This window comes from Haemaphysalis longicornis, unplaced genomic scaffold, assembly GCF_048455015.1.
Source record: "Haemaphysalis longicornis isolate Haplotype H1 unplaced genomic scaffold, Haemaphysalis longicornis Haplotype H1 scaffold_3, whole genome shotgun sequence".
NCBI classification, from domain to species: domain Eukaryota; kingdom Metazoa; phylum Arthropoda; class Arachnida; order Ixodida; family Ixodidae; genus Haemaphysalis; species Haemaphysalis longicornis.
The window spans coordinates 76,428,175-76,548,534 of record NW_027526335.1 but is presented as its reverse complement, the minus strand read 5'-3'; the positions used below and the strand labels follow the sequence as shown (position 1 = coordinate 76,548,534).

The 120,360-nt window shown below is 47.3% G+C and overlaps 1 protein-coding gene and 1 non-coding gene across 2 annotated transcripts; both read left to right on the top strand.

The window, feature by feature from the left end:
• Positions 1–33,010: 33,010 nt before the first annotated feature.
• Positions 33,011–104,222, top strand: LOC144174648 (uncharacterized). The gene is made up of 13 exons (XM_077703435.1): positions 33,011–33,349; positions 45,302–45,576; positions 48,415–48,831; positions 51,320–51,553; positions 53,597–53,893; positions 59,276–59,517; positions 60,399–60,499; positions 62,370–62,440; positions 91,654–91,761; positions 94,237–94,455; positions 95,618–95,782; positions 99,711–99,972; positions 102,250–104,222. Exons 1-13 carry the CDS (start codon positions 33,283–33,285, stop codon positions 103,386–103,388), a joined length of 3,597 nt encoding a protein of 1,198 aa, XP_077559561.1. The 5' UTR covers positions 33,011–33,282; the 3' UTR covers positions 103,389–104,222.
• Trnat-ugu (transfer RNA threonine (anticodon UGU)) lies at positions 83,629–83,700 on the top strand. The gene has a single exon. It is a non-coding gene; the product is annotated as a tRNA-Thr (tRNA).
• Positions 104,223–120,360: the final 16,138 nt, after the last annotated feature.

The following is a 120,360-nucleotide window of genomic DNA, read 5'->3' as shown; positions in this document are numbered from 1 at the left end:
AATGCAAGCATGCATAATATGCGACATGCGATGCGAAATGAAGCCACAGGATACTTGATGTGTAGTTATTTATAAGAACTGGCAATATATTAGAAAAGTAAGCAGCAAGATAAGAAGCCGTGTGTTATTTAGGCAATAATAGCTACACGAGCTTGGTTTAGAGAACCCCAGACGACGACTCTGGTGCAGATCTTGATACACAACACTGACCTTTTCAGTGAATTAGGCATCGATAAAAATCCTACCAGTAAGGAGCATTATGGTGTGTCACTCGTGAGCACGAAAACACCATTAGCAGCCGAGAAAGGAGTGGCCAAGAGCTACTTGCGGCAGCACAGGGTGTAATGTGCCAAACCAAAGTAGGTTAGGGGAAAAGTGAAGGCTGATATGCGGCAGTGTGAGAGTACCACATCTTACAGCCGATACCAAGCGAATGGATGCCTGCAAGAGCAATGGAGGTGTGAGAGAGTCTCGGGCCTCGTCAGACAACGACACTTATTATAAGGTGGTCGCCAGAGGCGTTTGGAAAGCTTTGCAGCCCGCTGTGTTGACTAAATCATGCAGACGTCCCGCGGGCCTGGAGGAGGGTGGCCAGCAATGATAGGGCTGTTTAAAGGCAACACATGCAAGACAAATAGTCGCTTCATTCGCATCAATTTTCCTGTGTCTAGGAACACACCTTGAACAAATTATGCTTGAAGGACCACAGGCGGAGCCTGGTGAAAAAAGGCTGGGGGAGAAATAGAAGTTGTCCCAGCAAATAAACAACAGCCGGACTTAAAAAAAAGCTATTTCCAAGTATTGTGCAGGACAAGTGGTATAAAATGTGAAGGAAACGGCTGCCCCATAAATTAGGAAAAACCGCCTGCGCCTGCCCGTTTGTCACTAAAGGCAGCCTCTGTGGCAGCATGCGACTGCTGGAAATTTCTCTAAGTGAGAATTTCAGTACGTTTGAAATAGATACATTGTCGGGTCTCTATTTCTATGGTTATGTGATTACTGAGAATGGAAGCAGATAGAAAGGGAGCATTTAGCGGGGAAAGAGATGACTGGCCGTACATGAGTCGTCTAAGCGGCCAGTGCACGGCTAGTCGTGTGGATGTTTGTCTGCGACAATGTTGTCGTTTCCTTTCGTACGTTGTAAAAAGATTCCACCACACATTTGCAAATAAGTTAATTGATATTGGCGTCTTGGGAAAACGAACACAGTATAAAGTATAAAATGTGAGGTTCGGGCTTACCAGTGAAGCAGCCACTAGTCAATGAAGGAAACCTGAATCGAAGGAGGTTACGAAGCGATAAAGAAAGAACTCTTGAGTAAAATATCAGATTCGTACGGGCCCGAGTGTATCAGCGCCACACGCTGGGTCACAACCGTTCGGTCGCGCCCATCCCGATTTGTTGGTGACAATTTCATTGACGTCGTTGTACAGTCGACTAGCTCAAGACAGATCCTAGATGAAACAACCTTTTCCCAGTAGCTGAGGAAATAATATCGCCCTCTCCAACCAAAAGTAATAACCAAGAACAAGACGTTTGGGACCCATCTCGATTCCCTCTTCCTTCAGGGGCGACTGGGGTCGCGTTGTAGCGCCAGTCACTCACAAAGTGCTTCGCTGTGGAGCGCGGTGCCTGCATGTACACAAGTGGAGGGTTCGTAGGGAAGGATTTATGTTCTTTGCAACTTTTCCTCCAGTTGGTCACGCTTCTGGAGTGTTTCACCGAAGTCTCTTTTGCGGTCTGATGTTTTGGAGCCAGACGTCGTCGTTGTGCTGCCTGAGTTGTTCCAGTAGATTTTTCCTCCCCACTGCATGCGGAGGGGCACTCAGCTCAAAAATCTTGTATACGACACCGGGCGTCCTGTCCTTTGTCGCACAGTCTTCAAAATTTTTTTTCTAGTAATGTTCACAAAGCACTCAGCAGAACGCTTTCACTAACACAGAAACTGCCCCTCACTCCCACCTCAATTATCGTGTGGTCTCCCGACCATGTTCCGGGATGGGAGCACTCAGCGGATCGAATGCCTAATGATAGAAAGTGGATGACGTACCTGGTGTTTAATTTTTTGTTATGCACTTAATTTCGTTGTCCTGTCCTTTTTTTTCTCACCCTCCACCTAGATGATGAACCTACCAGAGCAAAATATTTAGGTCATCAGCTTCAACTATTTCTTCACTTAGAACTCCTTGGGACGGTCACTCGGAAACCATGGTAAAATGGAAAGAACATGAACACACGGCTATCCGCTTTATTTATGTGCGCAACGCAGATACTCATTTATATTGCTCTTAACTTACAGGGGAATGAAATAAAAAAACGTAGATTTACCTGATTAAAAGTTTGGTAAATAAAATTAATGCCTACATAACTGTTCTATTTCTTGCATAATTTGTTCAACAAGCTACTCGTCCGTTCTTTTAGTTTACATACACGGGGCCGCATGGGATACGCCCCTTCCATATAATGCCATCTTCGTACAATTTCCATGTGCTGGCTGCGTCACTGGGCACGATGAAGGAAAGTCAATATCAGATCCTTTGCAATTGCTTAAATTGCGAATTGGTTGGTTAGTGCAAGCACTGAAGGAATCGGGTGCAACCAAGGGGAAATCGCGACAACCCATTTGTCTCACCTAATGTTGGACACCTGAGCTCCCACCCCTCCTCCCAACACAGGCTTAATTTGTACAGTTAGCTCCCCCGCACCAACCTTCATTGCATGTTTCACACTTACTTTCATTTCGTTTTAATTATCAGTCCCCGCTTCCTCAAGATTCAATCTTCCCCATATTTTTTTTTTCAGGTCATTTTCACCTTTGTTTCCTTCTGAAAATATGACAACCGGACCGGGGTACATGGTCTCCAACGCGTCACTGCGAAGACTCCAGAAAATGCTAAACATTCACCATGACCCGTACACAACATCTGATGTGCGTAAAAAAAGTCACATAAATAACCGCCGAGGACACATGACCAAAGTCTCGTAGGCTTGGATGCCTCCCCCTTCACTCCTCCCCCCTACTGATCTCGTCCGCCGCCCCAACAGTGGTCCTGGACGTGATGAAGGGGCTTTGTTAGGCCCCTGTTGTCCCATTGGAAAGCAAGCTCGCTCGCTACACCCCTCCGAGCGTCGCAGTCGTATACCGACGCACCCCCTCTCCAGGAATCGTTCCTTGTTCGCCTCCACTCACCCTGCAGCCAATTAACTCCTGAAGCCGCACCCATCCTCGACTACCGCGACATTCCTGGATGCCAAAATTCTCCTCGCTTTCTTCCATTGTACCAGGAAACAAATTTGAATAGACTGGTGGGGACGTAAATTGAACAGGCCAAAGCTTTGGTCTCGTTACAGTTGTCTTCCAGTTTTCGACGTCAGCATTGCACATTGTAGGGGCACAAGTGGCACCTCCCCCCCTTCACCGAGGGGCTGGTACCCGGGGCCCAGGGACCCCCGGCCCCCCCTTAGCGACGCCACTGCAGCTGAGTGTTTCTTGTCACTACAAACGACAACTTACCTTTTGTATATATATTTAGAGGTGTGTGATTATCAACTTTGCGTCTGTGAATTGAACACAAGTTAAACTTGGCTGTGAATTCAATAAAATATTTTTGAATACGAATAGTAAAAGCTGGCTGCGAATTGAATATTTTCAAACCACACTATCTTTGTTTTGGTGTTTCTAGAGTGTATAAAACATAACTACACCAAAAAAGACAGCTTAGGCAGTCAGAACTAGACACATCTCTGTTCAGGTACTTGCGCTTGGCATACAAAAAATTTAATGTAACAGAGAAAATAAAACATAGACATGCAAACCAGTGCAACAAGAATTTTGCATATATTGAGATAAAGAAATATGGGCTCCTCAAAATGCTGTGAACACAGTAAGCATATTAGGCATATTTAATATGATAGGCAGCAGTCCCCCCACTCTCCTCAATGATTGAAAGGAAGCTGCGCATGCTAGTTGCCGGTGGGACCTCACCAACAAGCCAGCAATAACGTTTTATTTCTCACTTCTGCTATTATATTTATAGGAAAGCTATTTTAGATTATAAATTTTGCTTTTGTAGTGTGGCACTTGACCTAACATACAGCACAGTTAGTGAACACTTGCTTGGTGCAAGGCTTCTGCATTAGGCTTTTGGCACGGCTTCGGTGTCATGCAGAAAAACCAACCCGCAAGGTCTTACCATGTAGTGAAGCTTGAAAGTTTGCACATCCTCAGATAGAGCAAACATTCGTTCCTCTACTATTTGTAAATTTCAAATATTTGAAACAGAGCTGCAAATCGAATATCAAAAAGTACTCGCACAGTATTCTAAGTTGCGAATGTTCACACACCTTCAAATATACTGCCTGGTCACTTGAGTATAAGTGTATAATTTACACAAATAATTTCATGAACGATAGTTAAAAATGCAGTAAGGTGTTTCATGCAAGTTTGACGCATTTCTTTGAAATCACTGATAAGCATTGGGTGCAGTTGATTGGATGCTTAACCGCTCTGTCTTCCCTTTACTATCTCCTACATACCCTCAAACTCAATGGGCATGGCTTCATTTCTCCTACTCCCTTCTTTAAACACTGCTATGCTTTCCTTTCTTCCTCCACCGGATTCGACCTCCCTCGAAGAATACGCCATTGCCCTTGCAATAGAGCATGCTACTCTTAATGTTCCTACCACCACGCCAGTATATATCTTCTCCGACTGTCAGTCAGCACTTCGTAATTTCGCTAACCATGAGACCCACCCACACACCACTGATTTCGTCAGTTCGATACTTGCATCGAATCCTTGGCCACGCTTCACACTGGTTTGGGTTCCTGGCCACGCTGGCATGTGCGGAAACGCCTTAGCAGACGCGCTCACCCGAGTACCTTTCCCAGGTCCGCCCATGTCCTGGCCAACCTTGTACCACCCGCCGACGGTTCGTACTCAACACCGCGCTTCCCACCATTACCAATTAAACGCCCAATGCCTATCACGCACCCTGTACCCACCCCCCAGTTCCTGTCTAACTCGTGAGGCTGCGTGCCTCATTCGACAGGCTTAAACCTCTTCACTCCCCTCCCATCACATTCTTCACCGCATCTATCGGCGCCCTGGCCATCCTTCCTGCCCCAGGTGTTCTTTCTACCCATCCGTCCCTCATTCTAATTGGGACTTCACCCCACCATCTCTTACCCAATCCCTCGCTTTCATCACTTCCTGGGAGCTCTGGCTGTCTCCCACGCCGACAGTGAACATTTAGGCTGCCCAGGAAGCTCTCTACAAACACGTGCACCGGATCTGCACGGACATTCTGGAGTACTACGTGGATCCGGTGAATTGAACTTTCAAATTAGGACCAGGCATTCAGGAGTACTACGCGGATCCGGTAAATTGAACTTTCAAATTAGGACCTGGACTTAGAAATAAGTGTTTGTTCTCTCTCTCTCTCCTTCCTTCCTTTGCAGGGTGGGCATTCATAGGGGCACGTGTTGGGTAATATGTTGTGTTGTAGTATGTGTGGGTTTGTAGGCATCTGTAAAACGGCTTTGGACTTAGAGGTTCGCGAGGGAATCTGGCAGGTCTTTTCTGCTTTCTACGAATCCGTGGCTAGTAAATTTGAGGGCAGCAGTGTGTGCCGCCTCATTCCCTTGTAGAAAGGCGTGATGTCCAGATGAGGTAGATGATCACTAGCTTTTGTATGCGTCGTAGTGTACTTGAAGTGTGATGCATCCTTCTTGATAAAGGGACATGCTTACTGGGAAGCACGGTGGAATCTGTCATGGCTGTGCTTGCATCTGTTTTTTGCAAAGTTGTGGAAGTGGTAGTGGTGAGTGTGGCGGGCATCAAGGGTTTTTTATGAGTGATTAATGGCAGACGTCCCAGGGTTTTGTGCTTAAATATGCATCAAAACAGTGAACTGAATGAAGGTGGCTATGCAGGTTAGTTGAGACTTCATCTTGGAAATTTTGGTCAAATGTCAGGCATGACTCAAGGAAAGGATAGAGGAAAGCTTCATCAACGAAGCTTCATTTCCCTCTGAGAGTGATTACAAAGTAAACAAAACCCTCATGTGACACTGCTTTAACACCACATGTATAAAAAGCAATTACAGCTGCTGCACACTTCACACTAATTATTCAGTATTCTATAGTGCATCTGTCTCCCACCTTTATCACATAGGCCTCAAAGATTTCTCGTTCCTGTTTTGTGCCATACAACTTCAGCACTCTCGTCGTATCAAATTCTGGCATGCAGCCACCTGGCGTGCATTGAGTCTTGGAGTGGAGCACCAAATCGGTTTCTGTTCAAGTCGTCACCAATGCGGCATGCTCCCACCACCGCCTGTTAGGGCCTTGTCTGCCCTATGTACCATCAAGATACATTGAAATAGGAACAACAAACTACGTGACTTTCAGTATATGCTGTGCATCATGGTGACGGGCTGTGTAGCCACAGGAGGAACAAAGTTACAAGAATTCGTGTCCAACAGTGTTATGGAAATAGCATTTGAGAATGTTAATTTGGCCCACTGCCGCATGTCGTGCGGGGTCCCGCTACGGTTATCAAACTTTGTCACTGTGTACGCTCAAGCAGAACACGACGAAGGCTGATCGCAGAAGCACAAACGGGCACCAAATATGGTGGTGGGCGAAATAAATATTTTCACGGACCGAACAGTGCCCTCTCGACACCCACGTGCAAGTTGGTCGAACTGGAAGTACATAATACCTTAGATAAACTGCACGAAGCTTACCATCACTCCCAAACCTCCCGCCTCAACCACCTACCAGACGAGACACCCTTGAACTCCTCGTATATCCAGCGCCCCAAGAACAGCTACAAAGTGTGCCCGTCCACATCCGTCAACACATTTGTACAGCTCCCATACCGCGATATACGCATCAATACGCTCGTCAGGAAAGCAACCCTCTGGAGACCAACGAAACTAACGTGGATAATTACAAACTTTTCATTTCTGCGCGCCAAGAGTCCTCTGCAATGATTTAAGAATATGCAGCAGGACCATGACCTCCTGAATATAATGTCAAGAGCTTATGACAGCACGCAGCGATTACAAGACACGGGGTTCGACGAACCAAAGCGACGCGCAGGAATCACCTTTGTAGCCTGTAGGTCGGAATAGTCTTGTTATTTCTTAGTCAACGACCGTGTGGTGAGCGACAATAGTTTCGTGCGAACGATCGCTCGTGGCTGGCCGGTCGCAATAGTCTTGTCTTGATATTTCTTAGTCAATGACCGTGTGGTGAGCGACAAGAGTTTCGTGCGAACGATCGTTCGCGGCTGGCCATGATAGCACCGCCGTTTGATGTTGAAGGCATACGCGCACTCGCACATCGGAGACGAAACGCCCAGCGGCCTCAACACAGTGCTCTAATAAAATGCAGCGCAGAAGCTTGTCGCGAGCGCACTCATCACTCTCGCAAATCGAGGCGGCACAACTTATGCAGAACGCCCGTGTTCACCGTCGTAACGCACTACGCGCAAATAAGGCGGCCGCACACACTCAGCGTCTCAATCACACGCTGCACACCACCGTGAGCGCTCTCCAGAAGTTCTTTGAGAGCGCCCTTATCACAATCGCGCCCTTATCACAATCGCAAGCCGAACACCCATGCACCGCTGCAACGGCAGACAAAAATCACGCCGAGAAGATCGCAGCAAAGTAAACGTACAACAGCTGCCATTTTTTTAAATTATGACGTCACATCCGGCAAAAAAAAAAAGTCGCTTTCTTTGTTTTTTTGATGTCTAGTTGGCGCATGCGCAGTAGGGCTCGTCCACCGTTCCTGAACGTCAGGTCCAAATCTCTAGTTACAAATATTTTGTTGCAAAAAGGTCCAATCTTTAGCTTCTATAAAAAGTTTTCAGTAATAAAATAACGTTTTTTTTGCGTAATTCTAGTTTCGAACCGCCGTTGTTAGAAACTAGAACCGCCACGTTACGAAATCGGAAAAAGCGCGAATGTCAAACTCCTTCATAACGTCAGAGAGGTCCCTCGCTGAGGCGCTGTCCTCAGGCTGAGGTAGACACTGTCAGGGCCGTATTCTGAGTCCCTCCTCCACTCCATTTGCTCCCTCCACTCGGCTGAGGGGAGGATTCCGCAATCCTTATACATGGGGAAATCGATTTCAAGGATCTCCTCCAGTGGAGGCTCGAGTGGAGGAAGGACTCAAAATACCAGGGTAAGGCTACAGACCCGTATGAACCAGAATTTTAGACTTCGGTTTACCTGACAGCGTCAAAATGAGGTAAGGGCCCGACGAAGTTTCATATGTGTACATTACGGATTTTTGCGACGCGGCGTGTCTCCTGTAGAGCTGCAGGCTCGTGATCGGACCATGCAGTGCACTGTAGTAGTGCATTAACTGAGCTACCTCCTCTCAGTGCGGAGGTGGCGTAATAGTTCTCTACGCCGTCGTAAGTAGTCTAAACCCGTGGCAGCACGGGACTTTGGGAGTATGCACATATTGGTTAACGTTTCGACGTGTCTTTCTTTCTTTCTTTTTTTTTTTTTTTGAACGTTTACTTTAGCGTTTTATTTCTGCTTCAGAGCATGCACAACACGAATAAATCATTTTTTTTTATCAACAGAGCTGTTTAGGCCTAGCTTTGTCCGTCCGTCGCACCAAAGAACCTCGACACCTCAAGAAAAAAAATGCGGGTAGGGAGGGAGGTCCCGGGATCGAACCATGGACCTTCACGTTGTGAAATTGGCAATCTTACCATTGGGCCACCACAAAGGCGCAAGGGCTGCCCATGTGGTCGGAATCGAATCTGGGTCCCTCGCATTATGAAACCGGTGTCTATACGATTGAGCTTTAATTTTTTTTTTTTTTCGTTGTTGGATCGAGCTATCATCGCTTTCCGGGCGCACAGCATTTCCTTTGGGCTCGTAGCGCGGGCGTTGGCGTTGGACTTGGCCGTGGTTTCTAGCGCGTGCTAACGCGGTCCACTTTGAGAGAGATGTGAAAATCTGCGGACGAAACGATAAGGGCGTGTCAGTCATGCAGAACTTTCAGCGGCAATTTCGTAAGTAAAGCGGAGGTGCAACAGCAGTGTCTCCGTCGAAGGGAGAGGGGCCGCTCTGCTGTTTCTGCATTCTTGCACGCGCCTTTTTTTTTTTTTTTTTTTTTACATCGGCTTCATTTTTTATTCATTCGCTGATGCGCTAGTGCGTACTTCCCGTCAAACACCTTTACCATACTTCTGCAACAGCACCAGCCTATTTTCTGTTGTTTAGCTTCCTCGTGTTCTTCAACATATTTTATTAATTTGTCTGTTGAGGTCATCGTGACTAAATGTACACGCACACATATATTGCCTTGCGTTTCTGGTTTTATGTACATTCGCGGGCACGGCTACCGCCGCTTCGAGGAGCCGGATGAGACCAGACACGCGTGACGTTTCGGCATGCCCGCCACTCGGTGGAATTAACGCACATTTGTTTGTTTTATTGTTTGTTTGTTAATGGTAACGCGGTGATCACGTGGGTCGTACGCGACGCACCTGCCACCCCGGGAGAGCGGAAGGAAATAAAAGTGGGCATGCAAGCGCTTGGAACGATATCAAAGGGAGGGCGGTGCGAGCGTAGACGACAGAAGACTGCAGACTATATATATGCGGAAAGGTTGCTATCCTCTTCCACGTCACGTGGACCTGCCCACACCTCTGTGCAGGGGCCGAATAGAAAATATGACCCGCCACTAACTTCACAATAATCATGTGAGGTCGCCCTCGCCAGCCCTGACTTACTAGATCCAAAAGGACCTAATCAGCCGGGCGAAAACGGAAGCACACGCCACTGAAGCCACGGGCATAAGGTTCCACGTGGGATTCTATCATCTGTCTTTCCCCCTCACCTTTCCTTCATCTTTACTTCAATAAAGTTTATTCAGTCAGTCAGGGGCCAACACCGGTGGAACAGGGGGGCGGGGAAGGGGGGGGGTATTTATTTTTTGTTTTGTTTTCCGGCTATCTGGGGGCACTTGAGCGGCTGTGTCGCATTCGTGGAACACTTCGCGCTACGGAACGACTCGTGCTTCAAAGACACGTGGAGCCTTAGAAGTTTTTGTCCACACAGAGAAAATTCACCGAACCTTAGCCATAAACAGCTTCTCTGTAATAAAGTTAAATAGCTGCACACGCATACCCTCCCCCCCCCCCCCCCCCTTGCACATAATACATGTATCACGGCGCACCTACTAGCAATAGCAGCGATGCCCTGAAGACAGAGAAGTATCTAGCAGTTCCGAAGCAATAAGCCAAACGAGTTACCAACACGCTGCGAAAAAAAAAAAAAAAAAAGAACGCCGGGGGGAAGGGGTGTTTGTAAACGGAATACAAAAAACATGTATCTTCACGGCGCATCTCACAGCTCCACATGATTAATCCCAGTCTGTACAGTTACGACTGCAAGTTCTGCGGAACCCCCAACACTCTCTAGCATATGGTGTGGGAGTGGAAGGTTGTGAAGGAACTCCCAGAGATCCTGGCGCCATCGACGGAACAGTGGGAGGCCCTGCTGTCCAGCGAGGTCCTGGATGACCAACGCGGCCTTGTGATCCGGGCCAGACAAGCAACTGAGGACCATGGCATCCTGGACTAGGGACGCCACCCACCCTGGATGATCAACGCTACTACAATGAAGATCATCCAGCTCTCAAATTTCCTTTTATAGGAATCAATAAACGTTTATTCCTCACACAGCGCCGTGTTTATGTGATCCTCCTATTGTCCTGTTCCCGCGCTGTTTGTAACTCAGTTATGCACCAACTGGCCCGCCTACAATCTGTGTTTATTCCTACTCCTCACGGGCACCGACTAGTGATAACAGCGCTGCTCTGAAAACAGGAAAGTATCGAGGGTGGAGCGGAGGGCAAGCACCAAAAAATGTCAAGTTTACAGAAAGTTCAAGTACACAAAATGTTCAAAGAAAAAGTATTCATAGACTGACACTGCATCCACGGCCGCTGGATGAGAGCGCACGCAAGGTGCGGCCTGCCGCGTCGCCCGGATTTCAACGGGCGAGGGCGTGAGTGGCGGTGGTTACGTTTGCCGCCGCTTGACTCCCTCGCGGCGCTAGCGTTCGGGGACTGGTTTCGGGACGGAGCGGGGCGGTCCCCGTAGGCGAGCGCTTGCACCGCCTGAGAGAGACAGCCAGCGCACGGGTTTTAAAGATGTGGTTGTCCTTCCTGGGCTACTCAACCGCGAAAACTGTCTGTCCGTATGTATGTAAGTGTGCCAGTCTGTCGCTCGATCCAGCCGCCCGGCCGTGACTGAAGCAGCCAGAAGCTAAAATAATTCTTGAATGAGATATAGGCAATACATTTAAAATCTAACAAATCTATAAAGATGCTCCATATTCGACAACATTGTTAAAAAAAGATAATATTCAACAAAAAGATAATAACCACCGGTTAGCTTTGTACAAAGCGTCTCACACACAGCACGTAAACCGCGTTGCACAGTTTAAAGCCGCAAGTTGATTAGTTACAGTTCAAGCGGCAGGTATTTGGTGGGACTTTATTCGTCCGAAATTTCAAAAATGTCACCTTTTCTCGGGAAACGCGGTGTCGACACACGGGAGAGCGATGAATATTTGCCGGCGACGGATTAAAGATTGCCTAAAGACACTTCTTTGCAAAAACATGTTGGCCGGGCGGAATGCGCACCTCATAAAACGAGGACAGGAGATAGGATGGTCGAAAAAGGATTTGAAAAGACTAGACATTTTGCTATGCGTGTCTTTTTTTTTTTTTTTTTTTGATACTCTTATACTGGCCCGATCATGTCTTGCCGCGCATAGAGATTTGGGTTGTTTTATTTTCGCAGGCACGACAATGCCTTTAAACGCGCTATGAAAACTTGATTACAGCTCGAGGTTGTATAGAAAGAAAAATAAATGCACCGTGCTGTGTTCAAGAAACAGTGTGTACGCGGTCCACGTTGCTAAGCATTTTTCAAACTTTGCGATGAGAACAAGCGCTATATCCTCCGTTATTTCACCGCCGATTTAAACCCATACGCATTTATCCCTGAAGCTAACGGCCGGCCTCCTGGAGCAGCACCAGTATGCGCTCAAATTAGCGCGCTCTAGAGACGTTGCGCTAGTTTTGATCTGTGAACATATTGCGCTTCAATTCGAATTAATTTTCGTAGCGTAAGAAAATTTTCACATACGTTGTTATTACGTCAGCTTTCTTTTTTGAGTACCCTAGCATAATCTCTACGTAATGCAACAAGTGCAATGCCTTGTATCTGCACAAATAATGTGTAATTCACGCAGTTAGAACAATTAATAATTATGATATTCAAGATGTACAATTGCTGGTTTAAAATAGCAAAGAAAACAAGAAAACGTGAAGTGGAAAAGCGGTGTTCGAATGCTTACGCATTATTAGGCAATTTTAGGAATTTCTGTACCATTTCGCTTTTTTCTTTCGTGTCCGGGCAAAAATTTAGCTTGCCAAGCTCGCCAAATATTTTTTTTAAGTTTTTTGTCGACCCGAAAATCCCATCTGCTCTTCTTAATTTTTTTGGAGGCTACAGGGAAGAAGTAAAAATATCAGGTAGAAACTGGAATCGCTTTCCATTCAACTGTAATATATATATATATTATCAAAATAAAAAAGGGCCGACATGATATTAGTATTACTTCATAACTAAATAACGTGTAATCAAGTCATATGTGCCGTGAGATTAATACGAATTGGGGTGTTTTATTTAGTGCACGAGGAAAAACCTACATAAAAGTTGGTTACGTCTTAAACATTGAGAAGTGTTGGCACTCATAAATAACAAGCGCCGCCACAAAAACATTGTTTCTGCTTGTCGGGAATTTTAATATATTCTCTGCAGTCGCAGCATGCAGACAAAACGTAAATCTCTGCCGTGCGTGAGGTCACAAAGAGCATGCCGGGCGACGTGAGACACAACGACACAGCAATGCAAGACAGAACGCACACTATCAACGCGTAATGCTGCTGCTGTGAACGGAATTTAACTTCCACCTTGACCAAATTAAGCTCGGCCGCCGCTAATCGTCTTTGTCTTTTAACAGGCGTAACATTAGTGCTGGTAAATGCCCTATGCGGAGCGTGGAACGCCGATGATAAGCCCACACTTCGAAATAAGCGGCCCAAGAGCCGGCGTCCCGCGGGCTGCGCTCACCGCAACCAGTCCCGGAACGGTGGCGCCGCCGCGGCAGCGATGGGTACTAGGCACCCTCACGCCGGTTTGGGAGCACGCGGCAGGCCGCACTGCGCACTCTCATCCAGCGGCCGTGCTGCATCACATATGCAACACCTCAATGCGGCACGATAGAGACACTCCGGCTATTGTTCCTGACCTGTATGAAACGGATATGAACTCCAACGTAAGCGAAAGGTCACTTCACGTAGAGCACTGTCAGCTCGCATTACAAATGGCTCATCAGAATTGTAAGGTACGCAGCCGGCAGAGTAGTGCGAATATCTCCCATTGCGGTTATGCTCGAATGCACGCCGTATCACGATTTCACCGCAGTACAAATGCACCCGCACGCGAGAAAATTTGGCAAGTCATCATTGAAACATTTTCCCATTCGAAGTGTTAGGCAGAGAAGCCTACTAAAAAGAGCCCGAAACGTTGCCGCCACTCGACATTAAAATAATGCCAGAAAGAAAATTTATTGGAAGCTAGAAAAGTGCTACACGGATAGCAAAAAAAAAAAAAAAACATTTAGAGTGTGCTCACGTTGCAGATTGACAAGGAAAAGCGTGGTCTAATGTCTCAGTGTGACCGCTGTGCGGGCAGCGTGCGAAACGCACAACGCCAAATTTAGCCAGACATACCGGAACGCCTTGGTTGTCCCGGTGTCATACAATTACTTTTGCAAAAAGTTCGTCATACCTGGCCACAAAAAAGTCGCTTAGCAATGGAAGCACAACCGGCCCCACGTGATTCCGCTAGTTGCCCAAGAAGCCTATGATGGAATATTGAAGGTAACAGAAATAGCTTTGCCCACACTGCAAGGAGATCTGTACCCTCTATCGCATGGTGTGGTCTTGCCAAATGAACTCAAATGTTCACCCAATCTCCAACCCTTGCCATGAGCAGTGGGAGAGAGAACTGGCCAGATCCAGCTGCGATCCGTCAGCTTCGTCAGCGCCATCAGCTTCGGCTGGTGGAACGCGCGGAGAAGGCAGCAAGCTCCAACGGGATCATGAAATAAGGAATCCGACCACGTGCTCTTTTAGGGACGAAGCCCCTTAGGGACTAGGGCTGTCGGCGTCTCCCGTCGTCGTCGTTTCATGTTGTCACGGTACTAAAACAGCGGGCCACTTTTTTTTCCGAAGCCTCGTGCTGGAACGTAACGCGTGTTAAAAGAACACACCGGGACACTCGTTTTCCAACGTCTCAAACTAGAGCATTTCATCTCCGTGGGCAAAAAATGCGTACTAAAAGAACACACCGGGACACTCGTTTCCCAACGCCTCGAACTAGAACGCTTCGGGCTTCAAAGACACGAGACTTTTACAGCAAAGCTGTGTACCTCTATCCCCCAACGTTTTCATTTCCGTTGGCAAAAACGCCAAGGCGCCAAGAATACACCGCATGCTTCGGCCCTCCCCAGGTTTTACATTAGTAGAGATGGCCCCGTTTTTTTTTTTTTTTTTTTGCAGAATAAGGTTTACTCCCTCTATCAACGAAACTGATTACGGTTGTTCCTCGTGTGTTCTGACACCGCACTGGACCGTACCAGTCAGTATTGTCATGGACGGCGGGAGGAATATTTGGGAATACGGGAGGAAATAGGGCAGACATTTCATGTTCACCGGATATGCGCCCACTCACTGGGCACTCCGGTACTTCCACCGAACTTGTGATGAGGAAGAGGTACTGGTGGAGGAAAGCTCCCATGTTTTCCTGCCGAGCTCATTTTAAACTTTCTCTTCTCTTCCCCACGTTTTTTTCTTTTTGATATATGAGGACCTCCCCCCTGCTCTTCCCCGGGAACCGAGAAGCTATTGCTCTGTCCCGCTGAGCAGAATAGCCGGTGTTGAGCTCTGTCAACCGCATAGTTGCACTTCAGGATACGAAGCCACGCTGTAGGACTCTTGGGCGTCGTCTAAGGAAGAAGGGTGGTGATCCCCTCCCACGTGTCTCCTTTTCCATCCACCATCTTTATAATTAGTTCGAACTACTGCTACTGCTGCTACTACTACTACTACTACTACTACTACTACTACTACTACTACTACTACTACTACTACTACTACTACTGCCACTGCTACTGCTACTACTAGTAATACTACTACTACTGCTACTACTACTACTACTACTACTACTACTACTACCAATACTACTACTGCTACTGCTAATGCCACTGCTACCACTGCTACTACTACTACTACTACTACTACTACTACTACTACTACCAATACTACTACTGCTACTGCTAATGCCACTGCTACCACTGCTACTACTACTACTACTACTACTACTCCTACTACTAATACTACTGCTACTACTGCCACTGCTACTGCTACTGCTAATGCCACTACTACCACTGCTACTACTACTACTACTACTACTACTACTACTACTACTACTACTACTACTACTACTACTACTACTACTACTGCCATTGCTACTAATACTGCTACTACCACTACTACCAATACTACTACTGCCACTGCTACTGCTACTGCTACTGCTAATGCCACTACTACCACTGCTACTACTACTACTACTACTACTCCTACTACTAATACTACTGCTACTACTGCTACTGCTACCGCTACTACTACTACTACTACTACTACTACTAGTGCCACTGCTACTGCTACTACTAGTACTACTACTCCTACTACTACTGCTACTGCTACTGCTATTACTACTAGTACTACTACTACTACTACATACTACATGCTACTACCACTACTACTACTACTACTACTAGTAGTGCCACTGCTACTGCTACTGCTACTACTAGTACTACTACTCCTACTACTACTGCTACTGCTATTACTACTAGTACTACTACTACTACTACATGCTACATGCTACTACCACTCTTAGTGGCGTCCCGGATGACGTCCCATCTATATGAGGTGGGCAGTCTCAATATGTACCATGATATACGAGGCCCTGACAGACTCCTTTTCCGTGACCAAGCCTCGCGTGGTTGCGGTACGCTTATATGCTGCGCCAACGGCCAGTGTCCTGGCTATATACTAACAGACAGCCTGACGCGTAGAAAATATAAGCAAAAAGAAGGAGGGGGGGGGGGGGGGGGCAAGCGGGGAACTTGTAGATATACTCTTGCGGCAAATGCGCGTATTCCTCCTCTTACAACGCCCCGCGAGCTTTCTCTGCGGCGATCCGGCTAAAGCCGAAAAACATCCAAAAAAGAATATTTCGCGCACATGCGCGTGGAAAAAAGTTCGCGCGCGGAGAGTTGACGTCTGGTGACGTATACGCAGTATGACAGAATTTCCGGGCAGAGCAAGTTGGGGTTCCGCTCTTCGACTCGTGCTCTGTGTAGTTCCTAGGCCCTGCAGTCATACTCAGTTCCGAGCGTTCACGTTTTCCTTGACCGCGTTCACTTCCACGGACATCAGATGTGTGCTTGCAGGTCGGCATAACAGTGAAAACAACTGCGAATGCGATGGCTACAGGGGCACTGGGAACACACAAGCCAACCAGCGGCGCCACCGGTTGGACATGCACTGATATTTAAGTCTTTTTTTCGGGGGAAGGGGGGGGGGGGGAGGGGGGGAGGGGGGCAGACTCAGCATTTGTGTTTGCAGCCAATATTGTAAGGTGCACGAAATTATGCCTTTTGCATCGTCGAAGCCTGCTCCATAACCGTTCTCGAAATCGGGGTCGTACGGTAAATTTGACGTTCTTTAAAGAAAGAACTCGGTTTCCAAGTGCGGCGGCCGTTTCGGGATTATGTTTCGGCGAATTATAAAAACGCTTGCATGGGAGGAACTTCAGTTGCCGTAAAGAGTACCGTAGTGGCATAAAGAAATTGCACTTTTGAGCGCGTTTCATTGTCCAAGTCAAAGCACATAAAACACAGTTTGAATTTTGTATTTTTGGATATTCCGTGGCCACTGCTTGTCATTTATGGTTGGCATAGCAAAAATTTCGGTAGCGTTTTTAGGGGCGAAGCACCTTAGGAGCTCGCTCTGTCGGCGTCTCCTGTCGTCGTCCCATGTCGTCGCGGTAAATTAAGTTGTCAAACGATGGTCAAAAAACAAGTCTATAATGGATAAAACCGGTTAAAAATATACTAACATGATTTAAACTAATTTGAAATACAGGAATAATCAGGATTTAATTGTATTGATAATATATAAATTTGTAAAATTCTATCTCAAAATTGGTTTCAAGCACTAGGTTTTCACCTGTAAAGCATGCTTCTCGGCGTGCCGCGGCGTGTGACACGAAGACAACTTGCGGCCAGTCTGTCTCGTTTAATTGCATAAATCCGATTCAACGCAAGAGAGGACGCCACCACCTCAGCAAATGTGCGATTGCTCCTCCCACCGGCGCTTCTCCGGCGCCCAATCAGCGCGTGCCGTGTGGAAAGAGAGTGAGACTCACAATCTTTGAATGCACCTATACACTGTACGCTTCGCGCCTCCACAGGTTTCGCGTTGTGACGATGGCCCGCAATTTTTCGTAACTAGGTTTTCGCGAATGTCGTTTTGATTTGCCCCTCCTCTGGCACGTTGAACAGTCTAGATCGTGTGGAAATTTGTAAACTTCATTACGGTGCGTTTCAGTCGTACATTTTTAACGCGAAGCAACATTCATGAGTAGAGACCGGAAAATCAGGCACGAAAAATCGAGGTTTTAGGCGCCTATAATAGGCCCTGAAAACTTCCCTTTAGGCATTTATAGGACTAAATTCTGTCGTTTACGCACATATAGGCTCAATTGGTATTTACTTCAGCAGCATATATTCCAAATTTTTGACTTGCAGTAAAAACAGCGAACAACTCTTGTGCTTTGGGGAAGTATTTTTTTCTTCGTGGAAATTAGCCACACAAGAGCTGCTTTTTTTAAAAAAAAAGACAAATTTATGTGGTATGCCGGCTGATTCGACAATAAAAGAAAGGCTTCAAAGCCATGACAAGGGAGACCCATCTCAATGATTTGCGACATGTAGTTATGCCTCACTTCGGAAAGCGGCGCCCACGCTCTCAGCTGTGGAAATGCTTTCTGCTCAGAGTGTGAAATAAGCACAAGAATAGGCCAAGTCACGTTCAAGTGTAGCGTGGTGTAAATGATTTCGGCTGCGACGCATTTTTCGTCTGCAGATAGTGTTAGTACTAACGGCAAGTGTATTTGTAGTACTGTGCGCCTGAGCCCAAGGACGCGGGTTCGATTCCCGGCCGCGGCGGCCGCTTTTCTGATGGAGGCGAAAAGCGAAAGCGCCCGTGTGTTCGAGATTTCGGCGCACGCTACAGATCCCCAGGTGGTCAAAGTTAATCCGTAGCACTTCACTACAACGCGCCTCATCGTATGTGTAGCGCAGGCGCGCTAGACCTCATAATCAATCGATAAGTGTAGTTGTAGTAGTTTTTCGCCCTTAGCCGAATTCTTAAAGGCCGAAGAGGCACAATCGGTAACTGCTGTTTGAAAACACAACTTCAGACCGAGAGAAAGATCTTAACTGCAGGTATTTATTCGTTGACAAAGTAGTACGCCCTCCTCAGCTCTTCGCAGCACCTTTGAATTCCATCGATAGAACAGGGAAGTGCAATAATTCTGTACAAATTACTGAGCTATTCTGTTCTTCAGAATCAGATGGCTAGGGAAGCTGCGGGAGTAACACCCTTCAGGCACTATGCAATATATAGCGAATATGAATATGAGACAGCACGCAATATTCTTTTCAACTAATTCTCTCATTGCTAGGCTTCCAAATTCCCTTGAAGGTTTACCTGGAACGGCAAATGACGACTGTCACGACTAGATTGATTGATTGATAAATCTTTATTTGCGAGCCTGAGGCGCAGATGTTAGGGCGCCCGCCTGGTGGAGGGCATCCTTAGTCCAGGATACCCTGGCTGCGGCTGGCTGTCCGGGCCCTCGTCACCAGGTCTTGCTGGATCCTGAGGTCCGGGCTAGTCAGGCAAGCCATCCACTGCTCATAGGATGGGGTGGGGTTGGGAGGGAGGTGCGGGGTTCTTTGGCGCTCCCATACCTGATGATATAGGGTGCCAGGAGAAGGACAGAAATTACAGGTGGCGGGGTATCGAGTTGGGTAAATGGCGTGAAGAAGGGTGCTGTGGGGATATGTATTTGTCTGCAGTCTTCTCAGGGTGGTGGCTTCATCTCTGGATAGTCTTGGGTGCGGTTCCGGGTATTTTCTTCGGTCGAGACGGTAGTGGGCTAATATTTCGGCGTAATTCGTGAGCGGGTCCATTTTGAGGGCAAAAAGCGAAGTTGTTCCCTCTTCGGTAATGGCCAGGTGTATATGCGCGCGGGCAGCGGCATGTGCCGCCTCATTACCTTGGAGGAATTCATGTCCAGGTACCCAGACAAGGTGTACTTCGGTGAGTCGGGGGATGCTCTTGAGGATGTAAAGCGCTGTTTTGGAAATGGGTCCCCGTAGGTAATTACGGCAAGCTGCCTGGGAGTCTGTCAGCACTGTGACGGCGCCGTCACCCATCGTGGCGGCTATAGGGCAATTGCAACTTCCTCGGCAACCTCTGCAGATGTTGTGCGGACTGTGAGAGCGGTCATTTCATGCCCTGCTGCATTTGTTGCACACACAGCATGGGCTGGCCGATGCGGATACGAGAACGCGTCGGTGTATCGTGCAATTGGGCTATTACCGTATTTAGCGCACATATCTTGCACTCTAGCGATGCGTCGAGCTTTATTGTGAACCGGATCCATGTTTCTCGGAATCCGGGCTACACGAATGGCTTCTCGTACGTGCAGTGGTATTCGTTGTTTGTGCTCTTGTAAGGGTGGTGTCGAATAGCCTAACCTTCTCAGCGTGGCCCGTCCGGTCGGTGTTAATTTTAGGCGTTCTAACTGGGAGATGTGATGCGCCTCTTGTATCTCTTCCCATGTGTTATGGATTCCTAGACGCAACAAATTCTTGGTTGATGTTTTTGGAGGAAAGCCTAAGGCAGTCTTGTACGCCTGGTGGAGCAAAATGTTAAGCCTTGCTCTTTCACTCGTTTTGAGGGCCAAATATGGTGTGCCGTATGCGACCCGGCTAATGAGTGCGGCTTGAATAATGCGTAATGTATCAGACTCTTGCATTCCGAATCTTTGATTGGATACACGATGTATTAGGTGAATGAGTTGGGAGAGCGTTCGTTGCAGCGGTGCGATCGTATGGAGACCTGATCCGTTTTTCGGAATCGTGAGACCCAAGATGCGGAGATGGGCAACGTTGGGGACTGGTTTTCCTGCAATGGTGAGCGCCGGATCCGGGATGCTTTGTTTGCGATGTTGCGCTGTCTTGGTGCAGAGAGTAAGGAGGGCCGATTTTTCCGAAGCACACTCAAGGCCCCGGGCGCTTAGATACTGCTGTGCTTCTTCGATAGCGCTTTGCATGGCGTCTTGTTGCTCGCCCATGGACCCCGTAGGGGTCCATAGGGTGAGGTCATCCGCGTAAAGCGCGTGCCTCAGATGTGGGATATTTTCCAATAGAAGGGAAGGTCTTTCATAGCGATGTCAAACAGAAGCGGTGATATGACGGAGCCTTGAGGGGTGCCTTTAGGAATGGTCTTGAATGTGGTGGAGCGGAGATATCCTATGCCGATAGTTGCAGAACGACCGGAGAGGAAAGCCGCGACATAGTCGTAGATTCACTGTCCACAATCAATCGAGGTTAGTCCCTGAAGGATGGCGCGGTGGGAGACGTTTTCGAAAGCCCCCTTGATATCCAGGGTGAGGATGCAACGCTTGTGTGTGCTGGTGAGCCGATGAATTATTTCTTCTTTCAGTTGCAAGAGGATATCTTGGGTAGAAAGATTTGGTCGGAAGCCGTACATTGTGGTTGGAAAATGGCCGTTGTCTTCGATATAGGGAGATAGGCGGTTTTGCACCATATGTCCAAGGAGCTTTCCCACACAAGACGTAAGGGAGATGGGTCGTAGGTTAGTGGTAGCAAGTGGTTTTCCAGGTTTAGGTATTACAGTGATGTCGGCATGCTTCCACTGGGGGGGGGGGCAACGTGCCGGCAATCCAATGCTCGTTAATATAGTCTAGGAGAACCTCTAGCGCAGGGACGTCGAGGTTCCGGAGCAACTTATTAGGAATCTTGTCATTGCCTGGCGCGGTGTTTCTGGTTAAATGGTGAACCGCTGCTTCCATCTCCACAAGCGTGAAAGGGGCATCCATTTCAGGATTGGGAGCACCCGTGTGCGGTTGGTGGGGAGGCTGGGTCTTGTCGCTCCTATATTGCCAAGGTTTCGTGAGCTCCTCAAGGAGATCTTTTCTGTGCCGTGGTAATTGTCACGACTAGAGTACTTCAAAAGTGCCGACATGCTCATTCCTATAAGCTCTGTTTCTCGTTCCTTCTTGGTCCTACGTAGGGTGCCTCGATGCGCGCCCGCTCCGCTCGGGGGTGCTTCGAGGCACCCTATAGTCCTACGCGTGCTGCACCTTGCCGTTCGGCGCGGCGCCGTGATCGGCGGATGACTGTGCATGCGTTTGTGGCGCCATCTTAAAACTCAGCTGTACCAGATTTGCACGTGGTTTTTCTCTAGGAGGCGTCTTTGACCTCGAGTGGCAATTTCGAGGCTGTGTGGCGTTCATTTTATTTGTTATTATTTTATTTTTTGTGGTGGTGGAAGGGGGGGCTTTAGGAATGGATATGGCACATGGGTAAGATTTTTCGCCGTTGGTCCGTGGGCATAACGCGTCAGAAGGACATAGAACAAGACAGCTCGCGTGGACAGGGCTGACGTCGGTGAGGTTGGCTGCGGTGTCGCTGCGTGCGGACCTCCGGCGGCTCGGCTGATGTGGCGAGGTCGAGGTGGTGGTGGCTCGTGCAGGGTTGGCGTTTCTCGTCTTGTTTGGCACGGCTCGTGGATTTTTCCTGCAAACGGGGTGGGACAAACAGCCCGTGGCGGGCTTCTGAAGCGAGAACCGTCCTTGCAGGCCATCGACCCGACAAACGAAAAAAGGCATATATAACCCAAAAAAAGGCATATATAACACACACCAAAAAATCCCGCCATCTCCGCGAAGTGAATGATGATGAGAGGGGCGAAGCTAAAATGCTTATCTGTAAAACCGTGAAACATTCGTCCACACATCATATAAAGACTCGACAGGTCAAGCTTTCCACCGCTCCGTTGACAAGCCCGTCGACGACGTCGATGTTTGTGGTGATTATGTACATAGGGCTTGTTTGGGGCGATGAGAATCTCCATAGGTAAGTTGGCGAGTTCGGTGTGTAACATTTTAGCCGCCTCGGCCATCGCCTTCTGCAGAGCGTCTTGTGTCGCGTACCCCCGGTACGTGTCTTCAGCTCGCAGGCGACGAACGACAACCTCTTCTTCTTCCTCTCCTCCTTGTTGGATAGCAACGAACGCGTTGAACGTTTTGACCTCTTCGGCCAATCTTTGGTTGGCCGATCCCTAGGGGGATCCTGCCACAATCATCATCAATGTGACGTGTACAATGTTGAAAGTTGAAAGTTGAAAGTTTATTGCGACAACATGTACAGGAATGGGTATACATAGGCCCTTATAGTAAGATTAGGCGCCGAAGAGCGCATTTAGTCAAAATAGACATTATAGGCAAAATACACAAATGCTTAAAATTCTCCGTTTACCTTAGTTCACGCTTATATGCTAAATAGGCTTGATACGAACTCGAGGGAAAAACAGGCATTTTGCCTAAAGTTCCGATCTCTATTCATGAGCAACACGAGCCCCATATTGTTGTTTCCGACACGGCTGTCATCTATTTGGAGTGTCAACTCACGGTATGTAGAAACGAGATAGCACTGGCAGTGCAAACGCGGCGTGTCGCCGGCGGGGCGGTCATTCGAAGCGGTCGCTTTTAATGCTGTTGCACATGCGCTGGCTGTCGTTCGGTGCGCGCATTTTACCTACGCTGAAAGGGGCCATGCAGACAAAATACAAGTTTGTTTTATTCGAAAGACTTGGTGTTTTATATGCCCCCAGCTCTTGTCCGGCAACAAACTATGCTTTATTCACCGAGAAATTAATCGATTTAAGTTAATATTTTGATTCTCCCGCCAAACCGGGTGTTTCGTGACGTCTGCGAGGACGTAATCAGGACGGGTCTTCAAACGAACGTTATAGGGACCGGGCGGCCGTTGTATGGCACCACCGTCGCTTCAGCGAACAGCGCCGCCCGTGGCGAACCGCTCGTCAGTGGAATGCCGGTGGCGGTCAGCGCAGCGTTATTGTGCATGGTTTTCCTTTTGTTCTGCTGCGGTGCGGCTTGCAAAGCGTACATAACCACAATGAATTTTTTCAGATCGGTAAATCTTGAGTGCTGATGTGACCTTTACGAGGCATGCCATGAGTGTGATTTACGCCAAAACTCAGTATTTACCAATAGCAGAAGACGCTCAATGCGCCAAGCTGGAAGTCAAGCTGGAAGTGCAAGTACGCTCCTTCATGTAATTTTTTTATGCCTGCATGCAGTGTCGCGTATCGAGGAGCATATTGCAACTAAATGCTCCCACAAAGCAGGTGTGTGCAACCGATCCAGGAATGGTGCGGCGCTGGCCTTTGGCAGTTAATGACAAAACGGCATCGACGTCGTGCACAAGCGAAAGACAAAGTTGGGGGGGGTGTCTTCTATAAGATTTACCTCAAAACAGAAATTGGGATGGACGACGCTTCCGTAACTTCATTACCTACGGCTGAAACGTGTTTAATTTCACAGAAATGCTCTAACTACAGTCATCGGGAATCGCTGATAGAATAAATACCGCATGATAGTAGAACGTTATTGCTTGTCGTGGAGAAGCATTGATTTATAAGAATTGCAATGGTTGCTGGCTAGTTGCTAAATGGCTTTTCAATAACCAATTCCTGCGTGGCTGAAGGACGCAAGACAGGAGGGTGCCCGAAGCCTGTACTCAAATTCACAACTGAATGCTGCGGTTACAAGCTGCCACCTACGCTTGAAAAATCATGCTCTCCTCCGTCTAACGATGATGATGGTTTATCGCAAAGCGTTCTCGTATTTGTTTCCTTGGTTGCCTTCTGGAGTTAAACTTTGACTAGTTGAGCTTCGAATTTGACCAGCACGCGGTTTGGTCTTTTGATCACAGCGTCTTTGTTTGACCATTTCCCATTCATTTCGCACGAAAAAAGCTTTGCGTTCAACCATCGTAATCATTAGACGAGGGGTTAGATGATTTTGCTGTTTAATTTTGAACTTCCATGCACCCCTCTCCAAATCTAAACTTTTTCCGGCGTGTCGAAAAAAGTGTCTATTCTGGAGGACTCGGATTGATGCACCCATATTTGAGGCAACTAATCGCGCGTTTTTTGGTGTCTTCACAAGGCATTACACGATTTTTTAACGCACCCTGTTACTTACTTTTAACGTAGTTACTGAATACTTAAGCATTAGAAAACACCGGCTGACGTTAACACTGCCACATTTTTAACTATCGGTGCCAGCCTTTATTCCACGCAGGTGGTAAAACGGGAAGGGGAGGAGGAATGGTTTGCGGCTTGGGTTGTTGGGCGGTTGAATAACCTTGGCTCTTGAAAAAATGACCACCACAAACGTGGGAGTTCCACTTCGGCTTTCAGGCTCCCATGCATTACAGTGTCGCTCACCAAAACCGAAGGCACAAAGCTCACGGTTTCAGAAAGTGTAAGCTACCGCAACGTTACTACGGCTACACGGTAATCCATATCGTACGCAAGTGCCTTTCTCTTCAAAGCACACGTATCAAGGTATCCCAGCGCTAAAGCTGGCGCGGAAACCGTAGTCATTGAAACCAGTGAAGATAATTTACAGTGGTAGAAATGAATACTAACATTCCTAATATTTTTATTCCTACTCAGATCGCGTGGAGCCATGGGCGCAGAGCGTTGCAAAAAGCGCTCATGTCAATGTAGCCCATTCCCAACCTTAGAAGCATCCAATAAGTTTGCGTAGCCGTTAGTGCATTTAAGAAGAAATGAATACTAATAATAGTAGTTTTATTCGTACTCAGAACGGGTGGAGCCAAGCGTAAATCGCTGCAAAAAGCGCTCATGCCATAGCAGCCGATACCCTACTTCAGAAGCGTCCGACAAGTTTACCTAATCGTTACTGCATCTAAGAACCCAACACATTTGTCTAGACTTCATTTCACCGCACATATCCGCTCATAACACCAACAAAACATTAAAAGCGCCGAAGCAAACACGACAAAAACAACGGGAGGCTGTGTAGTCCAATGCACCGGCTCATTCCACTGACGAGGGGAGCGCCGAGTGGTGGCGCCACCCGTCCAGCTGCCCGGTCCCTATTGCGCCGTTTAGTCTGCAGCGGGCTCTGGAACGCCTTGTTTGCCGTCCGTCCTTCTAGATGGCGCCACCATACTGCGCAGAGCCGCTTTCTGTTTGCTTTGTTTAGGACCGTATTAGCACCTGGCTTGTTTTTATTACGGTATGTAATAATCGTTTTGTGAAACATGGGGCATTCTCGACTAACAGGGCCAATTGTGAGACAATGTCGCTTACGCTAATCGGCCAGTGTCGTGTGAGACAACCCCAAAGCGCCGGACTGCTGTGCAGCTATAACAAGCGTAGGGCGCGCAGCATTCATTCATTCATTCAGCTTTATTCATTTTTTTTATTCACTAGTAGTACGTACGAGTACTGCTATGTTTACGTTTACACGTAACTTCCATTTTTTATCCCACCTTTTTTACTGGTATAAAATGAATATTCATTACATTTAAGCGAAAATAGTTCGTTCTGCAAGCTTATAAGCCCTGCCTAACTTGCGTTTGCTTTTGCAGGACTCAGCCAATCGCACGGCTGTGCAGATTACGCCATAGGTTCTAGTGCGGTAAATGAGCTTGTGAGCCACATGACCATTCCCTTTTCCCTAATTATATAGCTTATTTGAGTGAAGTTTACGTTAGGATGTCATTATGAATCTAACGAGGCAATCTTTCGGATGAACCAAACTTGTGTTTTGTCTGCATAGCCCTTTAAGCAAAAAAAAAAAAAATGCTTGCAATTTTGTTTGATCTTTCATAAAATCTTATACGCCAATTTTTAAATTTATACCTCATTCGTAGTTCGCAGTCAGTGCTGCGCAACCAGTGTGCGAAAGTCTCACTATTGGTGGAAATTGTTTTACAAAAAGAAACTAGGGCACATTACCCTCCGGCTGTTACAGCGAACAGAGTTTGTTTACGAAGCCCAATTGACGTGTCGGCTACAGTGGCTAGAATAGCCACTGTATGTCGGCGTCAAAAAAACTTCGCAGTGGCTTAGCTCGGCTATGCCAGGATATACGTAACGTGAGCTAAGGTACAGCTGGTTATTGTTAGGTTTCCTGGCTGTTTCGGATTAGCTGATTATCGTGCTTACTGATGCTAAAACGATTTCCAATCCAATCAAATACCACCCAATTTAATCCAATTCATTCCAATCCAATTCAATCCGGTCCAATCCATCCAATCCAGTCGTGGCGGCGGCGGCTCCGGTGCGCCAGCTGTGCGCCGTGAGACGTCACTGCTCCTCGCGCATGCGCAGCACGGCTCTCCAAGAGCCACACGAAACTGCTCAGCCTCGGCCAGTGTACTACAGCTCACGCTACAATAAAATTGTGGGAAGGTTTCCTCGCACGCCTTTACAGCGAAAGAGGGCTCCGCCTTCATATGTATATGAAGCCCACGTCCTTTTGGAGAGCGTTTGAATCTACAAGCAGTGAGAAAGGTATAATGGCCTAAAATTCAGTGAGGCGCTTGTCTTATTTATGATATTTTCACATATCCGGTAAGGCGTTGGTGATACTTCTGCTGTGCCTCTTCAGGCTATACTGTTATAGCGGCCATAAGTAACGCCGCCATTTTGTACCTTCTCTCTTTTTCGCCTGCGTTTTTTTTTTTTTCACGCAGCGCCAGCGCAACATATTGCTACCCGTGGCTCAACGCTTCTGAAATGTTTTTACGGTGCTGTTTCCATTTACTGAATATTTAAGTGCGACGAGGTTCCAGAAGAACCAGTTCGCGGGCCCATGATTACTTGGGGCGATTTAACAATGCCATTTACGTCATTGGAAGTGGCGAGGTGGTGTACCTGGGCCATAATAGCAGACGTGGGGAAACTCCTCTTCTTTGTTTGGCAATATATTACATTAGGCAGATGAGTATCCGTCAGCTTTAGGCCAAACATTGGGCCTTATACAGTCAGTAGTTTGCAAAAAAGATGAATTTCGTTCCTGTTTTGTAAGCAGAAAGCTGCTGAAAATTCCGGAAAAAATCAAAACTATAATTTTATCTTGACAGGTCCTCGTTTGTTCTTCCACAAAAAATATTTTCATTTTTGTGTTTCATAAAGAAAATCTGCTAACATTTATATTTTTTCGTTCAGTATAAACGTTTTGTGTTCAGATTTGTGTTCTGGATGTCAAACAAAAAGAAAAACATCGTTTCTTGGCCATGGCGTCAGTTATGTAACTTTCATCCCACACTTGTACATGCTCATGAACCCAAGAATGACAAAGTATTTAACATTTACATAGCCAACTCAGTTTTGTGTTCGTTCCCCAAGCTTGCATGAGTAGAATATCCCTTCAAGATACGGATAATGAGGTTTAAGGTATGTAATTACTTGTTTTATAGCTTGGCTTCCAACATAGCATTATGAATAAGGGGACTTTTATTATTTAACGGCATGTGCGTTGAGGCTTGATAATTCCGGTGGCAACACAGTGAGATTGTAAAACTAAAACCTCATTGGGCTCTGTTAGACGGCAGAGTGGAAGTCTTATTGGTCTTGTGCATGAAAAGTGAGGTCATGAAGCCGCTCCAGAAGTGCACAAAATACGGGTGTGTGAGTGTATTTGCAGGCAGTGCAACCCATTTATTAGTGACGTTGTTTTATAAGGACTAACATTCTGATGTACATCAGAATGTTACCAAGTGCTATGCCATATACCTTTTGTGGAACGGCTTGGAAAATGTTGATAATGCCGAACAGCGATCGAACGGGTGTCTTACCTTTTGGGCGAATGGCTTTGAAAATGTTGGGAATCTTGCCTTGCAAAGGTTGCCCCTCCGTGTACAATTACACTCGTCGATAACGGAAACTCAAATTAAAGCAGCCCACTCAAACAAAGTATAAAATGACCCCGGTAAGCGTACGCGTGCGTAATACACGCGTCGGTTAGCGCGCTCTGGCAGAGCATTTATCCGGTGTGCGCGAGGAAACGCTAGATAGTTTTCTCGTCTAGTCTCGTCTAGATAGTTTTGTCTAGATAGCTCTCACACACACGCACACACGCACACACACACGCACACACACACACGCACGCACACGCACGCACACGCACGCACGCACGCGCACACGCGCGCACACACGCGTACGCACGCATGCACGCACGCAATTTATTGCGATGTTTGTTCCGGTATATTATGTTCAAGCGCGAAATTTAAAAGAAAGGGGGGAGGGGGTGCGGGGGAGCTCTTGCCGTCAAGAACCTGACGTGGATTAGATAAGATTTTGGAGAAGAGCAATTATTTCATAGCAGCAATAGTGCAGGCGTCGCGGGGTGCGTGGTTTAGCAATGGTTCACTGCACTATTATGAGAAATATGAAAGGACCCGCCGCGGTGGCTCAGTGGCTAAGGCGTTGCGCTGCTGAGCACGAGGTCGCGGGTTCGATTCCCGGCCGCGGTGGCCGCTTTTCTGATGGAGGCGAAAAGCAAAAACGCCCGTGTGTACGAGATTTCGGCGCACGATAAAGATCCCCTGGTGGTCAAAATTAATCCGGAGCCCTCCACTACGGCGCGCCTCATCGCCTGCGTTGCGTTGGCGCGTTAAACCCCACAATCAATCAATCAGAAATATGAAATGGAATATAGGAACGCGTGGCAAACAGCCTCGAAACAGGCTCGGAGCGATACGCGGATGGCGCTGTGAAAAACAAAGGGGGAAAGGAGGGTGCTCTTCCACCAAGTGTTGGCACTCCCACCACGCTAGGATTTCTACAAAGCAGCAGCTTACGTCATTTCATTGATGATATGGTATCGTCCGACAGCCGATAAGACGCACGGCAGGAATGGGAACAGTTGTTAGAACAGCGTCCCCCTTTCCACTTTGTTTCCCACAGCGGCCGCTGCATATCACGCATAGCTGGGTCTGAGGGTGTTTTCTATGCGTTCATGTGTTCCCTTTCATATTGCTCATAATGGTACATCTCCTGATATTTAATTTACCCCCTCCCCCTTGCAAAAAAAAATAATAATACGCCAGGGAATGAAACCTAACAACCGGAACAGCTGCGATGCGCCCAAACAAATTCAATACACCTGACACAAACCTGTCCCTCGTGCTGAGGCAGCGCTTATTTTCAACATGACAATGCGCATTCCCTGCCAGTTATTTGCAAGCTTTGTGAAAGAACATTCTTGACCAATGGCAATACTGTTGGCAATAATGCAGAAAAATTCCTACCGCTTGAGTTTGCATCAAAAGACCTGAACGGTGCACTACACTGTTGGAACGGACACATATACAGTTGAACCTCGTTATAAGAGACACTGATGTAAGAGACAAATGGGTATAAGAGACACTATTCACCCACATGGTTGGCTGCCCTATCTTTCCCATTAAATTGACCTCTTTTATAACAGACATTGGATGTAGAAGATTGGTTATAAGGGACAAGTCATCCTTGAAGTTTAATCAATAGTCTCGCTTTGTAACAGACATTTTAACTTCAGATGCAGAGCCACCAGTCACTAATTGCAGTTGCTTCCATTGTGGAAACACAGGTGGATGACAGACACCTGCAGTAGCTATTTATTATAACTTCAGCAAACACACAGTGGTTCAGTCAGCTATGAAATGACAATGAGAAGCCCTGCCAATGGAAATGCAGCTGACAGAAGTGGTTGAAGCTTGCTGCCATCCATTGGATGGAGCGCAATTGCACATGCAGGCTCTCCCACTTGCGTAGCTCCCAATCAAGAAGCACTGCAGATGTTGAGTCCTGCAAGCATAATGAATAGCCTCAGCACACAGCGGAAGAAGCTGTGCGCCCTGGCTATTCATCAGGCTTGTGAACTCAACATCTACGATTCATCTTCCACAAACGGTGAAAGGAAAGAAAGCTTGTAGAATCGGTTGTCAAAAACAGTGTAAATACAGTCATGAAGCAAACAAAGTTTCATAAATTCTGGGGCCAAACATAAATTAGAATGACTCTTGAAACATGCTGTAGCATTCTTTTGAGCTTATTTTAGTCATACGGTGCCCACATTGAACTAGGGTCTGATTAGTAAGTGAAAACATGGTTCACTGCTTATAAGAGACATCTCATATAAGAGACAGAAACTGCTTCCCGGTACGTGTCTCTTATAAAGGGGTTCAACTGTATTGGCAAAATGTTTGCGCTCGTGTCAGTAATAATAAAGTTCCCCAAAGCAAAAAAAAAAAAAAAGAAAAGAAAATCCGGTCTTGTGATAAGCTCATGCGCGAGGATACGGCTGGCAGTCTGTTTATATGTCCACGTTTGCATTCCCCAGCACCTCCCCGGCTGTGGCGCTGCGGTCATGACAACAGCTTCTTATCTGAACGGTTCAGGTTCGTATCTCACGTTGTGTGCATATGATTATGTACATACGTGCTTTCTATGTGTGCTCGGCATGCGATTTGTATACAATTGCGTTGATATAGCGTGTTGGAATAAACTGCAGCAGGGCGTCTAAAAAAACGGCTGAAATCTACATGGTTGGAAAAGCGCTTATTTTGTAACACAAGGGACAAACGTAGAGCGAAGAAAACCAGACAGAACGAATCAGGCGCTACTAACAACTGAAGTTTATTCAACAAAGAAGGAAATATTTAGATGATCCACACTTATGCCAATACTGTGCGCATGCGTCAAATTTCTTTGTTTATTTCTACCGGAGATACTCCTTTTCTTTCTCTAGCAAGGTAATGGAAGGGGAGCTCACGCACTCTCCTTCTATTCCCGATGTCATGCAAAATGCCTCCAAAATGCTGAAATCTTTTTTTTCTTTTTAAATCGACGAGGCCGCTTATTTCAATGGCCGCATGTTTTGAAGGTCGCTTGGTAAATAGGAATAGAACAGCAAAATAGGCCGCGTATGAAAAATTGCGGCCAGCGGCCCGCCGAACACGTGGCCCACGGATTACGCACCCGGCGTCTAGGCAGCCCTCTGGCCTGCGTTCGAGGCCGCCTGAACCGCCGCCTTATAAGCGGCTTTAAATTGGCATGGCGTCCCGCCCACTTGCGTGCCGTGTAACCAGGAATTAAGAGGGTATGATTGAGGCGTTCTGTAAGGCCGTTTGTCTGGGGCTGATATTTATAGATCAGGACCGTATCCAGAGAGAGAGAGAGAGGGGGGGGGGGGGGTTCCAATTCCCTCCGAAATTTTTTCCTGGCAGCGCGTTAACGAGACTTACTGTTCCTTTCGGCAAAACTCAGCCCTTCCCATAGCCCAAAACCCCCTCCGCAAAAAAAAAAAAAAAAAAAAAAAAAAAAAAGCTGGCTACGGTCCTTCTGTAGATAGCATGTGTTTAGTAGAAGGTGGACGATATAAATTGCTCCCAAGAAGCGCGCAAGGGGAAAACTGATTTTAAAATAACAGAATTTCCATGAAACTGATGATGGTGGTTCCTCAGGCGTTTCGACACCGCACCGCACCGTATTCTTCACTATTTTCGCTGACGGCCGCGGGGGAATCTTCGAGTGCAGATATTTGATTTCAACCGAAAATGCGTTCACTTTCACTAGTCACTCCGTCCAAGATAGCCCAACACTTCCTCCGCCCTTGTGATGACAAAGAGGTCGTCCGCCGTGAGAAGATACAAGAACCACTGCAAGAAAGCTCCTAGGTTCTACCAAGGACATAATATGCTTTCCTGCTCTGCTTATATACCCTCGCCTTTCTTTTTGTTACCATGAGCCCGCACCCTCCTCTTCCCCTGGAACTAATGAACCATTTCTCTGTCCCGCTATCGAGAAGAACCGGTGTCCAGCTCTGCCAAGCGCATATCTTAGAATACGAAGCCCCACTATACTAATCTAATTGTTAACATAACGGTGCGTTGACCATTACAAATAGAGGACCTCCTCAACATACTATAAAAGCTAGCTTTCCGTTTCGACATTCTGTCTGAAAGATGAGAATAAGGAGATGAAGAGGAGGAGGAGGAGGAGGAAAAACTTTAATAATGTGCAAGACAGAGTTAAAGAGAGGGAGGAAAAGATCTTATTGAAACAACGGTGTGGTGGCAGCAGCCGTCGAACTAAGTTGCAACACGATTGCTTCGGCAAGCAGCGTTGGCCCGGGGCATCCTGTTTTCGCGGCTAGATGCATGCACTCCCCAAGGCGTAGCCCGGCAAAAAAAGATGAATTGACAGAGAGTCGGAAGATCTAAAGCGATCCACTTTCTCTGGACAGCGTAGTTCGAAGAAATGGATCCCCAGTGGCCTTCTTTCTGGCCGCTATGCCACTTCCTGCTTGCCGATTTCAGGGGCGGCTTTCTTCCATTCACTCTTCGCTCGCTCGCGTATCGATGGTGGACGCGCCCTTCCACGCTCATGGCACAAGGAGGCCTGCACGACTCGTAATACGCCGACTCTGGCATCGAACACTAATTGCTCGCGCGCGCAACTATTAAGAGCCGGCCGCTGAGGTCGCACGGTATCGCAATCGAGGAAGTCGGGCGAGAGAGAGAGAGGGGGAGGGCGTGTGCGCGCATCCAAATCTTTTTCCTCTCGTCCAGGTGAGAGTCGAATTGCAAGCGTACAGGAGGGGTGAAGCGTATATGCATGCATGGACAAGAGGCGCCGGCGTATGCGCATACACGCCGCCGGTGGGTTCCTCTACGACGGTGCGTCCATATATGCGGAGGCCGATGACGCGTCCCCTTCGCAACGGCGGCCTTGGCGCGGCCGCAAACGTTACTTGAGCGGCGTCGGTCGTGGGCGACCCCGCTACGGTGGGAAGCAGGCGCGGGCGATCTGTCCCCCGGTTGCGGTGGTGGCCACTGCGGCGGCACTCGCGGCCTGCCGGCCCGCGCCGGCGCTGGGACAGGCGACGCCATGGAGCTCCGCATCGGACTCGACTACGTGGTGGAACACCCGGAGTACACGCGGACCCTGGCCACCGGTGAGAGAGAGAGGGAGGGAGGGAGGCGCCCTCACGGGCCGTTAAATTCCGCGGTCACGCCTGCGTTCTGAGTCGATAACGGTAGCCCGGGACGATCACAATGCTTATCGCGGTGGTTACTTTAAAAGGCAGGATGGCACCCACGGGCACCGATGGGTGGGTGGTAAGAAGTTGCGACAGATTCAGCAAGTGCTTGTCACTGGCGTCGTCTGCTCGTATTCATCAAACGTACGACATTTTTTTTTTAAATTTAGGCTCTAACATTTGTTTAAAGGCAATTAACTGGCCCCATTTATTCATTATAAGCTAGACACGCGATTGGTGTCCACCGGTGCAGTCGTACTTTTATCTGATCCTATTTTTTCATTTCTTTTTTGTGTTAAGTTAGTCATTAACGTTCGCTTAAACGGCAATGAACGCTCCCCGTTTCTTATTACAAGCTAGACCTGCGATTTGAATTCACCGGCACACAGTCAACTTGGGTTTGCTTTTATTTTTTCATTTCTTTACTTCGTTTACGCAATGCGTCACTATTTATGCAGTCAAAAATACAGCCGGCGTCTCGATCCAAATGATCTAACACTCCGTCTTGGGCTCATGTATATTTCTCCTCCTCCCTCGATCCGTCTTTCATTTTTGCTTGCTTCTCTTCCTTCACGCTTCCTGTCTCCGACGAAGCGTATAGGAAGACATGTCATAAAATGGAAGTGATGATTCCTTTCAGAGCAGAAAAGGATTGTTCTCACCAGACGAAATAAAATTATGGAACTCTATAAGCGAATTTCGGAGTGCCTCTTCCAATTTCAAGTCAGCGCAGGCGGCGCGGGCGCTCTGCCGTCGAGGTCACGTACTCTTTCGCCAGTCGCGGCGCATGAATCACAGCCAAAATGAATTGTCCTTCAATACCAGAAGGACTCCACGCTGAAGGAAAACATTATGGTGGGGACTCGGGCTGGGCGTGTAACTTCGAAAAACTGTCAACCGGTGGACTACCAGGAGGATAGAATGGGGTACCGAAAGACGGGACTACAGAAGCAAGGAGGAGGTTAACTCGATCAAGGTACAAGACAAGAAAATTTAGGGGCAGAAAATGAACTCGGACATTTCCAACGTCCAACCTCTACGGGAGCGGTGTTCGTCCTGTGATGCACACAAATAGTCTGGTGATGACGACGACGACGACGATGATCATGATTTGATAGGAAATTCCTACAGTCGTATGCGTGGGAAATGCCGTCCGACGGTATTGTAAGCACTCCACTATATCGACATCCACCGGCGTTTCGTAACAAATTTGCCGCGTCTGGCCCTACATCCCTCTAAATAACGTAAACCTAGGCAACCTAATCTAAACATGGCATAGCATGACCTAACACACACAAGGAAATCATTTAAAATATCAAAAATAACCTAAGACATAAAATTATAGTTTAATTTAAGGATATAAAAAACAACAACTGAGGCAATACACGGTCTCGAACCGCAGTCCTTAGGATGATGAAGCTAAGACAGATCCTATACACTACAACGACAGACGCCTCGGCTGGTGCTAGCCTAGTCTTAAATATTCGAATGTCGTCGGGCGGCACACTAGAAACTGCGGCGTGGGAATTAGGAGTGGGTTGAGGTTGCGGCAAAAAAGATAGAAAGCAAAGGAAGCAACAAAAACGAGGAACTGTGCTGGATGCTTTGGTATAGAGAAGCAGCAAGCATAGAATGACCTTGCGGTTCTTATCGCCGTCCCGCGTATACGTGCATGCCTTATCACAGTATTCGAACAGAATGGCGCTGAGTCCAGCGCTGGACAACGAAATCAGTAAACCCCGTTTATAACGAGATCACTTTATACGAAGTGTTTCTTGCTTCCCGGTGCATTGCATTGAGAAGAAATAACTTCCACCTTTAGCGGAATGTCGTTTATAACGAAGCTGGTTTTCTGTCGTGAGGGTTTGTTATAACGAGAGTTATTTGCTGTATGTTATTTGCTGTATGTATGTATGTAAGTTGGCTGGTAGGCCCCTTTTCTGTGTTGGTCTTTGAGGACCTGCATTTTTTTCCGTCCATTTTTTTGTGGCTAAAACGCCTTCGCGGTTGTACTTGTTTGTGAGGGTTCCCTCGTCTATGAAGTCTGTTAAAGCTTGGACACCCTTTGTCTGCGCCACGGGCGGCTATACTCGGTGACAACTTAAGAACGGCACCGGAAGTTGCCGTTGTGCCTTATCACTGTAGCCGGATGTTTCTCCGCGCGGCGCAAGTAGGGCGTTACTGGAAATGTTTTGAACACGGCGTGAGCCGTTCCCGTGATTTTTTGGACTTAATATGCTTATAAACGACTCCAGTGACGACAAACAAACTGCGTGAGACAAGGCAGACGATATCGCGCATTCTTAGCAAACCCCTTTCAAAACGCGCGTGCACTGACGTCACGGGTCCGGCACTTTGGCGGAGTGATACACTACATGAGGTGGTGCCGTTCTTGAGTTGGTGCCGTTCTTGAGTCACGGGCGGAATCTTTTCGTTGTTCAGAATTCATCCCCGTATCCATAGCAGGATTATTCTGCTGCCACCTTGTTCATAAATGTGAGCAAGACATCTATAATTATGAAGGCATGAGGGCTCGTTTGAAAAAAGCCAGTGCGCACGCCCGATATTCCTTGGGCTGCCAGGGTGTGAAGCCTGTATGCGGTTCCATCTACCGGAAACGAGTGTGTTGCCGTTGAAGCGGCGTTGCGAAACTGCCATCGTTCGGAGTGCAAGCCGTCGCAATATTGAGCGACTCCAAGTCAGCTCTTCAGTTGTTGCCGCTGGAGATATGCCTATGAAAAGACCATGCCAGCGATGTTTACATCATCTCAAGAGTCTCACGAATGGCGTTTTCACCGTCAAATTCCGGTGGATACCGTCGCACGCCAGTGTAGCGGAAAACAAACATGCTCGCCTTTTTTCTAAAGCGACCAAGAAGCCTTATTATCAGCTTCACTTTAAGCAGCCGTGGCGTCCACCACATCAACCTGCCGTGACGAAGCGCCTGCGAAGAGTCGAATCCTGTTTGCTTTACCGAATAAGAACAGCCTACTTAGAGTCACGAACAAATGAAACGCGAACACGGAAATATGAACCAAAACACACAAATATCGCAATTTGTTTCCATGCAAGTCAAAGTGACGCGTGGCTTGGTTACAAGAATAAAGTTGGAAATTGTGGCTTTCCAAACATACCATAGCCCGCCATTATTGGACCTCAACGAACAGAATTTTTCAGTTTTGCGTGTTATGGTTCATATTTTCGTGTTGGCATTCCATTTGTTCATGACTGAACATCCGTTTCGCCGTTCAAGGTCAGCCTTGCCTCATTCCCTTCATTCCCCTCGTGTTGTGCGCCTGGTGAAATTGATCACTACGTCATGAACTGTTACAAACAACCTGGACCAGTGGATCGGACGAACTTTTTAGGGGCGAATCCCCTTAGGAACAGGGGCTGTTGGCGTCTCCTGTCATCGTCATCATCGTAATCATCGTATCATGTAGTTACGGTACTAAAACACCGGGAAACTCGTTTACGCCTCGCGCTAGAACGTGACGCGTACTAAAAAAAAAAAAAAACACCGGGACACTCGTTTACGCGTCGTGTTGGAGAGCTTCGTGCTTAAAAGACAAGAGACTTTTACAGCAAAGCTGTATACCTGTCCTCCCCTCCCCCCAAAGGTTTCCTCTCCGTTGGAAAAACGCCAAGGCGCCAAGAATACACTTATGCACTGCATGCTTCTCCTCTCCCCAGGTTTCACGTTAGTGGAGATGGCCCGTATTTTACAGTACTTCCTTTCACTTTGGCATGTTGTTCCCATAGCTTCCGTGTTTCTCCTTATAACGGTTTGTCAAGGCCGCCCTGACCGGCTTCAGCTCCGCTCTCTGTGACAACACTTGAGGGATCAATTGTGATAACACCGGTTATATTGTCACGTACGTAGCAAGAAGAGAGCTGTGGGCCCAACTTCCGGGTGAAGAGAAGACGAAGCTGTGCGGGGAACACATCCTGAACAGGCTCTCTCAGTATTTTCGGCCAGTCTATGATATAGGCGACGACAGAAAAAAAGTGGGTGAAGTACCCGGTCACCGAACTAGATGTTATGGAGGTGGAATGGATCCTCACGCACTTGAGGGGCCACATTTTTTCCCACAAAACTACCGGATCCCTTACTCAACGCCTAAGGGAAATGCGTCGAAATCAATGTAATGCTGATAACTCTCCGAGTATTGATGACGGCGACAAGTGCGACGAGTTATATTCATCTTTTTAAGGCGAAAGTCTTGAAGGGATCATGAAGACAAAACACTACTTCGATCAGTTGGAAAGAAATTTGCCTTTGGTAACTTACTCTGCTCCATCAGCCGCAAAAGACGTTTTTTAGCCGAAAAACTCTGAAACTATGGACTTTTTTTTGTCAACTTTGTCCTGCATGCAGTGACGTAATATGAACAAAAGTGGCGTAATTTGGACCAGCACTAAAAACAGAGGTGCGTTACCCGCACGTTCGTGATACGATAAAACGGAACTAGAGGACCTTCTACAATCGCCCAACCACGTTTCTCGGTGGTTGCATTGCCTGGCGGCAGCCATTCCCACCAACAATACTCTGTGACGTCATAGAGAAATCGCCGGAAAGTTGCTAGTGTGTCGCCACTGGTTCATGTGCTTTTTTAAATATATTCGTTATTTGTTTGAAGTTCACGATAAAACTGGTACTGTTGTTATCGTGACACAGGAGTCATTTTAATGAATTAAACTTGATTTTATTCGTCATGGCCCCTTTAAAGGGACCCTGAAACACTTTCTGTAAGCGCTTTCACTCTTTTCTTCGCGTCTGGAACCATTGCGAAAGCTATAGTCATCGCCAGCACGGAGCGGCACTGCGTGATTTGCTCGTCGCACCAGATGCGCCTTCCATTCCTGCTTTGTTTTGGGGGCTTTTTTTTAAGTTACTATCGAAAAGCGTTCAATGCTGCAACTGAAAGAAAACCGACCAACAGTTGCTACACAGCCTTAGTGACGTAATTCGAGCCGTCGAAGAACGTCAAGACCGGGAAAGAGAGAAAAATCTCATGAGCGAGTTTCCGAGTTATCTGATATGGGCATAGAACAGTTATTCTTGGCTGAGGTACTTTGCGACCCCCTAATATAAGTACTCGGTGTGTTGGGTGACTACGTTCTGCAAGCATTTAGGATTTCAAAAGAAGTTGAAAAAAGTGTTGCAGGGCCGCTTTAATATATCCATTGTTTGTTTTAAGTTCACGATAAAATTGGTACCGTTGTTATCGAGACAAAGGGGTCATTTTAATGAACCAAACTTGAACTTAGTCTGCATGGCCCCTTTAAATCGCTATGTTTCAAGCATGCGCTTGTGAGGTTCAGGAAACAGGGGGAATAAAAAAAGTTGCAGTTTCTCGGCGCGGTGCCGAAGCGCGGGATTGCATGCCAGGAAATGGAAACAGCAGTGCAGGAGGAGGGTCGTGGTTGGCGACGATTGCGATCGAGTTGTGCAGTGACTGATCAAGGGATGAAGGGCGCGGCCGCAGAGTTCAACATAAAGTTCAACAGCGGGTCAACAGAAGGTCCAATGAGACTTCCGCCTTCACATTCTTAGTAAATGAAGGAAGCTCAGACTAGCGCGTAAGACCTGAAGGTAGCGAAGCTGTACGCAACCGTCGTGACCATCATCACGGTTTAAGTCCGCGATTGCAGCCGATTTGCTCCTTCTTCGTGGCCGCAACGACATTTACTCCATCACTGTGGCTATAAGTGTGAGCTTCCTTCCTTTTTTGAAAGTGATACTAATTGGACATCACCTTGGAGTACGCTATGACGTGTATTTCTCGTTCAGAGAAAGCGTTGCCCCAATTACGGAGAACGCTGGAGTTTTTTTGTTCTTTTTGGCCAATCTTGGCCAATCTCCCGAAGTGGGCATGCTTGGCTTGACAAACGTGAGTCGGGGACGCTGGGCGATCGCCGCGAACCACGCATAAACGAACGCTCGGATTTTTTTTCGGTTTTGTTAACTGCGCACAGCATTTGCTCAACCGCTTCGCTGTTAAAAGTTCAAAGCGTTCAAAGCATCCCCCTAGATTTTTGGACCCCCTGCGTCGGCAACGACGATGATTATTTTGCCGTTAGCGCGCGGGTTTGTGAAAGGATGAAGGTACCTCAGTGGCTTTAGCAGTAAAATATGAATTCTATGCCTGTTTGCTTAATTCCCCTGCGCAAAAACTGCCGCCAAGGATGGAAATGTGTTTGCCGTGGGCAAATGTCTGCCAACAAAGAAAATTTTGCATAAGTCAGTCCTCCTTTAGTTAAGGAAGCGATACAACGAGATTAGCTCTCTGCGATGTATCCTAGGATGATCCGAACAATTGTGAATCGACATAAAAAAATGGGGCCTCAAATTAGGCCTCTATTCGCCTCACACACACTCACGTGGCTGGGTTTGCAGGCAGTACCCATCGACACAGCTTGCCGCAGTCCTCGTCCAACTCGTTGCCATTTCTCCTTGTCGAACTTCGCGTAACCTTACAATGTTACAAGGGAAAGCATAGCTGTCAGTACATCCCGTGTTAAAAATTGCTGCATCCATAAGAGGGCTGCATTTCGTTTTCATTGTTCATTATGAGCGCACATGCATGTAGACGCTGGCGGCATTATCAGGGTGCAATTATGTGCATTTAGTGTGTGTGTGTGTGCGTGTGTGTGAATGCGGGCGTGCGTGCGTGCGTGTGTGTGGCTTGGTGGGTAGGTGGGTGTGCGTGTTATAGGCACACAGGTTTACCACTGAGTACCGCGAATCTCCTCCTTGCGTCTTTTTTTATTTTTAATGGTTTAATTTCCATCGGAATTGAAAATAAAAGAAAAGAATATAGAGAAGTGAGACAACTCTGTCCCGCTTCTGTGCCGTTCTATTGTGTCTTCCAGAATACGCCACGATGCAAATTTTCAGCGCTCCCACAAGCTGTTGTTCTCAGTTTCCGACAAGAATTATACCGGCCAACCTCCCCGAACTCCGAGAACGTGCCGTCGCTTTGAAGGCCATCGCCATCGTGATAACCATTTGATTTTTCGCGGTCGGCGCGGTCGGGGCTGCTTTCGCCGGTTCCCGTCTTTCTTCTCCAGCCTGATTTACGACGCCGCACCTCTTCACTGACCTCTCGTCCACAAGGAACCGTAGCTGCACCCACCGCCGCTGTTTTTCCACCGCGAAGGCCTCAGCGGAGGGGACGACTTTACCAGCGTTCGAGGCAACTGCCGTTTCCTACTTTACGGCAGTTTAAGGAGCCCTCTTGAGCTTGCTTCAGTGCCATGCGCCAGCCAAGTCCCCCTGGTGTTGCCTATGCTTGTTCGCTGCTTTCACCACTCGACCTCCGCGTTGACTGAGACTGCTTTCGGAACGGTCACTCAACACTGGGTCCGAACGCGTCGGATCCTGAGAAGCACCGTGGCTGGTGGCAGGTATATAAAACCAAAAGGTTAGGCTGCGTGGCCGCGGCTTGGCGTCGCGAAGCTTGTTGCTTGAATACAGTACGTGCGCCGGTAAATTCCAAAACACCGGTAATTATTCATTTCTGGTATCACGTGATGTCTGGCTTCGCTAAGCCTGCTGGCTGCATGTTCTTCCCCCTCCCATAAGCCTTCCACAAAGCACACTTGAGGTAAAAAAACTGGCTGGCGATTATGATGCTCCCTAATGCGATATTTGGGTGCAGCAGCAGTGCGCTGAGGGAGCACTGACTCGTGAGTTCTCTCGACGGCAGCGATGATGAGCCTCTGCGTCAGCGGCGCAAAATTCGTCTCAGGAAGGGACCGCGACCCGCGTCTTAGGCAGGGAACGCCCACCATAGTCACGCGCACGCCGCCCTCACGTTTTCGCCAAGCATCGCGCCGTCGAGCGCCTCGTGCGGGCACAGTATACTGCCCCCTCCCCTCCCCCACTGCACACTTTCGGAGAACCCTGGCTCGCGCCGCCACAGCAAACTTCCCTCTCCTCCCAATTTCGCGACACTCTCCTCCTTTGCTTTCTTTCATCGTTCGCTTTTTCTTTCACTCGTCGGTCTTGCCATCGTCCACTCGGTTACGATGGTGACGCGGCTCAGCCCAGAGGCGGCCGCCAAAGGGCTGCGCCCTAAAAAGAATCCTGATTAATTGTTACTTCAAAGAAATTAGGAAGAGCGAAGAATGGTATGACAGGTGATGTGTGTTTTATATCCTTATCCGTTCACACCATGTTAAAACCCTTTACCGCTCATCGGAATCCCATTCCTCTTACATTACTGGGGACGAGTGTTCGTCCGTCCACTGCATCAAACCCCAACCCTGCTCATAGGTTTTGTAATTTGAACTACAAAGCAATACTGAGCTGTAGGGAAGCACACTAAAAAATCCTCCTCCTCCTCCTCCTCCTCCTCCTCCTCCTCCTCCTCTCCAAAGCTTAAGCTTAATTAAGCTTTGAATAGTGTATTCCGCGTGCTTGCCATTACGATGGCGAGGATGGTGCTAACGAGGGGGAGGCATCACACACCTATACTTACGAATTCCCCTACGAACATACTTTTGTGCGCTCGCAGGAGCATTTGTACGTACTGTAAAACCTCGTTTCATGTTCACTGCTTAAGTGTGTGGGGAACACATCATACCCCGCTCTTAACAAATGATCGCTTATAACGAAGCCAGTTTCCTGCACCATGTACTGTATAACGCTTTGCTTGATGCCAGACATGCGTTATTTCTTATGACGAAAAAAATAACATTGAAAGCGGAAAGTGGAGACGCGGCTGAGTATGAAACCTACTGTTACGTCTAAGAGCAAGACCGCAAAGCTAATTGTAATGAAACAGCAGCCGAGGGGAATGCATGCGCTCATTAGACAGGGTTGTATTCCACGTCAAAGAGGGAAGCAACACTGAAGGGAGTTTACGAAATATGCCTAATTAATATGCCAAATTTAAGTCTAGAATGCATAGTCTATGTTCTGAGTTATTTCGGACATTTTGCGCGCATTTAAATGCGATGGCGGTATTTTTTTTTCACCGTCCTTGCCGCCTATTTACGACGTCAGCTCGTACGACCCACTCGGAATTTCTCGGGGAGACATTTAATCGATTGCTAGCATCTTTAACACGTAGAACGAGTGAGTAAAAAAAAATCGGTTTCGGCCACAAGGTGGGCGAAAACTAAAATGACGTTTTCTGTCCTTCTGAACGCCACATATAAACTAAGTCTCTACGTTGCTTATTCCTATTGGGAACTACGGGCTCGAAGAATGAATACAGAAAGGAAAGCCAGCAGTTAAAATGGTGCATTTTCTTTCTGTATGTTATCGATGGGCCTCTCTGTTGCTTGGGCTGGGCATTCCAGTATAGGGGTCGCAATGTTACAATCCTGCAATTTTTCTGCTTAGGCCCCATTTTGCTACCCTCCTCCGTAAACTCCAGCCTGTCCCCTCACATCCAGTTTTGAAATGATTCCTGCGATTCTGAACGCTTACTGTCCACGCATACGTGCATACAAGCCCAATTCAAGACACGCGTCTTAGCGAACAAGCTCTGTGCAACTCTAAACACGCACGAAGAGCTATGCCTGGCTATAAACTTTTATGGATACGGCGTATGCGCCACGCGACTTGGCAGAGTGTTACGAAATGATATATCTGTTCTGTGCTGCATTTTTTCCCGGTATGGCCAAGCAGGGGCTAACCAAGGAAGATGCGGTCGTGTTGTCGCAAAGTCTGGGAAATTACGGTAGTTACTGCGCAAGGGAAAAAGTCGTTCAGATGGGCCGCCTACGCTTTGTTATTTTTATTTGTTGAGAACGACTGTTGATTTCTATACGGGAAAGAAGCGCCATAAGCTCTAGGCAAAATGACGATAGCGAAAAGTGAGATGCGATGGCAGCCTTGTGTAGGGCGTTCTGGATTGATCTTGTGCTTCCAGGCGACGTTGTGTTCTGTGTTTTATCGGAACCTAGCCACGGGCAATTTAATTGCGGAAGAACGCGCACTGAACATTTTTAGTGCATAGCAGTTTGGCTGCCGCTACCATGGCTTGGCGGCGGCGACTGCGTGGTAGAGCAAAGTGTGGCGAAAGTGTGAGGGGGAGGCAGTGAGACACTAGAACCACGTGACATTTGCGCGGGAGGTTCAAACACGATTTTCAACAACATGCTCGGTGGGGGCGGCGCACTGCGAGATAGCGGCAGAGTAGCGCGCGCCGCCGTGCGTTCGCTGATAACGCGATCACTTCCTAAGACGCAGCAGCTATGCGCCGTGACCGGGAAGACTGCAGTTCGCGCGGCGCACAAATTTCGCATTAGGGAGTAGAGGAATCGTCAGCCATTTTTTTCGCTTCGTAATCACTGCGAGGTACGTTTTTACCAGTCGTGTTAGTTAACCAAGTTGCAGAACTCTCCGTTTAAAGTACAGTGAACCCTCAATAAAGCGAAGCTCTCAGGACAGGAAAATGGCTTTGTTGTAATAAATACTTCGTTAAAAAGGGTTGACATTTTCTTACTCGCTTTTCTTACTATTTACATTTTCTTACATTTTCTTACTATGCATTACAGTCGAAAACATGAATATATCAAATAACTGTTCCGGATCAAGCGATTTCGTTATAACAGACATTTACTGTATATAAAAATATTGCGAGCGTCACCCGCCTTTTTTTTCCCTTAATTTTCAGCGAATCTTGTGTCGGTAGGGTTTGAATTTGTCACGTCTGAGAACAAAAACTACCGATGCTCCACGTGTCTTACAAGCGCGAGGCGTTTGAATACGTCGTGTTTTCTATTAACGCCCGATGACCCCCACTGTCGCACGCAGTTGAAAGCATCATCAGGACCTCGAACTTACACGTCTCATCACTTGGGGACGTGTCTTGAATAGATCAGTTAATAACAGGCACCATTTTCGAGATCAAAACATGACTTGCACCCCAAGCATATACGTGTGATCGCTTGAACGTGCATTTTGGGTAGGTTAGTTATCAATAGACATCATTTCCGAAATTATTAGTCAAAATAAAAGAGTGTGTCTTTTTTAGGGGCGACCAACTTCAATGCTCACTATACAAAATTTCCTCATAGATTTCACCTAAATCATCTGTCGCCTGTATTTCGTACGCTAAAAAGCTTCGCCGCCACAGGGTGGAATGGCTGCATTTTTTTTTAACGGCCAAGCTGTTTGCGACTAGGATACAGCAGATAGTCTCCGGCGATAGAACTAGCGTAGACCAAGAATTTTCAGTGCACTGAAAAACATTATTACAAAATAAGAAGAGGTTCTAGGGCCTCCATAGTTTGATACAAGACGGTTAAATCCCCCTCCTCCCCCCCCCCCCAAAAAAAAAAAACCCTCCTTGGCAATATGTTTGTGTCTAGACGTGAAGCCGACTTGAAAGGGATGGGTGTAAACTGTTTTTGTGAGTGGCTTTCCCACATTATGTGTTGTTGCACAGTAAAGCTATAGCCACTCACGGAGGGAGTATGGCTTTAGCCCCCTTTATACTCCTTCACACTTATACTTTATACTCTGTCGCCGCCTGTTTCCCGAGTCGTATATACTCCTCACCACGCGCGGCGTGTGTCTCTCCCAGTGAAAGTGCGCATTGCTGCGTGCTATTCGGCGGCCACTTAAAAGAGGCGCACTAGAGCCTGCACAGTGATTGGCGCAGGCGCCCTATAAAACGTCACTATCCCTACCCACCAATTGTGTGCCTCCTTAGTCTATGGCGTAAAGATCGCGCAACTGTCCTTATAGTTGGACGTAGCAAATCCCCAATATAGCTATACCCCAATATAGCAAATCCCACCAGAGTACCAGCTTCACCGTACTTTCCTCTTCCCAAAGTGCGCATGGGGTGTGTTCGACGTGAGTTTTTGGAACGTGGTGCTTTAATGATCGTGCTATGCTTGCAGCGGCCGCGTCGGGCAACAGCGACCTGCGGCGGCAGGTTTGGGAGCTGCTGGTGGCGCTGTGCGTCCGAGGCGGCGAAGGAACTCGGAGGGCTCTCGCCACGCTCGATCAGCTGGCCACGCTGCGCGCCCAGCGCACGCGACTGGCCGCCCTGGCGCTCGCCATCGCCCGCGGCACGGACGACGAGGTGCCACCGCTGCTTGCGCTCGCCAACAAGGCGCTCAGCGGACGTGAGAGGGCGCGCTTACGTGCCGAGCTCAGGGCCCGCGGCTCGCAGGTGAGCAGAGACAGTCTAACGCCTACCATGCAAGTGAGGGAGGAATGTCGCATGGAGGCAACACCTGTGCCCTTTATGGGCATCCGAAATAATTAGAGTAACCTCGATGTTACGAATTCCCCCGTTTTTCGAATTCTCCGATGTTGCGAATTTCCCGAAATAACGAGCAAATTCGGACTCACGCCGCAGTTGACCACGGGTATAACACTTTCTCGGCGTTTTGAAGGTACCCATCTAACGAAATTATTCGTGGGTCCCGCTAACTATGTTAAATACAGTTTCAAAATAATTACTTTGAAGTTGTTGTGTTCCGACTTTGTCTTTCGTGCCGCTTGGTTTTGCTAGTTTACAGACCAATGGAGGCCATTAGGCGTAATTGCATGGGCAGAAACTGTTCACGAATAATGATGCATATTTGTACGACGTTAGCTTGCTTAGTTCGAATTTTATGTAAAGGTTGCTTTGTGGGAAATGTCGCTTTAGGGGTATGGTTTTACCAGCTTCGGGAAAGGTGCACTGCGAACTTGCTGAGTGCAGTCGGCATAGGGCCGAGTGAAAGTCACTGAAAAATGTGCGTTTTGGAGACCCAGTGGAACCATTTCAATAAAATGACGTATTATCATAACACAACGAGCTCTTGAGTGCTAAGTGCGCACGAAAACGTTGTAGAACATCCTAGAATCTAGAGTTTCGTCCGCCCAGTCGTCAAACGTTGCAGATCAACAGTCACTAATGGCTTTTGTCTCTGTAATGTCAAGCAATGTCAAGCAGTGGAAGTGAGGTCCTTGGTAGGACTCTCCATGAAACGTGATATACACACAAAACGCAGTTTACGTTTGATATTACCTCTGCAAACAACTTTTCAGAACACTCAATGAAGGTGATTTTAACACTCAAGATTATTGCTGTCTAACTGTGCGGGTAAGGCTGTTTACGTGCATTCTAACAAAAACTCAATGGCGTTGTCACCATGGATAATTATGGCAAAACTTAGGCTCCGGTTAACTTTGTTTTTTATGACACTGCTTTAGTGCAGCAAAGTTGCGTATTAACTTAGGTACAGAACTTTCAAAAGGCTGCGTCCCGTATTCTGGCATGTAACCGTCTTCTGGACCTTGCCAAGAAGCTCGTGTGGCATGAAGTTCTGGGCGGAGATATACTCCCCGAATCAGTATTTTCTGGTAAAAGCATCTTTACTGGAATTGAGTTGAATGTTTAAAGCTTTGAGACATAAACGGGATGCGTCGTTCCAAAAGGTTGGACATATTACGCTGCACGCAAAAATGGGCGTTACCTTTCGTACGTAACTGCCAAGCAATGGAGGTGAAGTATAAAGCGCAAGAAAATAATGCTAACCGAAGGGTTTGAGGAAGCCCCCCAAGATGAAGTAAGTTTGATGACTAGAAAAAATCCTCGGACATCTCCACTAACGGGAAACCTGGGCAGGGACGAAGCATGCAGTATATAAACGTATTCTTGGCGCATTGGCATTTTTGCCCACGGAGATGAAACCGGGGGGGGGGAGGAGGTATACAGCTTCGCTGTAAGTCCCGTGTCTTTGAAGAACGGAGAGTTCTAGCGTGAGGCGGTGCAAAACGAGTGTCCCGGTGTGTTCCTTTAGTACGCGTTGCGTTCTAGCGCGAGGCGTTGGAAAATGAGTGTCCCGGTGATTTATTCCCGTGACTACATTACACTATGACGACATGAGACGCCGACAGCCCGAGCACCTGAGGAGTCTTGCCCCTAAAATTACCATTCACCTAAACTTGTTACAGTATTTCTTGAAGCTCATAGTTTGCATGGACTAATGTGGTATTGAGTGACAAGTGGGAGGGTGAAACTGGTGATTAGGCCTAATTACGGGTCGTGATAGTAATATTGTTAAAACCATGGTCAACAAATTACATTCATTTGGTCGTGATTACTTTCGACAGTTACGGCTGGTTCCAGAGCGAAAGCTCATCTACGCCATATTTCCAAGGTCATTCATCGCGTCGCAATGACCTTGAGTCGCCGGAGCGCGAGTGTGGCGGGTGTGACTTCACGTCACGTGGTCTGCTGGGCAGAGGCTTCACAGCTGCGCTCCGAGCCACGGGATCACGACCGGTTTTAGCGTCTGATTTCGTCGGTGCTTGGTCGATCAGTCTCGCCGTGGGTGGAGCGGGCTGGGCCTTCTATGCGCGCTCTTCAGCTGAAGTGACAGGCTGAATACGGTCACCCTGCAGATACAGCTAGACGACAGGCTTCGGAACAGCAGGGCTGTGTGGTGCTTTCGGGCGATATTCCGTGCTTGCTGCAGCCAAACGGTCTGCCATTTTTTAACACGAAAGTGTCTTATTCCGGGATACACAAACATTTGAGTGACGTCATATCCGTCCCGGAAGTGACGCCAGTACAACTCAGCAAGCGGCCTGTAAAGGGTTCACGCCTGCATACGGGTTATTCTTGCGGGAAAGTAACCTTTAGAACCAAAGAGTACGTTATACTTAGGGTTGTTCGTTTTCGGGCTTTATATTTGAACACGAAAGTGTGTTATGTCGGGATACACCCAGATTTCACTGACGTCATATCCGTTACGGAAAAATGACGCCAGTACACCTGTTCCGAAGGGACCTGCCAGCAGGACGTCGCTTGCCAAACACAGCCACAAGACAGCCGCCGACCCGCAAATCATGCTCAGCTGTAGATTTCGCTGCACATTTCACTTTCGTGTTTTACCCATTCCTATGACGGATGAATCAACCACAATTTTCCCTTTGTTAGGCGCACACGTCGGCCACACGGGTAGAAACACGCAACCTTCGTCGCGAGTTCCCCAGTAACCGCGTCTCTTCGCAGGTACCCGCCGGCCTGACGTCCCCTCCGCCCGAGGAGAGTGGCTGGCCGTCGGGGGCCTCGGGTCCCCCGGAGACGCTGCAGCAGGCCTGGACGGCGCTGTCCACGCGGGCCGCCGGAAGCACCAAGCGCGAGGCGTACCTGCTCCGCGCGCTCCAGCGGCTCCTGGCCGACGACGCCTGGGACACACCCGTGCGCCAGACCAAGCACAGCCAGACGAGCCTCGAGGCCCTCGACCGCTGCGGGACGGCGCCCGCCGCCCCCGGCGCTGTCGTCGCAAGCGCTGTCTCCACGAACACGATCGCTACGGGCACCGCCGCTACGGGAATTGCGCCAACGGCATCGGTAGCGAGTGGTGACGGCAGCGAGAACAGGCGGTGCTGCTGCCACTGTCATCAAACAGCCACCGCCGAACTCAAGGTAAGCGCGAGGTCTACGTGCCTGCCTTGCAAATTCGGGCACCGCAAAGCATTTACACGTATACATGTCGCTCCAAAGATCGCGGAAACTTCTAAATAGCCCCAAACGTTTCCGGCACTGTCAGAAAAAAAAAATGCAAGGGTATTTTGTCACACTTGGTAGACTCCCCGAGAAAATGTAGTATACATGCATAACTAAAAGGACAAAGTGACGCATTTTTTCTTGCTTTCCTGCAAACGATGTCGAAAGACGATTGCATTTTCCCACTCTTGTAAGGGACCGCCATTTTATCTTTTTGCCGCTCTCACGTCCCCCTATTCCCGCTCTTCCTTTCCACACAATTTCCCACGACACTGATGTTCTCTTACCCTCCCCCATTCACTGTCTTCTTCCTTTCCCCACATCTGAACGCCATTCACTTCCTGTGCTTCATCTACATCGTACTTTTCTCTCCACCCCTTCCCTACTGTTACTTTTCAGCGCGCCGTTACCATGTGGGCGCGTGCTACAAGTTTGGTGTAGTGCGAAGAAGTTGTCGTGTGCTGCAGGAAAGCCTGTCCTTCTCAGACAAGTTACGGCAAACGGGATGTGTTTACACCTGACTCTACGAACAGACTGCGCTCGCCGAGATCTTCTTTCCCCCATCTCTCAGACCTCAGGCTCAAGGTTCGCCGGCTCTCACGAACCTGGGAAAAGGTGTTCTTGTTGGTCTGTACTTTGTTCGGGCCGTGTGCAAAAGCACTGTAGAGGCGGCGGAACCGCCGCCGCTTCTGTGTATAAATTCCGCCATCTGGGTAGTTCGAATCAGTCGACATTTGGGGCGGAATAAGAGCGCCGCCCTGCCCGTCAGCTCCATGCTGTTCCTGTATCGCCGCTGTTCATCTCTCGCCATGCAGTGAACCAGTTAAGTTTTGCTCTCGGCTCTTTGTCGTCAACACCAAGGCAGCGCTTATGCTCGGCGCTCGTCCACCACGATACCTCTACATGACGGAAGCGACGGAGCTCGACATGGGGACGCCTTCGCTAATGTAACACTACCCTCCCATTCCCCCTACTTTAATCTTGCCAGATCCTTCGCCAAGCCTGGTCACGCGATCCACTCGCGGGTTCAACTATTGGTAGCGATGAAACATTTATTGGTAGCATTGGCAGCGACTGAACACTTTCCAAAAATACATAACTTCTCTGATCGAAGCTATACAAAACCGGTCTGCACGTTTCATCTTTCAAAGATACAGCCGTCATCTTAGTGTAACTCAAAAAATTACGCCCATCTTCCCGCTAGGGAACCCTGATGTGATGCGACGCATCAGGGGGGAGCGTTTGGACTGACGCTGGTATTGGATCGTGTCAGTCCACTCGCTGAAGGGACTGTCGCTTTCATCACGTCTTCATTGGAAGAATCAAGTCAAGCACGCAGTCGTCAAGCAAAGTGACGTGAAGTCGAACGAGAGCGAGCGCTGACTGAACCGCCGAAGCGCGCTACCCGCTTTATATTCACAGCGCCTGAAGGAGAGGATACAGCGGAGGAGAGTCGCGCATGCGCGCACTTGCGCGACGGGAGCGGAGCGAAGCGAGCGAAGCGCGCGCACGCAGCTGTTGTTTATGATGATGAGACGGAGTGAGAGTGTTGCGCACAGCTGTCGGAGAGAAGAGCGGAGGAGAGTCGTGCATGCGCAGGTGGCGTGCGGTCGCCGCCGACGCCGACGCCGATGCCGACGCAGTAGGAACATGCCTCAGAGCAAGAGATGCGTCGCATCTAAAAATAAAGACTGATAACACTCTCGAACCCTTAGAAATACGTCGTTTCATTGGTATCGTTTGTTCACTTTACAAGTATGTAAACTGCTCTTATCTGTCACCACTTCCTGTCGAAGCTCCCGTACGCACGTCCAATAGGGTAAACAACCTGCGGTGTTTCAAACTCATTTACGGCCCCACCCAAGCATGTAACTTATCGGCGCAGCCTACAGCGGTAACATTATGGAATTATCTTCCCGACGCAATTGTTTAAATAGTTGTCCGTACACTATTCCGCAACCAAGTGTGCCAGCATTATTCATCATAAAAATGTAGATTCGCACATATGCACATGTGTTTTGCCGCATTTTTGCCGTTTTTAATGCCATGCGTACCCCTCTGTGCGTAGTGTATATGCTTTTTGCACTATTTGCCTGTGTACCTGTCGCATTTCCGCACATTTGTATTAGACACCATTATTGTAAACTACAGTCCGCATCTTCCATGTTAACTCTTCTGTTAGTTATACTGTATTACCATATTGTATTGTTTTATAATATGTTGCTTCTGTTCAGTTTGTGTTCCTACTTGTCTTGCCCCCTGATTCAATGTTGCCACGGGAACCTGTAAAATAACGTGAATAGACAAATACACAGATTGAAAAAAAAATTGCAATGCTTTTAGGGGCAATCTTGCACTCATCTCTTGCGGCTGAAGTGTCCGACTGCGTGCCCCCGCAACGTCGCAGGTAACGCCGGTGCCAGCGCCGACGGTCACCTTCTCGGCACCTGGGCCCGCTCCCCCCTCCAGGCCTCCTCCACCTCCTCCTCCCCCCCTGCCCGCGGCACCGCCCCCGCCCCCACCGGCTGCGCTGCGGGCCGCGCCGCCACCTCCCGAGCCGGAACCGTCGCTCGTGCAGTCCTGGCCGCAGCCGGGAGCCAAGATGCGCACGCTCAACTGGAACAAAATTCCCGCGCAAAAGGTGAACGGCCCTTTAGCCCAAAGCCTGAAGGCAAAATACAAGTTGGCTCGTTAAAAGACTGCTTTGTCACGATAACAGTGATAGCAATTTTGCCGCAAATTTCAAACACATAATCGAAATATTAAAAGAAACCTATGAAGCACTGGCGACTCCCCAGCCACTTTCCGGCGATTTCTTTGTGACGCCACAGAGTCTCACAGAATCTTGTGAGGTCACAGAGTCTCACAGAGTCTGGCGCGTCTAGTTCGTTCAATCCTGTCACTTGAATGCTAACGCGCAGTTAACACCCTGATAAAAATGTCTTTAGTACTGACCTCTATTGCGCCCCTCCTGCCCATATTACGTCATTGCTGTTTCTGAATATTTCTTGCGTGTTTCCGTAAACAAAACACGTATTTTGTAGCTGGACTGGAGCTGAGGGAGTTAACAAAAGCCGCTGGCTTTTGGTAACTTCCTTTCTTTCACTAGATATTTCAAACCGATCAAAGTTGCATTTTCTCTTCACGGCGGCCGGATCTTTTTTGATCTTAGCGAAAATTCAACTTGTCGAATCCGCCGCGCTAAGCCCAAGGACGCGGATTGGATCCGTCTGCGGTGGTTGCTTTTCGTACGAGGTGAAAAGTGAAAGCGCCCGTGTATATGAATTTCCGCGGACATTAAAGATCTCCAGGTGGTCCAAATTAATCCGGAGCTCTCAGTCCAGGCATAGCTTCGGCACGTTAAATTCCAGAATTTGGCATTTATTCAACTTGACAGCATTATTCGAAATATTTGGTTTGGTTAGTTCTAGTCGGAGCGAGCTGCTAGGGATCATTTGTAACACTGTAAAAGCAAGCATGCGGATGACGTTTGGGCTGCGGGGGCGGCAATGCTACTTAGTTATTCCTCTTTCTTTAATGCAAGCTCAATGGCAAAAAAATGCTAAGTAGCTGGATATTCTCTTTTTAGTAAATATGTCGGACACTAAGCGCCTCACAACGTGACACAGTCCTAAAAAAATGGGTCACTGTTTATAAATACGGCGTAGGTGTATATGGGGCGGTGATTATAGTCGTATGAATTAAGTCATCAAGATCTTGGGCGGGTTGTCACAAGATCAAGGAGAACACAGTTCGCAGTATGCCCTGACTGGTATGGCCGAGCAAGGCGTACGCTGAAACAAATTACTAACCGAGATCTAAAACAAAAACGCAAATATTGCTTTAAATAAAAAAAAAGTGGAAGGGGAATTGAAAATGTAGAGAGCAGATGGCGTCGTTCGAAGGAAATGATCGTTTTCAAGTGCAAATTTGAGGAACTTTAACCAACTGTATTCATAAATACCCGCTTAGTGCAGATAATCTCGATAATCTGGGTGTGTCGACGGAGAAAGTGCGACGAACGTCCGACCGAGAATATCCCAGAAAATTGTGGGACTGACATGAAAGTGTGCAAATGAGTACGAAAGAACGGAGAGACTTGGTCTCTTAATTTCAAAACACCCACCCAGAGAGCGGCACTGCTGTAAAACTACAGATGCGGTCGTACCAACTAAATAAGGCTACCCGTATCTTATACATTTCTACCTTTCCAAGTGAAACTGCGCTTGTCATGCGGAATTTTTCTTTCGCGGAGCAACGACCACCACAACCGTATTGTCACGATCAAACCTCCTGCTATCCTCTTCCATTTTTGCGAAACTTTGAATGTCTTAAAATGTGAAAATGATATTGTTAGTACGATTGCGATTGAAGAACTCACCCCACTCCGAAGAACATAGGTCCGAAGAAGAACGGGAAGCTTAGTTTAGTTAAATCATTGTCGTTGGTGTAGCCAGCAAAGCGCGATCCCGTATAAGCAATCCCTGGTTACAACAAAATCGCTTTATTCGAATTGTCGCTTTATTCGAAGTTTTCCACGTTCCACCTGCAGTGAAGAAAATTTAAACTATTCCCGCTTTTAACGAATTGCCGCTTATAACGTAACACAGTTTTCTGCTTCGGGGACTTCGTTATAACGGGAGTTTACTGTACTTTCTTGTTCCCGTCGTGCTTTGCGTCGCAGGTGCTGGCCGGCGGTCGCAAGAACCTCTGGCGACGCATCGCCGAGAGCCACTCGGGCGGAGCCGGAATCCCTCTGGACTTTGCGCACCTCGAGGGCCTCTTCTGCCAGCAGCAGCTCCTGCAGCCTTCGGCTTCGTCGCACACCGCGGGCTCAGGTGGCAACGGCGGAGGCGCAGGATCAGGCGGTGCCGGAAGCGGCAGCGAGGCGGGCGGTCGCACAGGCTCCCGGGATCCTGCGTCCGGACGGTCGGGAGACGAGGCGCCGCTCAGGATCCTCGATGCCCAGAGGAGCCTGCAGGTCGGTTGACGAGCCCGAGATCAGGCGTAAACTGAGAAATCCGGGGACTAATTTCTTCGGCTAAAAGCGAATAGCCTGGGGCGATCGGAAATGTTAGCGAAGAGGTGCAGAAAGCTGGATAAAAGAAGAACCGTCTTTCCTGCATACTAAAGAAGAGCGAGATGGGACGGACACAGATATTAAAATACGAAGATTCAAGGCCATTCTCTTCTGTGAAGGCGGATTACCGGCGGAGCTGTTCGTGGGTTATTGGTTAGCCACAAACTCGCGCTCAAACCACGCCGTCGCACCATGGAAGAGTTCAGCCAAATTGCGAGTAGGCTTCACCGTGCAACTTGCAATGGGGGAAGCCTACTTACCAAGCTTACACCGATCTCTCTAAAGTCGGCTGCACTTCTGAACACGAATTGCTGTAAAGACATTTTTAAATGCGAATGCATTTATTAGTCGGGGGTTGTCTTGCGTCCGTCCAGCGGTGTGCGCCCGCAGGTGTTGGCCGGCGTGCGCCTGCATTCCTCCAGCGCGAGCGCACGTGAGCGCGCGCCTCGTAGTTCTGCCTTCGTCGTCGTCGTCGTCGTAAATGCGAATGCATTTCTTAGTCGGGGGTTGTCGTGCTCCGTCGGCGTGCGCCCGCAGGTGTTATCTCTCCGCGCTCCTCCTCGCCCCTAGCAACAGCTGTGGCGCGCCTAGCAACCGGAGCAGGTGGTAGCTCGGGCGGGAGTAGCGGGGGGCAAGGGGAGAGGAGGAGCGCGTCCGGGCGTGTGAGGGCGCTCGCATCGCGGAGCTCGGGCGGAGTAGCGGAGAGTGAGTGGAGAGGAGGAGCGCACTCGGGCGTGTGAGGGCGCTCGCATCGCGGAGCTCGGCGGGAGAGAGAGCTCGCGCGCGGGGCGGGCGTGTTGCGCGGGTCTCTCTCTCCTCTCCGCGTACCCTCTCTCCGCTCGCTGCGCTCGGAAAATGTATATAAATGCAGTGGAGCGCACGCCTCTCTCTGTTACTGCTTGCCGCAGCGCACTCATCGGTGCACCCAATGCATTCGCATTTCCGCACGATTCCCTTCGGGGAGGTGGGGGGAGTTTTTTTTTACCAGGGAACATATACGACATCTTACATCAAAATATAAAGCACCGTAGGTGAACAGGTGGCCAAAGGGAGAAGGTGGACCGAATTGAGGAGAAGGGGAGCGGCTGTTAATAGATATGGGAGTTATGTAATCGATCATGAGTCGTACTTGATTTTATATTTAAATATTGTATGAGTAAGTTGCATTAAATATGAAGTGCAGAGCACCATAGGGGCTCGCCTTGTCGTCGTAGCTCGCTCGCTGGACCCAAGCAGAGCCCCACGACGTTCTGTCTTCGCGGAGTCCCACACATGCTTCGAAAGCCAAGCGATTTATATAGTCAGAAGCGTTCGAAACTCGTGAACCACTGGCGCTTGTCATATGTCCACCCGTTGTTTAGTGCAAAAAAAACTGCAGGTACATTTGAGGCAAAATATACGTAATTAACCGGCAGCGCCCGTCGTTCATTTAGTTAGGAACGCTCGTTGGGTTGTTTTTTACGATAGTAAGCAAAAAAAAAAAAAGAAAAAGTGGCGGTGCAACGCTGGCACGTGCGGCAGGAAAAGCGAGCACAAAAAGAACAGACCTCCCGCTGGCGCTGTTTCAGGCAGGGGGCGCGCGAGCACTTCGGAGGCGGGAAATTTGAATTGCATTGGGTGGCAGCAGTGAGCGGAAAACGGTGCTATAGCCCATTATGGCGAATCACTGCTCTGCACTTCCGGCAGCTTTCACGTTGAATGGAAGGGCTTTAATTTTTGGTTGTTGCTTAGCCCGCCGTCAACACATTCACTGGTGCCTTTTCTATGGCGGAAGCATCATGTCTCACCAGGCGGGATGTCCGGTGCTGTCCCCATCGAATGGATGAAAAAAAAAAAAATCTCCTTCCAGGCGTCGTCACCTAATTAAAATATACCATGGCAGGGGCAGGATTTGTTCCCAGTGACGCGTGGTGGCGGAAAGGGATTTAAACACCTCTCTACCGCTACGTCACAAGAAACTAGGCTTCCTAGTACCTTAATTATTAACGAAAGAGTGCCAAGAGGAAAAGTAAGGCGCAGAACGTACAAGTGCGCAATCTTCGTGGCGCCATGGCGCTTGCTTCGAAAGGGTGGCAAAAGGAGAAATAAAATACATTCGTCGGTGCACTCAAGTCTGCTTCAGTGCTATGAATGCAAAAAAAATTCCCCCGCACCTCCCCGAAGGGAATCGTGCAGAAATGCGAATGCATTTGTTGCGAGTAATGGCGTAATTAATGACGAGAGTGTGAACGTAATCATTTATTCATCAGCACCTGTTTGTGTTATCGTTGTACCTGACGGCCACAATCACTACCTTGTGATCGCTAAACTGCACGGTCAAAGGGTCTTTGAGAAGCATACGCGCGTCACAGTTTCGCGTAAAGACCAGATCAATGCAACTCCCGTGAATGGTAGTGGGGAACGTGTCGAAGCCGGCAGAGAGACAATGCATAGAGTGCCTGGTCTGCATGTATTCGACCAGCCACTCGCCACTCTTCTTGCGCACGTCAACGTTGAAGTCGCCAACCAAGACTATGGGGTCAGAGGGTTTGGAGCGCACGCGCACACTTTCCATAGCCGCGTCCAGCTGCGCGGCAACGGCGTCTCGAGCGAGGTTGGGCGCGAGGTACACGGTCACCACAAAGACTCCGTCTCCGGTGTAGGCAAGGGTGTACAAGTCCTTGTACGGAGACGTGTCTCGAACGGGAGACGTGGCAACGGCGTGCGATATCAAGTTCCCATACACGTTAGACACGAGACTAACACCGCAGTACTCGCCGTCCTTGCCGCTTCGAGCAAACTAGTACAGCTCGCTTCAAGCGCATGCGTTCGGCATTGAGCGCGGAGAGATAACACCTGCGGGCGCACGCCGACGGAGCACGACAACCCCCGACTAAGAAATGCATTCGCATTTACGACGACGACGACGACGACGAAGGCAGAACTACGAGGCGCGCGCTCACGTGCGCTCGCGCTGGAGGAATGCAGGCGCACGCCGCTCGATGGACGCAAGACAACCCCCGACTAATAAATGCATTCGCATTTAAAACATTGTGGCTTCCTTTGGTGATACTTATCGGACTTCCTTACGTCTACATCGTGTGTGCGTCTCTTTCTTCGTCTCCATTTCTTCCTCTTTTTAGCTTTCCAGCCCGCAGATTACGGAACTCCGCACTGAGAAGCTGCGACTCCGTATTACGGTATCTTCGTGGGACCACCGCAATACACACGCGAGCTAGCAGGATAAAAGTATTTCATGAGTGTCAACAGGGGAAGTCAAAATTCTCTCTCAGCGCGTAATTCAAATCGGGTAAGCAGGCTTAAGGTCCCTGTAAGATATTTCTTTAATGTTTAGCGTTTCTAGGGCCAGGTATGGGCATCTTTCTGATGTAGGAACGTCGTCCAGAGACGTCGTGAGTCAAGAGTGTGACATCGCTTCATGCGACGTTAAGATAAAGGGCTGTCACATTGGATGTGACCATCAGTGATGGCTTATCAGCCAGTGATACCCCTTCTGATGTTGTCATCGTCACTGACATTCGTTAAGCAACAGTAGGTGCCCAACCACTGTATCCGGCTGCCGAAAAAACTGAAACGAGCACGGGATGCTCGTGGGGACGTCGCACCCACAGAAACGTTGAAATAAAGTGAGCAGCGATTGGACATCTGTATAGACAGACGCGACAGTCAGCCGTGATTTCGAAAATGCATATGTCATAAAAGTACAGTTTTTTTGTAGGCGTGACTGCCGGAATCCCTTCCAATGCAAAGCCTACAAAACATACCAAAGGTACCCGCCGTGGTGGCTTATTGGCCAAGGCTCAGTGGCCAAGGCGCTGTGCTGCTGAGCACGAGGTCGCGGTTTCGATTCCTGACGGCGGCAGCCGCTTTTCTGATGGAGACGATAACCAAAAACGCCCGTGTGTTCGAGATTTCGGAGCACGTTAAAGATCCCCAGGGTGTCAAAATTAATGCGGAGCCCTCCACTACGGCGCGCCTCATCGCCTGCGTTGCGTCAGCGCGTTAAACCCTACAATCAATCAATATACCAAAGGTAGTGCCAGATTTAGAGTTTTCAAGTTTAATTTGTTGTTTGAATCGCCTACGTAAGCAACCTTTCAGAATTGACGTAACAGTCATGAACCTTCGTGTGAAGCAACTATCGCTAGCGAAGCTTTATTTAGACTGAATGCAAATACACGATGTTTTTCGTATGTTCTGCGCATCCTTCTGCTAACACCTTTTTGAAAAGTGCAAACTTTGCGAAATACCGTATTTTCGCGCGTATGACCCACCCCTGCATAAAATTCGCACCCCCACTTTGAGCTCGTCGAAAAAGAAAAAAAAAAAATCCTCGCTTATTGCCCGCACATTTGAGACAGGACAGGCTGCTCCAAAGCGACTGCTCAAGCAACACATCGCATAACATGTAGACAGAAAAAGCGTATATTTAGCAAGTAGAATACACTGAATGCAAGGTGAAGGTCAAAATTCACTTATAAATTTCAGTTGTTTGCATACGCTTGTCTTTGTTTTCTCTTCCTTGTTTTTGTATGTTGTGTGCAATCGCTGCCATGGAAGGCTTCGTGAGTGTTACTGCGTAGGAGCTTCACGGCACAACGCGCATTGCCGTGAAGCTTCAATAAAGAAAAAAAAATTACACCACCTTCCCGTAGGGGAACCCTGAGTAGTATGCGAAGCAGCCATGGGGTCGACTGAAGTTCCCATTAGTTTTCAGTTCTTCGTTTCCGTTGACGTTCAGCTTCGCATGCCTTCGTTGTATCAGTAGCTTCTTGACGTAATTTGAATGAGTTAAGTACATAAGGCGCGTTCGTAGCACATGCTCCCGTCTCGGTTTGTAGCGCAGTGGGAAGAGCGCCGCGTACCTCCCGTTGCGGCCAGAGAGTCGTGGGATCGAAACCGGGCACCACCCAACTATTTCTTTTTATAGTGGACTGCGCTGACGTCAGCCCATACGCTGACGGGGCTGAAGAGACGCGCATGCGCAGTAGAGTGCGGACGGCGGACAACGACAACGAGGGAGAGAGGGACACAGCCCCGAGCATGAGATGCTTCGCATCTAAAACACCGTGTATTATCCGTACCGTTACTTTGCCACTGGAATTTTCGCATTTCTGGTCCGGGTTATACGCGCGAAAATGCGGTGCTGACAATAACAAAGAGAGCAAGACGTGAGAACAGGCGCATTCCTGTCCTCTCTGTGTTTGTAAGTATCATGTTCAGACGCACCTAGTTGCCCAACAACAAGTATATCTCAACGCGCCTTTCCGTCCGAATCCGTAGGTGGGCATCTTCCTGAAGCAGCTGCGCGGCCAGGCGGACGAGTCCCTGCTGCTCGAGCACCTGAGCCGTGGAGGCGGAAGCGGAGGCGGCGTCAGCCTGGGCGCCGACAAGCTTCGGGCGCTGCAGGCTCTGCTGCCCGCGCCCGAGTCGGCCTCCGCGCTCGAGGCTGCGCTCCTGGAGAGGGAGGCCGGGCAGCTTGCGCCGCCCGAGGCCTTCCTCGCCAAGATACTGCGGCTGCCAGAGTGAGCTGTCTTCGTGCACGCTTGACAGGCTTCTCTACTTGAGCACGTACAGCCGGCAGCAAATTAAAATAAAATTGCAGGTGCCACCAGAAGTATTCGGAACATGGTCTCGTGAAAATACACGAATGTATCCTACTGGAGGTGGCCTGGCTCCATTATTGTGCGTTTAATAAAGTCCTCCCAAGCAGAAGAAACTTTCTGTATACCGGTAATGGCTCCCATAAGCTACTTGGCGGAATTTTTTATTATATTCTCAAGTCCTTGTTTTGATTACTTCTGGCGGAACCTGTGCAAATCTGAACACACAGAATGCGAAAAATATAATATAGAATATTGATACAGCCTGTTCATAAGGCTGGACTGCTGACATCCTGTTTCTAAGATATATCAAAAGGACACCTGTTTTTTCGTTTTTTCTGGATCGGCCGAATACATTGGTTGCAATTTGTTTTCTTTCTTCTGTTTTATTTGCCACGCACTGTATTAGTCTCTAATCCTAGACATGGGAAAAGCATTGGGAATTGGTCGCAACAGACCAGCGTGCGGCCCGAGGTCGGATTAAAGTGTGAGTTCAAAGAACGTTTAGTTGAAACTTAATGAAAAGATGGGCGAGTGAATAAACACTGGAGTGAAGTCCACGTGCCAATGGTTTCCTTTGTTTCCGTGCGCTATTTGCACAGTGGAAACGTAACGATAATAAGCGGTCCTGTTCACACTTCTCGTTATGAAGGCGCTTCTGCGTACGCACACAGTTTTCGCTCCAAGTGCCTGAAACGGTCATAGAAGTCCGTGGTGTTTGTCCCCGTGTAGTGTTTGGAAACGTTTCCGCTATGAATTCAAACAAACCAGCCCGCCTTCGCATGTTATTGCACTCATTGCAGTTATCGTCTGCGCGTGGAAAGCCTTCTTCTCCAAGAGGAACTGCCGACGGTGGTCGCTTCGCTCGAAACTTCTATGACCTGCCTGAGAAATGCGGCCAAAGGTAGGAGTGGTCTGCCTTTCGCGGCTTTTCAGTGTTTTTTTCTTAAAAACAATTTTGTTTTGCACTGAAGGTTTGGCAGTGAAACTTTGTCAAAGCGTACCGCGATGTAAAAAAGTACAAAAAGTGTTTTCGCGGATGTTAGTAAGGATCAGCTTGTATAATTGTCGAAAAAATATGCAGACGACTTCAGAACAGTGTTTTGAGGGTTTAAGTGTCCACTCGCAAGGAAGGTCGCACTGCGATTGAATGGTGCGGCTTCACCGCAACAATGGTCATAGTGAGGTGAAACAAGCTTGTCAGGGCAAGTCTAAAAAAGAAAACCCTCAGTAGCGAGCTGCCGGTGCTTCAAATAAGCGAATAAGTGATAAACGAAATATCGTGCGTTTAGACGAAGTCTTTTACCCAAAGAAGGGATTAAAGAATGAAGGGCGGAGGTGAAACAGTCTCGCCGAATGCAAATGAAGATCTGGCAGAGCAACTGAACGCCTCGAGGTTCCAGTTTTTCTAAGTGCATGACAGTTAGGGAAAATGGGTCGGCAGAAGTGCATACGCTCTGATTTAATTAGTTACCCATCAGTACGCAGGATTCTTTGATGTTTAGTGCACAAGCATGAGCTTGGTTGTGGTGCAGCCGATGTTCCGATGGATACCATGGCGTTTATTACAGATAGGGTTATGAGAATATAATAAAATAAAACCATTTGTTCCTGGAGAGTTACAACTCCTGACTACATTAATTCATCATTTGCAAAAATCTTGCGGTTAGGACGTCGGTTGAAAAAAAGACGGTTACCTCACTGCAACGGAAACTTAAGGTGCTTGTTCGATGTCGCCATTTTTTCTCAGAAAAGTTGTATATTTAATTTGCCAAGAAAAGAGCGCACGGAAAAGCGTGCCTGCATTGCGGGCAGGTAACAATGGTGAGTTTGAATAACAGCGTGCGGCACCAAATCAACGCTTACCTTCAGTCATCTAAAAATGTGTTGGCGAATTTAAAACGTCTTGTGAAATAATTTCAGTGTCGACTTTTTAGACGGCCAGTGTTCGTATTCTGCTTCATCCGCCAATATTATTTCTCATTCTACACAACACTTCTGAACGCAGCAAAAGTACCTCATGGATAAGGAGAAACGGCTGAGAGGGCGATTGTATATCAGACACCCTCTTGTAGGAAAACCGTTTACAGTGATCTCACGTTTTATAACGAAATCGCTTGATTCAAATGCTCGCTTTACTAGAAGTTTTTCACGGCCCCCACTGCCGCGCATGCTAAGAAATCGTACCCGATTTTAACGAAGTGCCGCTTATAACGAAGTCCATTTTCGTTCCTAACGACTTCAGCATCACGAGGTTTTTCTGTATACACATAGCCTTCGCAAATAACATGTGCACGTTGAAATAGTGGTACATTTTCAAGGATTGCGTTTTTTCATCAGAATTGTTTTTACATCGTTTAGTGGAGCTGGTTATATTCTGAAGTTCCGAATCCATGAAAGTGGCAGTTGTCCTTGTCCAAATACATTAGAAAGCACAAAGTAAGGCTCAGGTTGTACTTCATAAAAGAGAAGTAAGTCTAGAAAAGAAACTACAACCGCGCGGTCGAAAGGTTTGCTCGTAGTTTTAAGATTTTTAATGTGCATTCTTACTGCCGTTACACTACGCCTAATTACGCTTGAAGCCTTTTCTTGGCGGAGACCAGCAAAGGAGGAGCAAAATAAAAAAAATGCATAACTTAGGACATTTTTAATGAGAAGTTGGTTTCATTCGTCCATACATTCATCTTTCCGTAATGCGATTTTATGCTCTTCTGTACTTTGGAACTTAAAAAAAAAAAACACGACTTTCGTTTTCCGGTCTTCATCATCTTCAGAAATCCAGGAGTGCAAAGCCCTGCATGAGGTCCTCTACATGATTCTTGTGGCCGGAAACTTCCTCAATTCGGTGAGTCTTAACCTCATCGAATAGCATCACTAATTATCTGAGCAGTAATTAATTTTTTATAAGTAAGGAAATGAAGAAGACGTTCGCGCCAATAATCCGACAGCCAAGAATGGCTTAAATTTCGTCGCTATTTTTACAAAATCAGTCGATCACGCTGCAGTCATTTATTTATTTATTTATTTATTTATTTATTTATTTATTTATTTATTTATTTATTTATTTATTTATTTATTTATTTATTTATTTATTTATTTATTTATTTATTTATTTATTTATTTATTTATTTATTTATTTATTTATTTATTTATTTATTTATTTATTTATTTTAAGACATGTAAAGTGCTTGGGTGAGGGTGCTTACATCAGAGCAAAAAAGAAATCGGCAGCTAAAATGGAGACAAATTTCTTAAGATAAGTACGGAGGCATGATGCGACACATATATATTATCCAATGAAACTGTGAAGATGTGGCACACAGCTGCAAAAATGATCACACAGCTAATCTTAGGCATTTACGCAAGATTAAGCAAGCACGCGAGAAAACAAACAGAATAAATGCCGCGAATACGTTAAACAGGTGGAAAACTGATCTCGGTTTTTTAAAACTTCATGGCCCTCGTTATTTTGGTGACATCAGATTCCATGTTACCGCCGCCTGTTGCAGATTTGGCTGGGGAGGGAGGGGGTGTATATCGTTCGTTGGCTCTGTTGTTGGTGTTCTTTTCGGACGAGACAAGTTGGCTGAAAACTGGCGACGGCGCCGAAAAGTCTGCTGGTTGGGTTGGCCCAGGCAAACGATTCCCTATTCCCCCGTGCAGTCCCTCTCTTAGTTGGAGCCTTCACGGAGAGTGAAAGTGCGAATCCCCGTGTCGCGATATTCCCGAGTGGTAATATCGGTCTTTCGCCCCGTTATGCTTCACTGTATCAGGGCGCACTGACAAAATTTTGGCCGCATTCACTCTTCTTTTACTGCGTGAGCATTTCTTTGTGAGCACTCCACAGAAAAGGCGTGACGCCTAATACTTGCAAAACTAATGCATACACTGTCAAGTTAACACCTGCTACCGTTCGAATAATCCAAATGTAGATGATTGATACCTTCCCGCCCGATAGGGAAGAATTGAAAAAAAAAAAATCGCGGGGTCACCTAAGCATTCCTCGTGAGTTATGAAGCGAAAGCATTAAGACCCAAGTGCCGAACATGTCTCATAATTATAATCATAATCATCATCATCGTCGTCGTCGTCATAGTCATCATCATCACCATTTCCTTCGCGGCGTTTGCTTCCCCTGCATGTTGACAGCTTCCTATCCCGCTATCCCTTTTCACAACTTAGGCTACTGGCCAACCTTTTTGGAATAAAGGTTTATTGAATTCAATTTCCTTTGTCCGCACTGCTAACGCGCCATCCGGCGGGACAGCGCGCTATTTTCATCTTTTTTTGTTTTTGTTTTTGTGGTGCTTTGAGCAGCTCGAGCCGACATACCGTGTCTTTGGGTTTTCTTTTTTCTCGCCTTTCTTCGGCACCGTTTTTATTCGGTTTTTCTCGTTTCCTATTGTGAAACACCACCTAACTCATATTTTTTAATAAAGGACTGGTGTTCCTGGTAATGTTCTCCCTTTTACCTGAAATATGCCCGAGTTTTGAAGTTGCGCCTAACATTATCGACATGTACGAACCATGCCAGCAGTTTAGAAGTACGTTTTTACCTATGCATACTTCATGTTCAAGCATTATTTCGTCTGTGTGTATTTTTTGATCCACCAAGCTATCGTATGGGCAATTCGTCGGTCAGGATTTCTGATTTTAGACCTACTGAGATCACTTATACTTTTGCATTTAAAAAGGGCCACACGGTGCATTATCAATGTATTTGCTTATTGTAAGAATGCCCGCTTTAAAGGTAGTGAGTATGAAGCACTTTAAAGGGATGCGTAAGGCTTTAGTGCTATAATATAAAACTGTCTACATAGCCCCACGTAAAATGTCTTTTCAGTAATGCACTTGTGTGTAAGCGAAGCCGACTTTAACGAGGCTTGTGGGATAGCAAGGCGGCTGGTAAAATACTTATGCATTAATAAACGCTCTCGGAGATATTGTACAATTTTTAAAATGCTCCATTCATCGATTTCTATATGCCGATTGCTCCATGAACTTTTCCCCATGCCGTTTCTGTTCGTCTCGAGATTAGCTCATAGATGGCGATAGTGACGCGCTGTTAGTGTGGACGCTCCGCTGAGGGATAGCGTTGTAGCGAGTAAATAGCCTTCTCGCAAGTTACGTGCGCACCAAACACGAGAGTGTTGCGCTATTGTTCAGCAATGAATGGTGTGGAGGCGGCAATAAGTTGACATTGAAGGGACGCTGAAAGCTGAACGACGTTTTGTTTTGTGTGAAAAATCACGCTTCTCACAGCTGTTCCGGCTCCTGTTCGGCGGCGAACGATGCATTGTTTGCTTACAAATGAGTTACTCTATCTGCTGGCAGCTATCTCCGCTGTTGACGTTAGATTTTTCCTGGAAGCAAAAAAGCACAAAATCATTCAAGCGTAGAAGGTGCTGCCACCTAGGAGAAGAAGGAGGAAATACACGCGTGAATCTCCAGTATGGCTGTCTGGAGACGGCCGTACAGGTCGCGTAACCGATTTCGTCAGTAATCTCATGCTTTTTTTCGTGTTTAAGAAGGCAGGGAAAGTAACAAGAAAATTATTCACCCGCATAAATGTTCTTATTGCACTTGTCAGACAATATAAAACGCTTGACCGATATCGTAACTGAAACAAATCCTGTCACCGTTGCAGTGATGGAACATGCTTAATAATGAATAAGAGCTAAACTTCTGCCTTTTACAACGTACGTGGTTAGCAGAAGTTCACCATACGTTCATTTTACACTAGCGGTAGTACCCAGCGTTTTCCGCCTGTGCGAATGTAACAACATGTATAACACCTATTAGGTGATCCGTGAAAATGCGTAATTTGTCTCAAATTCACGTTCTCCCCATTCGGTATTGCTTGGGAGGAACGCTGGAATTTCTTTGTGGACATAGGTAAGCATTACATATATGAGGGGAAACCAGTTTGATATCTTATTAACGGGCCTAGGAGATAATCAAAGAATTCCGAGATTGACCTAACGAAGACCAACATAACCGAAGCCCTCGCTATTCGTGTAGCGTATCAGAGTTGGGAATGAGGGGCTCGTTGGATGAGAACAGAAAGAAAACGCAGCAGTCAAGAAGGCGAAGGAAGGCATAGGGGAAAAAGTTAATAATTTTTTCTGTTCATGTAGACTTGATAAAAGTTTTGAAAGAAAAAGTGGGGGAAAAAGTGCTCCCGGCGTGGAACTAAACCCGTGGCCTTCCGAACGTCGTGTGTTCAGGTTATGGCAACAAACGATACATAATATCGTTACTTGGAGCTTTTCTTTCCTGTATTTATCACACTAGCGAAATAAGCTCAACAATAAGCCTTCTGCGTGGGGTGGCCAATATAGAAGTGAAAGATTCCTTATTCCCTCTTCCAATCATACTAGTAGGCGCGTAGCCGGAGAACGGATGTGGTAATTTCGGTTTAACAGTTACAGATCGCCTTGTAAATTTATGCCCTCCTTGCGTGCCCTCAAATGTTGAGAAATTAGAGTGCAGTGCGACTTGACTGGAAATAATTTAGCAAGCTTAACCTTCACAATTGAAGGGGATCTCTAAAACATTGCGCGCTTTCACTCTTTTTTTTTTTCGCGTTTGAAAGCACTATGGAAGCTGCAGTTATGGCCAGCCCGAAGCGACACTGCGTGATTTGCTCGTCGCTGCAGATGCGCCTTCCATTTCTTCTTTGCTTTGTGTTTTTTTTTTTCTAAAGGGGCCATCGAATGCGTCCATTGCTGCAACTGAATGAAAGCCGGCCAATCGGCGCTACACGGGCTGTAATGACGTAATTCGAGGGCTCGAAGAACTCTGAGACCGGGAAAGAGAGAAAAATAATTTGAGCAAGTTTTTAAGTTATCTGACCCGCATAGAGCCCTAAATTTTGGCTGAGGTAATTTGGGGCCCCTTATACTAAGTAGTGAGGATGTTGGTTGACTACGTTCTGGAAGCAATTAGGAAATAGAAAGAAGTCGAAGAAAGGGTTGGCGGATACCTTTAAGAGTGGAACGTAATTGTGTTATCGCATCCCGTTCATGTCGTATAAAAAAATCTCTACCGGCGAAAATCTTGGGCTCATGCTCGAACGTCATTTGTTGGGGCAATGTTTTACTATACCGGGGGTTTCAAAGGGGCTCTACGGGATTTTTTGCTAACGCCGATTTTTCGCTTCTAGTCAACACTAAACACCGCCTAGGACGTCGGCTTTTCTGTGACACGGTGCCCTTAATGCTATGCGCTTGTAGCGTCACGCGCTGTGATATCGCCCGATCACTACGTTTTTCTTGGTGGAATCGCACGCCTGGCATGGTTACGATGTCTTACCGTATTGTGGGGAAGAAGACCCAGCGATATTTTTTAGAGCGTGACTTTGCGAACGCAGCTTTTAAACTCACGGCAAAACAAAAAAATAAATCAAGGAAGAACGAGAAACAAGCACCTGCTGCGTTTATACACGAATGTCCACGTGACAGTTGTATAAATCGTTGGATTCCATGCTTCCCGACACGACTTAACACAAAACCTCTCCATCGCAATAAAAGCGAGAAGGAAATGACTGGCACGTTATACGTGCCCTGAGGCGCCGATTTAGCTACGCATTGCGCCAGCGCGAAATGCACGGCGAGTCGGATTTACAGAGCACTTTTGTCACTTCTTGCGTCAGCTGGCGTCTCAAGGAAGCGCGTCGCATAAGACGTCGCAGAAGCGGTTTGCGATGTCGGCCCTGAAAAAAACAACAACAAAAAAAGAAGGCTTACGAAATGCAGCCCCAGGATTAGTGTCGCCGTCTCCGAACTATATTTTCGCACGCGTCACATATTTATCGTAACGACACACTTGTAACCGAGTGTCTAAAGAAAACAAAAGCATGCTGTTCTTTCTTTTTTCTTTTTGACGCGGCGTTATAATAATAGCTATTCGACAGTGGCCTAGTACACGCACAGCGCTTGTGCGTACTGCTCTTAGAGCTCTCTAGACGGCAAAGTTTGTTTTATCTTCATTTTGATGTGTGCTCTCGTCTGCGCTGCTAAACGTAGCTTCGTTCTTTCGAATTCTGAGAACGTATCTAATGATGCGTAACTTTGCCACTGCATAATGGGGTCAATCAATGCTTGTTGGCCTTAATCTGCATGGATTCCAGGAATGGCGAAATGCGTTACGCTCCTCAAGATGAGTGCCCTGTCACCGAATTTTCTGCCGGGTGACTCACTGTTCAAACTTGCCCTCCGGCCCACTTGTGCAATAGTGAAAACACAGTTTAAGTTAAGAAGCTTGTAGATGTAAGAAGGTGCACTTTTTTTTTTGTTATGCCTCACTTTCATGCGCGAGCAAAACGCTGCGAAGTGAGTCGCCAGGAGACGCATATTACATAACCGTCTGGGCCTTTAACGATGGAGCTTTTTTTGTTGTTGTTTTTTACTCGAGCCGAATTAGCATCTTGAGACTGGTGACATTTCCTACTTTAGGTTTGCTAAAATAGTTTGCAAAAAAAAAGAAACCAATGTTCAGACTATTTTAATTTTGATTTGTTTCGGTGCAATGAATAATGCGCAAGACGATCACGGAAAAAGCTGGGGGCAACTTGGCGTGGTGTGAGTACCCTTGGGTAATTAAGGCAGTCAGGAGAGTGGGTGTGTGGGGTGTTGTAATAAACACCGAGGACAGGAAAATAAAACAAGAAGGATATCTACGTTTACGTTTTAACAGAACTTCGGCACAAGTTTTTTTTTAAGGAAATGGTGGCGATGTAAATATAAAAGTCGTAGAATTCGTTTAGCATAGTTGGGGATGGTACACTTAAGGATTTGTTTAGCATAATTTGTTCGGAATCTGGAGACCTTCCATTCTTTAAGGTGGCGGGTAACTTAAAGGGTAAGGTTTCGGCAGGATCCACGAGCTTATTTATGTTTGGGCCCCGTGTAGTTACATTTCAAAGAAACTACGAAGCGTATACCGGCGTAAACTGTCCGCCTATCTACCCGTATAAAAGTGTTGCTCGCGTACAATATTGTTGCCAAGGAAGGTATCTGGCTACAATCGAAACGCATTCCTGAAAAACAGAAATACAACGTTATTTAGCCGATTAAAAAAACAAAACGTAGTTCTGTAGGAGTAACCACATTTTTGCATTTAATGTCCGCTCGCCTGTACGAGTTATATAAATTACTGGCATTCGAACGGCGCACGCGTTCCTCTCGTTGTTTATTTAAAAGAGAATAGCCCGAAATGTTTAAAATAGCTTGAACCGCCAGTACATTGTGCGCCTGTGAAGCCGGAAAAAAATTGCCTTGGAGATGCATTGTTGGGTCTGTTATTTACGCGCCAATAATGGCTGGCAATCGGCATGGGCGCTAAACTACAATGCCTAATAGGAAGCCCGTCTAGGGCGGTTGTATAACCCGCAACCGGAGCTTACAACAGCGCCCTCTTTGAAAGAGGGAGCACGAAGAGTGGGTCTCCTTACCAAAGAAAGCATCAGTTTATCGTCCCGGGCTTCTAAGCTTTCTTCTTTTTAAGGCATCCCGTGCAACGCGGGGCCAAATGCATCGGTTTCCCCTTTATGGGCAGCCACTTGAAACGGGCGCAAGTCTAAAAGCGCAGGCGAGGGCATTGCGTAGTTTTATTGGGACTCAAAGGAAATTTTCAGCCCTTTCTACCGCTTGGCACTCTTTTGTAATTTGTTGTTTATGACCGTTAAATGTCATGCGCACTCTCTAGGCCTGGTTCGAGAGCCGGGGTTCGGGCCGTGGCTGCTACGCAATCGAGACAGGCCGCTGCTCGCTTAGACGGCTCGACATCAGTCAGGCAAACTGTCTAGGGATTTTTCCCGACTTGGTTTCCGAGGAAACGTTATTTTGTTCCTTGCCCCTCAAGTAATTTTAAAGGAACCTGTTTTATTTTTTCGATTTCAAAGTTGTTTTTTTTTTTTGGTGTGGAGAAAAGAAATGGTTAATGGTACGAAGAGCGACTTTGGCAGATATGGATGGCCCTCAGTCAAACGCCTGGTTGGCATGAGTCTAATGTCCCTTTGTGGCTGGGCTACACGGATGTTTCAAAGGCCTTCCGAAGGCAGTTGAACCAATTGTTTATCGAGTGCGACATTGTAAATACATAGGGCGAAGTTGTGGGCGAGAGTCGCATAGTCAATTGAAAGTTACTGTGTAGCACAGGCATTATTTTTGGCCGTATCACCGTTAACTTCCGAAATTTTGCACGGATTGAATGCTCTTTTAGTGTGTAAGCATTCTTTGGTGAGCACCGCAACGGAAAAGCGTGAGGCCTTACATCTGCAAAACAAATGCACATTGATCCAGTTAACACATGTAGTCGTTGTAATAGTCAAGGTATGACCACTTTACCAGGGAAAAGACGGGTTCACAGAAAAAAGCAAACAGGAAAATCGCTAGACCTGTTTACGATCGTCCTGTTGGCTTCTTTCTAGGTCCCTGTCTTTTTTCGCTGGTAACATGGTTCTAAGTCAACACCAACTAGCCCAACTTTCAGCCTTAACTGGTACAAATATGAATTATTGGTACCTGCAGAATTTGTAAAGGAGGAACTCAAAGAAATCATACACGTGTGAACGTCGTGTTTCATATGTATTTATGGAATCATGCCTTAGCTTGACTCCTTACACTAGAAAATGGATGCATAGTCGGCTGAGTTATTATATGTAATTCTTATAATAGTACAAATGTAGATGATTAATTGCTACCTTCAAAACTTATAAAGAAGAGCTAGGGAAAAAACACAGGACATGATCCACTCCCAGTGCACTTATGCGCTCTAGTGAAGAAGGCTTTGGAGGGAGTCGATGCATAGAGTTTTGTAAGGATACATGGGGCCCTTGTATTTTGATAAAATCGGCTTACATTGTCATTGTCTTCGCATCAATGCATTAATGAATGTAGCGAAGCCGATTTTAAAGGAACTGGTTGCATAGCAGAAATGCTGGAAAGAATGCTTTAAAGAAACTCTGGTGTTTTGCCAACGGAAGTTGGCCATGCCAGCAGATTAGTGTCGTAAATAAACGTATACCCCTCGCAGACAACCCTGTCAAAACAGCTGCTTTATACATCTTGTGACATCACGAAACTTGAATGGTTAAGCGCGGTATTGGTGGAGTTCACCTAAGCATTTTAAAATAACAAGCACCATGGTAGGGACATGTAAATGTAAAATAAATGAATGACGGAACTTCTAAAAGACACAAGCCTCCCCTAATAATGTTATAAAGCAGGATACCTCAGCCCAGGCGGTAGGCTTTGTGTCAGTTTCGATTGTGTTGGAATCATTTGCCTTGCGAACAGGCGCGGTCAAAAAAAAAAATGCGCACAGGTAAACGCGAGAGCCTGCTACTGTACCTATTTACCGCTGGCACATGTATACGCAACAACCCGTGGCAAACTCAGATATCATTAGCGCAGTCGACTTAAAGTGAGACGACCGACAACTGCAATTAGAAAATTGCGCGAGCCTTTTCTATACCTGCTTCCAGGGGGAAGCACTTTCTGGGAAAGCTTCACCGTCGTCATCAAGTCACCCCTGTAAAAAACAAAAAAGCAAAAGGGGCTCGACGACCTGCATTGCCTGGGCGTTGCCATACCAAAAGGGGGTCATAAAAGCTTCCAATCCGCGGCAAAAGGGAAAACCGTTCAGAACAGGCGTTTAGGAAGATGGCTACGGTTTAGAAAATTGAAAATACGGCTCGGTTTACCTGCAAGCGCTTCGTGACATCACAAAAAAACGTCACCAAAAACGAAATGAGAGGCAAACAGCAAATGCAAATGCCAGCTTTAAGTAGTTACAGTAAACTCCCGTTAGGACGAACTCGAAAGAACCGTGAAGATTTGTTCGTAGTACCAGAAAATTCTCTTAAGCGGGCGTTTTTTTGCATTGTGCGTGTTAGAAGAGAGCAAAAGTGGTGTTCGTCTTAACCATGAAGTTCGTCTTATCCGAGTTCGTCTTAACGAGAGTCTACTGTATTTATCGGCAAACAACGTGTCGTTGGCCATCGAAAAAAAAATCGAGAGAGATACGAAATGCGTAACCTTTCAGCCAAAACCATACGCTTTTTAGACTTCAGTGTCCCTGTAATGGACACTCTCAGAACTTATGTACCGTTTTTAAAATGGGCCACGCATCAGAACACCGTAGTTCAATGGTGCCTCTATTCGAAGCGAAATCGGCCGATAGATGGCGATAGTGACGTGCTGCAAGGGACGAAAAGAAGATTAGAATGCTGGTGGACGAAAAGCAGAGAGGGGAATATTGCCTAGGACAGTTACCACCTGTAACAGAAAAAAAGTATTTTGTGCCTAATAAGCTTTTTGTGCCTGCCCTAAGCAGCGCTAGTATTGAACCAAAAGTGTAAAACATATGTATATTAGTCCTTTTTGGTAAGATGACATGTCATCACCCCGATACAAAGGGGAAACCAATAGAAATCATCATCATCAAGTGGGGATTCTGCTCTGAGCACGCCGCCTTCGTTTCGTTGGTTACGTACGCACGAAATACGTAGACCGGGTACCTATTGTCTATCGGCGGACTACATAGAAACTGCAATAAGTTGGCGCAAAGAAATACTGAAGGCTCAATGACTTTTGTTTTGGATGTGAGGTCACACCTTTCACAAGGCGAGGCTTTGTTTGGTAACAGATGAATTATTGTATTTGGGCGCTATCTCTCCTTCTTCCCTTACATTTTTTGGTGAACAAAAAAAAAACGAAATCATTCGATCAAGAAGGTGCTGCCGCCTGGAAGCAGGAGCAGAAAATGTGAAGGAAAGTTTGACATCCACCTGAATGCAGCCGTACGGCTACAGCAGCAAAAATGCGCGCGCGATTCTCCAGCATGCCGGCTAACGATGGCTTTAAAGGTCGTACGTGTATTGCATATTGGCTAACAAAAAATGGATTATGCGTTAATAGACACAATCAGAATATCCGCACAATTTTATAACGGGCCGTGAAGACAAAATACCAGTTTGTTCAATTTGAAAACACTAGCCTTTGGTAACTCGCTCAGCTTCAGTACAGCTACAAATGGCGGTTTTTACGAACGGCAACAAAAAAAGAAAAACGTAAGGAATATTTGAAATAAACTTTCAAATTTCGCGCCACCATGACGTAATATGGACGGGAGTAAAGTAATATGGGCCAGCACTGAAAACACAGTTATCAGCGTGTGAACTGCATGTCAGCATTCAAGTGATACTGTCAAGTGGAGCACTATCGATCAATCACGTTTTGCCAATGGAAGTTGGCCATGGCAGCAGATTAGTGTCGTAAATAAACGTATACCCCTCGCAGAAGCAGTAGCAGTAGTTGCTCAATCACGCAGAAAATGACAACCGCGTCAAAACAGCTGCTTTATACACTTTTCCGCACTACATCTTGTGACATCACGAAACTTGAATGGTTAAGCGCGGTATTGGTGGAGTTCACCTAAGCATTTTAAAATAACAAGCACCATGGTATGGACATGTAACTGTAAAATAAACGAATGAAGGAACTTCTAAAAGACACAATCCTTTCCTAATAATGTTATAAAGCAGGATACCTTAGCCCAGGTGGTAGGCTTTGGGTCAGTTACGATTGTGTTGGAATAATTTGCCTTACGAACAACCGGAGCCAAAAAAGGTGCGCAGGTAAACACGAGAGCCTACTACTGCACCTACTTAACAATAGCACATATATAGCCACCGACCTGGGGAAACTCAGATATCATTAGCGCTATCGACTTAAAATGAGACGGCCGCCAACTGCAATTAGAAAACTGCGCGAGCATTTTCTATACCTGCTCACAGGAGGCAACACTTTCTGGGGAAGCTTCACCGCCGTCATCACCCCGCCCCCATAAAAGGTGGGGCTCGATGACCTACATTGCCTGGGCGCTGCCATATCAAAAGGGTGTCAGAAGGACTTCCACAGTGAAAGCGTTCAGAACATGGTTTAGGAAGATGGCTACGATTTGGAAAAAATTAAAATGGCCCGGTTAACCTGCAGGCGCTTCATGACATCACGAAAAGTGTCACGAAAAACGAAATTAGAGGAAAACGGCAAATGCAAGTGCTAGCTTTAAGTATTTACTGTAAACTTCCGTTAAGACGAACTCGATGGGACCGTGATTTGTTTGTATTACCAGAAATATTTCTTAAGCGGACGTTTTTTGCATGGAGCACGTTACAAGAGAGCAAAAGGGTTGTTCGCCTTAACCATGAAATTCGTCTTAACCGAGTTCATCTTATCGAGGGTGTACTGTATTTCCCGGCAAACAAGGAAACAAGGCATCGTTGGCCATCGAAAAATAAAATCTAGAGAGATACGGAACGCGTAATCATTCAGCCAAATTAATACGCTTTTTAGTCTTCAGTGTCCGTGTAATGGACACTCAGAATTTATGCACCATTTTTAAAATGGCACATGCATCGGAACACCGTAGCTCCTCCTCCTTGGTGTCTCTATTCGCCTCGAAATCGGCCGATAGATGGCGATAGCGACGCGCTGCGAGTGTGAATTCTGCTCTGAGCACGCCTTATTCGTTTCGCGAGCTACGGGAACACGAAATACGTAGACGTGGTGCTTATTGTCTATCGGCGAATTACACAGAAGCTGCAATAAATTGGCCTTAAAAAGACGCTGAAGGTTGAATGACTTTTGTTTTGGATGACAGGTCACACCTCTCACAAGCCGAGGCTTTGTTTGGTAACAAATAAAATTATTGTATTATTGGGCCGCTATCTCCCCTACTTCCCTTCCATTTTTCAGAGAAGCAAAAATAAAAAAACGAAATCATTCAATCATGCAGGTGCTGCCGCCTGGAAGCAGGAGCAGAAAACGCGCGTGTTATTCTCCATCATGGCGGCTGAAAACGGCGTTACAGGTCATGCGTGTGTTGCAGAATGGCTAGAAAAAAAATGATTACGCGTTAATAGACACACTCAGAATACCCGCACAATTTTTTAAAGCGACGTGAAGACAAAAACATTGTGGTCTATTTCTCTGTCATGGGAAGCGGTAAAACGCGAAAGTGAAATGTGCAGCGAAATCTGCAGCTGAGCATGATTTGCGGATCGGCGGCTGTCTTGTGGGTGGGCTTGGCGAGCGACGTCCTTCTGGCGGGTCGCTTCGGCAAGGGTGTACGGCGTCATTTTCGTGACGGATATGACGCCAGTGAAATCTTGGTGTTTCCCGGCATAAAACACTTCAGTGTTAAAATATAAAACCCTAAAACGAACAACCCCAAGTATAACGCACTATTTAGTATTTAAGGTTGCTTCCCCGCAAGAACGCCCTGTGTGCAGGGGTGAACCTTTTACAGGCGGCTTGCTTTGTTGTACTGGCGTCATTTCCGTGTCGGATATGACGTCAGTGAAATCTGTGTATCCCGGAAAAAAACACGTTCGTGTTAAAATATCACTTCGTTCAATTTGAAAGGACTAGCCTTTAATAACTCGCTCAGCTCCAGTACAGCCACAAAGGGTTGTTTTTAGCAAAAAGAAACGCAAGGAATATTTATCTTTCAAATTTCGCGCCACCATGACGTAATATGGGCGGGAGAAAAGTAATATGGGCCAGCACTGAAAACACAGTTATCAGCGTGTGAACTGCATGTCAGCATTCAAGCGATACTGTCAAACGGAGCTAGAGGCCCTAGTACTATCGCCCGGTCACGTTTCTGTAGAGTAGCTTAAGTCGGTGGCCTCAACCACACAAACAAGATTCATCATCATCACCAGCCTTTTCATGGGAGGTTGTGGCCGTTACTAGATCAGGGTGGCCAATCCTGCTCTGGTGAGGGAGTGCATTGCCGGCAATGGTCGCCGGGGTCAGGCCGCACCCCAAGCCCCTTTGAGCAATTCCATCAATACGCGGATTTTTTTTTAATCCGGTGGGAATTGTCCGGCACCGGGATTCGAACCCCGGTCCTTCTGTTCGCGAGGCGGGTGTTCTACCTCTACGCCATCGCTGCATCTCTGCTTCCAAACAAGATTGTGACGTCGAATATAAATCGCCGGAAAGTGTCAGGGGATAGTCTCCCATTATTTATTCGATGTTTGCGTTAAAGCTGGCATTATCGCCATCGGGACAGAGCAGTCTTATTAGTAAGCTGAACTTGTACTTTGTCTTCATGGTTCCATCAAAATGGCACACGCATTGCTACACCGTAGCTTGGGGAGTCTCTGTTCGCCGCGAGATGTCGACAGCAACGCGCTGCTGCTGGGGCTGCGCCGCAGTGGATAGGGCAACCAGTTAGCGTGCAAGTAGACGAGCGCACGCCTGTCTGTTTCACGAGTTACGTGCTCGCTAAACTCGTAGGGAATAGTGCTACGCTATTGTTCGATAATGAACCGCATAGACGCGGCAATGAGCTTGCAATAAAGGGACCCTGAAGGCTGAATGACTTTTTGTTTTGGCTGAAGTACTACTCCTTTCAGAAGTGTTTCGGCTTCTGGTCGGCGGAAAACCATGCTTTTCCTTTGTTTATAAAAGAATTCTTGGATCTGGCAGCTGTTTCTTTCGCTTAGCTTCCATTTTTCCAGGGGAGCAAAAATAACGAAGTTATTCAAGCAAGAGAGGTGCTGCCACCTTGAAGCAGGAGTAGGAAAAACGCCCGCGATTATCCACCATGGCGGCAGACGACGGCCGTACATATCGCGAAACCAATTACGCCAGTAATCTCACACTCTTCGCACCTTCACGTCTATAAACGGACACGGAAACTAACGAGGGGCGAGAATGGTTTTCACCTGCGTGAATCTTTTCTCTGTGCTGGTAGGACAATGTAAAATACACTTGCCCCGAATAGAAACTAAAAAAAAAGGCTTGCCTATTACGCACAACAATCCTGAGGTCCGGGATTGGGTGCCCACCCTGGGCGGGTGATTGTCATCACTTGGTTCCTCACTTTTGAAAACATAGCTATCTCCATTCGCAAAACAGTCAACTTACTTCGCATGCGTATTCTCCTCTCTCTCTCTCTCTGTCTTTCTGTATATATATATATATATATATATATATATATATATATATATATATATATATATATATATATATATATATATATATATATATATATATATACAGTCTAGTCCACTTATAACAATATCCAAGTGCCAAGAAAATCCCATCGTTATAACCGATAATTATTATAAGCGGGTTGCGAAATAAAACGACGGAACAGAGCTCAAAACCTTTTATTCGCATGCCAGAAAGGTCGTACTACTACTAATTTGCGGAAAAGAAGCCACAGTCGGTCACCTATGTCTGCCGCGTGTGAAGCTAGCGCAAATCTTTTCCAAGAGCATCTATAGGTGGGTGCTTCACCTAGCTGAGGTAAACGTCCTTGGCGGAAACAAAGTCCCCGAGGGTCTGTGTCACTCATTGGACTTCCTACGAAGAAACTACCTGGGTAGGCTAACCGCGTCGTTATAGTCATCACTGTTGCACTTTTGGTGCACAATATAACCGGATTCAATCGTTATATCCGATATATTGTTATAAACGGTATCAGTATAAATGAACTAGAGTATATATATATATATATATATATATATATATAGTAAGGAAATGAGGGGCTCGTTGAGGAAAAATACAGAAAGATAGGTCAGCAGTCTACAATGCCAAAGGAGGCATAGGGGTGTGGTTGGGCTCTTTTCTTTTTCACTACGGTTAATGAAGTACACATTTTTTTTTAAATATACAGAAGAAAGAAAGAAAAACACGCGCCCAGAGTGGGGACCGAACCCACGCCTTTAGATTACATGTCGAATGCCTTACCAATTCAGCTATCTGGGCGACTGTGTTCTCCTTCACTTTCTGGGCTATTTATATTTTACTAGAATTGTATCTGACGCTTGAGGGTGGTAGCCAGCGCCACCCTGACTACACGGGGAGAAGGGGACCTTCTTTTCAACCCCCGGGGCGTGACTCAAACGTCTACAGCCTGTCATGAGCGGGTAACTGGCGGGAAGCCCTCTTATGCTACCTAGGCATCAAGGCTGCCAGAACCGAGACCCTCGCTAGGCTTTCGCAGAATAATATAGTAAGGAAATGAGGGGCTCGTTGAGGAAAAATACAGAAAGATAGGTCAGCAGTCTACAATGCCAAAGGAGGCATAGGGGTGTGGTTGGGCTCTTTTCTTTTTCACTACGGTTAATGAAGTACACTTTTTTTTTAAATATACAGAAGAAAGAAAGAAAAACACGCGCCCAGAGTGGGGACCGAACCCACGCCTTTCGATTACATGTCGAATGCCTTACCAATTCGGCTATCTGGGCGACTGTGTTCTCCTTCACTTTCTGGGCTATTTATATTTTACTAGAATTGTATCTGACGCTTGAGGGTGGTAGCCAGCGCCACCCTGACTACACGGGGAGAAGGGGACCTTCTTTTCAACCCCCGGGGCGTGACTCAAACGTCTACAGCCTGTCATGAGCGGGTAACTGGCGGGAAGCCCTCTTATGCTACCTAGGCATCAAGGCTGCCAGAACCGAGACCCTCGCTAGGCTTTCGCAGAATAATATAGTAAGGAAATGAGGGGCTCGTTGAGGAAAAATACAGAAAGATAGGTCAGCAGTCTACAATGCCAAAGGAGGCATAGGGGTGTGGTTGGGCTCTTTTCTTTTTCACTACGGTTAATGAAGTACACATTTTTTTTTTAAATATACAGAAGAAAGAAAGAAAAACACGCGCCCAGAGTGGGGACCGAACCCACGCCTTTCGATTACATGTCGAATGCCTTACCAATTCGGCTATCTGGGCGACTGTGTTCTCCTTCACTTTCTGGGCTATTTATATTTTACTAGAATTGTATCTGACGCTTGAGGGTGGTAGCCAGCGCCACCCTGACTACACGGGGAGAAAGGGACCTTCTTTTCAACTCCCGGGGCGTGACTCAAACGTCTACAGCCTGTCATGAGCGGGTAACTGGCGGGAAGCCCTCTTATGCTACCTAGGCATCAAGGCTGCCAGAACCGAGACCCTCGCTAGGCTTTCGCAGAATAATATAGTAAGGAAATGAGGGGCTCGTTGAGGAAAAATACAGAAAGATAGGTCAGCAGTCTACAATGCCAAAGGAGGCATAGGGGTGTGGTTGGGCTCTTTTCTTTTTCACTACGGTTAATGAAGTACACTTTTTTTTTAAATATACAGAAGAAAGAAAGAAAAACACGCGCCCAGAGTGGGGACCGAACCCACGCCTTTCGATTACATGTCGAATGCCTTACCAATTCGGCTATCTGGGCGACTGTGTTCTCCTTCACTTTCTGGGCTATTTATATTTTACTAGAATTGTATCTGACGCTTGAGGGTGGTAGCCAGCGCCACCCTGACTACACGGGGAGAAGGGGACCTTCTTTTCAACCCCCGGGGCGTGACTCAAGCGTCAGATACAATTCTAGTAAAATATAAATAGCCCAGAAAGTGAAGGAGAACACAGTCGCCCAGATAGCCGAATTGGTAAGGCATTCGACATGTAATCGAAAGGCGTGGGTTCGGTCCCCACTCTGGGCGCGTGTTTTTCTTTCTTCTTTATATTTAAAAACAAAATGTGTACTTCATTAACCGTAGTGAAAAAGAAAAGAGCCCAACCACACCCCTATGCCTCCTTTGGCATTGTAGACTGCTGACCTATCTTTCTGTATTTTTCCTCAACGAGCCCCTCATTTCCTTACTATATTATTCTGCGAAAGCCTAGCGAGGGTCTCGGTTCTGGCAGCCTTGATGCCTAGGTAGCATAAGAGGGCTTCCCGCCAGTTACCCGCTCATGACAGGCTGTAGACGTTTGAGTCACGCCCCGGGGGTTGAAAAGAAGGTCCCCTTCTCCCCGTGTAGTCAGGGTGGCGCTGGCTACCACCCTCAAGCGTCAGATACAATTCTAGTAAAATATAAATAGCCCAGAAAGTGAAGGAGAACACAGTCGCCCAGATAGCCGAATTGGTAAGGCATTCGACATGTAATCGAAAGGCGTGGGTTCGGTCCCCACTCTGGGCGCGTGTTTTTCTTTCTTTCTTCTGTATATTTAAAAAAAAAGTGTACTTCATTAACCGTAGTGAAAAAGAAAAGAGCCCAACCACACCCCTATGCCTCCTTTGGCATTGTAGACTGCTGACCTATCTTTCTGTATTTTTCCTCAACGAGCCCCTCATTTCCTTACTATATTATTCTGCGAAAGCCTAGCGAGGGTCTCGGTTCTGGCAGCCTTGATGCCTAGGTAGCATAAGAGGGCTTCCCGCCAGTTACCCGCTCATGACAGGCTGTAGACGTTTGAGTCACGCCCCGGGGGTTGAAAAGAAGGTCCCCTTCTCCCCGTGTAGTCAGGGTGGCGCTGGCTACCACCCTCAAGCGTCAGATACAATTCTAGTAAAATATAAATAGCCCAGAAAGTGAAGGAGAACACAGTCGCCCAGATAGCCGAATTGGTAAGGCATTCGACATGTAATCGAAAGGCGTGGGTTCGGTCCCCACTCTGGGCGCGTGTTTTTCTTTCTTTCTTCTGTATATTTAAAAAAAAATGTGTACTTCATTAACCGTAGTGAAAAAGAAAAGAGCCCAACCACACCCCTATGCCTCCTTTGGCATTGTAGACTGCTGACCTATCTTTCTGTATTTTTCCTCAACGAGCCCCTCATTTCCTTACTATATTATTCTGCGAAAGCCTAGCGAGGGTCTCGGTTCTGGCAGCCTTGATGCCTAGGTAGCATAAGAGGGCTTCCCGCCAGTTACCCGCTCATGACAGGCTGTAGACGTTTGAGTCACGCCCCGGGGGTTGAAAAGAAGGTCCCCTTCTCCCCGTGTAGTCAGGGTGGCGCTGGCTACCACCCTCAAGCGTCAGATACAATTCTAGTAAAATATAAATAGCCCAGAAAGTGAAGGAGAACACAGTCGCCCAGATAGCCGAATTGGTAAGGCATTCGACATGTAATCGAAAGGCGTGGGTTCGGTCCCCACTCTGGGCGCGTGTTTTTCTTTCTTTCTTCTGTATATTTAAAAAAAAAGTGTACTTCATTAACCGTAGTGAAAAAGAAAAGAGCCCAACCACACCCCTATGCCTCCTTTGGCATTGTAGACTGCTGACCTATCTTTCTGTATTTTTCCTCAACGAGCCCCTCATTTCCTTACTATATTATTCTGCGAAAGCCTAGCGAGGGTCTCGGTTCTGGCAGCCTTGATGCCTAGGTAGCATAAGAGGGCTTCCCGCCAGTTACCCGCTCATGACAGGCTGTAGACGTTTGAGTCACGCCCCGGGGGTTGAAAAGAAGGTCCCCTTCTCCCCGTGTAGTCAGGGTGGCGCTGGCTGCCACCCTCAAGCGTCAGATACAATTCTAGTAAAATATAAATAGCCCAGAAAGTGAAGGAGAACACAGTCGCCCAGATAGCCGAATTGGTAAGGCATTCGACATGTAATCGAAAGGCGTGGGTTCGGTCCCCACTCTGGGCGCGTGTTTTTCTTTCTTTCTTCTGTATATTTAAAAAAAAATGTGTACTTCATTAACCGTAGTGAAAAAGAAAAGAGCCCAACCACACCCCTATGCCTCCTTTGGCATTGTAGACTGCTGACCTATCTTTCTGTATTTTTCCTCAACGAGCCCCTCATTTCCTTACTATATTATTCTGCGAAAGCCTAGCGAGGGTCTCGGTTCTGGCAGCCTTGATGCCTAGGTAGCATAAGAGGGCTTCCCGCCAGTTACCCGCTCATGACAGGCTGTAGACGTTTGAGTCACGCCCCGGGGGTTGAAAAGAAGGTCCCCTTCTCCCCGTTTAGTCAGGGTGGCGCTGGCTACCACCCTCAAGCGTCAGATACAATTCTAGTAAAATATAAATAGCCCAGAAAGTGAAGGAGAACACAGTCGCCCAGATAGCCGAATTGGTAAGGCATTCGACATGTAATCGAAAGGCGTGGGTTCGGTCCCCACTCTGGGCGCGTGTTTTTCTTTCTTTCTTCTGTATATTTAAAAAAAATGTGTACGTCATTAACCGTAGTGAAAAAGAAAAGAGCCCAACCACACCCCTATGCCTCCTTTGGCATTGTAGACTGCTGACCTATCTTTCTGTATTTTTCCTCAACGAGCCCCTCATTTCCTTACTATATTATTCTGCGAAAGCCTAGCGAGGGTCTCGGTTCTGGCAGCCTTGATGCCTAGGTAGCATAAGAGGGCTTCCCGCCAGTTACCCGCTCATGACAGGCTGTAGACGTTTGAGTCACGCCCCGGGGGTTGAAAAGAAGGTCCCCTTCTCCCCGTGTAGTCAGGGTGGCGCTGGCTACCACCCTCAAGCGTCAGATACAATTCTAGTAAAATATAAATAGCCCAGAAAGTGAAGGAGAACACAGTCGCCCAGATAGCCGAATTGGTAAGGCATTCGACATGTAATCGAAAGGCGTGGGTTCGGTCCCCACTCTGGGCGCGTGTTTTTCTTTCTTTCTTCTGTATATTTAAAAAAAATGTGTACTTCATTAACCGTAGTGAAAAAGAAAAGAGCCCAACCACACCCCTATGCCTCCTTTGGCATTGTAGACTGCTGACCTATCTTTCTGTATTTTTCCTCAACGAGCCCCTCATTTCCTTACTATATTATTCTGCGAAAGCCTAGCGAGGGTCTCGGTTCTGGCAGCCTTGATGCCTAGGTAGCATAAGAGGGCTTCCCGCCAGTTACCCGCTCATGACAGGCTGTAGACGTTTGAGTCACGCCCCGGGGGTTGAAAAGAAGGTCCCCTTCTCCCCGTTTAGTCAGGGTGGCGCTGGCTACCACCCTCAAGCGTCAGATACAATTCTAGTAAAATATAAATAGCCCAGAAAGTGAAGGAGAACACAGTCGCCCAGATAGCCGAATTGGTAAGGCATTCGACATGTAATCGAAAGGCGTGGGTTCGGTCCCCACTCTGGGCGCGTGTTTTTCTTTCTTTCTTCTGTATATTTAAAAAAAAATGTGTACTTCATTAACCGTAGTGAAAAAGAAAAGAGCCCAACCACACCCCTATGCCTCCTTTGGCATTGTAGACTGCTGACCTATCTTTCTGTATTTTTCCTCAACGAGCCCCTCATTTCCTTACTATATTATTCTGCGAAAGCCTAGCGAGGGTCTCGGTTCTGGCAGCCTTGATGCCTAGGTAGCATAAGAGGGCTTCCCGCCAGTTACCCGCTCATGACAGGCTGTAGACGTTTGAGTCACGCCCCGGGGGTTGAAAAGAAGGTCCCCTTCTCCCCGTGTAGTCAGGGTGGCGCTGGCTACCACCCTCAAGCGTCAGATACAATTCTAGTAAAATATAAATAGCCCAGAAAGTGAAGGAGAACACAGTCGCCCAGATAGCCGAATTGGTAAGGCATTCGACATGTAATCGAAAGGCGTGGGTTCGGTCCCCACTCTGGGCGCGTGTTTTTCTTTCTTTCTTCTGTATATTTAAAAAAAAATGTGTACTTCATTAACCGTAGTGAAAAAGAAAAGAGCCCAACCACACCCCTATGCCTCCTTTGGCATTGTAGACTGCTGACCTACCCGCCGCGGTGGCTCAGTGGCTAAGGCGTTGCGCTGCTGAGCACGAGGTCGCGGGTTCGATTCCCGGCCGCGGCGGCCGCTTTTCTGATGGAGGCGAAAAGTAAAAACGCCCGTGTGTACGAGATTTCGGCGCACGATAAAGATCCCCAGGTGGTCAAAATTAATCCGGAGCCCTCCACTACGGCGCGCCTCATCGCCTGCGTTGCGTCGGCGCGTTAAACCCCACAATCAATCAATCAATCAGACTGCTGACCTATCTTTCTGTATTTTTCCTCAACGAGCCCCTCATTTCCTTACTATATTATTCTGCGAAAGCCTAGCGAGGGTCTCGGTTCTGGCAGCCTTGATGCCTAGGTAGCATAGGAGGGCTTCCCGCCAGTTACCCGCTCATGACAGGCTGTAGACGTTTGAGTCACGCCCCGGGGGTTGAAAAGAAGGTCCCCTTCTCCCCGTGTAGTCAGGGTGGCGCTGGCTACCACCCTCAAGCATCAGATACAATTCTAGTAAAATATAAATAGCCCAGAAAGTGAAGGAGAACACAGTCGCCCAGATAGCCGAATTGGTAAGGCATTCGACGTGTAATCGAAAGGCGTGGGTTCGGTCCCCACTCTGGGCGCGTGTTTTTCTTTCTTTCTTCTGTATATTTAAAAAAAAATGTGTACTTCATTAACCGTAGTGAAAAAGAAAAGAGCCCAACCACACCCCTATGCCTCCTTTGGCATTGTAGACTGCTGACCTATCTTTATATATATATATATATATATATATATATATATATATATATATATGGTCGTGGGTTCGGATCCCACCTGGCAGGCATTTTTTCTCCACTTTCTTATTCTCCACATTCTTTATCTTGAGCTACTACATCCTCCCCTTTGCTTTCCGAGGTCTTCTTGACTGCCAATTCTTATTTCTGTCTTATATATATATATATATATATATATATATATATATATATATATATAGTTAAGAGAAAAGGTTCCTGGCTATGAGGTTAGCTGTACGATAGAGAAGTCAAACTGAAAAACATAACAACATTTATTCTAACGTTTCGACCGGGGGCCGGTCTTTTTCAAAGAAAGACCGGCCCCCGGTCGAAACGTTAGAATAAATGTTGTTATGTTTTTCAGTTTGACTTCTCTATCGTATATATATATATATATATATATATATATATATATATATATATATATATATATATATATATATATATATATATATATATATATATATATATATATATATATATATAGTTCGATAGCCCTGCTTTAGGGCTTTAGAAGGCACCGAGAGAGAGAGAAAGAAAAAAAGGGAGAGAGAGAATAAACTTTACCTCGAGGATTATCAGTTTATGATGCATCTTGAAAGTGATGCTGGTAGGTCGCGCTGATGGCTGTCAGCGTGAACTGAGCAGTGACGTCGGCAGCTCTGGCGACCAAACGGACCTGTAGGTCCGGTACCGAGCTGCCCAGCGCGGCCTCCCACCTTTCTTCGGAGGGTATTGAAGAATATGCGCTTTTGCATTCGTTCCCCACGTGCTAGATTCTGACAACAGTGTCGTATTTTAACACGAAAGTGTTTTTTCACGGATACACGAACATTTCACTGCCGTCATATATGACGGGAGTGAAATATACGCAATAAACGCAAAAATGACGGCAGCGACTGATATATCAGTCGCGGAAATAATGCCAGTACACCTTTGCCGAAGTGACCCGTCAGCAGGACGTCGCTCGCCAAGCACACCCACAAGAGATCCGTCGACCCGCAAATCATGCTCAGCTGCAGATTTCGCTGCACATTTCATTTTCGTGTTTTACCGATTCTTATGACACAGGAATCAACCACAGTTTTTTTTCTTTTTCTATTCGTAATGTCAGTCTCAGCGTGACAGGGAGCTTTAAAAATAACTTCGTACTGTCCTACAAAAAGGATATAAAGTACAGCGAACCACATTCGTTCTAACGTTAGCGGTCCAAATATATTCTAAAATCCTGGCCAACGTGGCGCACTCGCACACAAATCCGATTTCATTTACTACTCACGTACGACGAAGTGGGCCTTTTATGTTTCTGGTGGGCCTTGCGTCTCTGCATGAATTCGTTTCTTTTTAGTTCCTTCTGAGGCCACGAAGGTTGCGGTGCGCGGATTTTTGTTTTATTTTGTACTCTGCGCAGTCGTGTCCAGTTCATCTCTCGATGCAACATAACGAGGCTACTGAGCAATCAAAACACATGAAGGTTGAGAAACACATATAAAAAACTCCCAAACGCATGTTTTATACGAAAACATCTGCTCTGATTTACTCACATTTATCTCTAGCTTTACTCTGTGCGGAACATATGCTAGAGTTCTTGGTCGAATGGCGTAAGACTTGTATTCCACCAATGGAAACAGGGAAAACATCAAAATAGAACTAATGGCAGGGGTAGTTCCCGTCATACGAAAGTAATGATTGGGCGTACAGTCGTGTGAGTGATGTGGTGCGCCTCGTTTTCTCTCTGCTACATTTGCTAACCCGTCTCAACGAGTTTCAGACGACCACATTACGCTTTTCCTTATCGATTTCCTGCCAGCCTTGACGCCGAGGTTTTTCAGCTTCGCATAGCTACAACGATGTTTCTTCTGTGAGATATATATTCAAAAATGCAACTTCATGGTGTTTCGTGTAGTATTGCTTGATGTGAGCGACGTCACCGTCGGTTCCCATCTAGAAGCAGACAATTTCATATAAAAAGCAAGCTCTATTTCGTTTAGCATTATATTTATCTTACAAAGACTATGTGTCCTTCGTATAATTGTGTGCCGGCGTTTTATTTAGGCCAGTAAAGCGCTTATTTTTTTGTTTTCTTTTCAAGAAAAGTCTGACTCTTTCTTTCTTGTGCTTAGCTTTTGGAAGAATTTGCCTTTTGCGGGACAAATGCTTACGTACAACCAGCCTCTCATTTTCATTGCAATATGCTGATCTCTTTCTGAAGAACAACGTATACGGGGTTTCCTTCTACGCGATCCGGGAATGTATGGCGACATTTAGCTTAAAGTGGCCATGAAGACAAAATACAAGTTTGTTTTATTCGAAAGATTTGGTGTTTTGTAGTGATCCCTGTGCTTATCCGGCAGCAAACGATGCTTTATTCACTGCGAAAGTCGACAATTCAAGCCAAATTGTCATTCTCCCGCGGAATAGTGTGTTGTGACGTCTGCAATGACGTATATACTGAAGCAAACGTTAGTATGCTGACAAGGGTTACAGCAAACGACGACACACCTTGTTTACCGTTAGTACTCCTAGATGGCGCTTCGATACTGCTTAGGACCACTCTCCGCAGTCGCTTTTTTTTTAGCGGATTTGTACCTGACTAATTTTATTTACAGTTGATCGTAATCGTTTTGGGAAACATTGGGGATGCCCGACAGACAGGGACAATGTCTCTTATGCCAATTGGCCAGTGTCGTGTGAGACAACCCCAGAGCACCGGAATGCTGTGCAGCTATTACAAGCCTAATGTACTGAATACGTACTGGTAGGTTTGCTTTTGCAGGCCTCAGCCAATCTCACAGTTGCCCATAATATGTCACATGTTCTAGCGCGGGAAATGAGCTAGGGGGTCGCATGGCCATTCTCTGTTTTCCTCATTATGCAGCTTATTTGAGTGATGTTTGCGCTAAAAGCGGCGTTAGTCTTATTCTAACCAGGCGATGTTTTGAATGAACCAAACTTGCATTTTGTCTTCATGGACCCTTTAAGCATCGATGGAGCCTGCCTTTTTTTAGGGAGATTTTACTACCTTCATGAACATAAAATGCTTCGTAAATGATGTACCTCGGTAACATCCTTTTTCATTCTTTCTGTTTTAGCGCATAATACCTGCGCTATATTACCAAGACATGGTTACTTTTGCCCACTATCCCAGAAACGCCAGAAGCTTTGACCTCCGGCATAACCGCTTGATTGATTGATTGATTGATTGATTGATTGATTGATTGATTGATTGATTGATTGATTGATTGATTGATTGATTGATTGATTGAAGGAACGTTCAGACTTAAGGAAATTGTTCTCACATCGGCGTGCGTTTCGCGAACCGGAATTAGTGTGATGTGGTTTAAGGCCAAAAATGAGTGAGCTGCATGTTTTGAAATAAACTGACCTCTTGTAAAGACCTATTTACATCAGGCGACGGTGCCTCTTTCAAGACGACCTAAATTTACCCTCGTGTGTTTTTTTTCCTTAATTTTTTTGGTGGTATGAAAGTAGCCCCCGATCGGACATAATTAAAAGCCATGAGAGATAGGAAGTCTCTGGCAGATTTTTTTTGTTTTCGTGTGGCATGCGTACGCATTTGAAAGCATTGTGTTCCTATAGAAACGCGAGCTACTATTGAACAGAGGACGGAGAAATAATTGTTAATGGTCTGCCTCCTGATTTCATTCATGTAAGGTCATAGGCTCATAAGCAAAAACGTCTTTGCCCTTTATGCGATGCCTTCTTGCCGTGGGATCTCAACAAAAGAATCGAGAGTAACCCAAATATTACCGGCGTCCATTTATTGCTTCGAAGACAAAACCAAAGCATTTTCGTACCGTCTTTATACAGCGGAAATTCATTTTTCTAGATAGGCCTCCTTGGGGAAAGGAGCCCTATCTAAAACATCTCGAAATGCCTAGAGACGCCTGTTATCAATGGTCCACACTTAATTACACGTCGCATTCAGCATACTTACATGTATAAAAATGATATTCTCTTTTTATTCTGGTCCAAAATATATCATTTTTTTACTGTAAATTTGGCGCCGAGGACACATACTAAATTTTTCGAGTTAACTAAGTGGTTGAATGGCTGGGGCTTTCTGCTGCTGAGCGGGAGGTTGGGCGTCCTATTCCAGGTCGCTATGCTTCAATTGAGGTTTAAAGAAAACAACTAAAAAATCCTTTGCATACGTATGCAAGGTGACGGCGCAAGCTAAAGACAACCGAGTGATTTTACTCCGTAGCGTTCTATAGTGTGCCTCGTAGTCCCGGTGTTTCGTAGGGAGCCGAAATCATGCCATGTAATTAAGAGCTTCATGTGATCCCACGGTAAGACATCGATTACACCGCTGTTGTCACTAAACCACAAGAACGAGATAGCCTGTCGGGAGTTGCTATTATCAGCGAACGCAGTGAAAGCTGTTTATACACAGCTCGTGAAATCTAAATTTGGAATAATTCGAACTAACCGCTCCTGTCTAACCTTACACCTCGTTAATTCGAAATTTCGGGTAATTTGTCCTGAACACCCTGTCTCACCCCACACCTCGTTAATTCGAAATCTTGGATAATTCGTACTGAACGCCCCGGTCTCACCCCACACCTCGTTAGTTCGAAATTTCGGGTAATTCGTAGTGACCACCTCGGTCTCACCCCAAGCCTCGTTAATTCGAAATATCGGATAATTGACCGCCCCTGTCTCACCCCACATATCGTTAATTTTAAATTTCGGGTAATTCGAGCTGACCGCCACTGTAAGACCCTACAACTCGTTAATTCGAAATTTCGGGTAATTCATACCGACCGCCCCTGTTTGTCCCCTGTTTGTCTACGTAGTCCATTTTGCGGAAAAAAAATGCATTCATCCTCCAAAATATGAATGCCGCATCACCGTTTATGGGTTTATTTTAAGGAAAGATGCGTGGCGAGCGATCATTACGACGATCTGCGCGCGTGATGTGGTCGAAAGAGTGGTTTTGCGCAAAGTGAACACAAATTGCAGTCCCAAGCACCTCATCGAAAGGAATGTTAAGACGTGGATCATGGCCGCAACTATACGCCTTGAGTTTCTCAAGATTAAGGCGCCTGGCTTGCTCCTACTCGGAGGCTGTCTTGACGCGTGAGAGGTTGAGGCGTTGCAAGGTGTTGGCCTCGCTCATTATAGCGTGCCGTCAAGGATGTCAGAGCGGCGAGGCTTTCACAGGTAGGAGAGATTGCCGCACAAGTAGTTGGCGAAAACCCCGTCTTTTGAAACGTGAACTGCGTAAGCGAAGAAGACACACACACACACATACACACAAAAAAAATTCCCCGCTTACCCCGAGGGGAAGAATGTGAAAGTGCGAATGCACGAGTTGAATTTGCGCGGTTCGGTAATGTTCGCGAAAGAGAGATCCCACACACACACACAACTACAAAGAAAGAAAGATGCATTTATTCACAGACACCTATTTGTGTTGTCGTTGTACTTGTTGCTAGAGCGGATCTCAGCTTTGAAATTTAGTGTCAGTACTCCTTTAAGCGGGTGCATTAGCCCTTCTCACGCCCGATTCCTGGCCAATCCCCCACGTGGGTATGTGCCATGTCAGCGGCCAGGCAGCGCGCGCCCATCTCCCCCCGTTGCTAGGGAAGACGAGGAGCGCGCGCACCCGCAGCTGTTGCTATGCGGACTACGGCGGCGGACGATTCAGGCTCGCTTAAGAAGTGCATTCGCACTTAAAAGGCGGTTCGGGAAGAAAACAGCGCAAGGGAAGACGAAGGCAGAGACTGGGCAAACACAGGCACGGCCGCACTCGTAAAAAACGGCCGCCTGGTAATGGAGAAAATTCAACATCATGCACGGTATCTTTTAGTTTGAACAATACGGAATTATATCACCCACTACTTTCCGGTATAAAACAAGAAATATTGGGCATGATATTCAACGTTAATATAAGCTCGTAGTTATTTTTGCCGCTTTGAAAGTTACCATTCCGGAAGAAATTAGTCTGTCCTATCCGAGTGATGAGTTTTCGGTTCAGCTTTAGTTAGATAGAACTTCGTTGAATTCAAACTTTCCTCGGAATGTCGTTGGAGTGCTGACTGATGAGCTTCGACTGAGACGAAAGGCGAGTAAATTTGAATCGATATTATAGGCGTCCTGTAAGACGCAGGAAATCCCTAACAGCGAATCGCACGCTGCACCTTTCCTGTATGCCAAAAGCAACATGATTGCGAGCACTACCGGCATCATTACGGTGACGCGCACATGCGCTCCTGGAGGGGTAAGATTGGTCGGGTGCGTTTTGCTCGTTGAGTGCATTCGAGCATTTAATGAGCGTACGTTCTTTAGAGAGAAGGCCGGGGGGAATTTCTTCGCGAACGTGATTTTCAGACATCCCGTTATCGAGCGAACGCCCATGAATGTGGCCATGGTTCGTAGCCCTTAGCTTTTGGACGAGGGCTTATACATGAGCCGATGCAGCCAGCACCGTGCACCTAAAACACTAATTTACTTGGACAGTGGCTTCATTTCATACGGCTCATATAATCGAATTATCGGCCGCCATCTGTAATGGGGCACCCGAGAATTTTGCTCTCACAAAAAATAATTTTTGCTAAGACTCTGGCTTTGACTCTGAAACCTTATCTGTGATGCAGTTCCTTATCTTATCGTGCTACTAGTTTACAAGCTGTTCACATAACTTGAACGAAGTATTCAAATGTCTGGCAACAATGAAATCGATGATCATTCATGGTAATGTGGCCCTATTATTTAAGACAAAGTGCTTACCCTTCTAACCCTGGAATCTAGCCGGACATTCTGAATTGCAAAATTGTAGAACGTCCAAAAGTATGCTGAATAATGAAGTTTTGTCTAGTCTAAAGCACTTTTAACAAAGAAAGACGTTGTGAAGCACCAATGAAATTGGGAAAACAGTGCCGCTAAACTACTAACACGCACTGGCGATAAATGGTACGGTGGCCGCCTGCCTGTCATCCGGTACGCCGTTGCGCAACGCAGTAGCGTACGGGGCAGTCCTCTAGCTGGTCAGAAGTTGGCGCTTTTTTTTTTTAACGCGCAAGCATCAATGGCCTGTCACCGAATCCCTGTGGGGAGCCGAAAAAAAATGACATACTAGAAGAGATTATTAGTACAACTGTCTCCGGCAATTTGGGAGTGCCAATACGAACCACGAAAATGTAATCAGGCACAGAGTTACTAAGGTGTGAAAAACACTCGGCAAACATGCAGAAGTAATGAACAGTAGGCTGCCGCAGTTACTAAGAAGAAAGGTAAACAACCTATAGTGCGTATTCCCAGTGACGACTTATGGGTCAGGGCAGGAACCTGCGGACTTATTACGAGCCATGAAAGCAATCTTGGGTTGGCCCGACGAGCCATGGAAAAAAGAAGATAGAATGATAGGAGTGGCGCTTAGAGATGAGAGACGAGCGTCCTTGATTAGGGAGCAAACTCGGGGGAAGGCATCCAGCTCAACCTAGGAGAAGGAAGGGGAAGTGAGCTGGGCATCTTATGCGGGGAACTGACAATCTACTGGACTAACATCGTAATTGAGTGGCTACCGAGAGACAGGACTACAAGCAGGAGAATACCGGTAACTACAAGCAGAGACAGACGAAAAAATTTTGGGGTAAAGATAGCCTTGGACAGCACAGGATAGGAGCTGTTGGAAGTAGTAAATGGTAGAGGCGTTCATTATGCAATGTCGTTTGCGTGCGGGCGTGCGTGTGTGTGTATTCGTGAGTGCGTGCACAAACGTAGCTCGAATGGGGTTGGGAATGACACCGCGTGACATTGCGTTGTCTCTCGCAGGGGGGCTACGCAGGCAACGCGGCAGGCTTCCAGGTGATGTCGCTGCTCAAAGTGGCCGAGCTACGCTCCAATCGACCGGGCATCGGATTGATCCACTACGTGGCACAGGTAGGTGACGCACACGTGTGAAGAATAATTTGGCTCCACGCGTGTCCTTGGGAGCTAATACAAAATAATTTTGTTAGGTCCGTCGTCAGTCTTAGGAACTGGCCGGGTCGCCTCCCGTTTCTATTCTTGGAGCGGCTTTTCCGCGGTTCATTCGAAATTTATCTTAAGTCGTGGAGCGTTTAATTCGTTGTGTGGAAGGGATCCTAATCTATCAAACAACGACTTCAACGCTCGTTAGTAAAACTTTGCTAGTACTAGATCACTGAAACCGCAGTTTGGACTGGAATGACTTACGTCGAACTAGCTAGCGCTCTCATTCTCGACTTTTTGCGGAATTGGTTAGGCTGCGTCCAAAATATTGCGCGTATTATTTTCACCTTCCCACAAAGCGGGGCTTAATTAACGATTATAATGCAGTTATGCACGTGGTTTTCTCGTTTTCCTAACGCCTTGTTGTTGCTTTTTTAATGGTCTGGCTAGAACTTTCTCGTTCTTGCAAGGCGACCTAATTTGCTCGTCTTAGGATTCGTGGTCGTTTTGTGTGTACTACGGCAGCAGAGAATGATCGGGAGAAGTTGTTTAGCTGTAAATTTTAAATTCTTATTCTTCTTTCCTGACCTCCCTGTAGAAGCTACAGCTTTGGACGAACAAATAGTTCGTCAACTTGTACAGGCCGTGCGAGGCCTTCAAGTGTCACTTGTGCGCAATCGCTTGCCGCTAGCCATTCCGGTATACGGCTAGTAGTCAGCTCTTTGGAGGCTTCATTCAATTTATGGGGATCGTATTTGCTCACGCGTTTTGTTGCGTGTCTCATGGCGGGTGCATCGCACTGAACGGTACTAAGCACCATGCGCGCGGGCAGCGAGATGCAAACAGTCAGTCTAATTGTCGTCAGCCTTGCAAGGGGCTAACTATGAGGTGTAGGAGACAGGAGCTGGATATGAGAGGTTGTGACTGGGTTAGTATTCGCATTTATTCAAAACTGACTCTTCATTGCCATTTCTGCCATTTTTCCAAGCTCAATTGAGGCACCTGAAGCCCGACAGAGTTTTCCAGCTATATGATATGAGATTTATAGGACAATCCCTGTTATCGGGGAGATGGTCGGGAGTTAGAGAGAAGCAGCTTATGATGGGAAGAGGGGGGGGGGGGGGAGGGCATGAGTATATGTCGCAACATACGCATGTACGAGAAAACGTTTACTTGACCCAAGACATACATAACATTTAGGTAATAAAAAAATTACACCATCTTCCCGTAGGGGAACCCTGAGTAGTATGCAAAGCAGCCATGGGGTCGATTCAAGTGCCCATTAGTTTTCAGTTCCTCGTTTTCGTTAGGTTGAGGTACGTAGCTACCGTTATACTTAAAGTTTGGTTTCCATGGTAACTAGCACACTTTTCACTTACCGGAACTACGAAATGGGAAATTGCGTTGACCCCACGGCTGTTTCGCATACTACTCAGGGTTCCCCTACGGGAAGATGGTGTAATTTTATTAGATGCGACGGGGCTATGTCCCTCCCTTGTCGTTGTTGCGCCGTCCACGCCCCCACTGCGCATGCTCGGCTTGCTGAACGCCCGGTGGTGTCTTACCCTTTAATGGCTGCTGGAGCAACAGTGTTACCGGTGTCTTCCTGGGCCGGCCCGAGATGAGCAGAGCATGCGCAGTGGGGGTGTGGACGGCGCCACAACAAGGGAGCGACATAGCCCCGACCATGAGATGCTGGAGCGACAGTGTTGCCGGTGTCTTCCTGGGCCGGCACAAGACGAGCACGTTCCCCTTAAAGGGCTCCGGGAGCGGCAGTGTTGCCGGTGCCTTCTTGGGCCGGCGGATGGATGGACGACGGATAATGGACGACGGAGCCGAGAGAAAGAGATGCTTTGCATCTAAAATCAAACCGCTTTCTTAAGAGAAAAATGTTTAAAACGCGAAGCTTTCTCCCACACAACACGAGTCAAAGCTAAAGTCCGAAATCCACTCCCGCAAGGTCCGAAATCCAAAAAAAGGGTCGAAACCAAAGTCCTCCTCAACTCAGCCAAAGTCTGAAGCCAACGTCCAACCCCACAACACCAAAATCCGAAGTCCAACCCTGCGTAGAGAATGTATTTCATCATAATCATCCCAGCTAACCGCGTGTACTGGGAAACTACATTTTACGTGTTATGAGACGCCCGTTAGGTGTGTAGAGACATTCCATTGTCATGTTATGCGGTGTATGATTAACGCACCCTTTTTGGAACCCGCTGTGCAAAGTTGGCTTTTCCTGAAGTGTGTTTTGGTCGGACGTCGACGCCATCAGTGAGACATAGGAAGCTCCGCTATAAAAGAGGACGGATCCGGGGGCTGGCTATTCCTTCCTCCTGGAAGAGCCTCTCAATAGTTCAGCGGCGGTTCGCATCACGCTGCCAGGACGAACGTCAATCAAGAGTAGCCGTGCTGATATCGTGCGCGCCAACATCACGTGTCTCCCAGGAGGCGGACCGGACGCAGCTTCTGGGCCGCTCGGGTGCCGAGGCTGCACTGCCGACGCTGGACGCTGCGAGCCGGGTGTCCGGCGACCAGGTGCGCACCGACGTTTCGGCGCTGGCCGAGCGAGTGGCCAAGCTGCAGGCGGATGCCTCAAGGCTGGCGGCCCGTCCGCCGCACTCCCGGGACGACGCGTTCCTCGAGCGCACGCACGCTCTGATCGAGGTACGTCACTGACACACCTGCCGGTGGTGCCACTGTTGGTGCCTGAACCACACATAGAGAGAGAGAGAGAGAGAGAGAGAGAGAGAGAGAGAGAGAGAGAGAGAGAGAGAGAGAGAGAGAGAGAGAGAGAGAGAGAGAGAGAGAGAGAGAGAGTACGTAACTTATTGAATGGAAGGACAACACCAGAGGTCGCCCTGTTCGTATAGTCTCCGACCTGCCACTCTGTGTGGGGTTGGGGAAAGGGAGAAAAGAGCATAGATAGAGAGGGGGACAGGTATGATGATGGACCTAGAGGTGATAGCATAAGTATGTACAAAATTCCTATGCCATGTACAGTACATGTTCAATAGTTCACCACAACGGGATTGGGCTACAATGTAGCTGCCAAACCGCTGCTTTTTAAAAATGCCAGCACTGCCTTGAAGGCCTCAGTTCTGGCATATGTGCTTGTAAACAAAGCTTAAGTCAACTGTTTGAGGGCCACTGAGGGCAAACACGACTTCTTCATAATTCCCGGGATGGAAAGGCGGATTGACGGTCTTGCTAGTACCCACAGAGGATTCTGTGAAACCACCATTGGGGCGTAGCCAGAGGGAATTATGCGTTGGTGACGCGAAACTGCTGCCGCAAAACTGCTTCTGGAGCATGGAGTTAGCACCATACATTATAGGCGGAAGCAATTAGCGCAAATGTTCTTTCATAGGTCTCTGACGTCTGAATGTACAAGCACATCACATCCGAAATTCGCGAGGGGTCGCGGAACTGAAACCATGGTATATATATATATATATATATATATATATATATATATATATATATATATATATATATATATATATATATATATATATATATATATAGAGAGAGAGAGAGAGAGAGAGAGAGAGAGATGTAGGCCTGGAAGAGCAGCCGGTGCGCTAAGCACGGCCCAAGCCGTCTTTTTTTCTCACAAACGTGCTCGTCTCCCCGTCGTAGCCAAGTACGTTCTATAGCAGCGTTCCCACTCGGCGCGTCACAGAACTCAGTCTTGTTTTGCATACAATCCCGCACACCCCTCGATCACGAACGGGCGGCCATGAGGCAGGTCCCGTCCCACGCGCGGTGTGACGCTGCGGGGGTGCTTGTTCGAACGAGGAATTATCCCCTGCCCCTTGCTTCACAGCTGGCCCAGCGGGAGCTGGAGAGGCTCCGCCGCGGCCTCCGGAATGTGGAGCAAGCGCGCACTGATCTGGCCGCCTTCTTCTGCGAGGACCCGGCGGGATTCCAGCTCGAAGAGTGCTTCGGCGTCATCGCAACCTTCTGGAGAAGTTTCAGGGCCGCCGATCAGGTGCGACTGGGTGTACTCGAGACCCTTCCGTCCCTGCTTCAGCGCCGTGCCAGTGGCATTTATCTCATAATTCTTTTGTTGTTTATCTTACAGTGTTAGCAGGCGCAAATTTAAATAATTTCAGTTATTTTTGAACGAATACAACTATTAAGTGAAGCTGAATTATTTGCTAGATTGCAGCAATGTTATATAGGGAATAATTAAATGGGAACAAAAGCCGAATTGGCAGTCCACTAACAAACAACTGACTTCTTATGTTTTTTCTTTTTTTTATTAAGAGTATAAAAACGAAGAAAGCTAATTTGCAACAAAGGGTAAGTACACAGTGAAAGTGGAATCTGATTCACATAGAGTGAATTCCAACATCGCATCAAAGCTGTCGAAAAGCTAGACGGTCGTAAAAGTGCGCATAACGAATGCTATGTAAATCTTTTTTTTTTCTTTTTATAAAGAGTCTCCGAACAAAGAATGTGGGGATCCGGCGACAAGTAAGTATACGAAATGTATCGCTCCGAGCGAGAGTCTTAATAGCCACGAGCACGAAGACAATTCACATGCAAGCGCCATCGAACGATCCTTACAGACAAGTGCATTTGAAGAGAACTCAACAGCTCTATTTTAAACAGCGAAGCTGTTTATCATATCGTAATTTTTCGTTCCCGCAGTTAAAAATACCAAGAAATTGCCGAGCGCACGCACGTGAGCGCGGGCCTCTCGCGGCGACCGCCCGATAGTTAACATATATAATAACCAAGAAAATGCCTAGCGCTCGTGTGTGCGTGCCTCGCGACGGCCGCCCATCGTCCCCGGCGCACGTTTTTCAAGCCAAGCATACCTACTTAGGCAGACTGGTCAAGATTGCGGCGACCGCACGGCAGTTTTAAAAAAAACAAGAAAATGCTGAGCTCTCGTGTGTGCGTGCCTTTCGGCGACCGCCCCGCGTCCCCGGAGAACGTATTTCAAGCCAAGCCTACCCACTTTGGGAGATTTGCCACGATTGACCAAAATAGTCCAGCGTTCGCCGTAATCGTGGCAGTAGTTGCTCGGAACGAGAAAGCAAGGTAATGTTGAATGATTACCACTTTCCGAAGAATGAAAGACGCTCACATATGTAGCAGCAATGATGGGGTACTGAAGGTCGCTGCGGCAGCGAAGGAGAAGCAAATAGGCTGCAATCGTGGACTTAAACCTTCGCTATGGGCTTGAAGGTTGCGTACAGCTTCGTTACCTTCAAGTCTTACGCGTTAGTGTAAGCTTCCCTTTTTGTACACATTTGGAAAGTTCGGAAAAACTTTTTTTTATCGGGAGCATTTACGAAATATTTGGAGTCTTGGTGCAATTTCTAGTCAAAATATGCTGCCCTTAGCATTACACATCGCGACTTTCATCTGTGCGAAAACTTGTAACGGCATTTCTTCACCGGGATAGCTAACGTAAATCAATACTTTAGCTTCACCGCTAACTATGCTAGAGAAAATTATAGAACACTCGAGGACATTAGAGCAATGAGCCACGCAAGTAATGGTGCGGGTGAACTGCTGGACGTGGCCTCTTTTTAAGAACCAGTGAAACATGCACGACAGTGTCCGCTGAGTTATGGAAAGGAGACGGGACATTTTTCTTTCGCTATGAAAGAAAAAAATGTCGGCCCCCTTCTAAATGCGAAGCAGCGGAACTGGTGGTCTTCACTAGCGTTAACTTAGCTTTTCTTAGGTCTGCCCTTCTTATCGGTAGATTGGACGCTGATGCCGCCTTGCGCACGCCGTCTCTTTCAACTATAGGAGAACCCATCCGCGTCAGAGCTTACGTCATCACTAGGCGCAGCCAATCATCGACGCGCGCCTCCCCTCCCGAACATCTGTGCCGCGCCGCGCACTCCCCACACCTGATCGTCGGCTCCTCGCCTCCTCGCCCCTTCCCCTCACACTTCCTGGCCTAGAATGTTCCTCCTCTCCACATTGCTGGGCCGAGTTCTGTGCGCGCCGGGCACGGATGGAACTCAAGCTTAAAGGGACAAACAACCGATTTTTGTCGAGTATATATTCTCTATCCCAAATGAAAGGGCATCACTTAAAGCACCTTGATGAGAAACGGTTTTTGCTGATAACGCCCTAGAACTTTTTAAATCGAAATTTTTAGATCTACGAGCCGTATGTGTCCCTCCCAAAAATATTGCTGGTAACCATATATAGTTGCTCGGCAACATACTTTTGTCTGTATGCGAAATGAAAAACGATATTTAAAACCTTGTCCCCAGCTAAAAAATGTTTGAAGCGCAGGCTTTCCTGTTACTTTATGTATTTTTTTAATGCAACGGTCTATTGTGCACGAATGCGCCATCTGTTGGGATAGACGATAGGTAGAATCTGGCTTCACGTTGTGGAGGTGGGAAGTTCGATTTTCACCGGGCCCGACGGTTTTTTTTTTGTCTTTTCTTGTCTTTTTTTTTTGAGCTGCCGTTGGCGTATTTGGAAACTGAAATCAAATATTTTGGCAGAACAAACGCCCCTGACTCAGGCAGTATCGTCAAAGCTCCTTCACTGGGTCTGGTTACTGTACGCTGCCGTTGATTCTGGGCATGGAGGCTCAGTTAGCCACACTGAGAGCAACCCAGCGACGGTGGGTGGCGTATCTTTAAAAATTTCAAAATAATGTTTAGAAATACATATACAATTTAACCTTGTACAAATACTTGTGTTGACAGGTTTTCATTACGTAAATAAACGTTTCAGCAGTTACAGTAGCTGCTCGGTTTGCAGGTCACGTGACAGTGACACATATTGTAGTGTCAAGTTTCTACACTACGAAACGCCACCCTTCCGATTTCAGGAAGTTTGCTGCCAAATTAAAATTATTCCCACCAATTTGTTTAGAAATTGCTTGTGGTTGCCGGGCTATATAAAACGCTGCCTTTCATATGAGCTAGATAACATATACGCGACAAAAATCGGTTGTCCGTCCCGATTTGTCATGGTTGAACGTGGTTAAACCACGTTTGTCACAGGATAGTTCGGTTTTCGGTCCAGAGCACGCAATGAAAACGCCCACACTTGCACCACACGATAGCACACTGCTCGACGCTCGGCGCTCGGATGCTGCTCGTCGCTCGACGGAGAGGCAGAATCAGGGAGGCTGGCGGGAATATAAAATGCGCAGAGGAAGCCATTGATGGGACGTTGGTGAGAGATACACTGAACACAGCATAAATGATACCAAAAGAACTGGTTGATTCCTCTGTGATAGGAATCGGTAAAACACGAAAGTGAAATGTGCAACGAAATCTGTAGCTGAGCATGATTTGCGGGATGGCGGCTGCCTTGTGGATGTGCTTGGCGAGCGACATCCTGCTGGCGAGTCGCTTCGGCAAAGGTGTACTGGCGTCATTTCCGTGACGGATATGACGTCAGTGAAATCTTGGCGTATCCTGACATAAAACACTTTCGTGTTGAAATATTGATTGATTGTAGGGTTTAACACGCCGACGCAACGCAGGCGATGAGGCGCGCCGTAGTGGAGGGCTCCGGATTAATTTTGACCACCTGGGTGGGGATCTTCAACGCGCGCCGAAATCTCGTACACACGGGCGTTTTGGTTTTCGCCTCCATCAGAAAAGCGGCCGCCGCGGCCGGGAATCGAACCCGCGACCTTGTGCTCAGCATTCGTGTTGAAATATAAAACCCGAAAACAAACAACCCTAAGTGTAACGTACTCTTTAGTACTAACGGTTGCTTCCCCGCAAGAAGACCCTGTGTTTCGTGCATCCTTTACAGGCCGCTTGCTTCGTTGTACTGGCGTCATTTCCGTGACGGATATGACGTATGTAAAATCTTCGTGTACCCGGGAATAAAACACTTTCGTGTTAAAACACCCACTTTGAAACAACGTTTCTGAGTCTGCGCACCTCTCACTTTGGCGCCCTCCATTGCAGGAGAACCGACGGCGCTCCCTGGCCGAACCCGATGGCGGCAGCACCGTGCTGCCGCGCGGGCCTGTGGAGCTGGTGCGTCTGCGTGCTGGTGGGGCGGACGAGCGCGGTGCTACGACCAGCGCCAGTTCCCCGGACGCGAGCCCGTCCAACAGCCTGCGCCGCAGTTTCCGCCGCAGCCGGCCCTCGTCGTCCGAAGTGGCCAGCGACGACCCGCTCCTGGACTTCCTGCAGCGGCACGGATCCGACCGAGAGGACTCGCTGGGTGCGTCCTCCTCACCCACGCGTGTGGTTCCTCTTGCACGTTGGAATATATTTTTCTTTTGGGTACAGGCTCTCCTGATTGACGCGTACAACTTGCGGTATGTACAAAACGTCTTCCTGTCACACGGAGCTGTACACTCCGGGTTCCTTCGAGTGCAACGGCAAGACAGAGGTTGAATCAACAGTGCCTTATATTAGAAATGCATATACATTGACGATGGGGAACAACCATATGGATATGTTAAAATCCTTGCAACATCCAACGCAATCCGACGCACATGAGCCATGTACAGTTACGCTGTAAAAAAAAAAGCCCGCTGAATGTACCCCGTAGTGTCTACACAAGCTCATGGTGTCTGCAGGAAACCTTTTCATGACTGTATAATCATACGCGTACAGTTTCTTGCAACACGCATGTGCACAAAGAACCAAGCTGCTGTGACCAGTGTTTTCAATTTCAATAGACTTTCTGCTGACTGGGTATTGAAGCACGTGCTCTTAGGATGTCATGTTTTGTCAGCTGGGTCGGCTGCGCACGAGTCTCGGTGCAATAGTCTGGAAAGTGCGCGTATAAACGCGGATTGTATGAATTAAACGTAATTTTCATAGCAAGATATGTCTGAAGGCTATCAGGACTTGAGTTCTGCTTCTTTTCTTTCACGCGCAACTCGAGCAGACTCTCACATAAGGCGCACGAAACTCTAAGAAAATTACATCTGTGAAGGAGTCAATTATGTAAATTTTCTGACGTCGCTGTGCCGAACAGCTTTATATTTCCGAATATATTTATTTCAGGGCCTAAAGGCGATAGCACTGCGCAAAGTCCTTGGGTTCTTTTTATTTTGTTTTTTCACTAAGAGCTCAGGAAGGAACATGGGCAAGTATCGTGAGCATGCGTAAGCGGCGCAGGAGCACTGGAAGCCAATGACGTGGTTCCTTCCGTGTAGCGCTTTTAAGACGAAGGCAGGCAACAAACAGTCCACTAGCTCGCTTGAATAAGTTCCTTTCATAAAAGCCGAACACAGCTCCGGGCATGCGTACCATAGCTGCCGTCAGGTGAGCGAACGCGGAAAAGCAAAGCGTAGGGAGCGTGCGGCTCGGGTTCGTCGCCAGAAAGCCCGTCGCGGCTCTTGCTGTCGATGCTGTTGTCGACGTTCCCGCTTGAATACAGTCCAAATTTTGTGCACTTTGAGGCTACTTCCTGAAACCTGAAAGGGGCTGATTGAGGCCGAAGAAAAAAAAGGCCTTTTGGATGGGGGCTAATCATAGGCCTATGCAAGGCCCTAAGAGCCCTGTCCCACCGTCAAATGAATCCCTCCCTCCTCCTTCCTAACCACTTTCCGGCCACCACCACGCTTAGCGCAATCTATCGGGCCTGATTTGAGTCCGGAGGGCATACTTACAGGCCCCGATAGACAGCCACTCTGTCATGTTTTTTTTTTTCTGTGCAGCGGCAGTTGTTTAACCTAACTAAGCTGGTGGTTGGTATAATTATATGGCATTTGTGCTCTGTAAAACAGTGCAAATGCCCAAGAACAAGAGAAACAAACTCGCAACCGAAAATGTATTTGAAAAATCTAACAGCGGGACGCTATCAATTTCATAAATTAAACAACAAATACGGGAAAGAGAAAGAAGCGTTTATGTTATTTTTAACGTCCTTTGAATGGCCCCAGTTATTTTAACGTTGGTTTCTTTGCTTTACGGCTATCCGACGAACACGTGCCTGCATGGCTCAAGAGCTAGCGTTCATTGGTATTGTGGGCCTCCTTTCTATTACAGCTCAAGCTGCATAAATACCCATCACGGGCTCGAGCAAGCCAAGCCGCAGGGGGGCGTCGGCTCTCGCCACCCGCGTCCGATCCCTTCAAGGCGGAGAGATGGCTCTTAAAACTGTTTATTTCGAAGAACGCCACGGTACAGCAACTGTACTGAACCCAACTAGCTCCTGGAGAAATTAACCCTCAATGTCTTCCCAGCCCGACAGCAGGCGGCAGTAATGGCGGTGGTAGCGCACGGCCAAGGTAGCAGTACCAAGCTTGAACCAACAATGCAGTGTGTCATCGAAGTGTTGGATAAACATGGAGGGGGAGTGATATCGGGACTGTTTGCGACGTGATAATGAACTTCACACATGTGCCAAAGTGTTTCGGCTTGCTTTAAATTAACGTTCGTGAATGAAATACCCATTTGTGCTAAAGTGTTCCAGCATACTCTAAAATGACGTGCGTAAATGCAATACGTAGTAACGCCGGAACTTAATTGACGTTCAACGCAGGGCGCCGAGCGTCACGCCGCGAGGCAAGACGCCGCTGGGCTGCCGACCTCTCGGAGGACTCGACGTCGCGCGAGCGAGTGCCTCCTCGAGAATCCGACCAGCTGCCCGCACCTCCGGTGTCGCGCGAGCAAATCACGACCTCCACGTCATCGGCTGCTGCCGACCCGCCGGCGTACGTGCCGAGGCGCACGTTCTCCAAACTCCCTTCGGCCGCTCCTACAAGCGTTGGATCAGTCGGAGCTGTGGCCACTGAGGTACCGAGGAGCACTTACCAGCACAATCAACGATCCAAGCCCACAGAACCACAACCACCACCGGCCAGCACCGCTCCGCCGAGCGTTCCTGTAGCGACGTCTCAAGTCAGTTTTGCTCGTACGGTGACCAGTTTACCTCTAAGAACCTCTCCGTCGCCTTCTGAACCTTTGGCACGGTCTGTTCCCGCCCTGGCAGCGACGCCATTATCTTCGACACCGGCGCCGCAGGTCAGCTTCGTGCACAGCAACAGCTCTCCGAGAAGAAGTGCCTTGCCGTCACCCACGATTACGACTCCACGCATAACAACGCCGCCGACAACGACACACGTCGGCTCAGTGCTAGACCCCAGTCTACTGCGGAGGAGCGCCTTGTCGTCGCCACCGCCTCGGATGACAACGCCGCCGCCGGCGACGGCGCTGACTACTACCACGGTGCGTTCGCCTCCTCCCGCTCTAGCGCCGACTCCACCGCCGATTCCTGAAAGCAATGCGCCGACTCCGGTGCGAAGAGAAGGCTGGACGCGCAGTGCCATACCTACCATGCCTGGAAGCACCGTCCTGAAAAGGAGCCCTAGGGTGTCTCCGTCGGACAAACCCTTCATGAGGGCTACCTCGGCTTGGAATGCTAGATCCGGGCCGCTGCACTCCATCAATGGAACCGCCCAGTCGGGATCGCCAGTGCCGACCCCGTACTTGTCACCACCATCGCAAACAGCTGGAGCAGGCACGAGCGGAAACGCGTATCTGGAGCGCCGCATGCCGCTGCAGCCAATTCGTGACCGACAGGGGTTGCAGAGGTTAAACAGGCCCAAAACAACGTCCGGGGACATCCACCAAGCTCTGGCGCGGTGGCGCAGTTCGAGGCCTGGGATGAGTTCGCGGTGATTATAGATACTGGTGTCACTCCGGTGGCGGGGTACTGGTCATTGATGTGTGTCTCAGGTTAATGCTTCTCGCCTCGGCTTGCGTGCCAGACCCGAAGGGAGGGATCAGCTGGTACTGGTCCCGAACCACGGTCTTGGTAACTGGTGGACATGCTAAGGTCATGTCGTCGTTAATGCAGCTTAGGAGCCGGGATAACCTGCGCAGCAGTTGTGAGAAAGATTCTACTGAAGAACGGGGGAAAGACGAACAATTGACTCGGATCAGTCTGGAGAGACGGTGTACTAAAAGAATAATGGGCACTGTGGAGCATGCAATGTTACATTGTGATGCGTCTAGAACAATGTGTGGGATGGTTGCGGATGCGTGATGAACTAACTGGTAGCGTGGCTAGATTTTCGTAAATCTTTTATACGTGAGATCGAAAAAATTGCAAGTGTGTAATTTTCCGAACAATTGTTGTTTGCGATATTGTGATAGCGAAAAAACTTGTACCCAAGGACATTCTCGATTTTTAACGCTTCTAAAAATCAGCTTATCTGAAAACATCGCTCATAGCGAAATTATAGCAGTGTGTATGCGAACTCGATGTAAGTCATTTTATGCAAGAGCCTACTTAAGTTTTTCTTCAGCTATCTTGCGCTCGCCTAACCTGTTAAATTTCCAAAACCTGAATCCATATTTAGCTGGCGGATATTTTTATTCGCATTTATGAGTAAAAGTTTTGACGATGCTTGTCGGACAGCAAAAACAAAAGAGGCACCTGTGCGAAATAAAGAATAACATGCAGCCCTCCACGTGCGTCACTGCGTCGTAATAAACTTATTTTGTAACTTTTTTAGCTATTTCATTTGATTGTTGTACCATAAAGTTCTTTTATGGTTACGCACACACGACCTCTTATATCCAAGATAACTGTGCCATCGGAACAATACAGTGAAGTGTGGAACCACTCCCAACCGTGCACTCGGATGTAGCAGATACTAGTTCCCAAGTCACCGGCGGAGCAGGGTCTATCTGATCTGGCTGACCTGGCCCCTGGGTCGCCGCCGAAACCAGACACCACCTCGCCCCCTGGCATGCCACGTGGGCTTGATTTCCTGATGCAGAAGCAGCACGCCTTTTACTAGCACCTTAGGGGCCCGGCTTGTCGTCGCAGCTGGTCTGGGGTGACGGCATCTAGCCACCGTATTAACGGTGGCTAGATGCCGTGAGCTTTCTAGCTGAGGCTTCTAACAGAGGCTTCGAAAAGATTGCCGCTTCCCCTGGTCGGTATTGAACCTGGGTCCCGCGCGTTACAAAGGCGATGTCAACCCTATTGGGTCACCTAGGCACAGGTTACTCATATGTGAAGTGTTGGGGCTGATCTTTGCTCGGCGCCGTAGGGAAACACAAGGAAAACATCACGAAATTAACGCATTGCCCCAAATTATTGAAAACTCAATCCAGTGTCTATAGACCTTTTCAGGGGCCGCGGCGCCCTATCTTGACTACTTTTAGTATCAACGCCAGGTTGATACCGACACTGGTCGAGAGAGGGTGCCACAGCCCCTTTGGCGAATCACTGCTCCGCACTGGACAGCTTTCACGTTGAGTGGAACTGCTTTTTGTTCTGGTTTTGAGGAGGGAATTCATTCATTCATTCATTAATTAATTCATTCATTCATTCATTCATTCATTGTTTTATTCACTTCGATATACTCTGCTTCAATGCTTCAATATACCCTGTGAATTAATAATTACACTTCTAGTTTCATTTAACATGCCGCGTGGTGTACACGTGCGGGGAGTTGCAGTTCCTATTTTAAGTAATCACGCAAGTTTCTGTGGTGAGCGTCGTGTTGAGAATCTAGCACACGTTGTTTGTACATGGCAGGTGCTAGTGCCGTGCCCATACTGTTGGCCGTTAAAGCACCGGTGTTGTTTGCGAACATCGGATGAAACCTGCATTGTCGGCTTCGACTGTAGTCGAAGCCGACAATGCAGTTTTGGTTTCTTGTTTCTGGATGCGGCCTGTGATTCGTCTGATCGTGTAACTCCCTGATCGCGCGGGCCCTCAAGCAGATCAGAGTCAGCTACGTTGAATAAATTTCTGGCATGACACCTTGTGATCTATCGGGTGTTCGGTGTGCAGTGACTGGAGTCTGTAGGTCACAGGTAATGTTACGTCCTAGGAGGCCCTTATACTATTAATGGTTATTTACTTCGGCAAGGTATCTGAGGCTGCTAGTCTTTTTGCATAATTACTGCACCCCCACCCCCTCTACTTCAATGAACTTAGTTATGAGGAGCAATAATTTCAATGCTACTGGGTTGCATCTGTATACAGATTCAATGTCCGAAAGGTGGCGGAAGCGTACGGTTTCGGAAACGATGTAGTAGGTAGCGAAGGGAAGTTTACTGTCGTGCGTACCCTATTTGTGACCCTGTTAACAGGCTTATGAGGCCGTGAAGGGGCAGAATTAGGAAATGCAATAGTATTTTTCTCACATCGTACGCATACGATATGGAAAACGGATGGGTTTTTTAGAAAGTCTACCTTACTGCGATCACACGCACACACACATACACACACACACGCACACACACACACACACGCACACACATATATAATAGAAATAGAAATTACGGGTACGCAGTCATGAACGCGAAGGAAGGCAAAGGGGAAAATGTGGTACGTCATTGATTCTTCTTGACACAGATATACTTTGATGTTTTTAAAGACAGATTGTGGAGAAAACATGCCCGCCGTGTGGGATCCGAGCCCATGACCTCCAGAATACGCGTCCGGTGCGATAACCACTACGCTTCCAGCGGGGCTGTGCTCCCCTCCACACTCTTGGGTATTTATGTTAAGGTAACTCTTTCCTGCACTTGGGGGTGGTAGCCAGCGCCACTCCGACTACTCGGGGTGAAGGGGACTTTCTTTTTTAAGCCCCGGGCCGTGACTCGAGCGTCTACAACATGTCATTAGGGGTCTACCAGCTTTGAACCCCCTTATGCTACCTATGGCACCAAGCTGCCAGAACAGAGACTCCAGTGTTTCGCTATATATATATATATATATATATATATATATATATATATATATATATATATATATATATATATATATATATATATATATATATATATATATATAGTAAGAAAATGAGGGGCTCGTTGAGGAAAATACAGAAAGATAGGGCAGCAGTCTACAACGCCAAAGGAGGCATAGGGGTGTGGTTAGGCTCTTTTCTTTTTCACCTCGGGTAATGAAGTAAACATTTTTTTAATATACAGAAGAAAGAAAGAAAGAAAAACACGCGCCCAGAGTGGGGACCGAACCCACGCCTTTCGATTACATGTCGAATGCCTTACCAATTCGGCTATCTGGGCGACTGTGTTCTCCTTCACTTTCTGGGCTATTTATATTTACTAGAATTGTATCTGACGCTTGAGGGTGGTAGCCAGCGCCACTCTGACTGGTAGCCAGGGTGGTAGCCAGCGCCCCGTGTAGTCAGAGTGGCGCTGGCTACCACCCTCAAGCGTCAGATACACTTCTAGTAAATATAAACCGCCCAGAAAGTGAAGGAGAACACAGTCGCCCAGATAGCCGAATTGGTAAGGCATTCGACATGTAATCGAAAGGCGTGGGTTCGGTCCCCACTCTGGGCGTGTGTTTTTCTTTCTTTCTTTCTTCTGTATATTAAAAAAATGTTTACTTCATTACCCGAGGTGAAAAAGAAAAGAGCCTAACCACACCCCTATGCCTCCTTTGGCGTTGTAGACTGCTGCCCTATCTTTCTGTATTTTCCTCAACGAGCCCCTCATTTTCTTACTTACTATATATATATATATATATATATATATATATATATATATATATATATATATATATATATATATATATAGCGAATCAGAATGGGAAATGAGGGACTCATTGAATTAAAGTAAGACAGAAATAAGGGTTGGCAGTTAAGAAAGATAAACGCATATATATAAAGCATACACACGTGTTTGCATGTGTGTGCGTTGGTGAGTGTACGTGCGGGCGCGCGCATGCTGAGCGCTGTTACTAGATTTAACCCTCTTGTCTCAAAAATCGCCCTTTCAGTAACCCACCCGCATCAATGGGGCTTCCAGGCTGTTCTCTCTAGTTAAAAGCATAGATTTTGGCCGCGTTGCTTTATTTGGTAACGAAAATAAATCTAAGCACTGCGGATGTTCCTACCCACATCGTGTCTCTTTTCTGTACTGAGTACAAAGAACTGACAAGAAAGCCATCATTAAAGACGCAGAACGATGAAGACGCAGGGCGATCGGTTGCAGAGAAGTAGCTCATTCTATACATGCACAAGGAAATCGGAAGAGTGAGCACGACCTCCAACTGCGAGGAAAGAATCTTGTTACGGAGAGCCCTGAGGACGCAATTAGCGAAGAAAAGCAAACCTGATTTAAAGTACGCATTCTTAAGCACTTTCGCAACGCTTCGATAGTTGCAGTGAATGCGGAGCGATACGAAACAATGAAAGAATAATTCCTGGGCCCGCATATCTTTTTGAGCCGAATGGGAAAAGGAACGGCTACTTATTAAACATCTTATTTCAGACCTGTATCCATGGCAACTCAGCTAACCAGGGCCACATTTTTGATGGGGGTTACATTTACGAGGTTGTGTGATTTTTTTCACGGTTCAGTGCTCAGGGTATGCAAAAGTGTAATTCTTTAGATGCATTTACAAAATTAGGGACGTTTCAAACGGTGAAGCTAAAGGGACCCTGCAAAACTTTTCTCAACTTTTATTTTTAAATCCTAAATATTTGCGGAACGTAGTCACCCAACACACCCAGTACTTATAATTGGGGGTCGCAAAGTACCTCAGCTAAAAATGACTGATCTATGCCCATCAGATAACTCGGAAACTCGCTCAAGAGATTTTTCTCTCTTTCCCGAGCTTGACGTTCTTCGACGGCCTGGATTACGTCACTGAGGCCATGTAGCGGCTGTTGGCCGGTTGCCCTTCAGTTGCAGCAATGAACGCTTTTCGATAGCAACTTTAAAAATGAAGCCACGAAAACAAAGCAGAAACGGAAGGCGTATCTGGGGCGACGAGCAAATCGCGCAGCGCCGCTCCGTGCTGGCGATAACTGTAGCTTTCGTATGCTTCCAGACGCGAAGGAAAGAGTGAAAGCGCTACTGAAAAGGGTTGATTGATTGATTGATTGATTGATTGATTGATTGGTTGATTGATTGATTGATTGATTGATTGATTGATTGATTGATTGATTGATTGATTGATTGATTGATTGATTGATTGATTGATTGATTGATTGATTGTAGGGTTTAAGGCGCCGACGCAACGCAGGCGATGAGGCGCGCCGTAGTGGAGGTCTCCGGATTAATTTTGACCACCTGGGATCTTTAACGTGCGCCGAAATCTCGTACACACGGGCGTTTTTGCTTTTCGCCTCCATCAGAAAAGCGGCCACCGCGGCCGGGAATCGAACCCGCGACCTCGTGCTCAGCAACGCAACGCCTTAGCCAGTGAGCCACCGCGGCGGGTATTCAAAAGTGTTGCAGGGTCCCTTTAAAGCGAGAATGTGGCAACACTTATACTGGGGTACAAGTTCAGAACGGCAATAGCTCATGCGGTGTATCACCCCGCCGAAGCGACGGACCCAGACATTAACGCGCACGGGCGCTTTGAAAGGAGATTGCGGTTAATGCGTGGCATTGTCTACTTTTTCTCACCTTGTTTCTTTTTTGTCGCTGCATTAATTTAGGACCAGAGTAAGTCAGCGAAATCACGGAAACTACTCGTGTCACATTCAAAATGCTCGCGTTAAGGCACTCTTTGTGCTGCGCGGAGGAACAGCCGGCGCGGTTACGAGGCGCAGGGGCTGCTTCCGTTTAAGTGAATCAGAGAAAGGTAGGCCGTTTGGCCTTACGCACGCATGGAAAAAGAACTAAGGAAGCAGTACAGGGAAATATGGGCTGGGCGTCATTCGAGAAGCGCAGAGTAAAATATGCTTTGAGATGAGGTTGAATGCAATGGATCAACGAAGGTGGGCAGCTTAGGTGTTTAGGTACGTATACTTGAAAAGCGTGGACACGCAGTGGTTAAGGAAGACTAGAAGGCGAACGATGAAATACGCAAAGAACAACGGAGAATCCAAATCAGCCAAGGGAACCAAAAAAGAGGCAAGGCCGATTGAAACGAATAAATGGAGAAAAAATGGAAGCTAAAACGTCGTTAGAGATGTGCAGGGCTTAGAAATTGTACATCAAAAAGGAAATATTCTGCGATAATACCCACGGCAGTGCTTTGCTTTTTGAGGCTAGAGCAGGTTGCTTTCGAACTAAGAGCTTTGTGGGGAAGTATTCACAAAATGATCGGGTATGCGTGGTCTGCGGAAAAGAAACAGAAACTATAAGTCACATAGTGTTAGAATGTGAGGGTATCCATCCAAATCTACATGAAGGGAATATTGGGCTTTAAGGATTTAAGGATAGCACAGAGGAAGTTAACTTCAAGGCTGTCGAGGCGACGGAAAGAAGATTAGAATGCAGGTGGACGAAAAGCAGAGAGGGTAATATTGCCTAGGACAGTTACCACCTGTAACAGGAAAAAAAAAGTATTTTGTGCCTAATAAGCTTTTTGTGCCTGCCCTAAGCAGCGCTAGTATTAAACTAAGAGTATAAAACATAGGTATACTAGTCCTTTTTGGTAAGATGACATGTCATCACCCCGCTGCAAAGAGGAACCCATTAGCAATCATCATCATCATCATCATCATCATCATCGTCGTCGTCGTCGTCGTTGTCCTCAAGTTGTACCCGAGTTTAACAATGCAAGGTTGCTCGTTTTCGGGTTTTATACTTTTTAAAGTCGGGGGTGAAAATCGGGTGCTATTTTTTAAACTCATATGCGGGGAGAAATCGGGTTTTTTTGTCAAAGCACTCCGAAAATGTTCTTTTTAGTTTAGAGGTAAACAGCTGGGTTGTGTAATACACTCAGTTTTTTTTTTTTTTTGTCAGGAGGTGTCACGAGTTCCCTAACGCGTTAAAAGTGTTGTTCGTTTCAAGCCGGTAATTGGGGGTAATTTCTAGACGGTAATTTCTAGCAAATATTCTCCGAAATTTGACATTTGTTTGAAAATGAATCAGTAATGATGACAGTAAAGAGAATTAATAACCTCTAAGAACTTAAACATTTTATTCACGAAAAGCGGGTCATCGATTTTTTGCACATCCTTTTTTACATAAATTATCTGTATGTACAAAATCTCTGTCCCCGTTCGTGACATACGCGATCGTTGAACGTATCCAAGCTGAGAGAAATTTCTCTCGACATCGCAGCTTCTGTTGGCTAGGCACAGCAATCTCAGTGCAGCCTTTGCCAGGCTGGGGTAGCCAGCGGTAAAGCCATGCCAGTATTGATTGATTATGAGGTTTAACGAGCCGACGCAGGGCAGGCGATGAGGCACGCCGAAGTGGAGGGCTCCGAATTAATTACGATCACTTGGGGATCTTCATCGTGCGACGAAATCTCGAACACACGGGCGTTCTCGCTTTTCGCCTCCATCAGAATCATGCCAGTACTCGATGAGTTAGAAAGCTGTGTTTGTGGGGATTGCTTCCAGCAAGTGCTGGTCGAGAACGGCGGACCGTCAGCCTACAATTGTGCGCATCGATACTTTGAAAGGGTCCATTCAGAAAGGAACTGGGTTTCGCCCGATTCTTGTGAAACATTTTCGTTGCGTAAAGATCTCGGGTTTCACCCGGAAACAAACAGCCTTAAGTATAAGCAACGTTGCGGTTTGGCAAGGCTAAGCAAGACGTCTCCGCCCTTACCCTCTTTCCATTTTTCTGTACAATGGCGGAATCAGTAGACTCACGTTGCTTTGCCGCCGTTTCTGCCGCGCTCCTCCGCTCTTTTAGCACGGCGTTCCGGCGCAGGATCAATTGCTGATAAACAAGGTGGGTCCATGGATGTAACTATGGTTACAGCTCAGGTTGGTTCACTTTTGATTGGCTTCGCACGTAATTTCTGAAGTGGCAATTATAGCGCTCTCGCGGTAAGATATTTCCCCGCTCTTCCCTATCTCTCTGAATAACCGCCGCCACTTATACTAGACGCCTGAACAGCCAGTAGTGAAAGTCATCGTGATTGTTGTCGCGACCTTCGTAGAAGCAGGACATTAGGCTATAAGGGAAACATAAACCGTCTATGGTAATTCTCTTCAATGATCATCCCCACTGTCGTCGTTTTCGTGGGCCAATAATATTGGCCAAGAAACAAACATTGTAACAGCCATTGTCACATTCAGCGACGTGCGGACATCCAGCAACCAAAACAACAATCGACAAATCTATCATCATCGTCCTCGCTGTCATGGCCGTCGTTGTCGTTGAAGATTCCCAGCTTTTAGAAATTGGGCCCTCTATTTCAACGGAAGCCAAAATCAGCCTCAGCTGTGCTCAACTCATTGCGCGCCTTCTGAGATCCCCGGTACACTCTTTTATCAACAACGATACTCTGCTATATAAGAAAAGAGGTCTTGTTTTCTTAATTCTGTATCGCAGGGCTGCCTCCTGCGATAATCGATTAATTGTAATTCTTGTGTTGCTGAACTTGAACAGTCGTTGAAGTCCTGCAGAAGAGCGCCGTCTCTTGAGCACCGCTGCGGGTGCCTGACGGCTTATTACGGTCACTCGTGCCTGTCCGACGGAGTGGGTTGGCTTTAGCTCGTGCTTTATAGCACCATAAACACCAACGTGCCTAACCAAGCCAAACATTGCAATGACAACTGTACGACTCAGCTCAAAACGATCCCGAGCTAACGAACACGGACCCAGCGCTTTGAAAATGACCTGCCATCGTTCCGGTACAACGACCCAGTACAGTCAGCGCTCCAACGTACACCTTGCCTTCAAAGTTGGCGCCCACGACGCAGAGGGAGCGATGAGCCTCAGCACATTGTTTAATTTGTTCGGCGCGCCGCGGGGAGGAGTAGCCCGAACGGGGTGGAAACGTCGGGCCAGCCCGGGCGTGCTGTGTACGAACAGAGTCATTAGCATACGGACAACCACTCCCGGGGCAAGGGAGCGTGGCCGCAGGGGACACGGCTGACGGGCCGGGGGCTTGTTAGGACTCCGGGGGCCCCGGTCCACCTCGGGTCTCTATTGTGGCCTCCGACACACGCCCTGGCGCCGCACAATGGAGGCCAAGGCAAGCGTGAAGTCGCGTGCCGGAAGGGCGCGTCCGGCAGCCCAAGGGGACGTCCGGCCCTGCAGTGGCAGCCCCGACCCGCCACCCACACGGCCCTGAACTTCTGCGCGCACCGCTCTGTGAAGTCGCTGGGGCTGATGATCGGGGGTGCATCCTTCCGCCCTCCACCGCGGCACTCGTGAAGCCTTGGTGCTGCACATGTGGGCAGAACTTAGCCTGGAGTCAGCGACAGTGCTGTCGTATCGTCCTTAATTGAGTTAGGTTCGTGAATTGGGAAGCTAAATACCTTGGACTACTTTCAGCGGCGAAATGCACTTCGGCGCCATAAAGTGTTGCTGTGCGGAGTCGCTGTGGCTGAAGATAAGAGTAGTCGATGCCGTGGTGGGGAAGCCCCTTGGTACTGAACTCGTTGGTAGAACGTAGTCTTGAGGAAGCGACAGCGCCTCAGTATCGCCCTAAATAGCTTCATAGTTCCCAGTATCACGAACTAGGAACGTGGGACTACTTTCAGCCGTGCAATGAAGCAGCTAGGCGCTTTTTGGCACGTATACAGGTGGACAGCTAAAGTTTGTAGGTATCTACACATTGAAAGCATCGACACGCAGTGGCTAAGGAGGACTAGAAGGCTAGCGATGAGATACGGAAAGAACAGTGGAGAATCAAGGGCAGCCAAGGTAACCAAAAAAAGATGCAGGGCAGATAGAAATGAATAAATGGAGATAAAAAAAAAAAGGAAGCTAAAATGCCGTTTGAGATGTACAGGGAAGAGAAATCGGGCATCAGGAAGGAAAATTTCCACGATAATTCCAAGCGCAGGGCTTTGCTTTTGAGGCTAGAGCAGGCTGCTTGAGAACTAAGAGCTTTGTGGGGAAGCATGCACAAACCAATGGGCTGTTCGTAACATAGTGTTGGAGTGTGAGTGTATGCCTCCAAATCTTCGTGCGGGAAATATTCGGCTTCTAGAAGCCCTAGGATTCAAGGGTAGCACAAAGGGAGTTAACTTCAAGGCTGTCGAGGCGACGAAAAGAAGATTAAAATGATGGTGGACGAAAAGCAGAGAGGGGGATATATTGCCTATCGGACAGCTACCGCGTGTACGTAACAGAAAAAAAAGTATGTTGTGCCTGCCCTAAGGGCTGCGGTATTATTAAATGAATGAATGAACACACGTTTATTGAAAAAAAAAAGAGAGAGGCAGAGACGTCCCCGCGACATGACCGGAGGCCTCGGTCAAAAGTCGGAAAAGGGATAGGAAGTAAGGAGTGGGGAGAAAAGGGCAAGAAAGGCACCTAAAAGCAGTCCTCAATGCCAGCTTCTCTGATGAAAATCAGCAGAGTGTCCAGCAGGTGCTTCCTGTGAGGTGGGGCCCCAAGTGCGTTAACCCAAAGTTCGTAGTCTGCCGGCTGCCGGTCGTAGCGGGCCAAGTGTCTTTTGGCAGCGTTCTTTAGGAACACTGAGTGTCGAACATTCCCACAGGAGGTGTCGCACACTGCACAGAGCACCGGTACCACATTTCTGGCAGTTCGGGGAGCTGTACGGGTTTCCACGCCGGAAGAAATAGTGAGCCGTACTAGGCGTAAGGGCCGTGCCCATTCTTATACGCCTTAGCCGCGCTGTTGCCCATCGGCTGAATCCGGGGGGCAACGGATTGGGGTCTTTGGGAATTTTGTTTTGAAGAATGGCCCTCCCCTCGGCCTTCGCCAAAGCAGCCCCGCGTCCTCTGTGTCGATGTCGGCCTCCGCATCTGAATCAGCGGCTTCTGAACGGTCTTGCTCGGGGTGAATACGAAATTGCTCCGGGATATTCTGTGTGCCTCTTCATTACCTTCAATCCCTTCATCCACGGATCCATCGGATTTGGTATTGCAGGACATTCTGTTGGCATTCAGCAATGAATTTCTTTATTCTGCGGACAGTGCGGCTAGTAGTTTTGCGTGAACCAAGGGCTCGAATTGCGTCCATTGAGTCTGTGTAAATAATTATGCGCTCGGGAGGGCCGAGGATGCTCGGCTGTTTACGTGCATGTTCAGTCAAGGCAAGCAGGATGGCCCTTAGCTCGGTTTCTCGGCTGGAAATTTTGACAAAGCGCACGTGTGCATTGGCGCTTCGGTCTTCGAGGTTGTACCAGTAGAGTGAGACGTGGTCATGTTCAACTGCGGCGTCTGTGTAGACATGCAGGGTTACGATTTGCTGTGGTATCGCGGTCTCCACTGGCTAGTTCTAGGAGGTGATCTTTAACCTTCCTCTGCTGTTCCAAGGATAACTTTCCTTTTCTGAGCTTCCGGGACTTTTTTCTAAGACTTTTCATTCTTGCTCGAATGACTGCTGGTGGCATGCCATCTCATTCCCAACTGGCCGTGTAGTTATGTATATCTTGAAAGTTGAAAGTTTATTGCGACAACATGTACAAGACTGGCTATACAGTTGTCGAGGGGGACGGTCAAAAAGGCTACAGGAAAAAAAAAAAAAAAGCCTGACAAGGTGACGTCCCCCTCCCCCCCCCCCCCCCCCCACGTGTTGGCGCGACTCTGCGGGAAATGGCACGTACTTTGTGACAATAAAAATTAACAAAATAATGCACACAACTAACACATAGAAAATCAGCTTTCAGTTTACAGAAAGACAATAATTACAATGACAAGTATCCGCAACCTGCCTAAGTAAAGAAATAATTGGGGACGAACGTAGAGCCTTGTAGCCTAAACTACATCACCTTACCGTTGAAATAGTTTGGCTCGAAATAAAAAAAAAACCCGGTGCTTTTCACTTCGAAGTCATGTGTACGCTGCCGCGCAATGCCTGCATTAGGCTTATAGGAGTCCACAACCAATTCCCTTTTAGGCGTTGTTATTCCGGCACGAGAAGCGGTGGGGTCGCTGCTGCGGTGAGAGAGAGAGAACTCCACACGCAAAACACCCTTGGCTCATGAAATAAGGACTTACACGGGCACAAAATCGCTCTTGCGCTTCTTCGGTACTACGGTGTCAACGTGGTTCAACGCGCAACGAAAAACACGCAACGGCGAACACAAAGTAAACAGAAGAGGTGCAAGTAGGCAGCCTGCGCCTGTCCTGTCTAACTTGTTTTCGCTGTTCCTGTTTTTTGTTGCGCATCAGTTACCACCCACCAACTGGCCCAGCAGGAAGTTATACTATGGCTTCGACAATCGGACATGAAACGTCTCTTCTTGTATACGTGTGCAAAATGTGTGTAACTACCCAGGCATTCCTTTATGTTTTCTTCCACTCGCTTCATACTTTTTCAATATTTTTTTGAGACTCGAAAGCATTAAAGTGCCTGTTGAGCTAAAAAGCCGGCGTCCTGAGTGTGTGTCACTCGTCGTGTTTGTAAAGAGGGGTGAAACACGCATGGTTTTACGGGTTGTGGCTTCTTGTCTCAAGAGGAGCTTTAATATTAGAGAATAAGGACCGTAGAAGCGTTAAGACATGAGGTCCTTTTTTTTTTTGCACTAAGCGTAGGGAGGAACATTCGGGTAAGCATCGTGGGTATGCAAACGGGCGCATGCGCACTAGAAGCCAACATCGTTTAACCTTCGGTGTAACGCTTTTTAAGGAGAAGACAGCAAACAATCCGCTAGTTCGCTTGAACGAGGTCCTTTCATTAAGGCCTAACATAGCTCTGAGCAAGCGTACCATAGCTGCCATCAGGACTGATGCAGGAGAACGCGGGAAATCCAAGCCCAGAGACGTACCGCTCGGGTTCGTCGTATGAAACCCCATCGCCGCTCTTGCTGTCAATGTTGTTTTCAATGTTCCGGCTTAAATAGGGTCCAAATTTCGCTCCCTTCAGTCTATGTACGTCGTAGAACTTGGAAAGGGCTAATTGAGGCCAAGAAAGACCTCGGGCAGGGCGGAGGTGGTAATAATATGCACTGGGCGCCCTCCCATCAAATTTCCCCCGACACCATTCTTCGGCCATCGGGCGTACCGGATACCATTCTCGACCAGATTTAGGGGAAATCCCCAAGGTGGAGTAAGTTTCTGTAAAGGGGATGTCCCCTAAATCTGGTCGATTAACACCTGTCCTTCACTTCGAGTTGTTAATCAATTCGCTTTCGCGCTACTAACGACTAGCCTCCGGTTAGCTCAGTTGGTAGAGCGACTGCTCCGGTTAAGCAGTGGTCCCGGGTTCGAATCCTGGACCAGGACGAATTTTTCTTCAACTGCGAAGTTTCCGAGAAAGCTGTATAGCTTTCCTTTGTAGCCATATGGCTGCATTTAGGTGGATGTCAAACTTCCCTTTACGGATACCATTCTGCTTGCTTTGAGTCCCGGTGGTATACTAGCAGGCCCCTGATTGGCAGTCATTATACCACTGTGTCGAACCGAAAACAAATCCGGTTCGGTTCCGGTTCCGGTTGGGGTGAATTCATTTCGTTCCGGTTCAGTTTCGGATCAAATAAATCGCGTAGCGAACCGGTTTGTCGAACAGAAAATAATATCGGTTTGCTTACGGTTCCGGTTAGCATTAACTCAGTTCGTTCCGGTTCAGTTCCGGTTCAAATAAATCACGTACCGAACCGGTGCGCGAACCGGTTCGATGATTTGAATTATCAGCTAAGAAAAAAGATTTAGTAGTTTAAAACGAAAATAAAAACAAAACACAAAAAATGTCAAAATGACGTTCTTTCCCAAGCGGTGCGGTTTAAAAGCAAACATTAAGCACTTGGGCGAGATATTACGGAAACGAAGTAGTGAAGACATACCATCGACTTTCCCGCGTAAACCTTATGTCGACCTAGGGATTACATAAAGCCAGAGCCAAGAGATATGATGGTGGGATATGTTTTCTACCCTTTGCTTTTTTGTTGTTTTTGAAATCGCAATACTCGCTAATGAATCGCCCACGAAAAAACCGTCAAACACTATATTTTGTCTGCGTGCTGGCGCGTTTAAATACCAGCGTTTAATACTAGAGTTTATTACTAACGGTGTACATTTTCTATGAGTTATACCATAAGAAAAAGAAAATCCTGTTTTCAGGAGCCACGTTATTTTCTTTAAGAAATTAGATTGTTTCGTAACCTAGAATAATTTGTTATCTGTCATCTTCTCGACGGTGCGAGCCAAAATTTTGTTAAAAGGTAGCTTTAGTTAACGCTCAGTCATTGCATTGTTTCTCTGATCATGGGAATTCATTTTGACGTAGCTATCACGGAAGTGTGCGTCACAACGAATCTTTCCACCTGACCTCTGGCTATGGTTTGGTCTGATACACTGCCGAATCTTATAAAAAATTGTGCAATTACAAATTGAAATCTCAATTTAACGCGCCAAGAACAAGTTTGAACATTTTTTGGAGAGACGTTCTTTAATTTGTCGACAGCAGTATTCCCCCCCCCCCCCCCCTGGAACGAGTAGCAGTAGCAGTAAAGCAGCGAGTTGGGCAGTCAGTAAAAGTTCAACTCCGAAAACAAATCACAGCTGAAAGAGACCAAAACTGCTGAACAAGCAAGAAGGATGAGCGCTGGGCAAATGAGACAGTGTAAGCCGGCCTTCCTTTTTGCGTGTGTCATTTGCTTTAGTGTTGTTTTTCTTTCCAGAACGAAATACGCAGTGTCAGCAAGACCGAGAAATGCAGTTTCTTGCAAAATAAAGAGTGCGTACCATACGATAACAGTTTTTTCTGCTGCTGTATCTCTTACTATTTGCATTCTTTAAAAAATCATGCAGCCTCCGTCTAACGACGACGATGATTGAACGCGAAGCTTTCCCGTGAGGGGTCGTTGCCGTCTGACTTGGGACTTTGACTCGTTGAGCTTTGACGTCGGCTCGTGCGCAGTTGGGACTTTTGATCGCAGCGACTTTGATTTTGATCCTTCGCCGTTTGATTTTGCACGAATAAAGCTTCACATTCAGCTATTGTCGTCGTTAGACGAAAGGGTGCACGAATTTTCCGTCTAATTTTGCACGTCCATGCACCCCTCTCCATATCCAAACTTCTTCGACCGTGTCGGCATGGCGCGATCGGAAAGACGTCCGCTTCATAATGCGAATGGCCCAGGTTCGATTTCGGCAACGAGAGGCGGTTTCTTTTTTTCCACTTCACAGGCAATCATCGTCACCGTTAGAGATAGTTGGCTTTGGTGCAGTGCGTTTTCGACGCGACATACGCCTGTGAATTAGGACTCAAGAGGAGATGAGGGGGGATGTTAGAGAGGAGGGGCATGGCAGTATTCCTGTGCATCTCCAGATGATGCGCAGTGTCCATCCATATGGTCCGTCAATCCAGACTGCAATTCCCACTCCACTCCCAGCGACCATTCCATTCTCACTGCACACTAGCTCTGCAAAGCGTGAGCTGGTTTCAGAACCACGCCTACTCCGGAGTTAACCCGACTGAGCAGAGAAACCAAATAAATGATTGTCCTCCGCTTGGAATAACCACGCCCCACTGTTACCGAAGAGGGAATAGGGCCCCATTGCCTTGATTTTGTGGTTGTTTTTTTTTAGCTACACCTGTGGAGTTTGTTTTGGGATGGACTGATAAGCGATGTTAAACAGTAGCGACAGCCAATTTATCAACAACGGGCGTTTATCGGGAACTGATTCCATGGTACTTCGCCCACGGGCGTTCCTAAGCAGTGTATACTTGTGGGAATTTCCCGTCATTCATGTGCAGCGACCGCCATCTTTCGCACAATGCGTGGTCACAAAATTTCCAAAGTGGATTTAATTTTTTATTGGTATTAATCATTTATCAACCATAGTAATAAATATTAATATTATTTTTAATCCTAACGTGTTCATTGCGAAGTTCTAGACCACGTTTCAGTGTACTATTCCATTTAGTTTCTTCTACGGTGAACCTACCTGTTTTGGTCTTTTTTTCTTTTATTGGGAACATAGGTGCGGACGTACGGAGCGCGCCTTCTGGACATTCCACTAAAAAAAATGCTTGTGTGCCAAAGACAGCTTGTCGCATGAAACTTGCGTGAACACGTTCACGGCGGCCATAAAGAGAAACGATATGTTCGGTTCAGTAAAAACACTGATCTGGCCCAATCGCAATGGCACCAATTTTTACGCAAACTTCAAACAAATAATCGGATATTAAGATGAGAGACAGAGGGAGAGAGATAATAACTGTTATTTATCCAGCAGATTCTGATTAATGGGCCACGCCGCGTGGAAGGCGTCCCTAGTACGGGATGCCTTGACTTCGGCTGGCTGTCCTTGCACGGGTCACCAGTTTGAGCTGGGTATCCGGGTCTGGGATGGCTAGGGAAGCCCTTCACTGCTCGTAGGTGGGGTTTGGAAGTGGAGGCAAGTCCGGAGTAGGTTGGAACTCCCATACTATATGGTAGAGGAGGCCAGGGTGGGGACAGTGAGCACAGTGGGAAGGTTATTGGGTGGGAAAGATGAGGTGGAGACGGGTGAGATGTTGATAGGTATTCGTCTGGAGCCACCACCAAGTTGTAGCTTCCTCTCTGTAGAGGCGCCAGTGTGGTGATGGGAAGCGACGGTGAGTTTGCCTGCAAAGGGCGAGAATCTCCGTGTAGCCATAAACAGGTGGGTTTGATCTTGAGAGGGTAAACATTGGTAACCGTCGGCAATGGCTCGGTGTATCAGATCGCGAGCCGCGGCATGAGCCGTTTCATTGCCGGGAATGGCGGCGTGTCCAGGAGACCAGACGAAGCGGATGTCAGGGGTTGTTGAGCAGATTTGAGGATGATTACGGCTGATGAGGAAACTCGGCACAGATGCAGTAGTGGCAAGTCACCAGCCACTTGCTCGCCCAG

Excerpts from the sequence above, each read along its gene's own strand:
- LOC144174648 (XM_077703435.1), top strand. The coding sequence starts at position 33,283 with ATGGAGCTCCGCATCGGACTCGACTACGTGGTGGAACACCCGGAGTAC. Across the intron at positions 33,350-45,301 it reads CACGCGGACCCTGGCCACCG|CGGCCGCGTCGGGCAACAGC; the intron begins GTGAGAGAGAGA and ends CTATGCTTGCAG. Across the intron at positions 94,456-95,617 it reads GCACGCACGCTCTGATCGAG|CTGGCCCAGCGGGAGCTGGA; the intron begins GTACGTCACTGA and ends CTTGCTTCACAG.